Here is a 121896-nt window from a genome sequence, read left to right as displayed (position 1 = left end):
AAAGGACAACCGACAGAATGGGAGAAGATATTTGCAAATGACATATCAGATAAAGGGCTAGTATCCAAAATCTATAAAGAACTTATCAAACTCAACACCCAAAGAACAAATGATCCAATCAAGAAATGGGCAGAAGACATGAACAGACATTTTTCCAAAGAAGACATCCAAATGGCCAACAGACACATGAAAAAATGCTCAACATCGCTCGGCATCAGGGAAATCCAAATCAAAACCTCAATGAAATACCACCTCACACCAGTCAGAATGGCTAAAATTAACAAGTCAGGAAATGACAGATGTTGGCGGGGATGCGGGGAAAGGGGAACCCTCCTACACTGTTGGTGGGAATGCAAGCTGGTAAAGCCACTCTGGAAAACAGTATGGAGGTTCTTCAAAAAGTTTAAAATAGAGCTACCCTATGATCCAGCAATTGCACTACTGGGTATTTACCCCAAAGATACAAATGTAGGGATCCGAAGGGGTATGTGCACCCCGATGTTCATAGCAGCAACGTCCACAATAGCCAAACTGTGGAAAGAGCCAAGATGTCCACTGACAGATGAATGGATAAAGAAGATGTGGTATATATATACAATGGAATATTATGCAGCCATCAAAAAGAATTAAATCTTGCCATTTGCAATGACGTGGATGGAACTGGAGGGTATTATGCTTAGTGAAATAAGTCAATCAGAGAAAGACATGTATCATATGACCTCACTGATCTGAGGAATTCTTAATCTCAGGAAACAAACTGAGGGTTGCTGGAGTGGTGGGGGGGTGGGAGGGTTGGGGTGGCTGGGTGATAGACATTGGGGAGGGTATGTGCTATGGTGAGCGCTGTGAATTGTGCAAGACTGTTGAATCACAGATCTGTACCTCTGAAGCAAATAATACATTATATGTTAAAAAAAAAAGAAGAAGAAAATAGCAGGAGAGGAAGAATGAAGGGGGGGAAATCAGAGGGGGAGACAAACCATGAGAGACTATGGACTCTGAAAAACAAACTGAGGGTTCTAGAGGGGAGGGGTGTGGGAGGATGGGTTAGCCTGGTGATGGGTATTAAAGAGGGCAGGTTCTGCATGGAGCACTGGGTGTTATATGCAAACAATGAATCATGGAACACTACATTAAAAACTAATGATGTACGGTGATTAACATAACATAATTAAAAAAAAAAAAAGGACAGTTAAAAAACTAGGTGTGAGAACCTGATGGCCTCCTTGGTAGCTTACAAAGAAGTCCTTATCTCCTGTAGGGAGAGAGTTGACATTGTTGAGGAGCAAACTCAGAAAGACCATTGAATGCTCAGCCAAGGCAGGTTGTTATTAAGGTCAGGGCCTGAGATGGGAAAACCTGAGACCCCGAGTCATGGATGAAGACATTTGAATGGTAACCTTGAAGATTGTGACTTGTATCTTTTTTTTTAAGATTTTATTTATTAGAGAGAGAGAGTACAAGTGGGAAGGGCGCTAAAGGGGGCAGAGGGAGAGGGAGAAGCAGACTCCACACTGAGCAGGGAGCCCAACACAGGGCTCAATCCTAGGACCCTGAGATCATGACCCAAGCCAAAGGCAGACGCTTAGCCAACTGAGCCACCCAGGTATCTTCTTATTAAGGCCAAGCACTTATCCCACATGGAAGGCACTGCTGAGCCCTCTCCCCAGCAAAGACACAGGTGTTCCCTCAGGAGCTACCCCCTGCCTCCCTACTGGCTCTAAAGCTGATAAGTAGGAATAGTACCAGCATAGCCCAGCTGGGATTGCAGGCCTTTACAAGGGAGGAGATTATACTCGAGGAGCTTCAAGAGTTAGCATTCACCAATAAGTGCCAGGAAGGTACTCAATTGGATTGGATTTCAGGGGCACTTGATCAAGGGGTGGGTCAGCAAGCATGGGTTCATTTACACGGGGGGGTGGCACTCTTTTAGGACAAGTGATTTAACATCCTGCAAGGCCCCTGGAGGATGGTGCAAACTCAATTCTAGAGTAGCTTTGAGAAGCCTGTGGAAGTAATGGTCTATGAAGAGAGAAGTTGAAATGCCTGAGTTGCAATGGCCTAAGGTAGGGGAAGAGGGAAGTGGGCATGCTGAATTGGATATATTATATGAGGCCTGAATACCCACAAAGATTCTGTGGGAGGACCCAGAGGACACTCCACTAGCAAAGGCCATCAGGGTATGTGCTGGTGAGAGGGGTACTCGATTCACTAGAAGTTCAGTAGTTGCTCTCCATGCAGGCTGCTGGGGCCCTGAAGCAAGAGAGATCCTTGGCAGCAATTAACCATCAGAAGCCAAGGGGCCATGGTTACCATAGGTCTGGCCAAGGGGGTGTGGTTGCATTCATTGTAACCATGAATGGACACCTGTCCTCAAAAATGTTTGGCACCAGGACTTAGGGCAGAATTACGTCACAAGTTTTTGGTTCCATTTTTCACCATTAAGATCTAAGAGGTCAGAAATTATCAACTCACAGTACAACTAGGGATGCACAGAGATTCAATTTCTTTATTTGACTTTAAGTGATCTTCTGTTCCACCCAATCCCCTATCCGCTAGTTAGTGGGGAAATACTTAACCAAATGTCAATTCAGTTTAAGTCTGGTATGGTTGTTTGGAACCACGTTTCTAGAGGTGTTCATTCTCTCAAGGTGGCTCACTGTCCTCTGGCTGCTTTCTTTCAAGCTGGTATCCCTGTGTATTGGGGAAAGAGTTTGGCTCATGAATTATGAGCTCCATATTATTATTAACAGCTTCATAGGGTAAAAAAATCCATAAACATAAAGTGCCAGCTAATTATAAGCTCCTGATCCCTCTCAGAGCATGTTTTTTCCCCAAGGACTCTAGTTGGTAAGTTCATTCTGTTTTACTTTCTGTTTTGTTGTTGATTTTCATTTAACATTCTTCTGTATATGTAATAAAAATTTTGTCTTTAATGGCCACATGATTTTCTATTGTAATGGTTGCTTAGGGTCTTTAGAGATCAGCCCCAATGCCAGTTTGAATTTTCCAATTTAAAGAAAGCCTCAAATTTTACCAAACCTAAATTCTGTCTGCCAACTCAGAGTTGGGGAAGTATTTGGACTTAGAATTATTTGGAATTGATGCTTCTTTCCCAAGAAGAGTTAGAGAAACAGCAATGTGGAGGGGTATTTTTTTGTTTAGGAAGTTTCTTTGTGGAGGCCTCACAAGATGGCTTGTCATAGGGTCTCAGCCTGTCCCTTACTTCTCCATCAGCTCCCATAGGTGACCTGAAATAAGTTACAGTCTAAGTCCAGTGGCGTATACAGCAGCTTCAAGCTAGTCTCCAGTCAGTATCTACACCTAAGACCCTCCCGGTTAGACATTCTCAAGCTTTCCTTCACCATAAGGACAGCACGACTTGGCGGGATACCTCCCCAGTTCAGCATTACCAGTGGGCTGGTGAAGTAGCTAGCTATTCCATGTGTGTCCACTCTGCCCTCCTGTCCCTGTGCCTATGAAACTACCCTACCTGCCCCTACTCTGCCTTTTAGACCCTTGTCATCTTTAAATGTTTTCTCAAATCCCACTGGAGTGTTAACTCCTTAAGGCAGCTGTTTTGGAATCTTAGATTGCCTCATGTTTCCCAGGATGCCAAGCAGAGTAGCTTGCACACTGTCATTGCTTAATGAGTTTGAGAGGTGAATAAATAAAATTGAGCTAGTAGTGGGAGCAGTAAAGAGGAATGAGGTGGAATTCTTCAGAATCCATACCTTTTAAGTGAAATCATGTGGGGGATCCATTGTGTCAAAGGTGGTGGTGGGTGGCCAACGCCCTGTACTCAAAGGAAGGAAGGGAGACAAATGTTGGGAGTGGCTCTTGGGAAATCCCTGCATGGCTTAGACACCTGAGGAGGGCTCTTGGCGGGGGTCAGGAAAGGGTTATGGCATTGACAGAACTCTTGGGGCTGGTGGTGCTTTTGAGGAAGAAGTAGAATAGAAGTGGGAGGAGGTGTGTACAGAGAAATTAGGGTATTGGGTAATTTAGGGCTTTGTTATTCCAGCACTTAGAAGCCAGAACTCCATCATTCTTCCATGTATAAAGAGCCCGAGTCTGGAGATGCTGCCGAGAGTGTGGAAGACAAAGTGGAGAACTGATAGGCCTGAGCCTTTTTACTTCAATTATGAGAGATACAATAAGATCATGTGAGTCATTTTTAGATTTGGGTCAAATGTCTCGCATTGGCTGTGTGTCTTTCTGCCCTGAGAGGACAGAAGTTTTTGGTAACTATCCATATGCTCCCAGTGTCTCATAGCTCTGGATTTTCATCAAGGATAGTCACACAGGGGCGCCTGGGTGGCTCAGTTGGTTAAGCGACTGCCTTCGGCTCAGGTCATGATCCTGGGGTCCCGGGATCGAGTCCCACGTCGGGCTCCCTGCTCAGCAGGGAGTCTGCCTCTCTCTCTGACCCTCCCCCCTCTCATGCTCTCTATCTCATTCTCTCTCTCAAATAAATAAATAAAAAATCTTTAAAAAAATAAAAAAAAGGATAGTCACACAGGTTCTCTAACCTCTCCGTCTGTATATCTTGAGATGGATGAATGCTGGAGACAGAAGCATGCAGCCCAGTGTATATCAGATATTAAGATTGAACTGTACTGGAGCACCTGGGTGGCTCAGTCGTTAAGCGTCTGCCTTCGGCTCAGGCCATGATCCCAGGGTCCTGGGATCGAGCCCCGAATCGGTCTCCCCACTCTGCGGGAAGCCTGCTTCTCCTCCCCCTGCTGTGTTCCCTCTCTCGCTGTGTGTGTCTCTCTGTCAAATAAATAAGTAAAATCTTTAAAAAAAGAAAAAAAGATTGAGCTGTACTACTAAGGTACATGGCTTAATTTCTGCTCAACAGAATTGAGGCATTTTGGGGAAAGCTTTGGTGAAGGCTGCAGAACTTCCATTCTGCTCATTCCTTCTCTTAGGTGGGCCCCTCCTCTTCTCCATCTTGCTGAGTACAAACCATATCTCAGGGCTTAGTTCAAACCCTATGCCTTTTATGACACCTTCCTGGAGGCCCAGCCCCCTCTGGGATCTCTCCCTCCTCTGAACTGCAGAGTACTTGTTCATCATACCAAAATGGCTGGTATTTTTTTTTTTTTTTAAAGATTTTATTTATTTATTTGAGACAGAGAGAATGAGAGACAGAGAGCATGAGAGGGAGGAGGGTCAGAGGGAGAAGCAGACTCCCTGCCGAGCAGGGAGCCCAATGCGGGACTCGATCCCGGGACTCCAGGATCATGACCTGAGCCGAAGGCAGTCGCTTAACCAACTGAGCCACCCAGGCGCCCCATGGTTGGTATTTTTTTGTACTAATTAAAGGAAGGTGCCTTCTCAGGGCAGAGGAATTAGAATTTTTTTTTTTTTTTGAGGTTTCTGCAGCGGTTTACCTTTCGTTATTTTTACAACTTTTTCATGAAGGTAATTCACATATTTAAAACATCCTCAAACATTAAAAATGCATTATCACTCTAAATAACTGACATTTTACTAGCAGAATTATGAGCACCTTCATCACTGAAATTCTTCCCTCTTACTTTTTTCTTGAATACCACTGACCAACTAGTGGAAGAACTTCTCTTCTTTGTGAAGCTTATGAGAAGGTGCCTTCTCAGGCAGAGAAATTAGAGAACGTTTCCTCCTGCAAGCAGCATAGCTGCATGGACAATGGGCTTCTCTCCCAGAGGCTCCTTCATGCAAAGAAAATTAAGACTGCAAGTTGCAATCACTGAACCAGGGTGTTGTCTTGGGAGCGGTGTGGGGCCTGCAAATCCAAGCCCCCTCCACTGGCTGACTTTGATCTGAACACACATTGCTTATTTCACCAATCTGCTTCTGTCATCCTCTGGTGGATACTAGTTATAAACAGGATGGCTTCCAAATGTCTGCTTGTTCATCTGCCAACCACGAGTAATGTTGACCTTTGGGAACTTGGTTTCAGTGTCTCAAAGAAAGTTATGGCAATTGTAGCCCCGTGGCAAATAATAAACATCCTTTAATTCATGAAGTATTTATTATCCCTAAATATTACTGATAATAGTAGGGAAGTAGGCATTTTTCAGTTCCAGGATGGGACTCACAAAGCATTGCCCTGCCTTCCAGGAAATTCTTCTAGGAGATATTACTTAATAATAACAATAATAATCATGATAAAAGTAACTGTTTAGTGAGTACTTACACTGTACCATCAACTTTATAAAATAAAACTTGCATGACACACTGGGTTACTCATGGTAAGAAAATAGAAGCTCAGAGAAAGTAAATGATAAAAAACAGGCAGCCAGTCTTTCCCCAGAGGTTGGAAAATGTCTCCCTGAGCAAAGGACTCCTCCCCTCTGCTCCAGGCCATGTTCCGTCTGGAAGTCTGGCAAGATGGGATTGCTTGGAGGTGTTCATTTTCTCTTTCTGAATGCATCAGTCATTTCCCCAGCTAGGCTGTAATTGCTTTGAGAGTAGGGACAGAAACTTCTACTTCTTTGCCTCCCCAAATACCCAGGTCGGTCTCTTAAAAAGAGTCAATACTTACTTAATGGGTGATTGGATTATTGGTTTCTAAGTGGACCATCCTGGGTGTTGGTATGGTTGGGAGGAAGCCAAGGTAAAAGTCTGTCTGTCTAAGTGTCTGAGTATGTTCAGTGCAGTATTTGCTGTTTTCTCTCCACAGCAGCTGTAAACCCATTTCTTGCTGGTGGCTGTGCCTTCTATTTTCAAGCACCTCCAAAGATCCTGCTGGTTGCTGAGGACCACTCTACACTCCTGTGTTAATAGCCCTCAGGCTGACCTGGGCCTGCAGCTGGTACATACATAGTGTTTGTTTTTATTTTTATTCCTTTGTGCTCTTCCGTCCTCCTCCCTCTTCCTTCTCTTTCTTAAAAACATAGCCAAGGAAAAGATGCAGTTAGTAAGGTTTTTGCCAGAGCCTTCTTGGTTTTCATGTGACTTTGAAAATTCTGCTTTTTGAAGGTAGTCATAAAACGTGGGTCCTGAGAATCTTTGGCATTAATCAGGCAGTTTTATATTTGTGACTAAAACTGACAGGAAATCACTGCTTACCTAAATAAAATGAATTCCTCTCAGTTTAGCACCAGAATAAAGTTAAAAAATAACAAAGCAAAAGAAACCGTTCAAACATGAATAATTTAAGTTTAATCCTGAGCTATTTACATTTTTATTTTGCCCCAGTATAGTAGCTAGTAAAGATGGTCATCTTTGATTTCAAAGTAGGTTTCAAGAGTATACACAATTTTCCCAGAGTTTCCTATTTATTCAAGGCCTCATTCTGAACAGAGGACTGTGCTAAACTCTGGTAAAATTTTAATGCAACTTTAAGACTCTGAGTTTGATCTGAGAATCTTTGCTCTAATTTAAGATATTAAATAGAGATATTACAAAACAAAAGGGCTGGAATTGATAAAAATTAATAAGCAACTTTTTTATTACTACTTTTACATTTATTTATTAGTTGATTTTAGACTAACCTTATCAGTAAGTGGAAAAATGCAAGATGTAAAGGTTGACATTCCCCTAAGAAATTTCTGTGTAAATTGTGTGGCCTGATTAAAAATATTACAGGTTGGCACTAAAATTATGGGCTTCTATTTTTACCACCCACAGTGTTTGAGGAAAGTAGTGAGGGATAAAGAGAAGCTATTTAGAATCACAGAGTTGTTTGTACTATCCCGTGGACTTCCTGGAACAGTGGCTCTGTGGAGACATAAAGTCATGGTTTTTGTAGGAGGAAAGAAAATATGATGGAAGCAAGAACAGAATGGTTAACTAGGTGTAGAGTCAAGGATGTGGGTTGTATGAGTGGTTAATTGCTTGTCTCACTTGATTGGGCTTTTGGCAAACTTGAGAAATTCCAAGTTGTTTTTCTAGTCAGTAAGAGCTGACTTACTGTTTGGATCTGGATAAGTCACTGTACATTTTGTAAGGAATATGTGAGAAATGGTTGAGAAAGATTCTTGAAAGCCATTAGCTCCCATATTTCTCTTTGTCTTTTACAATGCCTGGAGCCTTTGACAGTCTCCCAAACACAATCAGAGAACAAAATATCCATGACCTTTATTCTAGAACACTCCAGACGTGGGCCTCAGAATATTATGTATAAAGTGGGTTAGGTAGAATAGTGGATTAAAAGATAGGTGTAACTTTTCTAGGTAGGTGATTTTGCATTAAGATATAGACAGTGTTTATACAATGTTCCCATTGTATTCATTTATTTATTCAACACCATTTATTTAACACCAACTAGATTTTTATTGAGCACTATAGCAGATGGTATAGATGCCCCATCTGCAAGTTCACCTGCAGTCATAGCAGACAGTGCTTATGCACACTGGCAGCCTCTCACCTTAAGGGTCCCTGTCTCTTTGCTTCTCTTCCTGCAACCATTTTGTTCAGCTCACATGCAGTACTGCAGGAAATTAATGCTCCTGGGTCAGCCAATAAAGGATGAGAGTCAGTGAATCTGTACTCTGGCTTTGCTGTCCCTTGGTGGGATAATTCTGAAGGATCCTTCTCAGAGGGTCCTTAGTGGGACTGCGCCCTAGTTGCCGACAGTGACAACCAGCTCACTGATGCACATTCTATTAGCAGTCCTCCCTCCCCTACTTTTCTTTCCCCACTTGTGTTTCTTGGGATCATCTTCCCAATAAACTGCCCAGCTCAAGATTGCCTCAGGGTTTGCTTTCAGAAGAACCCAAAGGCAGATAAGTACATATTGTGACTAAGGCATCATGTTGGACCAGATAAACTCTCAAGGATCTAGTAATGGAGGAAGAGAAAAAACTGAGCAAAAACATATTACCAGCAGAATGTGTCCACCTACTATGAATGGTACAAAAATAATAGCTATGGAGGGATTCAGAGAAAAGAGGATGGCTTCAGTGTGGGATGAACAGAACCATGGAGGGAGCAGGGTAAATTTGGGCTTGAAGAAGGAGTTGGCGTGAGTTATTTCCCTATGGGGTTGAGAAGATGGCATTGAACCTGTGGTCTGACAAATAGATCCTTTGACTGGAGGGGAAAGGAAAAGGAGGGGAAGCAACATTTATGGAGTGTAGATCATGGGTCACAGCCTAAGGGGCATGGTGATTAGGAACACAGATTTTATACACACTGTCACATTCAGTCCCCCAAATAACCATATGAGGAAGGTATCCATCATGGTCAACTCAGGCTCCTATAAAAGACTATTAACCAAGTGGCTTATAAACAACAGAAATCTATTCTTACAGTTCTGGAAGCTGGAAGGCAAGAGATCAGAGTTTTAACATGGTAGGATTCTGGTGAGGTTCTTTTCTGGATTGCAGACGGCTGACTTCTACCTGTATTTTAACATGGTAGAAAGAGAGCTAGCTCTCTGACCTCTTCTTATAAGGGCACTAATCCCATTCATGAGGGACCCACCTTCATGACCTAATTATCTTCCAAAGGTCCCATCTCCAAATACCATCACACAAGGATTAGGGTTTCAACATATTTATTTTGGGGGAACACAAACATTCAGTTCATTGCTGTATCATTATCTATAGTTTATAGATACAGATATTTGAGGTCCAAAGAGTTTAATTGGTTGGTTCAAGGGGACACAGATAGCATTTATGGGATCAAAATCTACATGGGGCCAGTCTTGGAAAGTGGATGCAAACACAGCTGATTGAAAAGTGAAAGATTAAGTGAAAGTATTCCATTGGAATATCGTGCCAAAAATGATGTTCATTATTTACTTCCACCCCCATGTTCTGGCTTATTATTTGTTCAAATCAGACTTGGCAGACAGTTTTAATCATGATTTCTCAACAGATGAAGAGCCTAAGACCTGGGAGGTAAGATTACTGGTTCTAGGACACCAAATTATTTTTTAGATGGAGAGACAGTTAATTCCCATCTCAATAGACACTGCAAAAGGCTTTAGGGCTCTGATTTATATTTAGTTTCAACTAGAATAGATGGCTTGCATCTGGTCAGTTAAAGTAGATGATTAAAAATATTCTTCACTTTGGGGCGCTGGGGGGCTCAGTCACTCAAGCATCCGACTCTTGGTTTCAGCTCAGTTCATGATCTCATAGGTCATGGTCTCATGGGTCATGGGCTCATGGGTCATGAGATCAAGCCCTTCATAGAGCTCTGTGCTTAGCAGGGAGTCTGCTTGAGATTCTCTCCCTCTGTCCCTCCCCCTACTTCCGTGCTCTCTCTTGCTCTTTCTAAAATAAATAAATAAATCTTTAAAAAAAATTCTTCACCTAATATTCTTGTTTATCAGTGGACTTGATTAGGGTTATTTATTTTCCTGAACTTTGCCCCCAGATCTGATCTCAACTTAGTAATAGGAAAGAAGAATGTTACATATTTAGATAGCAATTAGTAGTAATTCTCCTGCTGGGATATAGTTGGCTCTGTTAAAAGTGAGGTAAATTGGGACACCTGGGTGGCTCAGTTGGTTAAGTTCTGCCTTTGGCTCAGGTCATGATCCCAGGGTCCTGGGATCGAGTCCTGCATTGTGCTCCTTGCTCAGTGGGGAGCCCGCTTCTTGTTCTTCTTGTCGCCCCCGCCGCCACTTGTGCACTCTGTCTCTCTCTCTGACAATTAAATAAATAAAATCTTTAAAAGAAAGTGATGAAAATTGTTAAATAGGTATCAAATAGCATAAAAGGCTAAGCTTCTCTTTTTAAATTCAGAAACTGCCTAGGAAAGAAAGATAAAGAGGGAAGGCAACAGGTGTTAGAAAAGATGAGAGCCAGAGACCTTCTCCTACAGCAATTTGAAATTTTGTGCTTTCTTGATGTTTTCAAATTATTTCCATTTGCATTTACACAGGTTTAATCTAGGTAATAATTTGTCTAGAGACATTGCAATTCAAGGGGTTTTACCTAATTACAAATGTAAAAGATGACTTGAAAGAGTGGTGGAGCATCACACTAATACACTTTTCTCCACTCCCCGAAGGCAGAGGGAGGTGAAGGTGAAGAGACAGGTAGAAGACAGAGAGCAGTGAGATGCAAGGTCTGCTTCAGCACCTTGGTGACACTAATGGGAAGTAAAAGCTATCGGTTGACATTTATGACATTCTTATATGGGCTTGCCACTCTTCTAAGCACTTCATCTGTGAGGACACTAAAGAATGAAGCACCTCATTTTGCCTAAAGTCGATCTGGGATGAAAGCCAGACATCGGGTTCAGAGTGTGCACGCTAAGCCTCTGGACTCCCTTGCTTCAATATGAGTAGTAAGTGTAATTAATAACCCTTCTTTATGTGCTCTCTGTGGGAAGGCATTATCTCCATTTTATAGATGAGGACATTGAGTTTTGGAAAAATTAATAATCAATCAACTCAAGATCAGACAATGTAGGTGATGGAGCATGGCTTTTAGCATAAGTCTGTAATTTCAAAATCTGGGTTTGAAGTGTGATGCTCCTTACAGCTCAAGGTCAAAAGATGTTATTACCACATGGGTTTTCAGAAAGAGGTTTAACATTTCTGCCTTAAGAACTAGGCTTAGAGTGCAGTGCCATGGCCAGGAGACTTGGTTAACAGAACACTTGCGGTCCCTGGGGCTGCCTCTGTGTGCTTGTTTAGGTGGGCAGGCCAGTCCAAAGGAGACTTCCATGAGCACAGGCTCCTATGGGGACTGAGGCACCTTGCTACTGTAAGTTCAAATGCTAAATAAACCTCTTGTTAGCTTAGGAATGTTCCCTCATGGGACCCCTGGAACCCATCTCTTTGAAATGTAATCATCAAAGAAGGTAAAACCCTATGTCCTGGTTTCCTGGGACAAGATGGGCCTAATTACAACTGTCCCCTGACTTGAAATGGCAAACCTTACCTTCAGTCATAAAGATATGATAGAATTAGCAATTTTATCTTGAAAACTGATGGAATGGATTGTATCCATTTAGGTATATGAAAGACTTTATTCTGTCTTTGCAACCTCTTTAGTGAATTGCCTGTGATGAGCATCACATTCTGGTTGAATGCTAATTCAATAATGAAATTGTTTTCTTTCTTTTTTCCCTTTGTGGGGAAATTTTCTATGTTGGGAGGAGATTTTGTTTTTAATTATATTTCCTCAACATTACCTGGGTGGCCACTTCTAGGAGACTCTGCAAATCTAAGGCAAAGCTACTTCTGGAAAGGCTGTAAGGCACAGGGGAGGGTGGGTGTGTACCAGACTTGCTAGAAGGGTTCCGGGAATTGAGATGTTTGATTGTTTGAACCATTAATGAATTAATTAATTCAATGTTTATTGAGCACCTACTATGTGCCTGGCTCTGTGCTAGAGTCAGGATGCCAGAGAAATACGGTTCTTCCTGATCACAGCCCAAGGTGGGCATAGGGATCGGGAACATACCCACTCCCTGGATACCTAGGGACAAGAATTAGCTGTAGTATCCCTTCTTGGGACTCTGGGAGCTCTACAAAGAGATAAAGAACTGAAGAACCTAAGATCTCTTAAAGGAAATTTAAGCATGTTTTCTTGGGATTAGACCTTGACGAAGGCCTGAAACTTTTCTTCTAGACTAATGTTCTTATATGGCACAGCTCCTGTGTTAATCATCTTTGTATAGCCAGACTGTATCTGAGTGCCTGGCATGCAGTAGGTAGACTGTAAATGGTTGTTGACTACATGAAAGAAGGAAATTAAACTTTTCCCTCTGGCCAGCAAAGGCTCAGAGACAAATTTCACTATGATCTTTACAGGTGTTTGTTGGGTATGCATATTCACTGTTCCTCTCCTGTGTTTCATAATAATGTCATAATGTCATTGTATTATAGTGCGATCCTTAAGGATTATAGTTTGCATTTTCCTGAATGTCCCCCATTTCTCCCATTTTACTAGCTCTTTGTTGTTTCCGTTCTCTTTTGGATTCTTTTCTCTCGTTTTTCTTTCCCTTCTCCCTCAGCAACTTTTCTTCCTATTGAAGTTGAATAGAACTGAAACTTAACAATTAATTAGCCATTTTAGTGGAACTATTTTTCCGTTGAAACATAATGTTTCTTCATTATGCAAGACATCCTTTACAATGTCTTCTTGTTATTCATGTCTGTCACTTGACAAATTAATAGTACACATATTAGTTTTTAGGGTTGCAGTAACAAAGTACTAAAGACTAGGTGGCTTAACCAACAGAAATTTACTTTCTTATAGTTCTGGAGGCTAGAATCCTGAGGTCAAGGTGTTGGCAGGGTTGGTTTCTTCTGAGGCCTTTTTCCTTGGCTTGTAGATGGCTATCTTCTCTCTGTTTTCACGTGGTCTTCCCTCTGTACCTCTCTGTGTTCTAATTTCTTCTTACAAACACAATGGTCATATTGGATTAAGACCCACCCTAATGACCTTGTTTTAACTTAATTACCTCTTTAAAGACCCCATCTCTAAATACAGTCACATTCTGAGATACTGGGGTTAGGACTTCAACATATGAATTTTGGGAGAACACAGTTCAGCCCATAACCATATGCCTTTAAGTTTGGTGAAGTTTTTTTGTTTTGGTTTTTTAATTACTGGTTTAAAGCAAAGATTGCTAAGGGTGGCTGGTCATGAGAATTACCTGGGGAGGCCTACCTCAAGAAGCAAGAAAAGTCTCAAATACACAATCTAACTTTACATCTAAAGGAGCTAGAGTTAATACCTATTCTTCTCAAACTGTTCCAAAAAGTAGAAATGGGAGGAAAACTTCCAAACTCATTCTATGAGGCCAGCATTACCTTGATTCCAAAACCAGACAAAGACCCCACTAAAAAGGAAGATTACAGGCCAATATCCCTGATGGACATGGCTACAAAAACTCTCAAAAAAATATTAGCAAATTGAATTCAATAGTACATTAAAAGAATTATTCACTGTGATCAAGTGGGATTTATTCCTGGGCTGCAGGGGTGGTTCAGTATTCGCAAATCAATCAGTGTGATACACCATATTTTTAAAAGAAAGGTTAAGAACCATATGATCATGTCAATAGATGCAGAAAAAGCATTTAACAAAATACAGCATCCATTCTTGATAAAACCCCCCCAACAAAGTAGGGATAGATGGAACATACCTCAACATCATAAAGGTCATATATGAAAGACCCACAGCTACTATCATCTTCAATGGGGAAAAACTGAGAGCCTTTCCCCTATGGTCAGGAATAAGACAAGGATATCTTGTCTTACTCTCACCATTACTATTTAATATATTACTGGAAATCTCGGCCTCGGTAATCAGACAACAAAGCGAAATAAAAAGCATCCAAATTGGCAAGGAAGAAGTCAAACTTTCACTATTTGCAGATGACATTATACTCTATGTGGAAAACCCAAGACTCCACTAAATAATTGCTAGAACTAATACATGAATTCAGCAAAGTAGCAGAATATAAAATCAATGTGCAGAAATCTGTTGCATTTCTATACACCAGTAATGAAACAGCAGAAAAAGAAATCAAGGAATCGATCCTATTTGCAATTGCACAAAAACCAGTAAGATACCTAGGAATAAACCTAACTAAAGAGGTAAAAGACCTGTACTCTTAAAGTTATAGACCACTTATGAAAGAAATTGGACAGGGCACAAAGAAATGGAAAAGCATTCTATGCTCATGAATTAGAAGAACAGACATTGTTAAAATGTCTATACTACCCAAAGCAATCTACACACTCAGTGTAATTCCTATCAAAATACCACCAGCATTTTTTACAGAGCTAGAACAAACAATCTTAAATTTGGATGGAACCACAAAAGACCCTGAATAGCCAAAGTGATCCTGAAAAAGAAAAACAAACCTGGAGGCATCACAGTTCCAGACTTCAAGCTCTATTACAAAGCTGTCATCATCAAGACAGTATGGTACTGGCACAAAAGCAGACACATAGATCAGTGGAACAGAACAGAAAACCCAGAAATGGACCCACAACTCCATGGTCAACTAATGTTTGACAGAGCAGGAAAGAATATCCAATGGAAAAAAGACAGTCTTCAACAAATGGTGTTGGGAAAACTGGACAGCAACATGCAGAAGAAACTGGACCACTCTCTTACACCATACACAAAAATAAATTCTAAAACGGATGAAAGACCTATACGTAAGACAGGAAACCATCAAAATACTAGATGAGAACACAGGCAGCAACATCTTTGACCTCAGCTGTAGCAAATTCTTACTAGACATGTTGCCAGAGGCAAGGGAAACAAAAGTAAAAATGAACTATTGGGACCTCATCAACATAAAAAGCTTCTGCACAGCAAAGGAAACAATCAACAAAACTAAAAGGCAGGGCGCCTGGGTGGCTCAGTCGTTAAGTGTCTGCCTTCGGCTCAGGTCATGATCCCAGGGTCCTGGGATTGAGCCTCGCATTGGGCTCCTGCTATGCAGGAAGCCTGCTTCTCCCTCTCCCACTCCCCCTGCTTGTGTTCCCTCTCTGCTGTGTCTCTGTTAAATAAATAAATAAAATCTTTAAAAAAAAACCCCAAAAAACCCCCAAAACAAAAAACAAAACAAAACTAAAAGGCAGCCTGTGGAATGGGAGAAGATATTTGCAAATGACATATCTGATAAAGGGTTAGTATCCACAATCTATAAAGAACTTATTCAAACTCAACACCCAAAAAACAATAATCCAGTTAAGAAATGGGCAGAAGATATGAATAGACACTTTTCCAAAGAAGACATACAGATGGCTAACAGACACATGAAAAGCTGTTCAACATCACTCATCATCAGGGAAATACAAATCAAAACCATGATGAGATACCACTTCACACCTGTCAGGATGGCTAAATTAACAACACAAGAAACAACAGGTTTTGGCAAGGATGCAGAGAAAGGGGAACCTCTTGCACTGTTGGTGGGAATGCAAACTGGTGCAGCCACTCTGGACAACGGTATGGAGGTTCCTCAAAAAGTTAAAAATGGAATTACTCTGTGACCCAGCAATTGCACTACTAGGCATTTACCCAAAGGATACAAAAATACAGATTTGAAGGGGTACATGCACCCAGATGTTTATAGAAGCATCATCAACAGTAGCCAAACTATGGAAAGAGCCCAAATGTCCATCGACTGATGAATGGCTAAAGAAGATATGGTGTGTGTGTGTGTGTATTTATATAATAGTATATATATATATATGTAGAATAGAATATTACTCCACCATCAAAAAGAATGAAATCTTGCCTTTTGCAATGACATGCAGGGAACTTGAATGTATTATGTTAAGTGAAATAAGTCAGAGAAAGACAAATACCATATGATCTCACCCATATGTGGAATTTAAGAAAGAAAACAGATGAACATATGGGATGGGGGTGGGAAGAGAGGGAAGCAAGCCATAAGAGACTCTTAACAATAGAGAATAAACTTAGGTTGATGGAGGGAGGTGGGTGGGGAATGGGCTAGGTGGGTGATGGGTATTAAAGAGGGCACTTGTGATGAGCACTGGTGTTGTATGTAAGTGATGAATCACTGAATTCTGCTCCTGAAACCAATATTGCACTATATGTTAACTAACTAAAATTTGGGTGTTATTTGCAACTGATGAATTATTGAAATCTATATCTGAAACTAATGAAGTACTATATGTTGGCTAATTGAATTTAAATTTAAAAAATTAATTTAAAAAAAGAGAATTACCTGGGGGGATTGAAAAATACAGACTCCTGGGAGATTCCAGATTCTTATTCAGAGAGTCTGAAATGGGAATGGGAATACATATATTTAAAAAACAGTCTAGGTAACTCAGATAATGAGTGAGGCTGGAGAACCATCATTCTAACTAATTCCTGGCATGTTTATTATCATACTAGGAGAGATCAAGTTGAATGAAGAAGAATAATTGCTTAGGAAAATCACAGAAGGATTCTCTTTGGTGAGTAATTCTTTGAAACTTTGCTGTTTCCTTTCATTTTGTTCCACTTTTTTGGGTCTTTTTCATTGTATTTCATTCATGCACGTCCTCAGTAATATAAGATCTTAGGGCACCCAAAAAATTCTGGTCTAAGTTTTATGATTTAATTAGCTGCAATTGTTGGACTTAGGTTCCATACAGTTTCTGACTCATATACTCCTATCTCAGCTATGAGTATTAGTTAGGTATCTAATTTATTCTGTGTGTATCAGTCATGTTTGAGGATGATGTCATAAACAGGGATATAGTAAAATCTGCCTTCTAGAATTTCATGGACTTTCATTGTTAGACTATTAAAGACATTATCTCCTAATGCTACCATATTATTACTTTAAACAAAATTATATCATTGGGGATTTATTACACTTTTGGTTGTTTGACTGGATTCTTTGATTACCCCAGCTCTGGTGGCACACATTCATGGTAAGGCTATGGCTAAACCAGAGTCAGTTACTTAAGTTTTGTGCCTTGCGGCTGCCACTTTAAGAAACTAAACATGATTTCTCCAGCTGCCTTTCATCCAGCAGAGCTGCAGCAACATGGTAGAAGCATGACTTAGCACAACCCTCCCTAGCTATTTTGTACCTGATTAAAACCAACCTCACCAGAATGCTTACTACGTTTCCAGTGCAGTTATGTCCCATTTTTATTGAAGTAAACCCAACAGCTACTGTCAAAATAAGAAATAACATTGCTATGTGGCATATGAAGAGATAATTTAGGCATTTAAACATGAAATATAATCTTTTGGTTAAAAAAATCATGCAAAGTAAATAACAGGGATCTCTCTTCTTTTTTTAAGATTTTATTTATTTGATACAGAGAGAGAGCACAAGCAGGGGGAGCAGAAGGCAAAGGGAGAAGCAGGATCCCCACTGAGCAGGGAGACCGATGTGGGACTTGATCCCAGGACGCTGAGATCATGACCTGAGCCAAAGGCAGCCGCTTAACTGACTGAGCCACCCAGGCGCCCCCTGGGATCTTTCTTCTTATAAAAAGTCATTATCTAGAATCCCTTGAGAGTAACATACAAAAACTGACTACAGAGTTTTAAATTTGCTTCATATTAGAGGAAGAAGAATGAAGGAGGCAGAAACAAAGGGGAATGAGTTCTGTTGTTTTGAATGAGAGTTACAGGTCAACTTGCACTGTGGGCCCCAGAATGTTAGCTCAGGTTCTCTACTGCTCTTTAACTTAGTATTCCTTTTTTCCTTCTTTTGCCCATTTCTGGAATCATTTATCTAACATTTATCAAGTATTTGCATAAAGTTATAGAGATAAGTAAGAAACTGTGTGTTCTCAGGAGGCTCAAAGTCCTAGAAGAGATGGACACATACACCAACAGTACAGTAGGTATGATGGGTGTACAAATGAGCTATATCCAGGTTAATGAAGAGCCTGGAGGATGGATGACCAACCACCTGGCTGGGGTAGAGTGTTGTTTCAGAGGAGGAACCACTGGAATGAGAGAAAAGAGGAAAAAGGCATTTCATTCAGAAAGAATAGCATATGTAAATGAAAACATACTACAAGTATGCTCATAACTTTTCATTTTGAAGATGGGGTAGCTGGGACAGCCCATTCTCTTGGATGTCATTCTTGAGGCTGCAACAGTAAGAACAGTAGGAAACATTCTATACCTCCAGATCTAATGAAACCTGGGCTGGGAGGGGTCAAACATGGGGGAGGAGGCACATACACTATATTCCTGGCAATAATTAGGCATTAAATACATATTTGTTGAATTTGGTTGAGTTGATTGGATAGTTTTTTCACTTATGAAGCTAAGACAGTAGTAAAGAGAACAATACATATCTTATTTGCCATGGGTGAATCTGGTAATCAAATCCGACCTGTAATATTTTTCTTATGGAAGTGTAACTATCATTATACAGGGTTTCTTATAGGGTCAACATTCCATGTCAGTATGTGTTATATCCACAGAACAAAGGGAAATGACAATCCCATTGCAAGCCAAAGAAAAAATATACCGACTCCCCCCAGTCATGTACACTAGAATTTGTACTCAGCAGTGATTCAACTGATTCTCCACCAGGAAGACATCTAATCTATATCACTGTTACTTTCTCCTAGGAGAAAGAAGGACCCATAGCCTTTGCAACTAAGGACATACATCCTTTAAACAAGTGTTTACTGGATGCCTGCTTCATGCTGGGCTAGAGATGCTGCCTGTGATTAGTGTGAACATTAGTTTATAAGGACGGTTACAATATCCCTCCCATGCCCTCATTCACTTCCCCTTGCAGTGTGACTCTGCCACTCCTCCTGGCCATTGGTGGAGTCTGTTTCTCCTCCCCCTTGAATCTGGGCAGGCCTGTGGCTTGCTTGATGGGTAGAGTGCAGGGGATGATGTGCGAAGTTCAACATTCAAGGTAATGCCTCCAGAGGCCCTGTGAGGCGTTTGTGCTCTTACCCTCTAGGAACACTGCTTTCCAACAAAAAAGCTTTGATTAGCTGGTTGGGGACACACACACCACCCCAGCAGACAATACCAAATTTCAGACATGCTACTTCTGCTGTCTTGGGTCACCCAGCCCAGGGGAGCTCTTCGATGGCTGCAGCCGCATGAGACACCAGGCAGACCAGCAGATGAACCTTTTAGCTAACTCTGGGCCCAGTGTAGACCCACAGGGTTGGGGGCAAATAAAATGGTCATTGTTTTAAGACACTGACTTTTGCGATTTGATGCACTAGTGATTTTTCGCTGCAAACCTCAGCGTCTTCTTCTGGCGTCAGGCTAGAGTCTGTGACCTTGCCTCCTCAATGCTTGGCCCCCGCCCAGTGGGGTGAATAGATGGCAGCTGCTCATTTATTCTCTCTCATGGTTATTATTTGCATTGAGCCTGAAAGGAGCTCTGTTCTCCAGGACGGAACTAACTCCAAAGCTCTTCAAGAACAGGAAAAGGAGTCCATCACACACAGCCAAATAGAGCTTGTCCTAAATAGAGGCACACAGACTGACAGTTAAGGGATCTGTGAACTCATTTAGCCTCACTCCCTCATTTTGCATTCACACCAGCAAGATGAAATGACTTGCAGGAGTCCTCACAGCTCATTAGCCCACATAGTCAGGACAAGGACCCTCATCTCCTGACTACTAATCTTAACTGTTTTGAACATTAGTTGAACATACAGATTTGAACTTTTAAACTTGAATGGCTTTTTGAGCAAGGGGAGAGGCTAATCACTTCCAGGTATGATTTTGGAATTACCAGAAAGGCTTTCAAAGACAGAAGTGCCTCTGGAATCCAGGTGCTGGTAACTGGGGAGAAGGTGGGCCTGACTTCAGCTGTCCCCTGACTCCAAATGACAAAGTGTATTTACAATCATAAAGACAAAAAAAACTTAGCAATTTTATCTTGCAAACAGGAATACAATGGGCTATATCTATTTAGGTACATAAAAAGGTAAGATTTTCTTCTTTGAAACCTCTAGCTTATTGCCTGTGATCAGCATCATATTCTTGTTTAATGCTTATTCAATAATTTTTTTCTTTCTCTTCTATCTTTATGGAGAGGTTTTCTAGGTTGGGAGGAGATTTTGTTTTAATTTTATTTCCCTACCAACTTATGATAATAACTAGCTAACCTTCCTTCCTTCCTTCCTTCCTTCCTTCCTTCCTTCCTTCCTTCCTTCCTTCCTTCCTTCCTTTCTTCCTTCCTTCTTTCCTTCCTTTCTTCCTTCCTTTCTTTGTCATTTTTTTGGTTCACCTGGGCTTTGTGTAGCTTACTCATTTTCTTTTTGTTGAAGCGTATCCTTCAGTAAGTTTTATCAATGAAGGTCTCTGGAAAGTTATGTTCTTATCTTTGTATGTGTGAAAATGCTTTCATTTCCTCCAAATTCTTGGAGTATGGTTAAGCTGGATATAGAATTCTAGACTGACAATTATTTTTCTTCATCATTTTTCAGACATTCAGCCATTGTCTCTGGCACACCTGGTTGGTGAAGAAAAGTGTTCTGTCAGTCTTACTGTTGCTTCTTTTCAGGAAACCTATCTTTTCTCTCTTGTAACCCAAGATTTTCTGTTTATTCTTGATGTTCGGCAGTAGATAAGCTTCTATTTTATTTATTTCATTCAGTTTTATGTATTTTCCTCTGACATCCCCTAACTTTCTTCAAATCTGGAAAATTCTTAAAGGTTTCTCTTCCCTAGTCTCTTAACTCTTTCATTCTTTATTTTTTTTATTAGCACATAATGTATTATTTGTTTCAGAGGTAGAAGTCTGTGATTCATCAGTCTTACACAATTCACAGCACTCACCATAGCACATACCCTCCCAGTGTCCATCACCCAGCCACCCCATCCCTCCCATCCACCTCCACTCCAGCAACCCTCAGTTTGTTTCCTGAGATTAAGAGTCTCTTATGGTTTGTGTCCCTCTCTGGTTTCGTCTTGTTTCATTTTTCCCTCCCTTCCCTTATGATGTGGATGGAACTAAAGGGTATTATGCTGAGCGAAATAAGTCAATCAGAGAAAGACAATTATCATATGATCTCACTGATATAAGGAATTTAACTCCTTCATTCTAAAGCATCTATTAAACATATGTTAGAGATTTTCAATCTAGCTGTCATATTCCTAAATTCTTTTTCATATTTTCTACCTCTTTTTCTGTCCATGCTGTGTTCTAGGGGATTTACACAGATCATGTTCCAGTTCATGCATGATTTCTTCACCTGGGTCTAGTCTATTGTTTAGCCTGTTTGTTGAGTCTTTCTATCTCCCCTACTGTACCTTTTGGAAGTTTCTAGTTGGTTCATTTTCAGATCAGCCTATTCTTATTTATTCTGTACCTTTTGAAAGGTTTTATTTACATTTCTGTCTTCCTCTTTGTGCAGTTAAAATATTCACTTGAAAATCTACTTAACAATACTCACTATTAAGCATAAATTCTCCTACTTTGGGGTCTTTGGACTTTCCCTTTTTGCTTTGTATTTCTTCCTGTGTTTTATAAGTTATGTCTACAAGCTCAACTTCAGGAGGAGTTATCTTTATTTATTTACTTATTTTTTGAGAGAAAGAGAGAGAACAAGAGAACGAGCAAGAGTACAGGGAAGGGCAGAGGGAGAGAAAGAATCCTAAGCAGGGCTTCACACCCAGTGCAGAGCCTGACATGGGGCTCGATCTCATGACCCTGAGATCATGACCTGAGCAGAACTCAAGAGTCAGACGCTTAACCAACTGAGCCACCCAGGCGCCCCAGGAGGAGTTATCTTTAGAGGAAGTCCTGTCCATGCCCTGAGTTGCAGCGGTCTCTTGATGACAAGGCTCACCACTTCCCTTGCGCAAGTCCTACTGAGTTCACTACTTCCAAATCACTTTTGACACCAGTTTCTCCCCTCCAGATTCCCATACTGCATGGGTAAGGGAAAGGTGGTTGATTCTGCATTGGTGCATGGTTACAGACCCAAAATTTAAATCTCACAGTGTGGGTGTGGGAGTGGCTGTCAGAATCTTTCTGAGAACCTGAGAAAGTCCACTTTTTCCTGCAACCTTGTTCATGCTGAAGAAGATTTTAGGCAATGTATATAGCTTTTCAGCACATTTTGGACAGTCTGCTGGTAGAATGCCCATTCCTCCTCCTTGATGTATGTGGGGCTTAAGGCTTAAATTCCTGTCTCACAAAGGTATGAACATACCAACCCTTAAGTGGTCCGGTTTCTCCTAAGGACTGCATGGTTTTAAAAACTGCATATCTTCATGGTTATATGTTCCTTCTTCATTTCTGGCATATGAGGATATCTGTTTCTTTTGAGTTCAGCTATGTCTTTAACATGGAACAATATATATGTTTCAGTTTTATTTTGAATAATAGTGGAGATTTCTGCATCTAGTCTACTGCCATCTTGATGAAATGCCATAAGGCTTTTGTTCATATTATTAACTTTCCCTGAAATGTACTTCTTCTCCCTTTCATATACTCACTCTCCATCCCCCAGTTACTTCCTCCTCTCTTGATTTCAGTTCAAATATAACTGATTCCAAGCTCCACAGATCAGGGACATGTCTATTATTGTTCACCATAGTATCCTCCACTCGCACAATGCCTGGCACACAGTAGGTGCTCAATAAGAATTTATTGAATGAATGAATGGACAAATTAATATTTTGCTTTTATAACCAGAAGAAAATGCATATTAGACTGTTGGTGGGAACGCAAACTGATGCAGCCACTCTGGAGGTGGCAGTATGGAGGTTCCTTAAAAAGTTAAAAATAGAACTACCCTACGACCCAGCAATTGCACTACTAGGTATTTATCCAAAGGATACAAAAATACTGATTCGAAGGGGCACATGCACCCCGATGTTTATAGCAGCATTATCAACAATAGCCAAAATATGGAAAGAGCCCAAATGTTCATTGACTGATGAATGGATAAAGAAGAGGTAGTATATATATATATATATACATACTATGGAATTCTACTCAGCCATCAAAAAGAATGAAATCTTGCCATTCGCAACAACATGGATGGAACTAGAGGATATTATGCTAAGCACAATAAGTCAGAGAGAGACATATACCATATGATTTCACTCATGTGGAATTTAAGAAACAAAACATGAACATAGGGGAAGGGAAAGAAAAATAAAATAAGATAAACAGAGAGGGAGGCAAAACCATAAGAGACTCTTAACTATAGAGAACAAATTGAGGGTTGCTGGAGGGGATGGGGTGGGAGGATGGGGTAATTGGGTGATGGGCATTAAGGAGGGCACATGTTGTGATGAGGACTGGGTGTTAGTATGTATATCACTGAATTCTACTCCTGATACCAATACTACACTATATGTTAACTAACTGGAATTTAAATAAAGTCTTAGGGAAAAAAAAAGAAAATGTGTATTAGAAACAAATCAGTTCTAGTTTGTCATAGTTCTACCTGCCCCCACTTATAATTCCTAGGAAAAGAAATATTCCAAATCTCAAGGGCTAAGATAAATGAATAAAATATGTCAGTAAATCCAAGCCCATATTTACAATTTTTGTTTTGAAATCTTTGACAGCTGTCAAAGAACTATACAATGTTTATGACATACTGTTATCAATGTATTTTTATAAGTATGTTTAATTATAGTCCTTAGGAGAATTACATGTGATTCCAACCTAACAGCTTCCGGTTTCCCCAAACCTGAGATTGAGGAGTGGTTAACCTATTCTAGGTTAAAGCCACATGCCCTCTAGGAAATGTAAAGGAGTGCAGGGGGGAAAAGGCATTCATCTAGAGCTGGCTCACAAAATAAAAACATGAACAAGTCTCAGAATATCCTTACGGGACTCCACAAGCCTTTCTAAAAGTAGGCCTAGGTCCCTGGGGGAATTCATGCGTTGCATTTAGACTCAGGGCTGCACAGAAGCAGCTTCCGAGTTAAGGAACATGTTTTAAATTAAGTCATGAAAAGTTATTTAGCTTTGCAGCAAGGAGAGATGTTACAACCGCCTCCTGGGATATACCGAATAGTCTAATTAAGCTAAGTGCAGTGCTCCGATTAAGCAATTATTGCTGAGGTAATCACAAGGGGTGCTCCTCCAAGACTGCTCTTCTCACCTTCTTCACCAAAGCCTCCTCTGACCTTCTCTGACTGCAGTTTCTTTAAGTGTTGATCGAACAGCTATCAGGAGCACAGCATCTACTTAGTGTATGGGAGCGACAGGGAGAACAGAGCCCCCTTCCAGCCCCCAGAGTCGTAAGGGAGTCTGGAGACAAGCCACAGTATTAGGAAAATGGAGAGATACCATATTAGGATGACAAACACAGGGAGACAAAACAAGAGAAGCAGCAAAGGTGCTCATGGCTCAGAACTGAGTGTTTTAGATGGTATGCCCAGGGCGTTTGGGATATTACCTTCTCTGGGAGTCATGAAGTCCTTCCCTCTTGAAATGAGAGACCATTTTCTTTTCCAGGTTGTGTAGTGCTCAGTTTATTGTCCCTTCCAAGCAAAGTATAGTTTTCATTCCTTTGAATTCTCTACTGAGAGATTAAATGAGTTAATGTAGAAAAGTCCATGACCTAATGCTTGGCACATAAGATCCTTAATAAATATTTGTTGACATCTCTCACACCTTCTTTCTCCACATTTTTTCAAAAGTGGTCACTACAACTGGTAGCCCGTAGCAGGGCTTTTCCTCAGGAGGTGAGCTGAATTGGTGCCGAGGGAGACACCTCTCTGAGAGAGTTTGGAAACCCAGAAAGGAGAGGTGGTGGGGTTGAGGGCAAAGTAATAGCTGGGAACCATGTGAGTCTAGCGTGCATATAATTAACTGGTGAACATCAGTAAACTCCTGTCAACTTAAGACCCAGTCACAGAGGCACTGTGGGAAGCAGGCCAGAACGCTTCCAGACTACATACAGGCTTGTGGCTGAGATTTGAGACAATTAAAACAAAACCTAATCTTCAAGCAAGTCTGTTGATTCAGTATGTGAAGTCGGGAGTGGAGGCTTAAATGTAAAGAATTTACTTACTGGTATTTCAAAATCAAGTAAAAAATACTGGGGATGTTGCTCTTCTAATTTTTCCTTTGATGTTGGATCTTACTTGCATTTTAAAACATTTTTAGGGGCGTCTGGGTGGCGCAATCAGTTGAGTGTCCGACTCTTGGTTTCAGCTCAGGTCATGATCTCAGCTTCAGGAGATCCAGGCCCCTATCAGTGAGCTCTGTGCTTAGTGCGCAGGGGGATGTCTGCTTCTCTCCCTCTCCCTCTGCCCCTCCTCCTGCTCATGGGCACATGCGCTCTCTCTCTCTCTCTCTCTCTCAAAAAAAAAAAAAAAATGGGGGAGAGTGGTGTCCAAAGTGGGGTGAGACACTGTCCATGTAACTCTTAATTAACCTGAGGAATCTGGGGTCGTATGAAGGACTCTTCAGTCATTTTGGTCAAGGAAAGGGATTTATACGTTTAGGGAGTTCTTTCTAGCACCAGCAGTTTTCCTTGATTTCTAGAACAACCCTTGCACCTTGTGACTCATACCCAAAGATTTGAATCACTCCAGGTAGGAGTTTGCGCTAGCAGACCTTTGAAGGCTGTGTGACCTCTTCCCTCTAGAGCAGCCCCTGTTTCGGGGCCGTAAGCTCATCTGATTCACCTGCTTAAGGGCTCATCTGGTCTCTTAGTTTTCTTAAACTTGGAAAAATTTTTCGGGTTTTTTTTTTTTCTTCACAAATTAACATGTTTGAAGAGCCCAGACCCTTACCCCCACCCTCACTCCTATCTAGAAACTGACCTAATAATCACGACCAGGTGATTGACAGTCTTTGTCAGTCTTTGTTTAAACACCTTTAGTGACAGGAAACTTAAAATGGCTTGGGAGCCAAGCTGTGAAGTTCTTTTTTTTTTTTTTGAAGATTTTATTTATTTATTTGAGAGAGAGAATGAGAGAGAGAGAGAGAGCACATGAGAGGGGGGAGGGTCAGAGGGAGAAGCAGACTCCCTGCTGAGCAGGGAGCCTGATGTGGGACTCGATCCCGGGACTCCAGGATCATGACCTGAGCTGAAGGCAGTCGCTCAACCAACTGAGCCACCCAGGCGCCCCAAGCTGTGAAGTTCTAATCCTCCCTCGTCTCACGACCTTGGGCAACCAAAATGCTCATTACTAGCATTAGAAAATGTAATGGCGATTCATTTCTGTATCATTAGATATAATGTGGACTGTATTTCTGCACTCAGAATTCTCCAATTTTCCCAACAATGTTCTCTGTAGCTGTTTTTTGTCAAAACAGGATTTGATAAAATATTTTGCCTTGTATTTCCTTTAATGTAGTCTGTAGTTAATCCAGTTGATATTATTTCCTTTGCTCCAGAATAATTTCTCTGCTTATTTTCCTTTTTGTTTTCCTACATTGACATTTTTAAAGAGACCAGACAGGCGGTTTTGCAGAACATCCCTCAATTTGGTTGTGTGTGAACAGGACTATTTAGTTTTTTGACAGTTCTGAATTCTGAGAAGTCCTTCCTATACTGAGCTAATTTTTTTTTATTTTATTATGTTATGTTAATCACCATACATTATATCATTAGTTTTTGATGTAGTGTTCCATGATTCATTGTTTGCGTGTAACACCCAGTGCTCCATTCAGTACGTGCCCTCTTTAATTGTCATTTCTACCCACTGATGCTAGTTTTAAACTCTTCAAAGAAAATAAAAGTAATCTGCATGGTAATTATTTGTTGAAAAACAATGAATGAATGTTCATGAGCTTTCAGTAAAAATATCCAGGTGTTGGGTGATAGACTTTTGATGTCTGGGAACACTGGACATGGTGCCCATCTGAGCCAGAGTACTCTCTGTCTAGGTGTCTGGTCCAGCAAGCCATGCTGTTGGGAGGTAACAGTTGCATTCATAATGGAAGGAAACAAAAAGGAATCTTAAACAGAAAAGGTTGCAACACTTGGCATCTTTCGTAATTTTTTTTTAGTTAAGCACGGTGAGGGGGGGAGGTTTGGTGGGGGGGTGGGGGTAGTGAGGAGCTTTGCTTGGAAGAAGGGGAGAGATGTGTATGCTGCATATGGACAGTTTGTAACTGTAGCAGCTACGAATAGTGCCAGGAAGATTTTTAAAAAAGGTTTCGGCCTTTTTTGTTTGTTTGCTAAAGAGAAAAATCATGCTGCCTATGTTTGACCTTATTGGAATCAAACACTATGCTTTCACATCTACATTTCTAGTGCAACATTATTGGCAAACAAGCAGTTTAGTAATTCATGCTAACAGGAATGTACCTGAAGATCTGAAAGTCTGAATAATTCATTCTTAATAAGCACAGATACTCTGTGAGTTTGGCAGTGTCCCTCAGGAGCTGGGAATGAATCAAGTGAGTGCAGTTAACGCTCTGAGCAAAGCCCTCAGAGGATTTAATCTAAAAGTTGAGAAAAAGGCTTAACCTTAACACAGGATGAGATGAAAGGTGGATGAAAGCAAAAGACCGAAACACCTGCTTAGTGGAAAAGGTGCACAAAGCAGAAAGTGGGTGATTTCCAAGTGAAATGTAAAGACCATGGCTGTCAGAGAGAGGCAGAAAAGGGAGCAGGGATGTGAAAGTCCAGCTCTGCCTTTAACCTTGAGAAAATTCACTGGATCTCTTTCCACATTGATTAAAATAGGAACATTGGAGTCAATGACTTGTAACATTCATTCCCATATTAATGCTCTTTAATTCCGTGACTCTCCAGGAAGGCTCTATGACAGAGGTATTTGTCGTGGATAAGATTTGGTTGGGGTGGGAAGACTTGCGATAGGTGAAAATAATCGACCACCTACTCTTTAAATAAATGACATCAGTGGCATGACCTCCACCATTATCATCACTGATTGGTTGCCTATGAGGTGTCTTGAGGATAAGAAGTATTTTCATTGATATCCTAGGTGGCTACAGGGAAAAGACTGATTTAAATCAATGTTAGGGCTTTCATTCTGTTCCGCCATGGGAAGACATTTCTAGATTCTACTCACCAGCATTTTAATTTGTACAAATCATGTCCTCCTGAATCATAAACTGAATTTCTGGCATGGCCCTCACCCAAATCTCTTTGCCGTCAGTAGTCCTCTCTGGTTTAGCTGAACTCCCATTCCTCTGGTAATTCGATGCTGAGTGACTAGTTAATAAAATTAACCAAATTGGGTGCCTGGGTGGCTAAGTTGGTTAAGTGTCTGACGTTGATCTCAGGTCAGGTCTTGGCCTCAGGGTTGTGAGTTCAAGCCCCGCCTGGCGTGGAGTCTACTTAAGACAAAAACAAAAACATTTAAAATTAACTGGTAGCCACCACCATAGTTTCTCCACATTCACAGGATTACCTCTCTTTGGTTATCTCCACTGCCAAAAACGCCGACCCCCTAATAATATCTTTTGCCCATAGTGGCTCAACAGCTCCTGTCCCACTACCACCCGGGATTGTCACTCATTTTTGGATGAACTCTATTGATAAATTCTGTTGAAAAATATGAAATCTCACTATGCGGGGGGAGGGCTGGGAAGCGCATACATGTGCTTATAATAATTTGTATAAAATTTCAGGGACTTATTATAAACCCTCATTTTAAATTGATCATGAAATTAATTTTTTTTTTTTGTTAAGCCCACATAAAAAAAGAATGAAATTGGCTTATTACATGATTCAATTTGCTAATTTCCTCCACACTTCAGGATGGTATAGTCTCAGGGGTGTGGTTGTGTTACCAGGATTTCTGTCAGGCCGATTTCCAGGTTTTCACTTAAAACGTACACATTAAAATCCTTTTGCAAATCCAGCTGCAGGAATATAAGACCCATTTATCTGAACCAGGCTGTGTCTTCAAGTCTGTGTTGGATAGTCTTTCTGTCATTTGTTTTTCTTTTGTGGCTGTAACATTTGTAATCGCTCCATCATTTGCATAGCTTCATCCGTCAGGTGCGTTTAATCATAGGGTAGGCGCCTGTGATCTTTGCTCCTTCCACGGAGGAGAGGCCACCTCTAGACCTGTCCCTGAGGTGTGGCAAGTCAATGTTACTGCCATGTGGTCAGTCACAAAGGTCATTTTGTTGGTCCATTTCTTTGGGGACAATAGGTAATAAGAACCTCCCATATGAGTTTCAAACCTTTTATACAGTTCTCCAACTACCATGTATAACTTTGCTTTTGCTGATTAAAAAAAATGAGGTTTATTCCTTCATAAATCTCTGTCAAATTTATTTTCCTTGGCTTCTTTCCTACCACCCTTAGTTACCACTTTCTCTCACTTAAATGAATAGCACAGGAATCAGCCCTCTGTGTCTGTCTTCCAGTTTAGCCAGACGTAAAGTCTGGGCTTGGTGCCCCCTCTGCTGTGTCCAGGAGAATCTGTTCTCCTGACAGAGAGATGGGGTGGCCTCTGATCTTGAGAAGCCAAACTGAATCAGCTCAGGAGTTCTGAGTCTTGGGCATCCGAAGCCCGTTTTATTTGAGAGGATGCTTTGGGAAGGGGTTTTCCTCTCTCTTTCCCGTTTTGCCCTAGGCTGTCATCACTTTCTGCCTAGTTAGATTCCCTCAAGCAGTTTGGCATTGTTCAACGCCTTCCTCTTCTTAGGTTCAGCTATCCATTTTTCAGTAGCCTCTAGCCGTTGAAAACGTGGAGCTAATTTCTATGTAGCTTCATCTGAGAATCTGTTCTTATTGGTCAATGACAATTTTAGACTCAGAATCTGGGTGTCTGTTTACATGTGGTATGGACTTGATCCAAAGTTGCAAGCTTGAAGAGTAGGAATGCCAGAATCCCAGAGTCCCAGAAATGGAGGGACCTAAAACAGCACTGGGCCTAAGTGTTTTTTTTGTTTTGTTTTGTTTTAATATGTTACAGATAAATGATTTGGAACCTAGAGTTCTTTTGGGAGGGATGGGGTGGCTGGGTGGATCTAGAGTTCTTAAAATAACATAGCTAAGATTTGAAAATGGAAAGCAGTTTCCAAAAAATGGCATGGTGTTCATTAGCATTTTATTTTTTAGCTGAAAATGAAAACATAATGAGTCTTGCCAAAAAATATCCACATTCAACGGTTATTTTCCAGGAAAGATAAATTTGGGAATTCAAAGGCTTTAAAATGTATTTACTGTGACATCAGGTATCACATGGAAACTCCCAAAGAAGTCACAGAAGTTGCTAAATGATGTGTGATGGTTTACAGCGGGTAACCCCTTGCTTCACCATGCTTGAGTCTAGGAAGGGGCATCAAGGACGGGCTCATAGTCACAAGGTATCAGAAACTCCTTAAGCCCCAACCTACAGGAATCCGAGGGGTCAGGGTCCATCTCCAGTCCTCCCGCAGGTGTCCATGGTGGCCGCACTCTGGGCGGCAGGCTGTTGTTTTACTGCCCCCACATGAACTGTTTAACACTGTCACCCCAGAAGTCTGTTGCTCTTACCTTTGCTTGTGCTGCTGTGTTCAGCATTTCCTTCAAACATGTCAAACTTGACGCTTTTACTTTTTGAACTTGTCAGTTTTTAATGGCTCCATATAAAGATACCTTGATACGTCTTTTAGCTTTCTCTCTCTGCATCTTGACAGTGTCTGAGCATTGTTGAATGGCATTGCTTAGGGTAACTTCAAAATACTGTCAACCCACGAGACAGCTGCAGTGTCCGGGTTCCCCATACCAAGGAATTCTTTCCTGGAGGTCAGTGACTCCCTTCATGGTCTTGCCCCCGATCTGCTTTTTCCATACACCACATCCTGAAAGGGGGCATGCGCAGCAGCTTGGCACACAGGCCCTTGGGAACCTCTTGTTTTGGCTTCTCTGGCCTCATATCCCAAAGCACCTGCCCACACTAACGCCTACCCTTTGCTCCAGCCTGTCAGTCCTCCTTATGAGTATGGATTCCATATTTACAAATTTGCCTACTCTATGAAATATTGGTGACCCAGATCATAGTTGGGGCACTTTGGTGGTTGTCGTGGGCGTGCACAGGTGTGGAGTGGTAAAAGACTTGAGTCGCCCAAGGGCTCATTCCCAGCTGAGGTCAAACAGGGTGATGCTCTGCTTTCTTGTTTCGGCTGTCATTCTGTGAATACGTGTCCTTTTCGTGGTTTATTTGGTGCCATGTTTTCTCTATTTTTGTACTTTTTGTTGGTGATTTCACTGTTTACAATGGCCCCCAAGCATAATGCTCAAGTGCTGCCTCATGTTCCTAAGTGCAAGAAGTTCCTTATGAAGAAAATATGTGTTAGGTAAGCTCTGTCCAGGCATGAGTTATAGTGCTGTTGGCTGTGAGTTCAGTGTTCACGAATCAGCAATATATCTTAAATAACATGTCTTTAAACAGGAACACAGATAAAAGAAAGTTAAGTATTGATCGGTTGATGAATATATTGTGACTGGAGGCTTGTAGGAACCTAACCCTGTGTTTTCCCCTAGGAGCAATGGTTCAGTATTTGCTAAGTCAGTGTTTGCAGGGACTTTATAGAATGGAACCGATGCACATGACCACAGGTGAGGTACAGCAGTCCCCCTCCCCCCCCTCCCCGCCCATTTGCGGTTTTGCTGTCCAAGGATTCGGTTTCCCTCGGTTAACTGTGGTTTGGAAGCAGGTGATTTTCCTGACGTATCTCCAGAAGGTCAACAGTGGTCTAAACCTAGGACACAATGCCAGCATCACTCATCTCACTTCATCTCAGCATGCGGGCATTTTATCATCTCACACCCTCACTAGAAGAAGAAGGATGAGAGGAGTGCAATGACATATTTGAGAGAGAGAGAGAGACTGCATTCACATAACTTCTATCATAGTATGTTGTTATAATTGTTCTACTTTATTATTAGTTGTTAATCCCTTACTGTGCCTAATTTATAAATTGAACTCTATCACAGGTGTGTATGTATAGGAAAAAACAGTATATGCAAGGTTCAGTACTACCTGTGGTTTCAGGTATGCACTGAGGGTGTTGGAACGTATCCCCCATGGATAAGAGGAACTACCGTACTTGCAATTCCTTAACTACTCCAAGCATTTAAATACTCCACCTAGTGTCCGTGCCTGAGGCTCTCCTCTTTCATCTGTGTGTCTGGCAGCTTTCCTCCAGCTCCTCAATCTGCCAGCCCCCTTTCACCCTGCAAGACGTAATTCACTGATTCATTTGTCCCCTTGCTTAGTGTGTGCTTCACCCATGACCCACTGTGTATGTTCACATAAATTATTTGCATCTGAATTTGAAGGATAATTTCAAGGGGAGGCAAAATCTCGGACATGCCGGTGGAGCTGATGTGGAAGGGAGGGGCAAACCTACAGCTTTGTGTTGGCCATGCGGTGGGTCTCATGGGGACGAGAGGGACAGGTTGATAAGGTGAGCTTCTTGTCTTCCTCCCTATTGGATACATTTCCCCACACTCTCAGTTTCTTCTGCCTCTTTGGAGATGGCTCTGATTTGGAGACATGTGAATGACCTATGATGGAAAATACTTGAGGACAAAATATATTACTATAAATATATGTAGAAGTACTTGAATGACTGGCTGGAAGTTTCCGGGGGAGAAAAAGAAATAAGGAAGCCTTGAGAACACAGAAATAAGTGGGTTCATGGAGAGTGGCCCTCTTTCCCACCCTCCTGCCTGAGTCCCAGGAGGCCACACAGCCCCTTCGCTGGAGCTGTAGGATTCAATAATGTGGTTGGGGCAGAACCTTGTTCTCTTACTAGAGCTTGTAGAGGTGGTAGGACTTCAGAGTAGAGATGACCACAGTGATTGTTGAGCCTGAAAGGGCCCTAGCAACCTCACACCTGCACCACACTGTGGAACATAATTGCAGAATGACTTCCTTAGATAGAGAAGCAGAGCAAGGCACCACATCGTCCCTGAAGGGACCACAAGGCTGAGAGTGAGGGATGCATTTTTCACAAGCAGGTGGCTGATGGGATCTAATCTTAACTGTTGCTGATGCGTTCAGATGCCATCATCGGTCAGACTGATCCTTTCCTTCGAAAGGTTTCTCCCCTCTCCCTGGACTTAGGCACAACCCTGGAGAACTACAAATTCATGGATACAGTTTCTGCCACCCCAATAGAATGGAGGATTTACATAGAAAAATAACAAAAGCTCTGGCACCTTTCTTACACATGGAGTCACCGAGATTTGTATCTACTAGGAGGTTTTAAAACAATCAAAATAATCACGCAGCAGAACTGTGTTTGAAGATATGCAGTAAAATGTCATAGTAAGCCAAGTCATTCAGAAAATATTTGCAGGTTAAATATACTGAGATGCTTAAGTGGACATGTAAATCTGTGGCTTATTTGGCACAGATCTTTACATTATTTTACAAAACCTTTCATTCATGCTTTTATACAGACACTCCATACTCAGGGCCAGCATGTCCAGCCCCATCTTCTGCCCCTTTCTGACATCTGGCCCAAAGTCTGGTGTCCCATAGGTAGTCAGTAAATAGTTCTCAAACCAAGGGATGGGTACAAAGAACACACACCTGTTCATGGAATCTTGGAAAGCTATCATGGAGGACACCCTTGGGACCCAAGCCTTCTTATAATTGGGAGCCACTGTTGTTTATACAATATCTATCCCCTCCTCCATGGGGCTGGTGTGCTCATCCTTAGGTGACAACCATTACTTGCTAATCCAATCAGGAAATGCTGTTTTCCTACTTTCTCAGCCTCTCTTAGAGCTCTGGTGGACCTATGACCCCGTGCTGGTTATTCCCAGGGACCAATAAGGTAAGGGTTTACATCCACAGTATCTTCTGGAAGTCCTGCACTTTACCGATAAAAGGGACAGATGTATTGGGTGCAACACCCATTCCCGTTTCTTTCTGACTTAAATGCCTTAGCAGCCTTTTTACAACCAAGAGAGGAAGTTTTTTGTAGAATTGTAGAATATTGGCTCTGATGTTGCTGATTGGCAGAGCCAATGACAGAGCTTGCTGCCTCTAGATTGTTGTGTGAGTAAATAAACCCTGGTTGCTCAGGCCATTGTTAGGTATCCTGTTCCTTGCAGCCAGAATATTCCAACACGATACACTTGTGCTGACTAAAGAAGCTAAGTATAAGACAAAGAAATTCAATCCAGCTTTATGTAGTGGGTTGTGCTTTCCCTGTTTTTTTTCCTCAGGAGAGTTTTTGAGTGATGGTCTTTCATGGGAAGGAGAGGATAGCTGGTGCCGAGGCACAAAGGGAGAGCGTCTCTGTGTGTTAACACTAGGAGGCCAGGGGTCAATGAAATCCTGCCTCCGTTGGGTAAATCTGTCCCACAGCCTGTTTTTGTAGATAACACAACCTCAGCACTGTGGGAAGCCAAGAGTGGACAGATGCCCAGGAGATGATTAATTCCTCAAAGCTCCTGGCCACATGTGCCTCTTTCAGTTTAAATTAATTGAAAATAAAATAAAGTAATTCTGTTCTTCCGTTGCTGTCCAATATGGTAACCACCAGCCACAGTCTTCCAAGTGCTCAGTAGCCAATTGAGGTTAGTGACTAATGTTTTACGCAGCATAGATAATAGAGCATTTTCATCATCATAGAGAGCTTGATTGGACAGCATTGTTTTGTAAGAGGGTGGGCAAACATTTTTCTTGGAGAAGACTAGGTAGTATATATTTTAGGCTTTGCAGACCAAGAAGCCAAATTGAAGATATCCCGTATTTCTGTGGCAGCTACTCAACTACTCAAAAAGCAGCCCCAGACGCTAGGTACACAAATGGGCATGGCTCTGTTCCAATAAAACTATTTGAAAATTAGGCTCTGGACCGATTTGCTGACCCCTGCTTTACATGTTAGCTACTTTGATGTTGGGCTTTCTTTGTGACTTCAGCATTAGCTGTCCTAATTTGATTAATACTCCTATCCCAACTGGGTAGTCAATAGCATGTACCTTTGATATCATTCTAAAAACTTCACACAAAACATTATCAACATATAGCTTAGAATAAACGTAAAGAATTAGAGCTTAATATTTTTTGGGGGGCGTTCAAAATACCCCTGCTTCAGCACAATTTTGTATTTTTACATTTCCAAATTCTTCATCTCTGGTTCTCTCCTCGAGCACTAATATCTTGATGATGAACCGTCTGATGCCCAGCTGAGCATAGTGAGGACTTAAAGCCAGCAAAAGGGATCATAGAAAATTCAATAAGAAGTACAAATACTATCTCGATTTAGGCCAGCCTGATTTCTTGTGTCTGCCGAATCAATCATTTGCAGGGCTGCCAACAGACCTCCTAGGGTGCTGAACTGGAAGGCAGAAGTAGTAAATATTAACTAGCTTTGTGACTTTGGGCAAATAATTCACATGGTCAGGCTTGTGTTTCCCAATTTTACCTTCTAGCACTTAAAGGTTCTGTTAGAGGTCTGTGCCTAATTATCCACCAAGTAATTACCTCCCTGGCATGCTCACTCTTTTTATTTGATTATATCGCCCTCTTGTGGATGTATCCTGTATCTGCACTGTGATTTCTTTCCTCTCGCACAGCCACTTGCTCAGGCCAGGCTCCTCTCTCTGCATTATCATGTCATGAACTGCAGTATTTTGTTCATGAACAATGAGGCCCAAGTGTAGAGGGGAAATTAAAAAGTCCCTTCACTTCTGTTAATTCAATTAAAATAAAAAAGCCAAACTATCCCACTGAATTATAGTTACAAAGGACCTTAGACAGCATGCCCCAGATTTCAAATACCACATGCGGTTTTCAAATATATAGTTACATTGTGAGAATATAAAAACACAGGCAGGAACTACATAAGCCAATTTCAGGATGGAGGTTGCTTCTGCGGAGAGAGGGAGGTAAACTGGGAAGGGGGACTTTGTATCTATAAAGTTTTATCTATTAAAAAGAAGGATCTGAGGACAATATGGTAAAATATTTTTTAACAACTGGACTTGGTGGGGTAGATATCACAACATGATTTTATGTGTTCACACCACTTTTTTTTTTTTTTACATGTGCATCTGGAAATCTCTCTTCCCTACTCCTGGATGGTATTTTGGGCAGATTCCAGAGCTTTTGTGGTCAGTTTTAGGTATTAATTCATAGTCTGTGTTAAAAGTTTTTATTTTATTTATTTATTTGTGTGTGTGTGTGTTAAAAGTTTTTAAAAAGCCCCAGTCTAAACAGAAGCTTTAGTCTCTCATTCAAGCATCCTTCGCTGTGCTTGGTGCCTGGACTTACAGGTTCAACCTCTTCTTTTCCTTACTCTGTGCTATCCCTTGATCACAGGGACAGCAGAGAGCGACACACACACACACACACACACACACAGGAAGCAGTGGCGGGAAGGAGAGGTCAGGGCAGAAGGATCTGACTTGACTGGCTCAGTTTGCAGTTTGGGTTGGTACCCTCTGGTTATGGCAGACGCCCATATGATATGGGGCACATCTGGGGCTATTTGGAGACTTCTCCATGAGAGAACTACCCACCATATCTTTGTCTGGCACCATTATGCTTCTGATGGTGCACCCCATACGGAGCCTTGCTGTTGGGGTCACCTCGCCCAGGCAAGTAGACCTCCTGGATGGGGCTGTGTCCAGATGCCACAAGGTTTGCTGTCTTCCACGAGACCCCTCCTGACTATAGGAGACATATTTCCTTCTTGTCAGCTCCCAATGCTCTCATGGAGGTTTCCTCTCCTCCCTTGGCCAGGGATACCTGATGCCTTTACCAGTCTCTTGCCTTTGCCAGTCTCTATGTCCTCTGGAGTTCAGGAGCTCACGGCAAGCTTTCTGTGGAAGCGGAAACTGCTCACTTTGGAGTGAGCAAGTCGCGCGGGCGGGACTAGCACCCATGGAGGGAGGAGGAAGCTCAGACCTTTGACCACTCTTTCCAAGGGGATCCTCTCTGCCAATCTTAAAGACTCTTTGCCTTCTCTTTTATAGCCTGTCTGCACCCCTGGAAAAACCTAACTCCAAATGGCAGATCTTTGTCTAGAATCTTGTATCTGTAATTGCCAGCCATAGGTATGGGTATCTTTGCTCCTCAGGGCTGGTTTTACCCCTGGGTCTCATTTTTTGTCTGGGTCTTTTTTGATGAACCTCATTCAAAGGTCTATCAATACATTTGTGAAGCTTGGGTTTTTAAGTACATGACAGTTATTATATTACTTTATTTTCACTTATAGAAATATGCCTTAATATAATTTAAACAGTTATTCTAATCTACACATTGTACTCTACAAGTGAGGAGACTAAAATCTAGATAAAGTCATCTGCCCCAAATCACACATCCAGAGTCAGAACCCACAGACCCAGATTCCCAGCCTTTATGACCTTGAAATCTATTATGCCGTTTACCCAAAGCACAGAAAGTGTAGTGCTCAGTGTCTTTGGGATTTATGTGAGTGTGAGATTAAAAATATTCTTAGCTTAGGGACACCTGGCTGGCTCAATCGGATAAGCGGTGGACTCTTGATTTCAGCTGAGGTTAGGATTTCAGGGTCCTGGGATCAAGCCCCACATCGGGCTCCACCCTCAGACTAGAGTCTGCTTCTCTCCCTCTGCCCCTCCCCATGCTCTCTGTCTCTTTCTCTCTCTCAAATAAATAAATAAATCTTAAAAAAATATTCTTAGCTTAGTTAATAACAAGGGGTTTAATTATCAAAGTATTTTTCAGAGGGCATCAAGTTAGAGGTAATATTCTGAAATTTGGGAGTATCTGGGATCTTAATCATGTTGTAAGGAATAACAAATACAAATAGATCCAGGTTTTGAGTCCACACACACAATGACTTGTTGAAACTGAAGACATATTGTTCCAATTAGCTAATGATTTTGGTAATTAACAGTTAAGCCTATTCTCATTTTATAAAAAGTAGACATGTGCAAGTCATGGTCCAATGCCGAGCTCATTAACAACTTTATTATGTCATTGAAAATTTAAACAACCATCTTCTGTCTTCCTGGGATTGTTTTCACAAGTGTCTCCATCCATCTATCCAACAAACATTTATTTAGAGCCTAGAATGTCTATCTCCCTTCTGTCTCCAGCCCTGACAATCTTTTATTTATTTATTTATTTTAGATTTTTTTTTCAATTTATTTATTCATTTAAGACACAGAGATACAGAGAGAGAGAGAGAGAGCATGAGCAGGGGGAGAGGCAGAGGGAGAGGGAGAAGCAGGCTCCCTGCTGAACCAGAAGCCCGATGCGGGGCTTGATCCCAGGACCCTGGGATCATGACCTGAGCCGAAGGCAGATGCTTAACCATCTGAGCCACCCAGGCACCCCTCCCTGACAATCTTTTTTTGTGAAACACATCCCACCCAAGGATCAGCTTGCTTGATCAAACTAACTACCAATGATAAATTTGTCTCTGCTGTTACTCTGCCAGAAGGGGACTTCAAGTTGCTGAGGCTTGTTTTAGGGTCAGTGATGAGGATGGATCTAAATTGTGAGGCTAGTTGAGAACAGTCTTTGGAAATTTAGAGGTGCACCCAAGTGTAATGGAATTTTATTAAGTATTGGGGTGTTCTGGTCATCTTTCACTCCTGCCGCACTTCTGTTGCTCTGTTCTTACTATTTGGTTTCACTGATTTCTTTTTTGATGCACAATTTGTGTCTTCTTGCCTGGCAGTGAAGAGGTGAGTGTGGCAAGCGGGCCGGGGGTTTATGGTGTGTGTGCGAGTATGTATTGCATATGTGGGCAAGATGCCCAGAGTTCCAACTTTTAAGTAAGGTACATAGGGAAAGCTCTTTTTCCTTTAGTGAATCTTTAAAGAGGTAGAAGTTCAGAATGATGCTTCAGAGCACATCCACATTTGCAAACACCATTTTTAGGATTTTAAAGTTAAGAAGGTCGTTGTGTGATTTGAAGTATATTCTGCAATTTAATTATATTTAAGATGAATAATATTCTTGTACTTAGGAGAACAACTGCTTCCTTCAGTTCACTGATGAAGAGAAAATAAATACTTAGAAATTTCCAATCCCTTGTTAAGAGTTTGTCAAAATGTGGAATGTGTGCACATTATAAATGCAGGAGTAGAGGCTATAGAAAGAGGGTGGGTTGGGAGGGAAAGCACAGTTGGCTGCTTAGGGCAGCCCATGCAAACCACTGCTTTGTGGGGAGGTCACCAGGGGACAAGGGCAGGTCCTTAGCTTTGTTCCTCATAAGTGCGGTTCTGTGAGTGTTGAGCACCAAACTGTGTGTGTGTGTGTGTGTGTGTGTGTGTACAATGTTAATTCTAGGAACATCCCATAGAACTAGTTTTCTGTGAAAATCAGTTTGAGAAAATTCTGGGTTAGGTAACTAGTAACAGTTGATCGTAATCAAAGCATTTGCTTTCTGGGATGGTACCAAAAATTCCATGAGTTTTTCAGAATCCCCCTCCTCTGGTCTTTTTCAACATCCTGTTAACATAAATTTAAATGATATAAATAATTGATATTATGCAGCTTACGTTGTGGTTTCCTTGTTGAGATTTTAGAAGATATTCCTTTCCTTACATGAGATGTGGGATGTATCTCATTCTTGATGGTAATAATGGAGGACTCCTGTACACAACTCATCTCATTTTTATATTCACATTTACTGGCTTCCCATTTGGAGGGTATGGTGGGTTAAATCATGTCTTTCAAAAATTCACGTCCACCTGGAACCTCGGGATGAGACCTTATTTGGAAATAGGGTCTTGACAGATGAAATTAGTTAAGGATCTTGAGATGAAATCATCCAGGACTTAATCCACTAAATCCACTTAATCTACTAAATCCAATAATTGGTGTCTTTATAGAAGAAAGAAGAGGGAGATTTAGACAGAGGACAGACACAGAGAAGACCGCCATGTGAAGACAAGGGGAGAGAATGGAGTGATACAGCTATAAGCCAAAGAGCACTGAGGATTGCTGGGGCCCCCAGAAGCTGGAAGAGACAAGGAAGGATCTTCCTTAAAGCCTTGAGAGGGAGGGTGGTCCTGCTGATACTTGGACTTCAGACTTCTAGCCTCTAAAATTGTGAGTAAATTTTACATTTTTGTCATTTAAGCCACCAAGTTTGTTGTAATTTGTTGGAACAGCCCTAGGAAACTAATGGGGAGGATGACAATTCTTGGTATTTCTTCCCAAATTATTCTTTAGTTTGCAATTTACTGGCTACATTCAGTACAGGGGATCTTCTATTGAACAAACTACATTCCCAGCATTGTTTGGCCCATGTTTTCCAACAGATTACTAATGAAATTACAGTGACTATATTCTTAAGATAGTATTTATTCACTTATTTATTCATTTAAAATGCATACACACATATAGTATTCCTGAAGTTTGTGAGTCAAGACATACTTTCATAAGGGCATATTTAACTGACAACATAGCACAACTCACAGTAGGAGCCCAAGTGCTGGATTCAAGTTCTTTGGTGCAGGACAGAGGAAAAGAAAAGAAGATCCTTCTCCTTTTTGAGACACAGAACAAACTAGGCCTAATGATGATGATGATGATTTTTTGAAATAGGTGAAATTTGTTCAACCTCTTCCTCCCTCTTGTCCTCTCCTTAGTCTTCCTGGCACATAGTTTCCTCATTTACCTTAACCCTTTCCCTAACCCTGTCCCACTCCAAAAAGGACCACATGCTCTAAAATTATTACTAGCAACCCTCCCCCCCAGCCCTCCAACAAAATTCACCCCCTGTGCACTCTATGTTTTGTAGGATTTGGTTAATCAGATTACTTTGAATTTATATTAATGGACGAATGCTTGACTTTCTTACAACCCAGGAACATTAGCATTTTAAGAGAACACTTATGTATTTGTTACCCGCCTTCCTTCTAGCCACTGAAAGTTTGGAATCCTTTTTAAAGCTTCATCTTTAAAAACAAAGTAGTTTCATCAGGACCCTGCACGATGCTTGATGTGTATGGGTGGGTCTTTGGGGAGCCAGAGTTGCAATATTCATGGGACTAGAGAAGAGGGCTATCAGTCAGTGGCCTGAGGGCCTCATCTGGGACACCCAAAGTAAAGGGGATTAGGATCTAGTTTAAGTAATTGAGGCAAGTGGAAGAGAGTGGGTACTGGGTCCAACTGAATTTACTATGCATCTCATGGTCAGAGAGTTGATCTGATACTGGGCACTCAGCATGAAGGTATCAAGAGAGAAGTTGAACCAGTCACTCATTGTCAGCTGTATGAGGAGAAGAATAGAAAGGAATGATCTAATATATTTTTCACCTTTTTAAATGCAGACTTAGAGTGTTTTACTTGTTTTTGAGATCTGAAAAATTAGTGCCACCCATATCTATTTTTGAAAAGACTAGATTAATTTTGAATTAATTTCTGAGTAGGAGCTCAGAGGAAGAAAAGACTAATTCTGTTGGTGCTGGGAAATGGGGAAGGTTTTCATAGAGATGCTGAGATTTTAAAAGTTTTTCTTATTTTTAATTTTCCAATCTTTAAATTTAAAAAATTGTGGTAAGACACACATTACTTAAAGTTTACCACTTTAACCATTTTTTAAATGGCACTAAGTTCATTCACATTTGCCTGCTACCATCACTACCATCCATCCACAGAGCTCTTTTCACCTTGCCAAACTGAAACTCTACCATTAAACAATATCTCCCCATTCTCTCCTTCCCCCAGCTCCTGGCTACCACCACTGCACTTTCTGTGTCTATGATACTGATGACTCTAGGTACCTCATGTGAGTGGAATTATATAGTATTTGTCTTTTAGTGACTGGCTCATTTCAGTGCGCATCACGTCCTCAAGGCTTATCCATGTTGTAGCATGTGTCAGAATGTCCTTCCTTCCTAAGGCTGAATGATATTCCATTGTACACACATACCACATTTTCTTCGTGTATTTGTTTGTTGATGGACACTTGGGTTGCCTCTAGCTTTTGTTTTTTCGTGAATAATACCACAATTGACACTGGTGTGCATATGTCTCTTTGAGTCCCTTCTTTCAGTTCTTTTAGTTATATACCTAGAAGTGGAATTGCTAGATCTGATGCTTGTGTTTGAGGGAATAAGAAGTCCCTAAGCAGACCAGTTGGGAAGGGTATGCCAGGCAGAGAGAAGAGTGGTGCCAGGCCTGGGGAAATGAGGGGGTACTAAGCCTGGGGAGCAGCAGACGGTGTGCTGTGGCTGGAAGACTAAGTGGTGAAGAAGGTTTGGAGACAGCTGGGGCCAGAGGGTGGAGAGAGGGCCTTACACGCCCGCTTGGGGTCTTGGCTTTGACTCTACAGCTATTGGGGGATGGTCTTAATGACAGTGTCACCCTGTCAGCTGAACATATGCTCGGGAAGGTCCACAGAGAGCCCTTCCAAAAGAGTTTAAATGATTTTTCCTTAATCAGTCCATTTCAAATAATTTAAAAAGTGTCTCGTATGTTGTTGACACTCAATAAATTCCTTAATAATGGTAATTTTATTAGAAGAAAATAGAGGAGAAAATTCCTATGATCTCCAAACCCCGAGTTTCTTTAATGCGCCACAGACTTCCTGCATCCTTTTCCAATTAAATAAAATGCAATATCAGGCAGCTGTTGTCACAAATGGCCAAATTACTTTTCTTAAGTGGCCACTTTGATACCCTTTTCTGCTGCCAGACAGAACTTTCATAGTGTTAAGTACACTCAAACAGAAGAAGAAAGTAAATACAAATTTCCAATAGCTGTTAACTTCGGACATCTAGCATGTAACAGTCCCATGCCAGGTCTGCCCAGAGGATTTTGGGACTCGTATCAGAGAAAAAGTTACTAAAATCCTTATAAAGGCAAAAATGTGCCATGGAAATCTAAATGTGACGGTACTTTATTAAGAACCAAATAATTGGCTGACCGCCGCCGACTGCTTCGCCGACTGCTTCGCCAGCGACCAGCGCGCATGGCGGATGGCCCTCCTGTTGCAGGTCTTTTCTGATTTGTTAAGAGTATATTTTCTGGGGACGTAGTTACTCTGCTAGCATTTTGTTCTCTCATTAATCTATTCTCCTCTGCACAAAATGACGAGACGGAAAAAATCACCTCAACAAAAAGAACAAGAGGCAGTACCGACTGCCAGGGACCTACTCAATACGGACATTAGTACGATGTCAGATCTAGAGTTCAGAATCATCACTTTAAAGATACTAGCTGGGCTTGAAAAAAATATGGAAGTTATTAGAGAAACTCTTTCTGGAGAAGTAAAAGAGCTAAAATCCAACCAAGTAGAAATCAAAAAGGCTATTAATGAGGTGCAATCAAAAATGGGGGCACTAACTGCTAGAATAAATGAGGCAGAAGAGAGAATCAGTAATATAGAAGATGAAATGCTGGAAAATAAAGAAGCTGAGAAAAAGAGAGATAAACAACTACTGGATCATGAGGGCAGAATTCGAGAGATAAGTGATACCATAAGACGAAACAACATTAGAATAATTGGGATCCCAGAAGAAGAAGAAAGAGAGAGGGGGGCAGAAGGTATAATGGAGCAAATTATAGCAGAGAACTTCCCTAATTTGGGGAAAGAAACAGGCATGAAAATCCAGGAAGCACAGAGAACCCCTCTCAAAATCAATAAAAATAGGTCAACTCCCCGACATCTAATAGTAAAACTTACAAGTCTCACAGACAAAGAGAAAATCCTGAAAGCAGCTCGGGAGAAGAGATATGTAACCTACAATGGTAGAAACATTAGATTGGCAACAGACCTATCCACAGAGACCTGGCAGGCCAGAAAGGACTGGCAGGATATATTCAGAGCACTAAATGAGAAAAATATGCAGCCAAGAATACTCTATCCAGCTAGGCTGTCATTGAAAATTGAAGGAGAGATAAAAAGTTTCCAGGACAAAAAAAAACTAAAGGAATTTGCAAACACAAAACCAGCCCTACAGGAAATCTTGAAAGGGGTCCTCTAAGCAAAGAGAGACCCTAAAAGCAACATAGACCAGAAAGGAACACAGACAATATATGGTAACAGTCACCTTACAGGCAATACAATGGCACTAAATTCCTATCTTTCAATAGTTACCTTGAATGTAAATGGGCTAAATGCCCCAATCAAAAGACACAGGCTAACAGACTGGATTAAAAAACAAGATCCATCGATATGCTGTCTGCAAGAGACTCATTTTAGACCCAAAGACACCCCCAGATTGAAAGTGAGGGGGTGGAAAACCATTTACCATGCTAATGGACACCAAAAGAAAGCTGGGGTGGCAATCCTTATATCAGACAAATTAGATTTTAAACCAAAGACTGTAATAAGAGATGAGGAAGGACACTATATCATACTTAAAGGATCTATCCAACAAGAAGATCTAACAATTGTAAATATCTATGCCCCTAACATGGGAGCAGCCAATTATATAAGGCAATTAATAACAAAAGCAAAGAAACACATCAACAACAATACAATAATAGTGGGGGACTTTAACATCCCCCTCACTGAAATGGACAGATCATCTAAGCAAAAGATCAACAAGGAAATAAAGACTTTAAATGACACACTGGACCAAATGGACTTCACAGACATATTCAGAACATTCCACCCCAAAGCAACGGAATACACATTCTTCTCTACTGCCCATGGAACATTCTCCAGAATCGACCACATCCTAGGTCATAAATCAGGTCTCAACCGGTACCAAAAGATTGGGATCATTCCCTGCCTATTTTCAGACCACAATGCTTTGAAACTAGAACTCAATCCCAAGAGGAAAGTCGGAAAGAACTCAAATACATGGAGGCTAAAGAGCATCCTACTGAAGAATGAATGGGTCAACCAGGAAATTAAAGAAGAATTAAAAAAATACATGGAAACTAATGAAAATGAAAACACAACTGTTCAAAATCTTTGGGATGCAGCAAAGGCAGTCCTAAGAGGAAAGTATATAGCAATACAAGCCTTTCTCAAGAAACAAGAAAGGTCTCAAGTACACAACCTAACCCTACACCTAAAGGAGCTGGAGAAAGAACAGCAAATAAAGCCTAAACCCAGCAGGAGAAGAGAAATCATAAAGATCAGAGCAGAAATCAATGAAATAGAAACTAAAAGAACAGTAGAACAGATCAACGAAACTAGGAGCTGGTTCTTTGAAAGAATTAACAAGATTGATAAACCCCTGGCCAGACTTATCAAAAAGAGAAGAGAAATGACCCAAATCAACAAAATCATGAATGAAAGAGGAGAGATCACAACCAACACCAAAGAAATACAAACAATTATAAGAACATATTATGAGCAACTCTATGCCAGCAAATTAGATAACCTGGAAGAGATGGATGCATTCCTAGAGATGTATCAACTACCAAAACTGAACCAGGATGAAATAGAAAACCTGAACAGACCTATAACCACTAAGGAAATTGAAGCAGTCATCAAAAATCTCCCAAAAAACAAAAGCCCAGGGCCAGATGGCTTCCCAGGGGAATTCTACCAAACATTTCAAGAAGAATTAATACCTATTCTTCTGAAACTGTTCCAAAAAATTGAAACGGAAGGAAAACTTCCAAACTCATTTTATGAGGCCAGCATTACCTTGATCCCCAAACCAGACAAAGACCCCATCAAAAAGGAGAATTACAGACCAATATCCCTGATGAACATGGATGCAAAAATTCTCACCAAAATACTAGCCAATAGGATCCAACAGTACATTAAAAGGATTATTCACCATGACCAAGTGGGATTTATCCCTGGGCTGCAAGGTTGGTTCAACATCCGCAAATCAATCAATGTGATACAGTACATTAACAAAGGAAAGAACAAGAATCATATGATCCTCTCGATAGATGCCGAAAAAGCTTTTGACAAAGTACAGCATCCTTTCTTGATCAAAACTCTTCAGAGTATAGGGATAGAGGGTACATACCTCAATATCATAAAAGCCATCTATGAAAAACCTACAGCAAATATTATTCTCAATGGGGAAAAACTGAGAGCTTTCCCCCTAAGGTCAGGAACGCGGCAGGGATGTCCACTATCACCACTGCTATTCAACATAGTATTGGAAGTCCTAGCCACAGCAATCAGACAACAAAAAGAAATCAAAGGCATCCAAATTGGCAAAGAAGAAGTCAAACTCTCACTCTTTGCAGATGATATGATACTTTATGTGGAAAACCCAAAAGACTCCACCCCAAAACTGCTAGAACTCATACAGGAACTCAGTAAAGTGGCAGGATATAAAATCAATGCACAGAAGTCAGTGGCATTCCTATACACCAACAACAAGACAGAAGAAAGAGAAATTAAGGAGTCGATCCCATTTACAATTGCACCCAAAACCATAAGATACCTAGGAATAAATCTAACCAAAGAGACAAAGGATCTGTACTCAGAAAACTATAAAATACTCATGAAAGAAATTGAGGAAGACACAAAGAAATGGAAAAACGTTCCATGCTCATGGATTGGAAGAACAAATATTGTGAAGATGTCAATGCTACCTAGAGCAATCTACACATTCAATGCAATCCCCATCAAAATACCATCCACTTTTTTCAAAGAAATGGAACAAATAATCCTAAAATTTGTATGGAACCAGAAAAGACCCCGCATAGCCAGAGGAATATTGAAAAAGAAAAGCAAAGCCGGTGGCATCACAATTCCGGACTTCAAGCTCTATTACAAAGCTGTCATCATCAAGACAGCATGGTACTGGCACAAAAACAGACACATCGATCAATGGAACAGAATAGAGAGCCCAGAAATGGACCCTCAACTCTATGGTCAACTAATCTTCGACAAAGCGGGAAAGAATGTCCAATGGAACAAAGACAGTCTCTTCAACAAATGGTGTTGGGAAAATTGGATAGACACATGCAGAAGAATGAAACTGGACCACTTCCTTACACCACACACAAAAATAGACTCCAAATGGTTGAAAGACCTCAATGTGAGACAGGAGTCCATCAAAATCCTAAAGGAGAACACAGGCAACAACCTCTTTGACCTCAGCCGAAGCAACTTCTTCCTAGAAACATCGCCAAAGGCAAGGGAAGCAAGGGCAAAAATGAACTATTGGGACTTCATCAAGATAAGAAGCTTTTGCAAAGCAAAGGAAACAGTTAACAAAACCAAAAGACAACCGACAGAATGGGAGAAGATATTTGCAAATGACATATCAGATAAAGGGCTAGTATCCAAAATCTATAAAGAACTCATCAAACTCAACACCCAAAGAACAAAGAATCCAATTAAGAAATGGGCAGAAGACATGAACAGACATTTTTCCAAAGAAGACATCCAAATGGCCAACAGACACATGAAAAAGTGCTCAATATCGCTCGGCATCAGGGAAATCCAAATCAAAACCTCAATGAGATATCACCTCACACCAGTCAGAATGGCTAAAATGAACAAGTCAGGAAACGACAGATGTTGGCGGGGATGCGGAGAAAGGGGAACCCTCCTACACTGTTGGTGGGAATGCAAGCTGGTGCAGCCACTCTGGAAAACTGTATGGAGGTTCCTCAAAAAGTTGAAAATAGAGCTACCATATGATCCAGCAATTGCACTACTGGGTATTTACCCCAAAGATACAAAAGTAGGGATCCGAAGGGCTACGTGCACCCCGATGTTTATAGCAGCAATGTCCACAATAGCCAAACTGTGGAAAGAGCCAAGATGTCCATCGACAGATGAATGGATAAAGAAGATGTGGTATATATATACAATGGAATATTATGCAGCCATCAAAAGGAATGAGATCTTGCCATTTGCAACGACGTGGATGGAACTGGAGGGTATTATGTTGAGTGAAATAAGTCAAACAGAGAAAGACATGTATCATATGATCTCACTGATATGAGGAATTCTTAATCGCAGGAAACAAACTGAGTGTTGTTGGAGTGGGGGGTGGGGTGGGAGGGATGGGGGGACTGGGTGATAGACACTGGGGAGTGTATGTGCTCTGGTAAGCGCTGTGAATTGTGCAAGACTGTTGAATCTCAGATCTGTACCTCTGAAACAAATAATGCAATATATGTTAAGAAAAAAAAAAAAAAAGAAGAAGAAGAAGAAGGTAGCGGGAGGGGAAGAATGAAGCGGGGGAAATCGGAGGGGTAGACGAACCATGAGAGACGATGGACTCTGAAAAACAAACAGGGTTCTAGAGGGGAGGGGGGTGGGAGGATGGGTTAGCCTGGTGGTGGGTATTTAGGAGGGCACATTCTGCATGGAGCACTGGGTGTAGTGCACAAACAATGAATCATGGAACACTTCATCTAAAACTAATGTTGTAATGTAAAGGGATTAACATAAGAATAAAAAAATTAAAAAAAAAAAAAAAAAAAAAAAAAAAAAAAAAAAGAACCAAATAATTTGTGTTAAATGCATACATTCAAAGTGCTTGTAAAAACCACTTGCTGGAGAGAGAGAGAGATCTGGTGGTAGTCCAGGGACTGTGTTCTTTGAAATGGTACAGCCTTCTCTATTGGCCTTCTCCAAGTCGAGCATTTGCTGGATCCACCAAAGCTGTCCTTTTCAGGGCCTTGCAGTGTTTAAGGACACTGTTTGGATTTTCTTCAAAACAGACCCAGGAAAAAGGCCAGTGGGAAGAACCTGTGTTTCAGATGAAACCACAGAGATGCATTTAGGTGATTTTACCCCAAATTCCTGAGCCAGATGAATGCGCCAGAATCATCTCGGCAGGGGTGGGGTAGGGGTGGGGTGGGCGGGGGTGGGGGGAGTTGGACCTGGGGGAAAAACATACTATTTCTTTTGGAAATTCCTAGCACCTTGGTGGAGGTGAAATGAAATCTAACAAGCAATAAAACAATCTTGATGGAGAAAAAGCACCATGAGCATGACTTGAATTAGAATGTTTTGTTGGTGGTGGCTGGATTTTATGGAATATGTGCTTTTGCTTATGTTTTTGTTTTTATATTTTTCTCTTTAGTGGAAGGAGGAACAGTGTTCTTCTTTCTAAGCTAATATGACATTGGGGAGAAAATTTTGGTCCTTTGATTGGAACACTTGTAGCCTACCTTCATAGGAGTCAGAAAAGCTTGATTTGGGCCTTATACAAAGATTAGGATCATCTTATCTTTAAAGCACAATGTCACCGTTTTTGTCTATTTGATGATGACGGGAGTGAGTAGAGAATGGCGGATATGTGACTCTGACTATCCGTATAGATATATTGGCACTTCAGATCCCTCATCAGAAATCTGTCTTGTGTCATCATAACCCAGCATCTACCAAAGCACATCTGAATGCTGATACATGAGAAATGAAGTCATTGCTTTGTTTTCTGGTTTTTTATTTTTTGTGGGTTTTTTTGCTGTTAATATGTTAAGCATGAAGTTGTCCAGGATTTCTAAGCCCCAGCCCTGCACTGAGTTAGATGTGGTGTGGGAGATCCTGTCTCTAGTCACAATTCCACCTCTGACTTGTGTGGCAGGGATCTGTTTTCACATCTGTATAATGGGAATACTGATGTTTGCTGGCTCAGTTCACAACATATAGTTGTGTGTGTGTCAAATAGGTGTGAAATATGAAGTCCCATGTGAATATAAGGGACTTGTTAGGGAATTAATAACAATGTTATTACTGTATCAAAAGTGACAGCATGGGCTTGGGGGAAATGTGGGTGGAAGGAAGGGAGAGAGCTCAGACAGACTTACTCAGTATCACTAAACAAGCAGCAAGGAAGGCTTTGCAGGATGTCTGTTTCCTAAATTGCTGTGGAACCTCCTTTTTGCCCTTTAAGCCAGGGTGACTTCACTACAGGTATGCCCCAGAACTCTTTGAGGTGACTGCTTAGGCCTCTCTCCACTTGGAGTCAGCTTCTCTTTCTTTGGTCTTCTTCCTGCTGCCAGATTTGAGCTCTTGGCTCCTCACTCCTGCTCTGCTTCTGCCTCTGAACTTGGTGTTTGTGTTTGGTTGCCCTGAGGTTTGACTCTTCACTCTCTCTAGTTGAATTTAGCTTGGCTTATTCCTGGACGTTGCCAGAGCCCTCTTGGCTGACAAGCCATTGCCCCACCGTGAGTGGGAAACTGGGCAGTATGAGTGTCAAATGCTGGAACCAGCCTGCTTGTGGGCTAAGCCACTAAACATAAATTGGTCCTGTAGATCAATGTGACTATAAGCCTGGATTTTTCTGGGAATTTGTCCATTGTACCTATTCCCAATTCCCTTGTGAATCTATTCAACCTCAGCAGAGTTGTGTCCTCATATGGAGAACAGATGCCTGCGGCAGCCATCTGGTCTGAAGGTGTGGCTTGAAATGCTAGACAAAGGCAGGCAGGTTGTCCCTTAGAGACCAACATTTTACAGGTTTACCTGTGAATTTCATCTTAATTATGAGTGTCTGTATAGCTCTTCCCTAGTTCTTGGCTTCTGTTTTGTGGCCACTTGCATTGTTATTCCTTCTTCCTGCCTCTGCATTAAATTCTTTTTCAGATTTTATTTATTTATTGGAGAGAGAATGAGAGAGAGAGAGAGAGAGAGCACTAGAGGGGGGAGGATCAGAGGGAGAAGCAGACTCCCTGCTGAGCTGGGAGCCCAATGTGGGACTCGATCCTGGGACTCCAGGATCATGACCTGAGCCAAAGACAGTTGCTTAACCAACTGAGCCACCCAAGCGCCCTGCTAAATTCCTTTTCATTTCTATCCAATTCACCTGACATTTATTGAGCATGTCCTCTGTGCTAGGCCCTGTACAGAGATGGGTGATTCCTTGTAGTAGCTGGTGGGTGGTTAAGTATGTTCAGTGGGCATTTCCTTCCTTCCTTCTCTAAAATTGGCCCACCATTGTGTGTGAAAGATCTCTACATACAGCTGAGTCAGGATATGATAGGGGGTGGTGTTCACACCTCATTTTGGGAGAATTTGGGAGGGTACACTGCCATTTTGTGTGGTACCCATGGCTGGGTAGGGACACAGAGAAAGAAGAATGAAGATGGCAGTAGGAAGGGAGGGGAAAAGGACAGATGTCTCAGTTATGCAATACCTTACTATGTTTACTGTTTACCAAGTTCTCCCAAATATATTCTGGCACTTTATCAGCTATCCATGAAATGGTATCACTGGTCCCTTTTAACAGAAGAGGAAACTAAGGATTTTAAAGGGCTAAGTGGCTATACAAGGTCTTGTAATTAGATATTTGTTGACCCTTGCTCACTGCGCTCCAGCCACATTGGCCTCCTGGTTGTCCCAAACAAGCCTTGGATGCTCCTGCCTTAGTGCCTTTGTCCTTGCTATTCCTTCTGCCTGCAATGCTTTCCCCCATTTAACTACATGGTCTGCTCCCTTACTGCCTGACCACCTGCTTATAATTGCCATTTCCCCCTGACAGCTCTATCCCCTTTCCCAGCTTTACTTTTTCACAACACTTTTGACTATCTAGCACACCATATATATTTCACTTATTAATTTTGTTTGTCTGTCTCCCTCCACTAGTCTCCCTCTCTTCCTCCATGTAAGTGCCATGAAGGTTGGGATTTTTGTCTATTTTATTCATTGTTGTATCCCTACAGTGCTTATACCTATTCCTGGAATGGAAGAGATCCTCAATAAATAGTTGTTGAATGAATGAATAAAGTTAATGATCCAAGGGCCAAAGCCATTCCAGCTGACTTCAGGTCTTTTCTTCAGTGTGCATTTCACAAGGCAAGGTGGGTGGATTCTGAATTGGTGTTCAGCTTGATGCAGAAATAAGTTGGCATTACTGATGGAGGTAGGAACTTATCATCATGGAACTCCTTCAAAATAGGATGTATTTGGATGTTCATATAACTTGACATTCAGAGCTATAATAACTCATGCAGTGTCTTTCTGCAAAACAAAGGGGTTCAATGTCCTCTTGGTGGATATCGCCTCATATCAGGGCTTATGACATAGTGAGCACCTGTTCTTCCCTCTACATGCCTTCCTTGGGGCAAGGTACAATCTGCATAGCTGTACATGGAAGCCCTACTGTGATTCCAACAGGGAAAACAGCCATGTGCTGATATGGGTCTCAGGGTCTGTGGACTGTTGCATTGGGGGCGGGGGGAAGGAGGTCACCTGTTTCCCTCTTTACAATGTGTTCATTGGTCACCAGAGCTGCCAGGCATGTTTTGTGGGCAAGAAGGAGAGAAAGGAATGTATTATATAGAGAGGGGAAGATGCCAATCAAGTCTCCTGCCTCAGAGGTGCAGGGAGCCAGGCAACTATGAAGCAACATCTGGGAGGATGTGTGTGGTTACCTGAGAGGCTCTCCTGAGCGCCCTACCCCTCATCCCTGCTTTCTGTCCCAAAAGAAGTTAGGGAACCAGATTTATGAGTAAGAGCAGTGGATGCCGGGGGGCAGATGCAGTAATAATCTCATTATTAATCTGGGAAATCAAGGGTAAGTGCATAAAACCACATGCAATATGGTATGTGATTTTGGATCCTTGGCGGGGCACCTGTGAGCTTGGCTGTGCATCCAGGGCTGGGGATGTAGGGAGAATGTTTCCAGGGCCAGGGGTATTTGCTGTGGGGAAATGTGCAACTTCCTGTGTTCTCTGGCCACATCCTTTAATGAATTCTTTCTTCAAATGAAACTGACTGACTGGAAACATTGGGCAGACTATCCACCATGTTATCTTGCCTCCAGAGGATGGGTCTTATCCAGAGTTGCAGATTTAGGAGAAGATCAACCTGAAGCATTTGTCATTCTGGAAAGTTCCATGCTATTTTATCCATCTGGGCATTTGCTTACCAGGCTGGTCTGCCTGGGATGCCTTTTCCAACCTGATCTGTCCCAGTGAATGTATCTCTCACATTTCTTCTTACTTTAGTTATTGCTTTTGGGGAATCATTCTTGAAGCTTCAGTTCAATCTGCCCCTCATTTCTTTGTGTCCCTCACTGAACACAGTATGAGCCTCATAACTGCTCAGCTATAAGACAGGATGGAGCAGCTGGTACTGTCTTCTGAGACCATATACTTAATGGACAGAAATGTTTAAAATAACATGCTCAATTTCATAAATCCCAAATTCTCTTCTGACATTCCTGCCAACTTAGACTGTTCTCCAAATGACTCGAGGGGTAAAAAGAATTTCATGATATCTATAGGCCATGATTGGGAACCATCGTTTGGTATGCAATGGCCTCCTTAGGATTGTCAGCTTAGAGGGATGAACAGGGAATTGATTTCATACAGTCATCCTCCTGGCAACTTTAAGGAGGGATAGTTACCCAGCTGTGGGAATCAGAGTTTGAAAACTACTGGGTCAATACTGTATATGAATACAATGACATTGAAGGGTATGAACAAATCCACCATCAGGCTCCCAAAAAGTTGAGGGAGACTGACTCTGACTTCTTTGCCTTTGGCTAGACATTATGGCTGCATCTTGGTGGTGTTGGTTGGTAGGCAACATGGAATTCTTGAGTAGCAAGTAGGGAAAGCCTCTTTTTTTTTTTTTTTAAGATTTTATTATTTATTTGGCAGGGAGATAGAGAGAGAACACAAGTAGGCAGAGCGTCAGGCAGAGGGAGAGGGAGAAGCAGGCTCCCCGCTGAGCAGGGAGCCTGATGCGGGACTCCATCCCAGGACCCTGGGATCATGACCTGAGTCGAAGGCAGACACTTAATCGACTGAGCCACCCAGGCACCCGGGAAAGCCTCTTAACAATGTTTTATTACACTTGTTTATTTACATGTCCATCTTTTCTTTCCATCCCTTATTAATCTCCAGGTGAGATTTTTACCCTGAATGCCCTAAGGTACCCATTGTATGTGATGAATTAACTTCCTTCCTATGCATCTATGGTACTAGTTATATCTTGTCTTGGGAAAATTGAGAAAATAGCCACTCAGATTGTTTTCTGTAGGGCACCAGCAGGACCCTGGTTATGTAAGATAGGCCATCAACTGCTTGAGGATTATGTCTCCCTCTTTCTTATTACCAGGCACCAAGAACAATGCCTGGCAAGGAGTAAACATTCAATGAGTGTTAATTAAATGAATGAATAAGTGAATGAGTGAACATGAAATATCCACTCTAACTATGCCGATCTGGCTCTTTCCTCCTCTTTGTAAAGAACAATCTCTGCTCATGCCATTCTCATTTGTGGACTGTCCTTCCATTTTCTTTCCAGAGCTCTTGAGAGACTGAAAAATACAATCGCTAGACCATATATAAAAATAGAACTCTGACTCACAATCTGTAGCAGCCAGTCCAGGAAGCTAACCTACGACCCACAACTCAGGCTTGTAAGAGCTCAGACCACTGTCTTCAGCAACCAGTCTAGGAAGCGAAACAGTAATACCTTGTGAAGAGTGGGCCGCAAATCTAGGACTTGATTAATAATTTCCCCAATTTTGCCCCCACTTCCAACTTAGGAACTATTGGAGAAAGTTTTAACCAATCATCCAGGATGTGCCACTTTTAGTTAGCTCACCTACAGCTTCCCCATGCCAACTGCTTCTAGTCAGGGCCCCGAGCCTTCTCTTTTCTTCATTGGATAGCTTTCCCATTCCTCTGCCCACTTCCGAGTCTCTGACAAATGCAAGAGATGGTGGTGGACTCCCTAGCTATAGCAAGCTTGGAATAAAAAGCCTTTGCTTGCTCCCATTTGGATAATCTTCATTTATTTCCATTTTTTCTCAAGTACAAGTTCCTGCATGAAGTTTTCCCAATCCCACAATGATATAGTTACTTCTTTTGATATTGATCTTTCTGGTGTTTGTGGGTCTTATCTGCACAACAAAGCACCGAGCCTTTCAAGGGAAGGTACTGAAATATCTTCTCTAAACTCTTCTCAAAGACCCGCACAGTCCTGTGCACTTAGTTGACACTTACTAATATGTAGTTGATGGATTTATTTTATTTCCATGGAAGCTGATAGTTTCCATGGCAGAATTAAGCTAGATGTTCACCAATTCATTGCCTTTTCCTGAGCATACAAGAAAACTGTATTTCCCAGCCTGTTTGAAGCTAGGTTGGGAACATTGGACTGGGTTCTTGTCAATGAGAACATGAGCAAAGATAGTATGTCACTTCTGATCTGGAGCAGGGAAGAGAGGGTGGGCTTTCTCTATTCTCTCTCTATCCCCTGTGACTAGAAGCAAAGAACTCCAAGATGGTGTAGTTGCAAGATGGAAAGCCCCTGGGCTGCTTGGAGAAAGCCTCACAGGGTTGTTGACTGACCAGCCTCTGACAGTGCAATGAGCAAGAAGTAAACCTTGGGTAAGCCATTGAGATCTAGCCTCCCACCAATCTAAAACTTTGACTAATAATAGAGTTTCTTCCCTTCACAGATCACCATGGTGGTCTGTCACTTGTGCCCTGCACCCTCCACTAAAACTTTCACCAAAGTAAACAATTTAACAATATTTTTACCATTGCAAAATGTGTATTTGGTGTGCTTGCTTCAAATACACGGTATTCCCGGCTGGCTTCATGTGTGTCTGCACAGGGCTCTGTGCTTAGAAGGGCCCCACACTTGGTTTAATGCTCTGATGTTGCTGTCTTAAAATTCGTAATAATTTTTGAACAAAAGATCCAACATTTTCTTTTTTTCCCCATATGCTGTGCCTTTTATTTCCATGACTTATTCATTGCATAACAGAAGCCTGTTATCTCTCGCTCCTCCTTAACCATTTTTCCCCCAAAGCACTCCACATTTTCATTTTGCATTGGGTCTCACAAATTATGTGGCAAGTTCTGACTGGTGACATGAGAATGGGATTAGGAGTGAGTATCGGCTGTGATGAAGGTGGGATAGGTTGCTCTTTCAATAAATAACGAGATGCACCATTTAATCCTAGGGCTTAATGAACTTGAGAATAAAATATCCATGTTAAAACTTTTCCATGCCCTCCATCGCATAAAAGTCATCCTAACCTCAGAAAATCATGACCCAGAAGAAACAAAGGAAATTGTACTGTTTCTTTTTTCTCCTTCAAGGGGCTGGTCCTTATCACCATGGGAGGCATCTCTTCTGGAAGGCCCATGAGCATGGGAAAAACTGACCAACATATTTTCTAAATTTACTTTTCCTGTTAACATTTGCCCATAGTTATCTTAAATCCTTCCTTAAGTGAAGTAAGGTATTAAAACGTGAATATGGTATGCGTTGTAGGTTGAATTGTGACCTCCAACCTCCACAAAAAGGTTATGTTGGAGTCCTAACCCCAAGTACTCCAGAATGTGACCTTATCTGGAGACAGGGTCTTTATAGAGGTAAACAACGTCATTTTAGTGACAACATCATTACAGTGGCTCTTATCCAATGTGACTGATGTCGTTTTAAAAAGGGGAAATTTGGACACAGAGATAGGCATGCATAGAGAGAAGATGACATGAAGAGACATAGAGAGAAGATAGCTATCTACTAGCCAAGGAGAAGGGCCTGGAACAGATCCTTCCCTCATAGTCTAGAAAAGGAACCAACTTTACTGATACCTTGAATTTGGTCTTACAGCCTCATGAACTGCAAGACAATAAATTTCTGTTGTTCAAACCACCTGTCTGTGGCACTTTGTTATACCGGCCCTAGCAAACTAATACAGTATATGTATGTCAAAATAATAACATGCTAATAATTTTATTATTGCATATTTATCCAAGTTATCCAAGATGGGTAATCTAAAGAAATCTAACTAACTCTATAGGGTACAAATGAAAATGAATTTCATTGTTTATAATCAGACTCTATATAAAGAAAGATATTTGGATCAATGCCATGAAACACACTTACCTTCAAATGCCTGAATTATGCCATGAAGCAATGATAGTATTTTTACCTGTATACTTTTGTGAATGCTTTTGGGCATTTATTTCATGACTAAAATTTGTGAGTTGGGCTGTTCCCCCAGAGTCTCGAGATGAATTTGGATGATACATCTTCCTTGAACTCTTCATTTTCTTCTTTCAGTTTGGGTCTGTATTTGCAAAATAATTTTGGCGTTCATCAAATTGGAAAGATTAATTTGGTTTGGTTTCAGTTCAGACTTGATTCTCAAGTCTTGTGAAAGTTGATGCAATAGCTCTGAGACAATTGTTGCTATCTCATCATACCTGGGCACTGCTTCTCACACCTCTTTGGTCAGTTGGTCTGCACACTGACTGAAGACTATTTATGGAGACAGAAGGGAAGGAGGAACTTCAGAAATAGTGGTCATCTTGAAAGAGGAAGAAAATTTCTAGTTATAAAGTTATCCAACAGCTATAGCAAAATCAATCCAAGCAAAACTCTAGTTACTGGCGAAACAAACTTCGTTGGGTTGGGAATGTTTGACTCTGGGGTGGGTGATAAATTCAGAAGCTGAGATTTTGGATGGTGTGCTGTTTAGTTTTGCTTTAAAGACCTAGATGTAGAGCCAGATGAGCAATTCTAGGCACTTAAGAATTTGGAAACCTCATTTTCTACTGGCATCAAATAAGAAGTGAAATCTCAATTGAGATGATGGGGTCCAAACTAAATTCAAATGTGAGAAGTCTATAAATCACAATGCCAAGACTTGGAACACAGGGATGCTGGCCATAGGCTGTGGTTAGAGACTTCAAGCCAATGTCAGGGCTTGGCCACAAGACAGGAGGTAAGATAGGAAACCAAACAGGGGTGCAGGCATTCCTACTGGAGGTGCAGTCGGGTCTGTCAGCCAGGAGTGGGACAGCAAAGAGTGCCAGGCCAGCATGTGGACAGGATTTTGGTCAAGCAGAAACAGAGGTGGAATCAGTGCTTTGGGAAACCAGAAGCGGTTTCTGTTCCAACAATGCACAGGCATGTCCCTCGTCTGTGACACAGCAGTCCAAGGAGATGGTGAGTGGGCAAAGGCAGCTGGAGGAGGCAAGAGTGGGCTGTCCTTGGCCTGGAGGACTGTGAACAAGTAGGAGATCAGGGAACCCCAAAATATTCTTTTCTGAATCATGCCACAGTTAGGGCTTTCTAGGTCACCTGCCATTTAACATGGACCTATATGGATTATGGAACTAATATCATAATTATATACTATAATATATATTTTACATATACAGTATGTAGTAATCCTATGTGGTTTGTTGGAACTAAACCAGATAAAGGCAAAATCTCACTTTGCTATTTTGAAATACTTATTCATTGTGGGAAAGAGAGCCAAGGGGCCTTTCATTCAACAAAAAATTATTAAATGTCTGCTATGAACCCAACACTGTACAAGGCCGAGTGCCTACCACGATGAAAGAGATTCATCCTCTCACTTCAAAGAGCTCACAGACCAGAAAGGCAGATAGAAGACAGTAATCACAGTGCAGCTAGATGTGCAAACTAGAGCTGTGTGCACAGTTGTAGCTCAAGAGTATAAGAGGGGCTGAAGGACAGCAATCTCATTGTGAGGTGGTGTGGCTAAGGGAAGACTTGTCTTGAAGCCTGTGTTTGCATACAAGCATGTTAGATCTTTCTCAGGTTGTACACTGTTTGGGGTGGTAGAAAGATAGGGTTTGGTACCACCAGAGCTGGGCCTACGGTAAGACCTGGGAGGAACTTACCTTGCCTTGACTGCACCAAAAAAAAGTCAGTTATCAAGCTAAATAATATTTTAATGTAATATTTTTTTAAAAGTTTTTATTATTTTTTTATTAACACATAATGTGTTATTTGTTTCAGGGGTACAGATCTGTGATTCATCAGTCTTATACAATTCACAGCACTCACCATAGCACATACCCCCCGCCTTTGTCCATCACCCAGCCACCCCATCCCTCCCACCCCCGTCCAGTCCAGCAACCCTCAGTTTGTTTCCTGAGATTAAGTCTTTTATGGTTTGTCTCCCTCTCTGTTTATATCTTGTTTCATTTTTCCCTCCCTTCCCCTATGATCCTCTGTCTTGTTTCTCAAATTCCTCATATCAGTGAGATCATATGATAATTGTCTTTCTCTGATTGACTTATTTTGCTTAGCATAATACCCTCAAGTTCCATCCATGTCATTGCAAATGGCAAGATACCATTTTTTGATGGCTGCATAATATTCCATTGTGTATATATACACTGCATCTTCTTTGTCCATTCATCTGTCGATGGACTTCTGGGCTCTTTCCATAGTTTTATTGTAGACATTGCTGTTATAAACATTGGGGTGCACATGCTCCTTCGGATCACTACATTTGTATCTTTGGGGTAAATACCCAGTAGTGCAATTGTTGGGTTGTAGGGTAGCTCTATTTTCAACCTTTTGAGGAACTTCCATACTGTCTTCCAGAGTGGCTGCACCAGCTTGCATTCCCACTAACAGTGTAAGAGGGTTCCCCTTTCTCTGCATCCCCGCCAACATCTGTCGTTTCCTGACTTGTTCATTTTAGCTATTCTGACTGGTGTGAGGTGGTATCTCATTGAGATGTTGATTGGATTTCCCTGATGCCGAGTGATGTGGAGCACTTTTTCATGTTTCTGTTGACCATTTGTATGTCTTCTTTGGAGAAATGTCTGTTCATGTCTTCTGCTCATTTCTTGTTTGGATTATTTGTTCTTTGGGTGTTGAGTTTGATGAGTTCTTTACAGATTTTAGATACTAGCCCTTTATCTGATATGTCATTTGCAAATATCTTCTCCCATTCTGTTGGTTGTCTGTTGGTTTTTTTGACAGTTTCCTTTGCTGTGCAAAAGCTTTTTATTTTGATGAAGTCCCAATAGTTCATTTTTGCCCTTGCTTCCCTTGCCTCTGGTGATGATTCTAGGAAGAAGTTGCTGTGGCTGAGGTCGAAGAGGTTTCTGCCTGTGTTCTCCTCAAGGATTTTGATGGATTCCTGTCTCACTTAATGCAATATTTTTGAAAATAAAAATTAATGCCAAAAAAAATCCATGATGATCAGACTGGATCAGTGCTAAGCTGCCTCGGAACCAGAGGCAAAAGGAAAAGTCAGTGATACTGATCCTATCTTTGTCTAAAATTGTGATATTTTGTTCATCATGAATTTTTTGTATGTATTTTGATTATTAAAGACATGGCATTAAAATATTATTTAACTTCATTATGCTAGGTGAAGTAAGCCAGTCACAAAAAGACAAATATTGTATAATTCCATTGGTGGCAGGTATCTAGATGAGGTAAATTCCTAGAGACAGAAAGTAAAATAGTGGTTACCAGGGCTGGAAGGAGGAGAAATGGGGAGTTATTGTTTAGTGAGTACAGAGATTCTGTTTGCGAAGATAAAAAATTCTGGAAATGAATAGAGGTGATGATTGCACAACATTGTGAATGCACTTAATGCCATGGAATTGTACACTTAAAAATGGTCAAAATAGCAAATTTTATGTTATGTACATTTTCCCACAATAAAAGTCTCATTGATCTTGCTTCCTGAAGTTTTGACACCCCCTTACCTTTGCCCCATTCCCACCATCCTAATCCCCACCCTGGCACCAGCGCCTGATGCACGAGGTCTAGAGGCAGCACAAAGAAAAGAAAGATGCTGTGGGGGAGAGAGGAGGACCTGGCAGAGGAGATGTTACCTGAGCTGAAGCTTAAAGGAGGAGGAGGAGATGGGAGGACATTCCCAGTAGGAGGACAAACACACTGGACAGCACAGTAGTGTGATAGATAGAGTGTTGCCCCCCAGGAAGAAAGGCTCATTGCTCTGCCTGAAATGCTCCTCCCTTCCCTTCTGCCCCAATGCTCAGGAACATTCATTTGTCCTCTTGGTCTCAGTTTTAGTGTCACTTACACAGGGAAACTCTCTCTACCCCCCTAGATGATATATGCCCCCATGGTGCTGTGTGCCTTTCCTTCATGTCCTTTGTCACAGTTTGTAATACGTTCATTTTGGGGATTCTTTGTATGTTGCCTATTTTCTTTCCCACACAGCGAGCTCCATGAAGGGCAGATTTTGTTTTTTTGTTTACCATGGTATCTCTGATGCCTACAGCTTTGCCAGGACAATGTAAGTGCTCACTAAATATTTGTTGAGTACAATATTTTTGTTGAATAATGAATGACTGCATTGATACCTTGCTATATCCAGCCATCCAAAAGGGTCTCTTGGTTTTCTAAATCCATAGGGATTCCTTTGGCAGTAAGTGGTTGGGGTGTTTGGGCTTGGAAGCTGCTTTCAGATCAGGATTGATCATCTGCAATGTGTCTGATGATCAGGGCTCTCTTACTGCTGCGGAAGCTCATAGTTGGTCTCCAGAGTAGCAAGCTGAATGGCATGGAACCAGGTTCTGTCATCTTAACTGGGCTGTCCTTGTCCTACTGTCATTCCTGAGGGACCACCTCAAAGATCGCCAGGGGTGCTGGTCAGTTGCCTGGAGTGGGAGTATTACATAGAGTGGGACAGGTTGAACCCCCTCATAGTTTTGTCATACACCATTAGTAATAGGGAACATTGCCACTGAGATGTCATCAGGTCTAATGTGGCTGGCCGTATTAAATGCTAGAAATAATAATGGAAGAAATGTGAACCTGTCTTTGCTGCAGTGTGCGTTGCTGAGGAAATGAAGAACATCGCATTCAAAACCTCATTTCCTCTCTTAACTACAAGGGATTTAGCATCAAAGGACTTCATACCCAGACTTCTACCTTTGTAAAAACTCAGCCTGCAAAGAAAACCAGCAGGAGGCGCTGCTACCCTTTCTAAGAATCCTTTGTCTTGCGCTGTAAGACAGTGACATCTGGATTATGAACCAAAGATGATCAAGTCTGATATTTATGACACTCCAGTTACAAACCTGAAAAAAGAAAGGTTTATGGTGGTGTAATTTATATGCTTTCTTTAAAAGTCACATGAACCGAGTTTGTGTAAGCAATCTGTTTGCCATGTAAAAATATCCTCATTTAGTCTGGCAAAATCACCTTGTGGAAAAAAAGGATGACCCAAGCTTTGGAAACATTGATTTAACGTGATCCAAATTCACAGGTCAGTTTAAGGTCATCTGAGCTATAAGGGGTCGTAGGAACTTGGATGTGATTTCTCAGTGTGGAAACAAGGGAGGTGGAAAGGTGATTTTGATAAATGAAGGCAGGAGGAGCTTTTCATAGTTCTTACACTAAATATCAAAATCTGATTGAGCTTGAGGCCTTCAGAGCGCGTACAACAAGCAGGAAGGTAAAGGGAAGCGAGTGGCCTTGTCTGCAGAGGTGCAGCTGGTGTCTCTAACTCCCTGGGGTATGGCCCTGGTGTGAGGGGCCTGGGTTTCTGAAAATCTGTGCCGCCTGAGAAGAGATTGACCCTGAAAGCCTCTGCATTTCCAGCTGGGTTTTGGGTTTCTCTCAGGGGCATGTCATTGTAGACTGGAATGGATGGTCGCATCAGTAACCCCAGGCCTCCTCTCCTCTCTCGCTGAAATTGAGGCAGATGATCAAACAGGATCAGCCTCTGGCAGTGGGGGGACGGCCCTTCACCCGTCTCCAGGGCGGTCTGTCTGCCGAGGGCTGGCAGGATGTGGCCATGGCCCCATTCTCCTTCCATGATCCTGGCGCTTTCGTGGATGCTGCTGATAACCCCCAGGTGTTTCTCTCAGGCCCAACAGAGGGGTGAACTGAACGCACTGAGCGGGGAAATGGAGGAAAGGCGTTTCAGGAGGCGCTCTGAGGCCAAATGATAGGAGCAGCAAGGAAACCAGACATTCCCCTCAAGCTTGTTGAGTGTTCCTCATTCACGTTTCTGGCCACAGACATTTCCTGGGAAGCATCACTATTAGTACCTATTTTTTTTAGTCCTGGGGCTATTCCTAGCACTTCCAGTTCTTTCATATTAATGAGGAAGAAAAGTTTACTTCCCTGCTGCTTCCAGCCAGCAGAGTGGGAATTCTGGTCGAAGTTGCAGAGCTTGAGGCTTGATTGGGAGTTTGATTTGGGGAAGCTAAATAATTATCAATCCACTGTTGAAAAGGGGGGGAGGGGCGAATATTTCATGTCATATGTCACATGCAGCTTCCCTAATAGAAGATCTATGAATGTTTTTTTCCTCGTGAAGAATAAAACACTCAAAGGCTCTGGAGTGTTTAGGAATTTGCCTCCCCTCACGCTGGCCTCTCAGAAGCTGAGGGCTGCCAGTGGCCATGTGGGGGAGGGTGGGAGGCCCTGGCTGCCTGAGACCCCACCTGTGCCTTAGCCCCCACGGAGATTAGAACAAGACTGCTGGCTCGGGGACCAGAGCTGGGTGACGCGGTGCACATAAGCGCTGGCAGATGTCGGAATGTTTAGAAGCAAGGGGGCTGGGCCTATTTGCTGGGGTGGGATTGATTAATGGAGGTGGGGCCAATGCAAATTCAACAAGCCAAGGAGACTGCTGGCAGGAGAACGGGTGTTTGAACACTTTTTGTAAAGACTTCATGGAGGTCTTTAAAAACAGGGTAAGTCCCCATGTGTCTAGAGGTTTAGTGGGAGGTCTTCCCATAAGCTTGGGTGTGGATTCGATGAACCCTCAAAGTCTTCTTAATGTTCTGATTCTGTGGTCAAGTTTAGACAGACACATGTGGCCACAAAAGAAATAAAGTAGGAATCCAATGGAAAGTTTTATGTTCTGTATCTTTAGTCCCTATTTCCAAACGGAAGCGAATCTATTATATGCTGCAAGACTGATCCTGTCCTGTCTCTCTGTTTCAAAAGCTCAATAGAATTGATTCTATTCATCTTGACCTTAGCATTCTGCTTTAATGTAGAAACATTTATTCCAAATCCTTCTTAAAAAACCCAAAGCAACGGGCCTAAGAAAATGTACTCTCCTAGGATATTACAGATGTACCTATTTGAAGTCATTCATTTAAACCTCTCATTCCCAATTCCATCAACATAATTTGGTTTTTCAGTTAACATTTACAATTTGTCCCAAAAGAAATAACCACCATCCCAAACAAACCAAAACTCCAACAAGTGTCTTACAGACACTGTCTTTTTCTTTGTTGGTGCTTTTTGCTTGAAACAAGAGGATCTTGTGCTGTGATAAAATGTTTGGAATACCTAAGGAGGGCCTCCTTTTGAAGGTTTATGCACCGCAGTCTCTCTCAAGCTTTGAATTTACTCAGAGAAGAAAGGTGAACTGCATTTGTTCCAAGTAAAATATACATCTGTATTATTCACCATTGCACCCCTATTCCATTATAAACAAACACTGACCTTGTTCTTGTGATGTGAAGCCAGAGGGGGTGTGAAATATAGCAAGGAGAACAGTCTGATGCAGAAATATGAACGTTCCAAGCAACAGAAACACAATATTTAAAAGGAGTAGGGAAGGTCCCAAGTTGGTCTTTCTAATTCTTATTCTGCTGCTGACCTTGGGGAAAGTAATGCAATAGTTATCAGTCACTTTGGGAAAATTGCCTGTTATTTCAGATTTCCAGTTGGATTTTCTTTTCCTTAGGATCCATTTCTTGGAAGTCCTTCTCTTTCTTTCTTTTGGCCTTAAGAACTTCTTTTGAGAATTTTTTTTTTGGGTGAACTCTTGACCTGCATTCTAGAAACCAGTTTCCACTTGGATGCCGAGCAAATTCCCTCCTTTCAGTGGGGCTGGGAGCTACTCCCCTATTTGTGATTTTTCTTAGTATGACATCCTAGGAAAGGCTTTTGAAAGGTGGAGGTACTTGGCAAACATTTATATTAGAAAAAAGAAAAGGAATACAGATTGGGAGAAGATGCTCAAGATGTGGGATTTTAATGTCAAATGGAAACCACACTCAGTGTTCGCTGTTTTCTCTTGTAAAGTAGGGATAAGGGGAGGATTAAATGAGATAATATGGTTATTTCGGCTACAGTGTAATATATGTCTTCCTAAAAATCGAGGCATTATAGAATTTCATGCAGTAAAAATGACAGGGCTTATGGGAAAAATAGAATTGGGTAGAACATTCAACACCTGTATAGTCTAGTAAGGAATACCCTTCCAAAAACCCAATAAAAGTTTTAAACATTTTAAATCCCTAATAATTTTTTTTTTTTTTAAACTAGGGTATACAGAGCACTTCCCCTTACAGAAAGCATGAAGTTTGCTTGGTGGCAGCATACCGTGAAGTGTGGGGGTGTCTGAGTTCCGGAGGAAGAGAGGGAAGGAAGGAAACAGGACATGAGGTTGTGACACCAAAGTGCTTTGTCCCATTTTCCTTCTGCATTAACCTAAAACAGAAATCCAGTATTTGTGGTTTTGCCATGTCCTCCTTCCTTTACGCAGCTTCCCATAAGCCTGTTAAGCGGGATGGGAAGCCGTGATGGGTGGCCGCTCTGCCTGACCTTGCCGTCAATCCCGGCAGGTGCCTGTCAGCCCAATTCCAGTGGGCAACAGTTGTGGCGTTTTCAGCTCTGGTGGGCAGCCACCTGACCTCATCGTCAGTTCTGCTCTGGCAGCCCCAGCACCATTCCTGGCAGCCTTCTCAGGCTTGTTCCAGAGACTCCACAGCCCCCACGGTTCCCCCTGCTGAACAGCTTTCTCTGATGTTTGCCGCATCGTCCCTGTGGTGCACAAGGCCCATTTCCTTAGCCTCTTGCTCTTGTGATGTCCCAAGTCCTCTTGTTTCTTTTTATGCTTTATCATTTTAAGCTGTTCCTCAAGATCCAGGGCTTTCCCTTTTCACATGCTACTTGGATTCCTCTACTCAGGATGCTTATTTGTGTTTGGGATGTTGCAGGAAATACTTTTGGCCAGACAACTACATGAATTTGGGAGGAACTATAGACGTTCGTAGGGCAAATCATGTAGGTCAAGTGGGGAAACAGATGAGGGGGCTATGTTTATGGTTCCCCCATGGTCACTGCATGCAACTGTTTGGCGTTTTTGAATTTACTTGGTGTTTCTAGGTGATATCATTAATAGTCATCTTGTGAAAAATTATATAGCTACCACCATTTTGTGTCTTAGGGCCTGTAACCCCTCTTTATCCACCTTGTATGAATCAATACGCACATAGCAAACAAGTGTTGTAGCTGAAAGAGTGTGCATGAAACATGCGTACAGCCATCTCAGACATAGAATATAGTAAGCTCTCAATAGTTGTCGGCTAACGATATGCAAATGGACCTTTTTGACTGGCTAGCTGGCTCAGACACTTCCAGGAGTACGGTTGAGATGTGTGCATGGTGAGATTTTCCATTGCATAATTAGTGAAGACAATTGGACGAACCCCCGTGGAATAAAGTGTGAGGCAGCGCATGCACGCCTTAGCTTTGCCACATCGCGGCAGTATGACGGCCAGAAAAACCTCCTCCACACCTTTGACTCTCTCTCTCCTCTCACATCTGAAAGATGGAGCCATTAAAACCTGCCTTTCCTCTGTACCTGCTGCAGGAATTCCTACCTCTGAATTCTACATGGGAGAGTGAACGAGAAGGCTCTCTGAAAGCGGTGAAGCACTATGGCAATGTGCCGTCTTCATTCAGCCACTGAGCTGAGAGACCACAATGCGGGCTGGTGAAAATTGTTTGCAGGTCTAAAAAGGGCATTTTTCTCCTCACAGGAGCATCCTTTTTTGCTTTCTCATCCCTCCCTCATGGGATAGCTGGCCACAGGCCCTCCATAATTTGATAGATGTTCCAGAAGTTTCTATGGGTATGCCCGTGTTTCCTTTTTGCTTTGCATCAGGCATACCTAGGTTCTTCTTCAAGCCAAATCAGGGTAGGGATAGAGGAACCCTAAAACTGTGCCCCTCATCCCCAAATCTCTTCCCTTGGAGGCTTTGGATAATGCCTGCAATTCTTCCATGAGGTTTGTTTCTTAATTTGGGCAGTGAACAATGAAACAGAGGTGGTGCCAAGGTGGTCATAAAGGGAGTGTAGTGTCTACACTGTTGTCCGGAACACTCACATTTTATACTCACTCGGAGTGAGTATAAAATTCGGCTATCCCAAGGCCATCATGCTGTGAGGAAGCCCAAGCCTCAGAGAGAGGCCATGTGAGGTGCTCTTGTTGACAGTCCCAGCTGAGTTCTGCTAGCGTCAGTGTGAAAGACCTTCCAGATGGTTCCTATCCTCAGTGATTGAGTCATCTTCAGTGTCTGAGTCTTCTCAAGTGAGGCCAAAAGATAAACATCCCTGCTGTGCCCTGTTTGATTTCCTGTCATAAACAAATGGTTGCCTTACCCCCACTGATTTTGGGGTGGTTTGTTACTGAGTAATATTTTTTTTTTTCTTTTAAAGATTTTATTTATTTATTTGAGACAGAGAGAATGAGAGACAGAGAGCATGAGAGGGAGGAGGGTCAGAGGGAGAAGCAGACTCCCTGCCGAGCAGGGAGCCCGATGCGGGACTCGATCCAGGGACTCCAGGATCATGACCTGAGCCGAAGGCAGTCGCTTAACCAACTGAGCCACCCAGGCGCCCTGTTACTGAGTAATATTAACCAAAATTGTAGACAGCCATAAATGTCCACCTCAGTAAAGTTCTGCCCCATCTTCTTTTTTTTTTTAAAGATTTTATTTATTTATTTGAGAGACAGAGAATGAGAGACAGAGAGCATGAGAGGGAGGAGGGTCAGAGGGAGAAGCAGACTCCCCGCCGAGCAGGGAGCCCGATGCGGGACTCGATCCCGGGACTCCAGGATCATGACCTGAGCCGAAGGCAGTCGCTTAACCGACTGAGCCACCCAGGCGCCCCAAGTTCTGCCCCATCTTCTAAGTGTGTTTAGCTCCACAGAACAGACGGATTTAAAGTTGTATATAAATGAAAAGAAATACAGCATCTTTAAAGTTATGAATATAACCTTATATGTAAATAAGAAATGTTAATTGAATCATGTTTTAAAGGACTAGTGCATTTACTCCTAAATATAGGTGCAGGCCCAACTCTGGGTTAGCTATATAAAAATAAGGATTCCAGAGCCCAACCTCAGACCATGCTCGGTCAGCCTCTCCAGGTGTGGGAATCAGCATGTCAATGTTCAGAATCTCTCCAGGCTACTCAGAGGCACAGCCCTGGCTGAGAAACATTGATTTAGACATTCTACATGAGCCATTAATATCAACAAGCAGTTGGTGTCAGGCTGGTAAATTATTGATGAAAATAGAAAATGTGAAAATGTGTGAATCTTAAGGGTTGATTAAAAGTTGAAGTTGGCCTTGTACTCAAGTCTTTCAAAGCATATTTCAGATATGTTAACAAATTGCCAATTCTGCATGGCTAGTTGAGGCAGGAAGGCAAAAGTGTGGCATAATTCCGATATGTTTGTTTTTCCAATGCACTCATTTTTCCTAACGAATTAAATTAGATTGGTATGTGTTGAAGGGTAGTGGACCCGCAATTACCATTATGAGGGAATTAGGAACCCCCAAAAGATTTTGAAAATAGCATGTTTTGAAATTAAATTGACACAAAACGTTAACATACCATTTGGAATCCTTCTGAAGTCCTTTGGCACACCCAAACACACACAGTGTTACTGCTTGGGGTTGCCCTCCAAGATCCCTCATAGCTCCATCTTGAGTGTTTTCTCTCCGTTTGGCAAGTGTTTTCTCTCCATTTCTCTCCAGTCACATGGAGGCCATTCACAAACCACACGTGGTCCTCGTTAGCACTTCATTGCTCTGCATCCCGAAGTCTAATACCTGGGTGATTAATTGGATGCTATCAGCAGTAGACTTACTGAGAAGGCAAGACCACTAAATGAAGGCTGAAAGTGCCATGGCGTCGCATAAAGGCTCTGTTTAGGATACTTGTATTTTATGATGACTAGAGTTGAATGGGTGGATTTTCCCCAGAGTAGTAGGTGCCTGTTTAACGATTCCCTCTGCTTAATGTAATTGGAAAACACCTTCTCCACTTAAAAATTCATATTTTGAGGATCTTTTAGAGCCCATGGCAAAGAAAAGTAGATGTTGACTTTATGTTCTTTGAGTGGTGAACAGGGAGCTGAAAAAAAGTGGTGCAAACTCCCATTTTTGCCAACTTCAATGATTTGACAGTTGGTGTAGTTTATGAAAAATAAGAAGTTTGGGGTCTGGGAAATTCTAAGAACTTTATGGAGAGAGACTGGTATAAAAAGGGAAATTTGATTTTCCAGTTCACGGAGGGCAAAGTGTTTACGCTGCCGTGTTCTGGAGAAGCTTGAGATATGTCTAACAACATTAGTAAGTAGTCGTGGATTACATTTGAGCAGGCGTGTATGATTTAGCAGCCAAACAAAAGGCAGTATCCTTTGGATATATGCAAAACAACAGCAGGCCAGTTTGGGGATGTAGTAAACATAAGCCACCGCACTGGGAAATACATGTGGATACCATCTTAGCTGTGTGTGTGAGGGAAGGTTCTAGATCTTTGAGGGTATATGTGCTATTGGCTCCAGTGGGAGATGAGCTGGGCCTGGGACGGGCCAAAGTCTTGCAGGGTTAGATCTTGAGATGCACCTGCCATGAAAACAAAAGGGGTCTAAATCTTGCATTTCCAATGGGGGCAGTATCAACCTCCAGGGGACAAATATTGGCCTTTGGGGGCAAAATATCATAATATCATGAAATGTTTTTTATTTTTATTTATTTATTTTTTAAGATTTTAATTAATTAATTTATTTTTTGAGAGAGCGAGAGCAAGACAGAGAAAGAGAGGGAGAACGTGAGCCAGGGGAAGGAGCAGAGGGAGAAGCAGATTCCTCGCTGAGGAGGGAGCCCGATGCAGTGCTCAAGCCCGGCACTCCAGGATCATGACCTGGGCTGAAGGCAGACGCTTTACTGACTGAGCCACCCAGGTGCCCTCATAAAATATTTTTTAATATGTGAAGCACAGATATATACACAGTACCCAAACAGATATACAGTGTATCTGTGGCATTAAAATTTTACTGGGGAGGGTAGCTGGCTTTAAAAAGGCTTCTGTGGCGGGGGGTGGGAGTGGTGGGGGTGGTGGGCAATAATGAAAACAGGTTTAGTCTAAATAGAGAGGAAAAGTTACTCCTAACACAAAAGTCCAAACAAGTCAAAGCATTTCCATTGTCTGGAACATTCTTTCCAAGTTCATGTCTGGAAAGGCACAGGCCCATTGGAGGGAACATCATTAGATTCTCGTGAACAGCTCTGCTATTTCTTTCCTAACATCCCCAGAGATGTTACATGTATATTTGCACCAATGTCTTACTTAGAATGGGGCCTTCATTTAGGGCCCTTTCTTAGAAAATGTGTGTACTAGGCCTTTCTATGCTGCTTTTCAAGAGATTGGTGGAAATAATGACAGTGCATCTTAATCTTGGGGTGAATGGGTAACTATAACTCAGAATGATGTCCCCAGGCCTCACTAATTCTAGGGTACTGAGGTCAAGGAACAGCCAAAATATGTGTTTTCTAGTTCCTGCTTATATCTCCTCATACAACTCCTTCCATGAACCCTTCAGTAGGCTCTAGGTGAGTTTCTCTCTATGTTCCTGGGACTCAGGCTCTTCCTACTCCCCCCTGTCCCCCCAAATCTCTATTGGTGTCCACTGCTCACAGGGTAATTAGGGGAGGCACCTTGTCCCTGCTGTGTTGCTGGTTCCATCCACCCCAAAGGGTCACTGGCCTCTCCACTCTTCATTGCAGCCCAGCCCCAGAGTTGTCTTGGAGAAAGGGAGACTGTCCTCCCAGCTGAGGGGTCTGATGGAGCCTCTAGGTTGGTCTGGAACAGATGCTCTATCCTTCCCTCCATGGCCCTTGTCATCTCCATCCCTCTTCTAAATTCTTAACAAGATGATTTTCTTCCCACTGGATCCCTGTGTCCCCGTGTGTCTTAGACTGCTCAGGCTGCTGTAACTCAGTGCCACAGACTGAGTGGCTTATAGACAACAGACATTTATTTCTCACACTTCTGGAGGCTGGAGGTCTGAGCTCAGAGTAGCAGTGTGGTTGATGAGGGCTCTCTTCTCAGTTGCAGACTTCTCACTGTATCTTCACGTGGCAAAAACGGCTAGAGAGCTCTGTGGGGTCTCTGTTCTAGAAGCACTAATTCCATTCATGAGGGCTTCACCCTTGTCACCTAACCAAATATAACCCACCTCCTCACACCATCACATTGGGTTAGGATTCCAACTTGCCAATTTAGGGAGGAGACAAACGTTCAGACCATAGCACCATGTTAATGAGCTCATTCATTAGGCAGTAGGCAAGGGAATACTCCTGGCCTCACATCCAGCCCTCTGTCAGTTTATTCCCAGAATTTTCATGGGTTGCTTTTTACTGGGAAAATGTTGGTAAGCACCCTGGCTTATTTAGAAACTGCAAACACGCAGAAAAAAAGAAATGGGACAATAAATTTCTGGGAACTTTTAGCAGAGCATGAGAGATATTTTTAAAGAGTGGCAGAGCAGAGCCTTGGAGACACCCTGCAGTTGGGGAGGGGCTAGCTAGGGAAATGAGCAGGACCTCACAAGACCAGGAGAACTAACACGGCAGATGGACTGTAGGGCCCACCATGCCTCCTTGAGCACAAGTCTAACCTTCTTTTGTATCATTGGTTTACAGCCCTAAGTCCACTAGAAGGTTTTCTTTGGGGATAAAAACCTTCAATTTCGTAATGAACATAAAAGTACAAGTTGGGTTATTATTACAAAGAATATTATTATCATATTCTTTTTTTTTTTCATGCCTGCTTTGCTGTACTCTATCTCCGTGGAAATATATGCTTATTTAAACATTGGCTTCCTACTTTCTTTAACTGTAAATTAACCTATTTGCCCAGGAGCTAGAGAAAACTGTGATGACCCCAAAGGGATTCAGGAAATAGGTGCTGAAAATAGAATGAATGCAGTTTGCCTATTTCCAAGAATGATATTATGTCTGTGTATTTTTCTATGTATCTCTATCTCTATCCCTCTCTCTATCTCTGAGAATCTCTCTCTCCATCTCTGTGTAATCACACACAGCACAGGCATCCACCAGTCAGAACCGATTCCTCTCTAGGTGCCAGGCATTAACCTTTCATTTGCTAGATTGTAGATGGCTGGGGAAGGAGAGGGGCCCTCAGGTGGTCTAGAAATATCCCAGCCTTTTAACCAGTTGGTACAACCATCTTGATGGATATTTGTTTAATACTTTTTCTTTATTTAGATTTCCCTTTAATTATCTTTTTCTTTAATGAGCTTTCCATTTGTTTATTATGATTTTGTAAGGGCCTAGCAGCAGGAGACGAAAATGATGACAGCGTTTTGTTTCTTTATACTAGACACATGGGCAAATACGAAACTTAGGGAGACCTGGGTTGGTGAATATGGCCAGGGCCAAGGAAACCATTGTAAGCCAAATGGTTTTGCTATTGGAGGTCTCCTGAATTTTGAAAGTTGTTTGCAAGAGTGATTTATTTGCAAAGAGGTACTGCAGGGAAAGGTTTTTTTTGTATCTCTGCTGTTGAAGGCCACCCAGTTCAACAGTGTAAAGGTTCCTCGGATCAAGTATGATTCCAGACTCACTGTTTAGTTATTCAAAGACTCATTGGTCTTCTTAAGAGGGTGAATGGAATTTTAAAAAAAAGAAAACGGGTAAGGCCTTTTTATGCTCCATTTAGTTCAAACAGTCCAAAAGTGCCAAGAAAATGTTCTCAAGTTCATGTCTTACATGGTAGACAGCTTTGAGCTTGCTGGACTGTAGTGTTTATCATTTCCCTGTTTTTATGTTACTGCTCCTAGTACCATCATTTTTCCAGAGTAGTAACATAGAGCTACTTTTCATTTCTAAACTTTAATTAAATCTGAGAGATTGAAAAATGTAATGATACGTCTTTTCTCAAAATTGTACTGCAAGTCTTTTATCTTACAATTGTGGGAGTCATATATAGGTTTATGGTTTGAAGTAGAACAGAAGTATTATTCATGGTTCAATTAAGGTAAGAAACTCTATTCCTTTTCTTACTGAAAGTGCTATAGTATACAGCTGGATCCCACCTGTGAATACTGGGAAGAGCGGTTCTAGTAATAACATTTCCTTTTGCGGGCCACCCACCCCTCTAGCATCAGTTCCAATCCATATTCATTATTTTTTCTCCAAATCATCACTTCTGTCCAAAGTTAGCTTTTCCCGTTTAAATTCACCCTACCGAGTGCCTCATACTTGCAATCCCTTTAGCAAGAAGTTTGAACCATGGCACGTTGTGATTATAGATTATTTGCTCATTAGATTTTGTCCTTAAACGAACCATCCTAGAGCATTTCATTCATTCATTCATTCAACAAATGTTTCTTGAGTGTCTAGTATATGCCCCATATCTCTTATTAGCAAGGGCTGCGTAATTATTGGCTGAATGAATGAAAGAATGAGTTCCAGTAGGTCTACTGGTGCTAATCATCCAGAGATAAACAAAAGAGATGAACTTCTTAACCTTGTGGAGCTTATAATTTAGTGGGGAAAGGAAGTAGATATTAAAAAGTACATATAATTACATATTTATATTTTATATTTTATAATTATATAACTAATCCTTTAGCTATCACTACTATGTAAGCTATTAAGGTAAAGCATATGGTGCTAAGCATATTTAATAGAGGGACCCAACCTAGTCTGGGGGAGAGGACAGGTCTCCCCGAGGAAGTGGCATGTTAAAATGAGAGCTGAAGAATGATAAAATTGCACTGGGGAATGCTTACAGCTCTCCAAATAATACGGCAATTTTGCATCTCTGGAGTCTAGCACCAGTGCCTGTGCCAAGCAGTACTCAATACATGAGCATAAGCAAATCTAAAAAACGAGCATTAAACCTGTCCTATTATGAACCAGTCACTGTGTTGGGGGTGTTAAGGGAGGGGTGGGTGGGCGCCAAGGATGAGGTGTGAGGCAGGGAGGAATTTCCCGCATCATCTTCCCCAACCATCATAGACTCTCTCTTCAGTGCCCTCCCTCACTGTTGCCCCACTTTCTCTCAGCAGAGATCCTTAGCTGCCTCTTTTCAGACAAACTGAGTGCATTGGTATGAGCTTTTTCAGCTTCCTACCTCCACTCTATGAACTTCCTTTCTTTGCACTCTCCCTTCCCAGCCTTATCACCAATCTCAGAGGCATTTCTTCCTCTACCCAAACTGATTTCTCCACCTGTGCTCTTGATCAGATCCTCTTAGATCTCTTTTAGGACTGTGCCCAAATTGTTGAATTCAAAAGAATCTTTGTTATTTTTCATTTTTGTCTGTGTTCTTATTGGAATTTGGTGTCTTTATTCTTGAAGTGTTCTCCAGCTTCAGGATTCTTTTTGTTGTAACATAGCCCCTGGTCTCCCACCAGCTGGTGAATATTCTGCTCTTCTCAGTCTCTTATGTTGGCCCTTCCTCCTCTATTTGCTCCTGATATGGTGGAGGAACACCAGCTTCTATCCTCTGCCTTATTCCCTTTCTCTACACACTCCTTCATAGATCTTATCTACTCCTCTTGTTTAATCTGCCACCTATATGCATATGGTGCCCAAAGCCATAGTTCCAGTCCAGACTTCATTCCCAGTCTCTAAAAACATTTATCTAAGTGCCTTTTGGATGCCCCCACTTGTATTTTGTACAATTGCTTCAGATTCAGTCTGTGCAAAATTGAGCTCATTCTTTTCCCCACAAGCTGACCTATTCTTCCCATTGTAGTTCCCCACTTTGGTAAATAACACTGTTTTACGCCTTGTAATTCCAATAAAAAATTGACCATCATCTTTGACTCTGCCCTTTCCTTTTCCCCCAATTCCTAATCAGTGAACAAGTTGTAAACGAAGTCTCTCCTTTATGTTCCTCCTGTCTCTTCTGCCACTAATTCATTTCAGGCTTTCCTCTTTTTTACCTGGATTATTGCAATAGCCTTCTACCTGGGATGCTTCCCTTCAGTCTCTGAAATCTCCAACCCATCCTCCATGCTGCTGTTGGAATGAGATTTCTAAGATACAAATCTGATCATGTCTCATTCACTTTAAACCCTTCAGTGGTTCTTCATTGCTAAGGGTAAACTCCAAATTCTTTAGGTAGCTTTCAAGGTCTTTCATATCTGGATCTTGTCCCTGTTCTGGTCTTACCTTTTTCTATACCTCACTATATGCTGTAGTTCCTCATACGATTTCATGACTCCATGCTCTGCACTTGTGTTTTACTCTGTTCAGAAAGCTGTTTTCTCCTTTGATTGCCACATAAAGATTTAGGCCCTTCTTAAAATATAATGCAAGGACCAAGTGTTTCTCAAGCATGTCTATATGTGTGTGAGTGATATAATTCACTCGTATACACCCAGCCCACAAACACAATTAATTTAAGAGTGAAGAAAGGAGATGTATATATTATAAGACTTTTGGGGGCTTTTGGTTATGCACATATCATTCTTTTTAAATTATCAGGAATAGCAACACAAAGGTCCTAATATATTGGTTAGGAATTCTTCTTCTACATAGAAGATCCTCAGTAAAACTGATGGTTGACCAACTATCTGACATTAAATGTTGCAGGCCAAAATTTTCCATAGCTCACTGAGTCAAAGGGGGCGGGTTGGGGCAGGACACAAAGCTGTGAAACAAGCCCAGAAAAAGAGTGAAAGAAAAATAGGCTTTGGGTCTATTGTTGGTTTCTTCATTCAGTGTCTTGGGATATTGGTAGAGTCAAGTGACATCTGGCCATCAGGTGGCAAATACCTATGTTGACAGGGTATTGAGCAGAGCTTGGGTCTTCTTGACTATTCCGGTCCTCTTATTTTGGTAAAGTGAACCTATAAGTCAAAGGGCAGGTTTATTATTTTAAAGCCATCTCTTGGCTATCTCTCTATTTCTCTTTGTGAAGATAAAAGAAAAAGGGGCAAAAGAGGGAAAACAGATAAATTTCCAAGTCTGAGGATGCACAGGCTCCTGAGAACAAGTCTGTTAAGTGAATTGTCTACTGAATCCCAGTAAAGCCCCAGAAGTATATTTGGTGCTTCTTTCTAGCTGGCAGAGTAAAAGGCAGTTGGCATTGAGGAGAAAGCCAGCATTTTTAAATAGGATAGAAGGCTTGATTCTTTCTAAATGTGCTGCTGAATTTGCTAATAAAACCACTTATTTACTTTAGCAAACCCATAGGTTTAGCCAGACTTCAGTTTTATAGGTTTAATAGAATGTCAGCATCATTTATTGTAATCCTGCTCTTAAAATTTTTGACTTTAAGAATCTTGAGAAGGAATAAAGTAGGAAATATACTGGACATACAAAAAGTGGAGGCAAAATTTTCCATGGAAATTTTATAAAAAAGAGTAATTTGGAAGAGGATTTCAACTTTGTTTTCAAATTAATTTTAGTCTGAGAGAGTTTCAGGAGTAACACACCTATTTGTTTGGTTCTGTAAAACATTATACTCTAGGCAGGTGGTCAAACTCCCTAATCCTGTCAGGTTTCCTCTCTTGAATAGAGAAAACAAAACAAAACAAAAACCCAGAGGTCTTGGTAGGGCTGCTCTGGAGAACAATTTTGTGACTTTGAAGTGAAGCTCCCACTGATCCTATTAAATCTCTAAGAGAGGAGAATAGCTGCCACCTATTGCTGAGGTTTTAAGTGTTATGAAGTCTTAAATGCCATTTGTTAGAATGACCAGAAAATCTGCTCTCACCCTCAGGGCTCCTTCTAGACCCCACAGTACTTGAATCATTTCTGACAAGGACTTGCATGCTCTGTTGTAGGGGTTTCGTTGAGTTCCTTTGAATCCATCAGATGGAGAATCTTGCACATCTAAGGAATCTTCAGAGTCAGCTCGTCCACCAGGCTTCTCTCTCAGGAACCCACTAACAGGTCCAGAAAAGCCATTTCCTGAACTCAGAGCTAAAACAATCTAGGGTTTCCCGGGATCTTTGTGGCATGACACCAGATTAATTTGATGTTATGGTTTTTAATCTCTCTCAAGCATCCAAGATGGCTCATGTTCAGTTTGAGACCTATATGTTAGCACCTGAAGAGGCCTCCTCACAAGACCTGTGGGCTGGCATGCTGGGTTGTGCCCAACCATCCAGGCCTGGTGACTGCATTTCCCACAGGCTCACTAGACACTGGTGTGCATACCACAAGGCTGATTGGTTTGTTTACTGTGAGAAGTGTCCCTGGTGGAGGCTGGCTACTTGAAAGTTGGCAAGTACTTTTACTCTTGAAGGTTGGTTGGTAGGTACAGAACAAGAGCCATGAGAATCAGAATCATGCAGGATTTTTTTTTTTTTTAAAGCCATGGGGTAACTGCCCCTCAGTGGAGGGTTCCTCTTTAGCCCTCAGACATATTCTTTTTTATAATTCAGTTCTTTCCTTCCTTGACAAGACTGAGTAAATATTGACAAATTCCTACTCTTTAGTTAAAGAGCTTAGTTCACATATGCTTTCTTCAGGTATGTTGAGGCCACTGATAAGATTAAAGATTTTGTTTACATTTCATCAAACTGAATTATTTTTTCCAGCTTCCTGCCTTCTGTTTTTGATGTGGAAACTACAAGCCTTCTGCAGATATCTGATGTCATTTGCCATGTATTGTTTTTAACTAGTTTAACCCTTGAGACTGAGGGGTTCTTAACTCCCTATGTACTAACTATAGCATATGTTTGCAATGTTTAATTAAAGCAAATTACAGTTTTTGTATTGAGAATTTTCAACACAATTGGAAATAATAAGATACTAAAAACACGTTAGAAAGTGTCTGCCTTAGAATAATTACAAAATGACTGACAATTTTTTCATTTGGGAAACTCAGAAGGGATGTTGAAACTTGTTAAAAGATATAATGGAAGAGAGTAACACATTTATAATAGCAAAATAAGCCAACAGAAAGTGCCAAAACATGTAGGAGGAAAACTGTAAAACATCCTGAGAAACACAAAAGTGGATCAAGTGAAAATGCATACCAAGTTCTTGGGTAAAAAGACTCAACATCATAAAGACGTCAGTTCTCTTTAAGTTAACCTATACATGTAATGTAATTCCAATAAAAATATAATATTCTAGAAAGAAGAACAAAGATGCAAGAATATTCAGGAAACCTCTTAAAGAGTAAAGAGAAGAGTGACTTCTATCTATAATATTGAAACATTATAAAGCTTCTGTAATTAAGATAGTGTAGTGTTGGTTCATAGAGAATAGAAGTGTATAAAACAAATTGCAAATGGATATGGAGGCTATTATACAGGCAGCATCAGAGTTCAGTGGGGAAAAGATAGGAATTTATTTTGTTAATTTGAATTGTATAAAGAACTCCCATATAACGTTTCCTAAGATTTCCTAAGATATTTACTTCATTACTTCCATTCTTTCCCTGTCCCCTCTACACACACACACAAATCTGTATATATATAAATATTTGATATACATATATATAAATATTTGATATATATATTTTTGAGAAGAGTTGCACAATCATGTCCCTTTACCTGACAATATTTTAGTTCATATTTCCTAAGAACAGGAATATTCTTGTATGTATCCACAGTACAGTTATCAAAACTGAGGGTTGCTGGAGGGGAGATGGGTGGAGAGATGGGGTAACTGGGTGATGGGAATTAAGGAGGGCGCTTGATGTAATGAGCACTGGGTGTTATGCAACTGATGAATCACTAAACTCTACCTCTGAAACTAATAATATACTATATGTTAATTAATTGAATTTAAATTAAAAAAATCAAATTTAGAAAATTTAATATTGATATAGCACTTTAATATACAATCCAGATTTTAGTTCTGTTAATTATTCCATAACGTCCTCATAGCTATTTTTTTCCCTAGTACAATACGCTAACTAGAATCACATATTGCTTTTAGTTGTCATATCTCTTTAGCTGCCTTTCTTTGTTTTATGCCATTTCTATATTTTGAAGAATATAGGCCAGTACTTTTAGAGAATATTTCTTTTTTTTTTTTTAAGATTTTATTTATTTATTTGACAGAGAGAGACACAGTGAGAGAGGGAACACAAGCAGGGGGAGTGGGAGAGGGAGAAGCAGGCTTCCCACTGAGCAGGGAGTCCGATACAGGGCTCGATCCCAGGACCCTGGGATCATGACCTGAACTGAAGGCAGACGCTTAACGACTGAGCCACCCAGGTGCCCCTAGAGAATATTTCTTAATTTGGGTCTCTGTGATGTTTCCTCTTGATTGGATTCATATGCTTTTTTTTTTAAGTGAGTAGGGATAGGATAATGACATAACCATGTGGAAAAAGATACTATTTAACAGGATAAATTCTAAATGTTTTAGAAATTTATTATAAAAAAATGAAACAATATAATTATCAGATTAAAACATAGATGAGTTTCTTCATGAGAATTATTTCCTATAATTCAAAAATCCATAAGCAGTATGAGTTGATAAATATATAAGAAAAAAATCTCTTTTATGCCCTCCCTCCAAATACTATCCATAAATATAGTAAAATAGCAAGCTGGCAAAATATTTGCAATTTCTCTCACAGATAAAGGATTAATATCTTATTATTTAAAGGGATTCTAAAAATAAAAAGAGCAACAATCCTATAGAAAAATAAATAGGTGAGATTGACAACTCATAGTAAAAGAAATTCAAATAGTTTTTAGAAATGGGAAAAGATACTCTGTCTTGTTTCTAATAAGAGAAATATAAATTAAAACTATACTGAGATACAACTTACCAGCTATCACATTGGCAAAAATTACAAAAGTTTTACATTAAATACTCTCAGTTTGTGGAGAAATAAGTACTCTTGGGCATTACTAGTGGAAATGCAAACTATCAGGATTTTGACCATATCTAGCAAAGTTACATACGCATTTATCCTTTGGCCAAGCAATTCTACTCCTAGGAATGTATCCCAAGGACAAAATCTATCTCCAAAGTTATGCCTCCAAGTTCTGTTCAAGACAGTTTATTAAAGTAGTATTTGCAGTAGCAAAAGGCTGGAAATAGCACATGTGTCCTCAACAGAAGACTGGTTGAATAAATTATGGTACAGTCACCTATGGTACAGCTATAAAAATAAATGAGGAGCACTATGTAACTATAAAAACAAACAGAAATGAGGACGTCTATATACTTTCACGAAGTGATTGCTGGATATATTGTTAATGTATTGTTAAGTGGAAAAAGTAAGGTGGAGAAAAGTGATCAAAGAAAGGGGATATATATATATGTGTGTGTATATATATATATATATATATATATATATACACACACACATATATATGTATTCCCTCTAAAATATCAAATAAAAAATGAAAACATGGCCAACAGGCACATGAAAAGATGCTCAACATCACTAATCATCAGGGAAATGCAAATCAAAACCACAATCATATCACACTTGTCATATTGGCTATTATCAAAGAGACATTTAAAAAAAATAACAACGGGGCGCCTGGGTGGCTCAGTTGGTTAAGCGACTGCCTTCGGCTCAGGTCATGATCCTGGAGTCCCAGGATTGAGTCCCGCATCGGGCTCCCTGCTCGGCAGGGACTCTGCTTCTCCCTCTGACCCTCTCCCCTCTCATGCTCTCTCTCTCTCATTCTCTCTCTCAAATAAATAAATAAAATCTTAAAAAAAAAATAACAACAGTTGGTGAGGATGTGGAGAAAAGGGAAACCTCTTTTGTTGGGAATGAAAACTGGTGCAGCCATTGTGGAAAACAGTATGGAGGATCTTCAGAAAGTTAAAAATAGAATCATATGATCTAGCAGTTCTACTTCTGGGTATTTACCTGAAGTAAAAGAAAATACAAATTTGAAGAGATATATGTACCCCCTATGTTCATTGAAGCATTATTTACAATAGACAAGATATGGAAGCAACCCAAATGTCCATCAATAGATGAATGGATAAAGATGTGGTATATATATAATGGAATATTTCTCAGCCATAGAAAAGAATAAAATATTGCCATTTGCAACAACATGGATGGACCTAGAGTGTATTATGGTAAGTCAAATAAGTCAATCTGAGAAAGAGAAATACCATATACTTTTACTTACATGTAGAATATGAAAACCAAACCAAAACAAAACAAATAAAACAGAAACAGACTCATAGATCCAGGAAACAAACTGTTAGTTACCAAAGGGGAGAATGTTTAGGGGGTGGGCAAAACACGTGAAGGGGATTAAGAAATAAAAACTTCCAGTTATATATAAATCATGGGGATGTAATGTACAGCATAGGAAATATAGTCAATAATATTGTAATAACTTTGTATGGTGACCGATGATAACTAGACTTATCATGGGGATCATTTAGTAATGTATAAAAATATTGAATCACTATGATGTACACCTGAAACTAAGAGGATATTGTATGGATTTATACTTCAATAAAAAGAAAAAGGAAACAAATAAATCCAACTGAGTATCAAGTTGGTGACATATAACCACATAAAGGTCTATTCCAAGAGATTTTAAAACACATCTCTTGTGGCATATTCCCTAACATCAAAAAGCATTCCTTAGAGAATTGTCTGACTTCAGCTTTGCCATACAAAATATATAAGGTGAGCCTGGAAAACCTTATTATAACATAAAATGAAGAATTTGTTAAAGACTGTGGGATCATGACAGAAGAACTCAGGAGCCAACTTGAAGGGATTCTTATTAGTTAAAAATGGGATAGATATCACCTCATGCCTGTTAGAATGGCTAAAATCAAGAAGACAAGAAAGAAGTGTTGGTGGGGATATGGAGAAAAAGGAACTCTTGTGCACTGTGGGTGGGAATGTAGATTGGTGCAGCCACTGTAGAAAACAGTATGGAGTTCCTCAAAAAATTAAAAATAGAAATACCATATGATTCCAGAATTCCACTATTGAATATTTACCCAAAGAAAACAAAACACCAACTTGAAAAGATATACACATCCTTATGTTTACTGCAGCATTGTTTACAATAGCCAAGACATGGAAACAACTTAAGTGCCTATCAATAGATGAATGGATAAAGAGAATGTGGTATATATACACAATGGAATATTACACAGCCATAAAAGGATGAGGTCATGCCATTTGAGACAACATGGATGGACCTAGAGGGTATAATGTGAAGTGAAATAAGCCAGACTGAGAAAGACAAACACCAATTTGATTCCACTTATAAATAGAATCTTAAAAAATGAACAAACAAAAAGCAGAATCAAAACTATAAATACAGAGACCAAACTGATGATTGCCAAAGGGGATGCAGGTAGAAGGTTGGGCAAAATAGGTGACAGGCAGAGGGAGATACAGGCCTCCAGTTATGGAATGAGTAGGTCACTGGAATAAAAAGCAGAGCATAAGGAAAACAGTCAATGATATTGTTATAGCGATGTAATGGGAAAGATGGTAGCTATACTTGTGGTGAAAATAGCATAATGTATAAACTTGTCAAATCACTAAGTTGTACACCTGAAATTAAGGTAAACTGTGTGTCAACTATACTCAAATTTTAAAAAATGGGGACAATTTGAGCATCAGTAAACAATAATCAATAAATCAATAGATTGAAATATACAAAACACTAATTCATGAGTTCATAATGATAGTAAAAGTAAAATCAGAAAAATCCTTTTAAGAATGCTAGCAAATGAACTCAATTTTTTGAAAATTGCTAAAGGGAAAGAATTAACCATCTTACCTTCTTTTCTGTTCAAGGTGTACCTCAGGGTAATCAAATTGTTGATGAAGAAACCATTCTTTTTTTAAAATTTTTTTTAAAGACTTTATTTATTTATTTGACAGAGACACAGCGAGAGAGGGAACACAAGCAGCAGGAGAGGGAGAGGGAGAAGCAGGACTCCTTTGGAGCAGGGAGCCCGATGCGGGGCTCAGTCCCAGGACCCTGGGATCATGACCTGAGCTGAAGGCAGACGCTTAACGACTGAGCCACCCAGGCATCCCCCACTTTTTAAGATTTTATTTGTTTATTTGACAGAGAGACAGTGAGAGAGGGAACACAAGCAGGGGGAGTGGGAGAGGGAGAAGCAGGCTTCCCGCTGAGCAGGGAGCCCGATGTGGGGCTCGATCCCAGGACCCTGGGATCATGACCTGAGCCGAAGGCAGACGCTTAACGATTGAGCCACCCATGTGCCCCAAAACCATTCTCTTTAAAGAAGTATTCAAGCTAAATGAAGAAAGAATAGAATGAGAATCATCTCCCTTTTGTAGCCACTGAAAATAATTCAGTGACCCGCAACATCTGCTAAAACACAAAAGGAGACAGGTATAAAGATGTAATGTGCTTCTTGATGCTGTATTTAACCACTCATGGAGTATTTTTGTCAAAAATTCAAGCCTGAATTTAATCAAGCCTCTAGATCTAATTAGTAGTTTACAGGAAGAAATAGGTGAAGAGGGACATGTTAAATGACACCGTGGGGATACAACTAGTAAAATTCAGAGTGTGAGGAATGATTCAGGGAAAAACAACCCTGCTTTGTTCAATAACAAACTGCAAGAGAGAAAACAAGAGAAAGTACTACAGATTGAGATGCGAGACATACCAGTTGCAATATAAGGTCCTCAATTTGAATGAATAATAAGTTTGATTACTGACTGGATGCTTGATGATATTAAAGAATTATTTCTAAACTTTCATATATGTTAATGGCTGTGTTAAAAAAGAGTCCTTGTATTTTTTTAACATTTTTTAATTTTGTTATGGTAATCACCATACATTACATCATTAGTTTTTGATGTAGTGTTCCATGACTCATTGTTTGCGTATAACACCCAGTGCCCTCTTTAATACCCATCACCAGGCTAACCCATCCCCCCGCCCCCCTCCCCTCTAGAAGAGACTATGGACTCTGAGAAACAAACTGAGGGTTCTAGAGTCCTTGTCTTCTAAAGATGGACCGGAGGGTGCCTGGGTGGCTCAGTCAGTTGAGCATCCGACTCTTGGTTTTGGCTCAGGTCATGATCTCAGGGTCCTGGGATCGAGCCCTGTGTTGGGCTCCATGCTCGGCAGGGAGTCTACCTGAGGATTTTCTCTCTCCCGTCTCTCTCCCCCCGCCCTGTCCCCTGCCCCCGCGTGCATGTGCTCACACTCTCTCTCTCAAATAAATAAATAAATAATCATTTTTTAAAAATTTAAATTCAACTAGCCAACATATAGTTTCAGATGTGGTGTTCAATAACTCATCAGTTGCATTTAACACCCAGTGCTCATCATATCTCATGCCCTCCTTAATGCCCATCACCCAGTTACCCCATCCTCCCACCTACCTCCCCTCCAGCAATCCTCAGTTTGTTTCCTATAGTTGAGAGTCTTTTACGGTTTTTCACCCTCTCTGATGACTTCCCATTCAGTTTTCCTTCCCTTCCCCTATGATCCTCTGTGCTGTTTCTTATATTCCCACATATGAGTGAAACCATATGATAATTATCTTTCTCTGATAAAGATAGTCTGAAATGTTTACAGATGAGATTGTATGATGTCTGGGATTTGCATTAAGGAATCCAGTGTTGGTGGAGTGGAACGAGTGAGTTATTGATGCAGCATGATTGGCCAAAAGTTGATAATTGTTGAGACTAGGTGATAGGCAATAGGTTCATTATGTTAGTCTTCTATTTTAGTATATCTTTGACATTTTCCATTAAAAAAAGAGAATAGGTATGCTTAGAGATAGGACTTTCTCTCGCTCACAGGTATGGTGAAACCATGGAATATACTGGCCCTTTCTTCATTAAATGGGAAGCTTAATGACCATTTTGGAATTTTCAGAATATTGTGATGAAGGCAGGGGTATCCTCGATAAACTGCCATGGGCCTTCCTCGAGGTGTTATGTGCACTTGTTGACTTCTAGCTCAAGTGCATCCCCTCTAGGACACTGAGAGGGGCACTAATGATTTTGGATCAAGGTCAGCTCTTGCAGCTTGCTCCCAGAAGGCTGCAACAGTGGAGTGCTTTGAAGAACTCAGCTGTGCCTTGTCTGTGAACTCAGTGTGAAGCGTATGTAGCTGCCCTACTTCTGTTCCACAAGTATTTCTGACTCCCCTCTGTGTAGTCTGTCAGTGACTGATCCAGTGCTGAATGGGGGTCAGGTGGACCCCTCGCCAGCAGCCATGCTAAGAACTCCATCTTAGTTTGCTGAGTGAGGCTGTCAACTGAAATTGGTTTTTTGAAGGGAAAAGTAGATTTCCCTTACCATTGCCAGAGCCGTCGTTCCCACCAGTGGTATTTTAATTGCATACCAAGTAGCTGTCTGCATATTTTGTTGTCTAACATGTCTAAATTTGTCCATAAATGACTCCAGTGCATTTTCTTTTTTCAGCTATGGAACAGAGTATCTTAAAGGAGGATGTGTCGCACAAATATTTATCAGGGTGAGATCCCTAACTGTCTGGAACTGGTACAATGACTCTAACTTACTCTGACATCAAAATTAAATTTCTTGAAATGGTGAAGTCCTTTCTTTCACACATTTGGAGGCAATATTAAGACTACAAGAGGTATAAATCATTGCTGTGGTACAGTTGAGAAAATTTTTGTCAACTTTAGACTATTTCTGTTTTGACTATATAGTCTAGAAATAAAACTGGGTATGTTGATCTCACCACATTTTATTACCTGTTCCCATGGGTAGCTGAGGGCATATTCCCACAGATGGGGGTTCTCCAAATGTCTCCTTGGCCTGACCTGACTTGAGAAATAAGGCTTAGAGCTATTGGATTATCTCTGGATTGGGAGGCAGCGGGCTAGTACAGAACCAGAATCCAGACCCTTTCCACACTCACCCTGGTTGAATCTGTTGATGTTGGCCTGTGCTTGTCACACATTCAGAGCTTTTTTTTTTTTTTTTAATCCCTAGAAAGTGTGTCCAGAAAGTATCAGTGTGAAATGGAGGACAATGGCTTAGCCCAAGTGTGTGGGTGGTCACTTGTCAAGATCTTGTGTCTTGATTTGGGGTCAGAGCTGAGTCAACTGAAGTGTCTGGAATTTCGCTCTAACCATGTGCTATTTCTGGATTTTCTGTCTTAGATGTGTCATTTCAACTTGGAGAAGGAATAGTAAAAAGAAATCCTCATTTTTTTTTAAACATTGTGCTCTTGTGATGGGGAAACTATATCATCAAAGTGCTTCAATATCTGATTTAAAAATAAAAGCAGAGTTTCATGGCCAAAAATAAAATGATGTAAGCTCAAAACCCCTCATTTAGTTCACAAACACTGTGGAAATTTTAATACTTTCTAGCATTGGGCCAAGGGTGGGGAAACTGAGGAAGACATAGTTTCTTTCTTCAAAGAAGTCTCAGCATAAGTAACCTGAGAGCTATAAACCTGGACCTTTAATGTTCATGGATTTGATATTGGAGATTTTGACTCTTCTCAAGTTATCCTCAAGGCCTAACAGCCTTTAAAATTTTGCAGGACCAGACCATGGTCAGGGGAGGGGCTCACTGAACTGGTGAATGAATCCAGTAGGCTCCTGCATCCCTTCCCTCCCTCCAAAATAGTCCTTTTGGAACTCAATTTTGCTGTTATGTACTCCAGTACCAATTTTATAATGGAGACTATAGGTTTGGTGATATTGAGGTATTTGCTGATATGTGAAGACTTCAGGAATGCTAAGCTGAGGTGGAACAGGCAAGGAGAACCAGCAGAGAGGCGTTGACCCAGATGGGTCAGAGATGGCCCTGTGGAAGATAAAAGGCCCTAGCTGATCCCAAGAGAACTGGTAGGAATCACATAGCTAGGGAAGCACATAGCTGGCAGTCACTGATCATGCAGAGAAGATAGCACATTCAGAGAGCAGGAGGGTGACAGCATGGCATATTTTGGAGGGAAAGTAAACAATTCAGCCATTCAACATTTGACAAATATTTATTTATTGAGCATCTCTTACATACTTAGGTTCTGTTGTAGGGGTTAGGGATACAGTGGTGAACAAGATTGATAAGTTGTTTTTATAGAGCTTGGGGAAGATAGTAATTAAACAGTCAATATATAGGGGTGCCTGGGTGGCTCATTTGGTTAAGTGGCTGCCTTCAGCTCAGGTCATGATCTCAGGGTCCTGGGATTGAGCCCCGAATTGGGCTTCCTGCTCAGTGGGGAGTCTGCTTCTTCCTTTCCCTCTATGCTCTCTCTCTCTCCCCGTCTCTCTCAAATAAATAAATAAAATCTTTAAAAAAAATAAACAGTCAATAAATAAGTTAATTTCAGACAGATACAACTACAAGAGAATGTACCAGAGTGATTAAGAGTCATGCTAATAATTTAGCGTAGTACTTCTCCCAGGGCTTTGCATTAAAAAGGATGACTATTTATTCATAGGATTAAATGTCTAAGTATGATATTTTAGAGGAAGTTTTATGTTAAGGCAGAAGGGTCCTTTTGACTGTCTCTCAAATCACCAAATATGAGGTTGGTCTTGTCCTTGGGAATGAGTGGAGGCATAGGCAGTATCTGATAAGGGAAAAGAAAGGAGACACTAAAGGTGTTAGGGGAAGAAAAAGGAGGGAGAGGGTGGTAGAAAGAATAAGGTGCATGTTGTGGTGTGGATTATGAATAATAATTGTTGGCATTTTTTGAGTGCTTATATTGATCAGGCATGGTGCTAAGTAATTTAGATATATTAACTTACTTTATCTTCGGACACAACCCTTGAAGTAATTACCAGCATCACCCTCATTTTATACATATGGAAACTGAGGCAGAGAGAGGTTTGACAGCTTGTCTGAGGGCTTAACGCCAGAGGTGAGACTCAACGAAGACGTGCTGTCTCCTTAGTCCAAACTCCTCCCCATGAGTTTCACTGCTGCTGCCAATGGCCTGGGACAGCTCAGTGGCTTCCTCATGTTGCATTCATTTACTGTGCACACACGATTGGGAGACTCACCTTTGGAGTTCTGGAGCCAGCTCAGACTTGTGATCTTGCAGAAACAATTTTAGCCTTTCTAGTGTCATAGCTTTGGGCTCACCTCTGTCTTGCCTTCTAGGGATATCACCTGGAGAGACTTTGAGGATCCAAGGAGAAAGGTAAAACCCAATACAGGGTGTTATCAGAATCTCTGTTCTGCTCCTGTGAGGATGCACATGCCCATACCTGGACCACTGGGATGGCCTGTGAAAACCCTGCTACTTTAGTTCATGGAAATGAAGCCTGGAAAGGAAACATGGGAGTTCCGGTAGTGATGTCATGATTCTGAGAATTAGAGGCAAATACCTTCAAGAAAGGTGACTTCACAGCATTCTTGGGTCATTTATTCTTGTGTCTAACCACCCTGTGATCAGCACTTTTTTTTTTTTTTAAAGATTTTATTTAGTTAGTTGACAGAGAGAGACACAGAGAGAGGAAACACAAGTGGGGGAGGGGCAGAGGGAGAAGCAGGCTCCTGCGGAGCAGGGAGCCCGATGCAGGGCTCAATCCCAGGACCCTGCGGTCATGACCTGAGCTGAAGGCAGACGCTTAATGACTGAGCCACTCAGGCGTCCCCCACTTTTTAAGATTTTATTTATTTATTTGATAGAGAGATGATCAGCACATTTCTTTTCCTCTCTTAGTTTAATACTTAACTGTGACTTCATTGCAGATAAAAAATTTCCTGTTCCCATCCTTGATATAGGCTGTCTCCAGAATTTTCAGTTATTTGGGCTGAATAGTCACCTTTTTAACAGAGCTTTGTCCAAACTCTCTTTGGGAATTTTATATTGTTACCTCAAGCCTGAGCAGTGTGTTTTGGGGAGTGTTACATGATGCATATAAATTTTCTTAGATTGTCCTGCTCGATTTGCAAAATACTTTTGGAATTATAATTGGATCATTGTATATTAATTATTGCAAAACTGCTTCTTTGTATGGAATTAACGTTGATTTAGATGATGGTAGACAATGGAAACGATAATAATATTATTGAAATAATGCTACATGAAGGACAGTGCTGGCTTTGTGCAGCAGAAGCCCAAGTCCTGGCTCCACTGCTCAGTGGCTACCCTTGAACCTGTAGCTTCAATATTCCATACCTCAGTTTACTCAGCTGAAAATAAGAAGTTTGGATGAGATGGTTTTTAAGTTCTTTCCAGTTTTCAAAGTCAAGGACTCTAAACTCTTAGAGACAAAAAGTAGGATGGTGGTTCGCCGGGACTAGGAGGAGAGAGAAAAGAGGAGTTGTTAATGGGTATAGAGTTTCACTTTTGCACTATTAGAAAGTGCTAGAGTTGCACAACAGTGTGAATACAGTGAACACTACTGTATTGTAAATTTAAATATTATATAAATACATATATATTTTACCACAATTAAAAGTAAAGGACTCTAGTGGGTTTCTACATTTTGTACTTCAGTAAGAATAAAATTTTTTAAAAATTTAAAAACATGAATACACTAAAATTACAAGTCATATTTATCTTGAGGTCTACTTGAACTCCCAGAACGCATCTGACTAACTCCCTACTTCAGAACACATACTCTCTCTACCTCTGTCTCTCTTTTTCTGGGGGGTCTCTGTAGACTTGTCCCTTTTGAGTGCATTTTAATGATGGGGAAGTTGTCACAGTGTTCCCGAAGTGAAGATTGCTTGGCTGGATTCATTTATCTTTAAGAACTTTTCCTTCATGATGGGCCTGGAGAAATTTAAAATTTATCTCCAACATGGGAAATATTATCCTACAAGAGTCTTCTTCAAAGCTAGTCCTCAAAGCCAGAGAGTTGGCAAAGGCTTACATTTGGTTTTGGAGCAAAGAGAACTGAAGTGATTGCTGCTTCTGTTCACAGTGTGTGCCAGAAGGAGGTCCTCCACCTTGCTTTTTCAACACTTCGTTGGATCCTCTGTGTTGACATGGTAACTTGGAGAGCTGAGCAGCTCTGTGAACATCAGAGCTTCAAAATCTAGTGGGGGCAGGGGGTACTTCGAGGTGGGCTGAATTGAATGCTGTGAGCAGGAACAGATGTCAGCTTCCTTCCCAGCAACCTCCACCCCACCCCTTTCCCTACATGGTCTTCATTTATTTATTTAGTACCAGAAACATTTCTCCATTGTGTATATTGATACAGAATATATTAGTGCTGCTGAAGTTCTAGAAAGTTTTAGAAAGGAAAATGTGAGTATTCTTCTACTGAACATTTAGAAAATCAAGACCACTGCCTGCCAAAAAGAAAAGAAAATAGAGATTGCACAAAGGGACAAATGCCCTCAGCAAAGGTGAACTTCATTGGGCTACTCCTTCTGTTGGGATGTTGTGATTCCTGTCTTATCTCCTGTAGATTATGGAAAGCTGTGAACTAACTTGAGGCACAGATTGACTCTGCATGTTTCCCTTATGGTGAACTCTTGCTTTTGGATCCCTTCGGGGCAGAAGAGAGGCAGTGCTTGGGGGGGCATGTGGCTTTGTGCTGGTGGTGACGGGGGTAGTGGTGGGATAGATTCTCCAGCCGAAACCAATAAAATCTACCTTGGGAGAATTTTTCAAAAGTCAGATGATGATTTGACAGTCCCAAAATGCTCACACAATTCCAACAGCTGTGTAGTCTTAAAAAAAAAAAAAAAAAGAAAGAAAGAAAAACAAGTTTCATGGAAAAAAAAAGACAATGGTACTGAATTCCTCTTCCCACCCCACCCCTATGTCTTCCTCTAAGCCTATGGTCATAAGCACTTCTCAGTGATGTTAATTCATTAATTATTGCAAATACCCCTGTTCACACATCTCTGAACTTGGCCACAACATTTCTTTATTTTTGATAGAATTGTGGTCAGCTTCATCCCCATTGATTTTATCTGGATGGAGAATAGGCTACCTGTTAAGTGCATTCAGGGGCCACTATCAGCCCCTGGAGTTTTCCATTTTGATATGTGGCTAAGAGAACATCCAGGTTCTCTGCTTTACTGGGTCTGGGTTATCTCTTAAGTAAGTACTACTGCACACCTTGCAGTTTGTAGGAGAATGGTGCTGAGTTGCTACCTTAAAAATGTTTTTCCTCTTCTTTTGATGGTTGCAATAAACGGTGTTCTCATTTCTCTGAAACTTGTACATGAATGTTTATAGCAGCATTGTTCATATTACCAAAAGGTAGAAACAGCCCAAGCATCCATCAATAGATAAATGGATAAACAAAATGTAGTACATACATAAAATGGAATATTATTCAGGCATAAAAGAAATGAAGTACTGAGACATGGCACAATTTGGATGAACCTCAAAAAAATTATGCTAAGTGAAAAAAGCCAGACAAAAAAAGACACATATTGTATGATTCTTTTTATATGATAAACCCAAATTAGGCAAATCTATAAAGTCAAAGAGCAGATGAGGGAGGGGAGAATGGTATGGGTATCTTAGGCCCTTGGACTAGGCACAGTTACTATTTAGCTCATCTCCTTATATTCTCCCCCAGAAATAGATACATTCATAGTATATAATTTTCATAGTATATCATTCATAATGCACTTTCTTAGTGGCAAATGTATTCTTTTGAAGAGTCTGTACATCTGTGTTCAGGGCTAGCCCTGATTGTAAGTGAGGAGAACTCTGGAAAATTGGTGGAATCTCTGGAATAGGCAATTTGAGGTGAATAATCTGTTAGCCTTTCAAAGCCTTTTGGGTCAGACTGAAACAAGTGCAGTTCCCTTCCCTCCCCTTCTCTCTCTTTCTTTCTTTCTTTCTTTCTTTCTTTCTTTCTTTCTTTCTTTCTTTCTTTCTTTCTTTCCTTCCTTCTTTCTTTCTTTCTTTTTTTCTTTTTTCTTTCCTTCCTTCCTTCCTTCCTTCCTTCCTTCCTTCCTTCCTTTCTTTCTTTCTTTTTCTTTCTTTCACTGAACATCTCCTTTGTTTCTGTTCTATTTATTCAGTGTCCTTGGCTGGTTTCCTAGGTGAAATGTTTTATTTTTTTAAATTATGTTATGTTAATCAGCATACATTATATCATTAGTTTTTGATGTAGTGTTCCATGATTCATTGTTTGTGGACTAGGTGGAATGTTTTAATAAAGAAAAGAGTTTTCTTCCTACCTAGTCCTCTACTGAAGCCTCAAATTAATGGGAGATGCTAAAGTGAGATATTTGTAAAAGTAGAATGCCCTACATCCCACTGTCACTGGGCAATGGTAATTCATATTCTGGATGAGAGTGCCTCACTAGGAGGAGAACACTACTGGGAGGAGGCTGCAGAGAGGATGGAGAAAATGTGCTCCCCTCTTCCACTTATGGTGTTACAAGGACTTCTGGATAGAATTATATTTCAGTTTGGCGATCTTGTTCTTCTTTCACTATTCTCAGCCACAGGAGACAAGGAGAACAGTTTTTCTCCTAAAACCAAGAAAAACTTAATGTTGAGTAAACTTAATGTTGAATCACCCGGGGGCCAGATTAACCAAGGAAACTCACACTGAGGCACTATGGGGTTCAAGTTCCATATACTGAGGGTGAAAGTCCGTCTTCTTGTTCATAGGGAAAGGACTGTGACAGCTTTTTAAAAGATTTCTGGACTTAATATTGAGACGAGTTAAGTGAAAATTAATTAGAAATACATTGCAGTTTATCCTGAAGCACATAGGTTTTAAAATGATGGAGATTAATTAGCATAAGAGTTTGAGGAATTTCAGCAAGATGCTTTTTGTGTTGCATTTGTAGACACAGAAATTCTTAGATAAGAATTCAGATTATCCAGAAGATTCTGAAACCAGACCAGATTACTCATTGTTTAAAAATACTTATTCTTGCCATTCCAATAGGTGGTTCTTTCATAAGAGTTTCAAAATGAAGCTAAGAGGGGCAGTTCTTAAAAGAATAAGGTTTTCATGTAAGAATATTATTGGTTTTGGACTAAAATATAAAATTAAGGCAACAGAAGATTCATTTGACCTATTCTTGTGTGAGAGTTTCATGTTTCTCCCAACTACATTCTCAGAGTGACAAAAAGGAGTACCCCTAGTCACAACTGATTGGCTCATGTGTGGGCATGTGACTCAACATGGCAAATCAGATTTTATCACCTGGAGAAATACAGAATTGGGGCATGGGGACTATACCCTTCACTCTGAATATCTGAGGAATCCTGTTGAATTGGAGGATGAGGTTGCCATTGATAAGTGGATAATTAAATTGAGAAGCTGGCTTGAGGAAAGAAGATAATTCAATGTATGTACAGAGAGACACAGCATTAAGAGAATATTTGGTCCCAAAGAGAGAGAGAGTAAAGGTGCCTGGTGACTTTCCACTTTCCCTAAGGCCCAGCTCTGGTTCCTCTATTTGGTCTCCTTGAGATTCCTTAGTGTTCTCACAATAAACCTTTTCCATTCATGCTTGCTTGGGCGAGTTTCAATTTCTCACAACCCCCATATGATCCCCAAATAATTCAATCGTCTGCCTGTTCCCCAGAGCCAGCACCTCTAGGGCAAATAGTGGTTTCCTCCATTTTAAAAACTTTTCAGGGATGGGGATTCCAACTGTCATAAAAGCCTATTGCAGTATTTAGAAACCTTTAATTAGAGTCTTTCTTACTCCACAGCAAACTTTTACAGAGATAAGAGCCCTTTTGTTGTTGTTGTTGTTCCTTTTTGTCCAGTGAGGTAGGTTATAGTTTTATTTCTTACTCAAAGTAGACTTCAGATCCTTCATTAGTATTTCCCAAATTTGCTTCATCATAAGAATCACCCAGGAGGCATGGGTTAAAAATTCACATTCCCTGTGTCTTTCTCTGGATCTGATCCAGGAAGTCTGGGGTGGAGCTAGGAATCTGTATTTTTAACAAGCATCCTTAGTGATTCCTATAATCAGGGAAGTTGAGAAACATTGTACTTAAAGAGAGTTAATAAGTTATCCCTTGTGATTTACTGTCTCCAAAAAATTTCCTCACCTCTAATTGCCTCTCCGCCTATGTCTACAAGTTCAAACTCTTCATTCTCTTCAAGGCTCAGAACAGATGCCAATGTCTCCATGATCCCACAACTGGAGGAAATCTCTTCTTTTATTTCAAGTATAGGAAGATAATTCCTGAACAGTGCTTGGTGCAGTACAATCTATCCTTGATCTTATCTGTGGCTCTTACGGAATTTGTTCTACTTTACCACTATGATTTTTCAGCTACTTGTTGAATACCCCATTAGACCCTGTGCCCATTCACTCTGGAATTCTTTGGAGCACCCCACAGAGGGCTCTGTAAAAAGTAGATTCATGGGGTGCTTGGGTAGCTCAGCTGTTAAGTGTCTGACTTTGGCTCAGGTCATGATTTCAGGGTCCTGGGTTTGAGCCCTACTTCAGGCTCCACGCTCAGCAGGGAATCTGCTTCTCCTTCTCCCTCTGCCCTTCCCCTCTGCTTATGCTCTCTCTCCAGTAAATAAATAAATAAAATCTTAAAAAAAAAAATGTAGATTCATGTGGTAGGTGTGTAAGGACTGATGGAAATCCTCTTCCCTGGAAGCCATCCAACAGTAGCTCAGGGTTTACAGTGGAGCCCTTCCCTCCCTGCCCTGCCACCCCATTGGGAACATTTACAGAATTATCTCAGACCAAGTGTAAAGAGGACTTGCTTCTTAACATGTGTCTTCCTAACCTACCCCACTGAGAGAGGCTCAACAGTTTTGAGATCTTTATCAAGAAAAGGTAGAAGAGGGTGAGTGGGTGCAGGAGATGATTTTGGGTAGGATACAGAATTAGTCAAGAGGTAATGGTATCTTTCTCCTCTCTTTGCCTCGCAGAAGAGGGAGCATTTGATTTGTCCCTTTGACTGTCTACAAGATGGGGGGATGGTCAATAGTTAGGAATGAGTAATAGTTTCTTCTCTGAAAGTTACTGTGCCCCTAAACCCCAAACCATCAAAATGTGTGACACTGCTTGTGAGGAAAAAGAGTAGGAAAGAAATGGCAGAAGAGAGAGGGAGTTCTGGGATGAGGTGGAGGGCAGTTCCCATTGTTTGCCTTCCCACTGTTTGACTTGACAAGGAAATCTGGGAGTTCTTTGTGGTCAAATGGAGACCTCAAGTGGAGAATGAGCTTAACTAGGCTTAATTTTAGTAGAAACCTCTAAGAGTGATGTATATTTGGCTTAGGTCCCAAACAGGTATGGATTGGGCCACCCATTTTTGTGGATGATGGTGGGGAATAAAAGGCAGAGCTGCAGAGCCTCAGTAGCCTTCTCACCTGGGGGGCACTATGCAGGGAGAGGTCACTGAGTGCCCTCTGAAGAGCATGTGCACCCCCTTGAGACAGTCAGCATTTGGCTGCCTGCCATGTGAAAGAAGCAGCAAAAAAGAACCAGCAAAAGGGACAGTGGACTTTCTATCTATGATTTTTGGCCCCTGAAGCAAGAGGGTGTCAAACCTCCCCTAGCGCTCACCATGAAAGCTTTTGTAGGGACCGTGTGCTGGAGGGGTGAAAAAGGAGGAAGAAAGGAAGGGAGTGAGAGAGAAGAGTGGGAGACCAGACCACTCCCCACCTCCCCAACCCAAGCAGCTTGAATCAATAGTTCAGCTAGAATTGGAGAGAAAAGAAACTTTATACAGGACCTGAGATGGTTTTAATTGCCAAACATGATGGAAAAAATAATGGAATTGGAACTGAGATTGCGCTAATGGAGGTGGCTACTCAGCAGAAAGGGGATTTTGAAATGGTGAAATTAGTAGCTGTTAATGAGAAAATTTCAGTAATCCAAGCTTCTACTTCTTAGTCTGGTCGATTACATATTCAATGAATAGATTTTCTACTGAATTTCATTCTGTCATTTTTCAAATATGGATCCTAGACCAATGCCTGTGCTTGAATAAGGGTATGACCAGTGCTGTTACAATGGAAAGATTATTGCCAACTCTTGCACAACAATACCGTGTTGCCTTTCTGATAATATTATAAAAATGATATGTAGATACACTGAGCTATCCATTATTATGCAGTTCCTTTCTTTCTTCATTTGGAATTATTCTTTAACTTTTATGTTTGTGTGTGTTTGTTTACCATTTTAGCACGGTATTATCAACATATAGTAAATTATATACATTTAATATGTATAACTTTATGTTTCAACATATGTATACAACAGTGAAACCATCAACACGATCAAGATAATGAATATATGTACTATGCCCCAAAGTTTTCTCGTGTCTTTTTACAACCCTTCCCTCTTGCTGTTCCTTGGAGCTCCCACCTCCCAAGTCTCCAGGCAGCCACAGCTCTGCTCTTTGTCATTTTTATTTTATTTTATTTTTTTTTAAGATTTTATTTATTTATTTGAGAGAGAGAATGAGATAGAGAGCAGGAGAGGGGGGAGGGTCAGAGGGAGAAGCAGACTCCCTGCCAAGCAGGGAGCCTGATGCGGGACTCGATCCCGGGACTCCAGGATCATGACCTGAGCCGAAGGCAGTCGCTTAACCAACTGAGCCACCCAGGCGCCCTGCTCTTTGTCATTTTTAGATTAGTTTGCATTTTAGAGAATTTTTTATAAATGGAATTATGCAATAGGCATTCCTTTTTTTTTTTTTTTGGCTCCTTTCTCTCAGCATAATTATTTTGCAATTAGTCTATGTTGTAGTGTACTAACAGTTCATTCCTTTTTATTCCTGAGCATTTCCTCATAGGGATATACCACAATTTCTTTATCCAAACACTTGGTAATGGCCAGTTGGATTGTTTCCAGTTTGGCTATTGCCAATAAAGTTGCTATAAACATTAATAACTTAGGGATTGGAATGACTAGATCACATGGCAAATATATGTTTAACTTTTTAAGAAATTGCCTAACTGTTTTCCAAAATGGGTACAACATCTTATGTTCCTACTAAGAGCATATGAGAGTTTCATTTCATCCACATACTCACCAACACCTCTTCTGTTCAGTTTTCTTAATTTTATTTTATTTATTTATTTATTTATTTTAAAGATTTTATTTATTTATTTGAGACAGAGAGAATGAGATACAGAGAGCATGAGAGGGAGGAGGGTCAGAGGGAGAAGCAGAGTCCCTGCCGAGCAGGGAGCCCGACGTGGGACTCGATCCCGGGACTCCAGGATCATGACCTGAGCCGAAGGCAGTCGCTCAACCAACTGAGCCACCCAGGCGCCCAGTTTTCTTAATTTTAGATATTCTGTGAGGTGCTTAGTGGCATCGCATTATGGTTTTAATTTGCATTTCCCTAATGACTGATGATAATGATGATTAACATCTTTTCATCTTATTTGCCATCTGTATGTTTTCTTTAGTGAAGTATGTGTTCATATCTTTTGTCCATTTTTTAAAAATTTGGTTATTTCTTTTCTTATTGTGTTCTTTTGAGAGTTCTTTATATATTTTAAACACAAGACGTTTATCAGATATATGATTTACAAATGTCTTTCTCCCAATCTGTGGCTTGTTTTTTACTCTCTTAATATTGTCTTTCAAAGGGCATAAATTTAAAAAATGTTGAAATCTATTTAATTTTGTGTGCTTATTTATTTATTTATTTATTTATCTATCATGCCTTTGATGTTATATCTAAGAAATCTTTGCCTAACTCAATTTTCTATTTGTTGTTAATCCATAAGCATTCCTAAAGAACATCATTTTGGTTTTAGCCAGGTACCTTGAGATCACCAAATTCTATTCCCATTTTTTCATAGTGTTCCTGATTTGTTGCTGAATGTTCCAGGGACATTGTGTTGCTTATCCTGCCAGTCAAGTGGCTGATAAAGCCATTAATGAATGTCAACCATCTCACTCAGTGACATCCTTTAGGTTGTCACTGATGTTGAGTATAACCCAATTTTGGGTTAAGTCCTCTAGCTGATTGTGTATTCACACATTAAAATATGAGCTAGACCATATATTATTCATTGATTCATAAGAATGTCATATTTAGAGAAATCAGATTCTCTGGAACTATTGTTGTTTGTTTGTTTTTTTTCTTTTTTGACATGATCTATCGATTGAAGAAGAAAACTAAATTGACCTGGCATAATTCTCCCTCTGGGCTCTCCAAACATTTTATACACACCTATCTTTAGACTCTCCTACATTAAGCACAAATAATCAGTGACATGAATGAGCACATTTTCAGATATATCGTGGCTAGTAGATATCCTTCCAACCTCTTCTAGATATTAGTCAAGTTGGTGATTTAAATTTTTGGTAGCATTCCTGTCTTTTTTTCTTTAATTGAAGGAAGCACACCACTATTATTTATTTATTTATTTTTTTACTTCCCCACTCTTCAGGGTCCTCTACTGAATTCAGAGCTCTTCTGCCTCTTCTCTTGACTTCTTTTCTTCTCTGAGGTTTGCAGAGAACTCAAATTCAATCATAAGGAATTCACCTCTCCACTAGGTTTTTACTGTTCAGGTTGTCATAAACCTCTTATTTATGGCTCATAATCACTCTTCCTGGGTGTGTTGCTTCTAGCTCCACACATGTCTTAGAACAAAGTATACTCATACTATTTTCAACCACAATTCAGCATGCTTCCATTTGTGTTTCCTGCCTGGCTGTTTTCCATCAGATTTCCAATTCTTATCTCTCCCGTCTTTGACATATTAGCTATGTTGGAGACTCAGTCTTATTGACTTTTGTAGGACAATCAGACTCATGATTCTTCTATGCATCTGTCCACCATCTTGCTACAAAGAGGCTAATTGTCTTGACATGTCAATTTGTCAACATGAAAGTGCATTTTATGTGAGCTCTCTCTGTGGCCCCTTTAGAAAACTTGGAGATTTGAAAGTATCTTTTTGCATTCAGCTTCAATATGATCTTGACTGTTCTGGGACATTCTAAAAATATAACACATAAATGAATAAATGATGAATAAATAAGTAAATAACATCTTCACCCCCAGGGTTTTTAAATGAAATGTCTATCGTTGAGTCATGAATATTCACTGGGCTTATTCAGTGATGAATAAATCTGGTGCTTGACAACTGTCAAGCGGCATGCTTTGGACTCTGTCTTCTTCTCCCTACTTTCCCTAGGTTACTGCTTTACTGTTATAAGAGCTCTGAAGAGAGGATTTTGAATTGATTTGAAGTAACATGTGAAAATGTGGTCATGGGTTCCTTACGGTCTCCAGTGGAAATTTGTCCACATCAGAGAACCTTTGCATGAGGTGGCATGATTGGTTTTATATGTTCTAGGGAGGCCTAGTATTTGACAAGCTGGGAATGTTTTGGATTAAAATGGAAGCAGGTTGGCAGAGTGATGTGGGGAAGCTTGCATAATGTATAATGCCTGTCAGCACCCTGCCCTGATCGAGCCCGTGCTTATGAGTTCCTCAGTTTAATGAGTCCAATATACACCTATGAGTTTTTATAAGCTAACACCAAAGCAAGTTAGAAAGAGTTGAAACACATATGTTTTTTGACCAACTGTGATATTTCCAGGGACTCACCCATGAGACTTTAAAATGCCTATAAAATTTTCTATTGGAAGCAGTTTCTGGCAGCAATAGTGTGCTTAGGGTCTAAATTTACACAGCACTGCAAAGGTGTATCACCTTCATGATCTGAAGATCTGCCTTGTGGTGGTTCCTTCTTCCCCATTCTTCTATAGTCTTGCATTCTTTTTTTTTTTTGGTTAGAAACTAAAACCTTTTGCTTAATCTAATGCCCCTTGATCTATACAGTTATTCAAGTTTAAAAAGTCCTGGAATTACCAAAAGAATTCATGGGTAGTAGAGTTGGGTGCTTGTAATAGAATGATCTGATTCACTGAGGCTTGATAATGAATCCATTTTTGTTTCCTTCCTTATTGATAAAAATCTTATTTGAACATTTTCTGAACCTTAGTAAGTTTAATATAGTAAGCATAAGATATTTTTTTTCTAATGATTGAAAATGTTGTGTCTGAGGTCACATATATGAACATTTACTCTCATTCAAAACAGTTCTTAGCATACAGTAGGTGCTTCGTGAATATTTGCTGAGAAGAAGTGAGTGAATTGCAAAGTACTGCTATTTTAGAAGATGTAAGAGAAGAATTTAAGTCTGCACTGACCCCAGGGCATGCATTGCCTATTTTCCTATAAAAGATTGTCTTCTACTCTTTATTTTATTTTTTCTAAAAGTGGAATGCAGAAAGAATCACTGAGTTAACTGTGTGAAATTTAGATGGGTTCTGATTAACTAACAGATATTTTTCTCCTGGTGTCCTTTGTAGAGAAAATATTCAAAAAGACTGACAGTATTAGTAAAAAACAGGTTTGCTCAGATGTAGCTTAAGACATTGTAAAGCTGTCTTGAGCATTCAAGAATGTAGTGGGCTTTGTGTGTGCCAAAACCCTTTAGCTTATACCATCCCAACTCCAAGATCAGAAAGTTCAACGATCCACAGAGTCAAAAGGAGCACAGCTCAGGCCAAAAAGAGTGACAGGATACACTGTATATATTGTATATTGCCCTCTTTTAAGAGTTGCTTTTTCAAAGAAGACATGAAATGAGAATTCCCTAGCCAGGCTCTCTACTCTCATCATTACAGCATAATTGGCACGATGGTTTCCCTGACATCTGTACCAAAGATGTTGCTGATTGCTGAACGCATGATATTGGCAATAGTTGTCAGCTGTTCTGGGTTAGTGTAGCTGATGTAATCACCAAAGTTTCATTCACAACAAGCGCTCATCTTATATGGCCCCTTAACCACTTGAATATGAATTTGTGCTGTACAGGTCAAAGTTCAAGTATATATGCAGCATGAAGCAGTCCAGAATGTTCTGGTAGGTATTTTATTTGCCAACAATGTTTCTTTCAGTTCTGTCCAATAAAAATAGTTTAAGCGGATGGATGGTGTGGAGAGACAAGGTTCTTATACCTATAGGTCTCTCTGATCTTTCATCTTTCCCCCTGAGATCTCTACTACACTTTTCATCAAAAGCACCAGATACACACTTCTTCAGGATTGATTCTCATGCCTGTTTCACAGCAATTGATGATGTGTGCTTTCCTTGTGTAGCCATGTGGATGGTGTAACTGATCTTCCTTGTTCAGCAGTTAATAAGCACTTTGCTTTGCCTGGCAGGCTCCCACTTCTCTTTTAAGACTTGGCTCAGGCATCCTCTCTGTAAGACTCATTTCTTGACACCCTTCTGCCCCCAACACTTCTGCTTCTGCTCTCATAACATCATGTGTTTATGTCTGTCAAAGCACTCATAGCATTGTATTGAAATTTTGTGGTATATATCTGTCATCCTTTCTAGAGTGTAAGTTTTTCTAGGTCAGTGGCTGCCTGGGATTTCAACTCCAATTTTTCTGATTTCAATCCCCCCACAAACTCTTCACACTTTGTCACACATGGGTTACAAAGTGAAGCTATGGGTGCCTGAACTCCAGAAATTTGTAAGAACAATACATTTAAACATGCATACAGTGTTACATGACTGCACACAATCAAACCCTTCTTTTAAAGAGACAGGCCAGTATCTGAGGACTCTAACAAAGCACATACCAGAGGCCAAATTCATTTAAGAGTTGATTGTTCATTGTCTGAAGTTTCATATCGTGAGCATGATCTATGTGTAGGGGTGGATTGGCTGGAAATGTTTAGGGTCTGTGCTTTACTTCTCTCTGTTTTTTTCATAGTTTTGTAATAAGATGGGAATCTTAAGTGGCCTTACAAGTAGAGAGAATAATGTTTGTTCAGAATAGGTGGTTGTGAACACACATCATGGGTGTGAAAGAGGTGAAGCATCTTTCCTGCATTAACTGTGAGGAGTAGATGCCACTGAGTGGGCTCAGAGTTTTCCCGAAATGCTTAATTTCCCTCTTGAGCAGGAGATAGCAGACAGAGTTATGGAATCCTGATGCTGGAAAGCACTTCAAAGATTCTTTTAATATATTGTGACAGATAGAGTAGATAGTTCTAACTTTCCATATCCACAGTGCTCAATAGTTGGTTAACAAACCAACCGTTAGCTCCTTGCCCAGACAAATGCTTTGCATTAACAAAAGATGGAGATACTTAGAATTGACTTGCTTTGTTAGCCTGATCCATTACATATATCACTTAATATTCCCAAGTGGTGTGTATATGTCTCCAGAGTGAAATTCAAAAAATATTTTACCAGTATATAACTGCACATGTCTTAGTCACATTCTCAGGTGTACAAAAAAAGTAACTGTCTTTAGTTTTCTGTCACTTGAATTTATCTCCATCTCTCCATCTATATCTTTGCAGAAAATGAAATCTTAGAAAATGCCAGGCAAATATAGTCATTTTAGGTTAAAACTCAGTCTATTCAATTTTCCTTCTGCCTCTTTCCCCAGGCCATGCCATCATTTTCCAAGATTCCATGCAGGAACTCTTGGACTCCCAAACTTGTTGGGGTGTTCTATAACTCCACCCATTGTAGCTAAACAGGTGGGGAACATAGGCCCAAGGATTCTAAGAAGTTGTCATCAGAATCTAACTCTTGCTGCCCCTCTAGTTCTTCTCTAGTCTTGTCTGATGGAATCTTTACTGAGTCTGGACTGACAAACTCATAACCAATATTATTTCTGTGTTCATTGTTTTTTTTTTAAAAGATTTTATTTATTTATTGAAAGAGAGAGAGCATGAAAGAGAGCCTGAGAGAGAGTGAGAGCACAAGCAGAGGGGAGGGGTAGAGGGAGAAGCAGACTCACCGCTGAGCAGGGAGCCTGATATGGGACTCGATCCCAGGACCCTGAGATCATGACCTGAGCCAAAGGCAGATGCTTAACCAACTGAGCCACCCAGGCGCCCTGTGCTTATTGTTTAAACCAGAACTCAAGCAATGCAAAAAATTCAGGGTTTTTCAGCTCAAAAGCCTTCCTCACAAAGCCATTGTTTCTTCTAAAGATTCACAATTGTATTTTGAGCCTCAAAAACTGAGTCCGGGCCACTGCATGTTGGGTCCATTGTAGTTGATTTTATTATAAATCTTATGGGTTGCATATATATTATATATGTATAGTATTTCATGGTTGAATATTTTAAAAAACCAACCTGATCAGTAACTTTCTGCATCTTTGCAGTAGCAAGTCAACACCTGAGGGCATGAGGTTGGAGCACCCAGCTGCCTGGACTGGTGGTGGCAGGGACTCTAGGAAATAAGGACATGCAGGATAGAGGCCATGCATTACAAATTCTTCAAATAATTATCCTTCCACATATATGAAACCATGCATTTTTATAAGTCTGATGGGGCATTAAATGTTATGATGTTTCTAATCTCATTATAATGGAAGCTTATTCCTACAGTCTACTGAAGGGGTCAATTTTTTGCCTCTTAAAGTTATTAACCATGATCAATAAACTATGGAAGAGGATAAATTCTTGCTATAAGTTCTTCAGCAGAAATTTATTATTTCAGCAGAAATTATTATTTAAACATAATAATTTTAATTTTACATATTTTTCATGTTGGTTTTTTGAGATAAGAGTGTAGTTTTGGGGGGGTTGGGGTTGGAGTGCTTTATAGCTAGTGGAATTCCAGATTAAAATTGTCAGTAATGTTGTGAATGTTTAGCAGTTGCCCTGGCCCCCGTCTGGCAGACCCCTGGGACCCTGGGGAGAGCAGAGCCTCTGGAACCAGGCTGCCTGATTCCATATCCTGGCTTCTCTCTCTCTCTTTCTCTCTCTTTTTTTTTTTGTAATTTCAAGTTTTTATTTAAATTCCAGTTAGTTAACATACAGTGTAATCGCTTCGAGTGTAGAATTTAGTGATTCATCACTTACATACAATACCCAGTGCTCATCACAAGTACCCCCCTTAATACCCATCACCAATTTAACCCATCCCCCCACCTCCCTTCCAGCAACCCCCAGTTTGTTTTCTATAGTTAAGAGCTGTTTTATGATTTACCTCTCTTTTATTCCCCCTATGTTCATCGGTTTTGTTTCTTAAATTCCACATATGAGTGAAATCATATGGTATTTGTCTTTCTTGGACTGATTTATTTCACTTAGCTTAATACCCTCTAGCTCTGTCCATGTCATTGCAAATGGCAAGATTTCATTCTTTTTGATGGCTGAGTAATATTCCATTATATATATATATACTGGAATATATATATATATATATATACACACACACACACACACACATACATATATATACACACATACACCACATCTTCTTTATCCATTCATCAGTCAGTGGATTTGGGGGCTGTTTCCATAATTCGGTTATTGTTGATAATGCTGCTGCCTTCAAATCTATATTTTTGTATCCTTTGTGTAAATACCTAGTGGGGCAATTGCTGGATCATAGTGTAGTTCTATTTTCAACTTTTTGAGGAACATCCATACTGTTTTCCAGAGTGGCTGCACCAGTTTGCTTTCCCACCAACAGTGTAAGGGCATTCCACATCCTCACCAACACCTGTTGTTTCTTATGTTCTTAATTTTAGCCATTCTGACAGATGTGAAGTGATATCTCATTATAGTTTTGATTTGTGTTTCCCTGATGATGAATGATGTTGAGTATCTTTTCATGTGTCTGTTCCTGACTTTTCTCTTAATGAGCTGCTATAGGACCCCTCTGTGCCTCAACATCTTTATCTGTGAGATAGGAACAATAACTCTACTGCAGAAGGTTGTTGTGGGGATAAAGTGAGTTAATGTATGTAGAGAGTTAGGCCAGGGAGTGAAATCTTAGCCATTAAACCTTGCCTTTTATCCAAATCCAAATGCACATTTTTTCTCCCATTAACATGACATCCAAGGGTCATAATCATTAGATTGACTTCTTTTTTTATTTTTTATTTTATTTATTTGTTTTATTTTTAAAGATTTTATTTATTTGACAGAGAGAGACACAGCGAGTGAGGGAACACAAGCAGGGGGACAGGGAGAGGGAGAAGCAGGATTCCTGCCGAGCAGGGAACCTGATGCAGGGCTCAATCCCGGGACCCTGGGATCAAGACCCAAGCTGAAGGCAGACACTTAACGACTGAGCCACCCAGGCGCCCCTTGACTTCTTTTTTTAAAGATTTATTCATTTGAGAGAGAGAGCAAGTGTGAGTGGGGGGAGGGGCAGAGGGAGAGAGAGAATCTCAAGCAGACTCTGCACCTAGGGCAGAGCTTGACATGGGGCTCGATCTCACGACACTGAGATCATGACCTGAGCCGAAATCAAGAGTCCAACGCTCAACTGACTGACACAGGCTCCCCTAGATTGACTGACTTCTCACAAACAGGGGACAGCCAGGTGAAAGGACTCGTTTCAAACTATTGCTGTCAATGGATGTTGTCATGTTACATCACCGGGCAATTATTGGATATTTACCATGTGTCAAGTGCTATACTGGGGTGGATGGCAGGAACATGAAGTGGCCTTAAACATGGTCTGTCTCCAGGGAATTTAGAAACATGGCAATAAAATGGGCACATAAAAGATAGTTTTCAGAGCAAAATAGTTTATGCCAAGGGTCAGTTGAAACCATAGTTGTATGAGGAGAGTTTAACTTGTGCTGACATGGGCTGGGTGTCCAGGACTTTGTGTGTTGTACTCTACTTCATGCTTCTTGTGTTAGAAAGGTATCTTTCTCCTCCTTAAGGAAGCTTTCCCTGACCCTACTGCAAGTCTCCTCTGGGCACACAGGGCAAAGAATGGAGAGGGCATTCCATGTAGGAGGACCAGCATAAACAAAGCACTGAAAACATTGGAGATCTTACGTGGGTCTGGTTCTGTGAAAATGTAGTGTGGACCATGGGAAGTGATAGGAATGTTGCTGAGGCAGGGCACGTGATGGTAAGCCATCAGAAACTTTTAGGCAAAAGGTTGTTATAATCAGGCATTACATGTTAGGAAATAATCCAATGTCAGTGTGGAGGATGGTGTTCCCAGGGACAGGACTGGAGATAGGGAAACCATTAGGAGGTTATTGTAATAGTCCAGGTGAGGCTTCTTGCTGGCACCTACTAGTTAAGTCATCATAGGCGTAGAGAGGAGGGGATGGATTCATGAGCTGTTTGGGAGGAGAAATCTGCAGAGGTCAGGAGTGATATGAGTGCTTTGGGTTTAGTAGATGATGTCATTACCTGAAATGGGGGACGTAGAGAAGAAGCAGGATCAGACAGATGGGAATCATGAGTGTGAAGAACTTATCAGACATTCAGATAGAGGAGTCTTGTTGAGGTTGGATGTGAGTTAGTTACTGGCATACATGGGTGAACTGGGCCAGGACGTGTGTGGAGTGGGCAGAGTGATAAGCCAGTATAGGGTCTGGGAAACACTCATACTTAAAGGTGGGAGGAGGAAGAAGAGACACAAAGGAGCCTGAGAAAAAACAAAGATGGGGGCAGGGACAGGAGTGTAGGGAGTGGGAAGGAAGTAGGAGGAAACCAGTGCAGATTACCTTTGAAAACTTGGCTTGTAAGGTTTGGAGAGAGAAACAGTAATTAGAAGAGAACAGGCAGAAAATAGGTAAGCAAAGGGAGGTTTGAACAGGGAAGCCAGGAGAATCCTGCTGGGATGGTCCAGGCATGGGGTTGCGACTGCAAGAACCAGAGTGACAACAAAGAATGAGAAGAAAAGGACACCGTGGTTATTAAGAAGGAGGGCTCTTCAAGGCTGGGAGACTGGGCAAACAATGATGCTGTTGTCAAGAAGAAGGTCATCCCTGGTCGGGCTACTTCCTGGGATATGTTCTTCTAGGTTGATCATAGTATGGAAATTATAAATAGAACAGGATGTAATAGTGTTATTATTTAAAATCAGATTCTGTTTGTGGATACTAGCAAAAAGTGTTTCGGTGATGTTTTTCACAGGCACTCACTTCTTATTTAAATGTGTTGAGACTGTGCCTTAAAGTGACAAATGAAGATAATAGCCGTTTGTGTCTCTTGAATGGAGGGCGGGCAGTATAACATACTGTGTAAACTCTCAGACTCCGCAAGTTCCCACTTGTTTAAAGATGGCGGCAGTAGAATCCCTTCTTGAAACTGTTGTTTTGATGACTCAATGAGATCAGTCTACACATAAGCATAGTAGCTGGACATAATAAGCATAGAAGAAAAAATTAGTTGTTATTGTTATTCCTATAGTGGCAGTTACTCTTACATGTGATTTTTAGGCAAATTGCAATTTTTTGAACAGAGTTCCAGTAGTTTGAAATTTATGATAATTATAATTAATAAACTTATATTTGCTTCTGAGCTATTAGCTAGCAAAATAAAATTTACAGAAATTATTACAAGAAAATAAATACCTACTTAAGAAACCTGCTTTTTCACCATTTTAGGAAGGCTCTTCACATACACATGATTGAATTCCATGTAAACTAAAGCTGACAGGCAGATAATTGGGGTATGTTACAAGTTATCCAAATCTTTTAGGAAGGGCAGAATGTCTACTAAATAACATTTAACCCAATGTAGACACAGGAGACGTAGCCTTAAAATTTATTTGTTTATGTAGATTCTATAGCAGGAAAATTGTACTGAATTCAGGAACTATTTCTCTCTGATAGGTCAGAATTACTAAGGGTTTGGTAACTTTTTTTTTTTTTTAATTTTTGGGTGTGTATGATTTTATTGCTGAGACTAGGAAGGGCTTTATTTTATGTTCTTTCTGAAATGTGGCATTCTCTGGGACTGTATTTTACCAATGGGTGGTATTCAATAAATATTACTAGTATTTATGCAGGAATAAAATAACATTTTTGTGATAATTTCAGAAATTGGTTCATCATTGCATGCAGTTGATTGGAACATTTTTTAGTGTTTATTTTAGTCATCTAGTGTCAGGATGGGAAGATATCTCACTTTAATTAATGGTTTGATTTTCTTCTGGAACACGTATTTACAAATTATTTCCCTTTCTTTCCCAAAGAATAGACTAATTCATTATGGATAGGCTTCTTGGAAATGTGATGCTTAGCACCAGGCTGTGGTTATTATATTTATGAACAACATGAGTCAGGTTTCTTCTCATGGAGGATTGAGGTTTCATATCAAGGGGTATTCATTTATAGATCTCATTTCCTCCATAAACTCTGTGAGATATGATATATTTTAAGCTCAATCTAGAAAGACACTAAGATTTGTAACAATCTTAAGTAAAATTGATTCCTTAAAAAGGTTTTCAATTAACTATTGATTTTCCTTTTCACAACTGTGGTTTTGGCTAGTAGAATAAAAAAAAGAGACAAGTTTGGGCTTCCTATGCCAGGATGCCTATCAAAAGTGCATTTGTAAATAAGAGAGGGCCAGACCCTTCATTGTCCAGGGTGAATTTTAGGCTTACTTGAGTTAAATCAGAAGAGAAAATTATCATATAATCTTTTACTTCCATTCTAGGTGAGTGTACTCATGGATCCTGACCAGATCTCCACCCCCCCCACCCCCCATTTTATAGTATCTGTTTCCTGTCTTTGGAGAAAACAGTACCTTTTCAGAAATGAATCTGAAGTGATTCCAGCATGGTCAGTGCAGTCTAATTTAATTGAAATAGAGGTTTAAGTTTGAGGGAAAGGATCTGAACTGGGGAAGAAGATCTCCAAGATTCCAGAGTCCCATCTTACAATGTTTTGGGTCTTTCTTCTTTGAAATCTCTAAAATATCTATTTCAGCAGGTTGTACTGAATAACGTATTCCAATAAGATAGTCTAATTGTTATAGCACTTCACTAAATCCAGTAGTTTACATGTTCTATAACCTTATAGCTAGTGATTAGTGAAATGATACAAACCTCAGTGGTGAAATCAGATGTTTAGGTCTTCCCATTCATTGTTTTAGTTTTTCCATTTAAAAATATGAAAAATATCATACTTACAAAGAGCAAAACAAACAAACAAAACCCCCTTTTTGGAGCCTGATGCTTGATGACCCTTGACAAAAGAAATGAATCCTGCAATAGATCCTCTGATTATAAGTTTAAAGAGCCACTTAGCATAAGTAGTATGCAATTAAAAACACTTAGTAAATCCTTTTTTTCTTAAACATATTCTGATTTCCCAGCTCCTTATTTTTTCACATCTATTTTATCTATCCATTGAGGTTTCAAATTCCCATAAAACCAGATGAAACCTTTTCTTTCCCAAATATAAGTAAGATTTCAAATGCAAATAGAGCGTGGAGGTTGAGTAATTAAAATTCACACTAAGGTATAAATGACTAACACCAGAGTCTTTTCACAAAGCAGGGATCATTTGCTGCTCAAAGGAAGGGCCTGAAATTGGTCTGTACTAGGAGCAGGCATAATGCAAATTGGATGTGTTGTTCACCATTTCTTCTGTTTCCGTGTGACTCTGTTTATGTCCTAAATCAACAGACTGACTCTATATATCACCAATAACACATTCATCACTTCTGCATGTTATCTCTTGGCTTTTGTAAAGTGTATAGAATTGGAATAATTATAACTCAGGCTGTTCATAGATTAAAAACATATGATTTGAAACAAACATACCTTTAAGAAAAGACAACATTTGGAACTTGTTATCTTTGTAAGAATAGTTTTTTTTTTTTTCTTTTTGAAAAGATAATCGTATGGGATTCTAATGCTCTGGCTGACCTAAGAGAGGAGCAGTAAGGGGCTTAATGCTTTTCTTTCCTCACAGTTTTCCTGGCCAGTGCCTGCGATTTGAATGATTGGCAAGCTCTGTAACTGAGTTCTTGGGAAAACAAATGATCTCATAGATGGAGCTGCTCCACGTTAGGAAGTGCAAGAATTATGAAATGCAGTCACAGCAGGGAAAGAAGTTTGTTTGCATTGGGATGGCGACCTTTTGTTTCTAAGGTACCATAGGGTGGATGTGGCTAATAAATGCCTTTACTGTGGTTCTGGGGAGAAATTCTGGTTTTTTTTCCCCACTCTCTTCCCATTTAATTCTTTTTTGTTTTGGGGGGATTTTTTTGATCCAGGTTTTTGGCAGCCCCTCTAAATCATGTGATACGCTTGAGGCTACCAGGTGAGAATACCTTTCGGCTTGGATTTGATTCCAGGAACAGAGCTTCCTGGTTCCTGGCTCTTTTAGAACATTCATCCCTGTAGTCCCCTCAGTGGTTTGTAGTCATTTGTCTGTGTTGAAGTGATGTATATTGTTTCTGCTATTGTTACAGGAATTCAGCAAGAGTTTAACTAGTGTCCTTTTACATCTCATCTATTCAGGAAGCTGTAGCAAGGGGGAGAGGTGGAGACCTTGCCCTGGGGAAGGACTTGTTCTGTGATGGGACTCAGGCCAGGAAGGAGAGGTCTCAATAGTCTCAGTCCCCAGCACATCTGGTCAGCCCAGACACAGTCAGTTCTCTTCTCTACCCAAGTCTGGGTGGCTCCTAGCAACTAGCTTCAGCTTTTATCTTTCTATTGTCTGCTCCTTAATGCTTTCCTGGACCCTTGGGCTCAGAAGATTGTTAACAGAGAAGAATCTTCTCCCTCCATCTTTCTAGTTTTGATCTCTAAGCTGATTCTGATATCCTCCCCCCCTTTTTAAAATAGACTATTTTTTAGAAAAGTTTTGGGTTTACAGCAGAATTGAATAGAAATACAGAAATTTCCTGTATACCCCCCTGCAACCTCCCTCACTATCAATATGTGGCACCACAGTGGTACATTTTTTGCAGCTGAGAACCTACGTCATTATCACCCAGAGTCCATAGTTTACATTAGGGTTCACTCTTAGTGTTGTACATTTTGTGGGTTTGGACAAATGTGTAATGACATATAGCCATCATTATGGTATCATACATGTCAACGTCTAGTGCGTTGGGGTCCCTGGGTAAGGGTCTACGAAATCACCAGGACACAGGGGATGCAGAGCAAAGGCAGCACTTGCAACTGCATACTGCCGTTTATTTCTCACATAGCTATATACTCGCAGTGATCAGATAAACATAACAATGTATACTTAAAGTATCAAGCCAACATCCGTGAAGTGAAATATACACGAAATGCAATAAGAACAAAATACATCCTGTTTATGCTTGCAGAATAAAGAATTCTCTTAGCCATCCTTCCTTTGGAGACAACATGTTCTTTGTCTTTAGAAAGAACACTTCTGATTAGAAAGACACTTTAAGCTAGGCAAGAGCCACTTCCTGCTGATCCAGGCATTTAGGCCTTGCAACATGAGGTAAGGGGAAGAGAACATTTTCTCCTCCTGGCCTAGGCCTGCCTGGCCGACCTTAACCTCAGTGCAGTCCTCAAATGACCCTGGCCTGCAAGGGGTCTACAAGCCTACACCATCTCAATACAGATAGTTTCACTGCCCTAAAAGTCCTCTCTGCTCTGCCTATTCACCCCTCTGTCTGTCCTAACCCTTGGCAACCACTGATCTTTTTACTGTCCTCCATAGTTTTGCCTTTTCCAGAAGGTCATGTATTTATAATCATATAGTATGTAGCCTTTTCAGGTTGTTTTATTCCACTTAGTAATATGCATTTAAGTTTCCACCATGTCTTTTCATGGCTTAATTGCTCAATTAAGATGCTGAATGATATTTCATTGTCTGAATGTACTATAGTTTATTTACCCATTCACCTATTGATGGAAATCTTGGATGCTTCTAAATTTTGGAAATTATGGTAAAGCTGCTATAGATATCCTTGTGTGGCTTTATATGGGAACAAATTTTCATAAAATTTATAAATAAATTTTCATAAGGGCTCCTGGGTGGCTCAGTTGGTTAAGCATCTGCCTTCAGCTCAGGTCATGATCCCAGGGTTCTGGGATCGAGCCCCACATCGGGCTCCCTGCTCAGCGGGGAGTCTGCTTCTCCCTCTCCCTCTGCTGTTCCCCCTGCTTGTGCTCTCTCTCTCTCTCTCATTCTGTCAAATAAATAAATAAATAAAATCTTTAAAAAATAAATTACAAATAAAATAAAATAAGTTTTCATAAATTTTCAACTTCTTTGGGTAAATACGAAGGAGTGTGATTGTTGGATTATATGGGAAGAGTATATTTAGCCAAACTGTCTTCCAAAGTGGCTGTGGCATTTTGCATTCCCACCAGGAATGAATGTGAGCTCTTGTTGCTCCATGTCCTTGCCAGTATTTGCTGTTGTCAGTGTTCTGGATTTTGGCGATTCTAATAGGTAGGTAGAGGTATCTCACTGTTATTTATTTTCTTTTTTTTTAAAGATTTATTTATTTATTTGAGAGAGAGAGAGAGCGCGTGCAAGCTGTGGGGATGGCAGAAGGAGAGGGAGAGAGAGAATCTCAAGCAGACTCCCCACTGAACACGGAGCCCAACACAGGGCTTGATCTCAGGAACCTGAGATCATGACCTGAGTTGAAATCGAGTCAGAGGCTTACTGATTACCAACTGAGCCTCCCAGGCACCCCTCATTGTTGTTTTAATATGCAGTTCTCTAATGACATTTGATGTCAAGAATCTTTTCATATGCTTATTTGCCAACTGTATATCTTCTTTGGCTTGGTTTTTGTTTAGGTCTTTAACCCATTTTAAAAATCAGATTATTCATTTTCTTATTGGTAAGTTTTAAGAATTCTTTGTGTATTTTAGATAGGAGCCCTTTATCATATGGATATGTTTTTTTGCAAACATTTTCTCCTAGTCTGTGGCATGTCTTTTTATTCTCTTGATCATGTCTTTTGCAAAGCAGAAATTTTTAATTTTAATGAAGTCCAGCTTATCAATTTTTTCTTTCATGCCTTTGGTGGTATATCTAAAAAGTCATTACCATACATAGAGTAATCTAGATTTTCTTCTATGTTGTCTTCTAGTTTTATAGTTTTGTGTTACATTTAGGTCTGTGATCTGGTTTGAGTTAATTTTGTGAAAGGTATAGGGTCAGTGTCTAGATTCATTTTTTTGCCTGTGTATGTCCAGTTGTTCCAGCACCTTGTTGAAAAGTCTATCTTTTCTCCATTATATGGCCTTTCTTCCTATGTCAGAGATCAGTTGACTATATGTGGGTCTATTTCTGGGCTCTCTATTCTGATCTACTGATCTATGTGTCTGTTCTTTCACCGATACCAGACTGTCTTGATTATTGTAGCCTTATAGAAAGACTTAAAGTTGGGTAGTGTCAGTTTTCCAACTTTTTTCTTTTCCTTCAATATTGTGTTGGGTGTTCTGGGTCTTTAGCCTCTCCATATAAACTTTACAATCATTTTGATGATATCCAAAAAATAACTTGTTGGGATTTTGACTGGATCTATAGATCAAAGTTAGAAGAACTGACATCATGACAGTACTGATCCTGATTAATTTTTAAGTTCAGATTTGTTCAGTCAGGCACGATCTTACTTATATCAGATGATAACCCCATGAGATGAGCAAACTGCAGAAACCAAGGCTCAGAGAAGCTGGGTAATTAGTTCAAGGTCACCAGGTGGGAAATGATAGAGACAGGATTTGAGTGCAGATCTGCTAGGCCCTTAGTCCTTGTTCTGAGACAGTTTCCAAGGTAGTATCATGTACTGCTTCAGGGAGCAGGCCCTGGTGTCCAGTATAGCAGGATTTAAACCTTGGCTCTGGCACTTGCTGGATGTGTGACCTCTCTTGCTTCAGATTTCTCATCTACAAAATAGAGTGATAATAATACTACCTGCTTCATAGAGTTGTTTGGGGGATTAACGGAATTGGTCATGGGCAGTGATGTGAACAGTGCCTGGAATATAATAAGAGCTTAATGAGTTTTAACCATTGCCAGTATGCCCATTCCCTGTTGGCCATAATGCCCTTTGGAGCCTCGGCCTTAGCATTTGGGCAATTCAGACTAAATATTGTAGAAAGGGCAGTGACCATCTGGCACGTCTAGAAGAATGCCTACATGTTGGTACAAAGAGAGCTTTGAACCTAGTAGAGGTGAGCCCATGTGATAGTGCAATATCTTTTATTCCAAAGTTTGATAAAAGCCTTAAAATGCAGATATGTCCGCAAAAGACAGATCTTGCCTTGAAATTTTTCTAAGGTATAGATGATTGGTATGGCAGATATTTTCCTCAGCACAAAAAGATTGTGTATCAGAACTTGGGATCAGGGGCAGAACAGAAAGAAAAAAGAATGCTAAAACTGGAAACAAGAGACACTAAAGACAATCTTCATTACTAAGTATGTAAAAGAAACATCATTAACAAAACTAAGTCTATTCTAGATCTAGACCAGTGTCTCTTCATCTTTTTTTCATTGCCACACGTTTAAAGAGAAAACGAAATTGAATTTAGATTAATGAATTAATTAAATTAAATTAAAATGGATTTGATTTCTCCCTAATAAGAGAAGTCAAAACCCAAATACTAAGAAATGGTATTTTGTTACAAATATTATCATTATAAATATTATTACACTATTATATATCTAAGATTTTTTTCACAACCTGCTTTCCCACCAAGAACCACTTATTGTCCCCTTGGGGGTGATAAAGCCACTGTTGAAAAGGCATAATCTATACTCTAGTTGCCTCATCTCTCACATGAATTACTGTGAAAGGCTCATAACTGGGCTTGATACCTTTAAAACTTTTAAATTGATCTACAGACCAAAGGATTTTGATGGAAGTTTATTTTTGGTTTGAGACTGGTAGGAGAGGATGAATTTTGGGATTCTCCTTAACATTTCCTTGCTACTTTGTTTTTAGTTGGATCTTATATACAGGCCTGTCACTTTGCTTTGCTCCACATCTCAGTTACTCTCACTTTCTCCAAGATTTCTTTTTAGTGCTTTTCTGTCTATTCAGAAAGCCCTCTGTATCTTTTTAGTCAACACAGATACCTTTCTTCCTCAAACAGCCAGCTCAGGAATCATTTCTTGTGTAACTCACCCTACAGCCACCTTTTATTTTTCAACAGGTCACTTGACCTTAGTCTGTACCACACAGTCCTACCCTTGGCAAGACGTGTGTGTGTGTGTATGCTTGGTTCTTTCTAGTTCACATGGGTGCTTGTTGTTTTACAACTAGACTATAAATTCTTTTTTTTTTTTTTTAAAGATTTTATTTATTTGACAGAGAGAGACACAGCGAGAGAGGGAACACAAGCAGGGGGAGTGGAAGAGGGAGAAGCAGGCTTCCTGTGGAGCAGGGAGCCTGATGCGGGGCTCGATCCCAGGACCCTGGGATCATGACCTGAGCCGAAGGCAGACGCTTAACCATCTGAGCCACCCAGGTGCCCCTAGATTATAAATTCTTTATTGGCAGGGACAGTTCTTTCTCTCTTCTGTGGGAATTCTGAGATCTGTACTGAGTACACAGAAGATGTTCAGGAAATACTTATAGTCTTCAAAACTCTGGTATCTTGAGTAAATCATTCATGTTAGAAATCATCAAGGAAACCTCACCTCCATCTTCTGTTGCCATATGTAAGCTGCCAGTTGTAGCCAGGAGATTGGACTAGCTTAGTATCTCTCAGACTTTGGATTCCATGGACCAGTAGAATCTTAAAAACATATTTTGGGGCATAGAATAGAATTGTTAGCTTTTTTAATTTGCCAATTATGGACAAAATACTAGGAACTATCTCATATAGTTACATTATTTCATAAAAGGACATTTATGCACCAAAAGAATAGAAATGACATAATCTTAAAGTATACAATCCTTTAAAATTAAATAAATTTAACTTTATAAAAAGCTCATTGGATTTTTCTTACTGTTTCTAATTTTTCCACCCATGAGTGAAAACTGGCATACATTAACAAGGTGCACTGATCAGATCCATCCTTCCCTTATTTGGTCCTCTATAATATCTCATTCTTACTTATTATGGAAATGGCCCAGTGGCCCCAAATCATATTAAAAAATCCAATACAGTGGCAAATAAAATCATTTAAAATTTAAGGGTCATTATTCTGATCATTTCCCTATCCATATTATTACATATAGTTGAGAGTCAAGTAGAGAATGTGCTTTAGTGCAAGTATCGAATTGACTTTTGGATCACCTGTGCCACAACTCTATCTATAACCTATTATGGTCTTTTCTTGTTTTATCTAAAGACTTTTGTAAAATGATGACATAATGAATGCAATATTTGTAGCAGTTGACATTTTGTTCAAAAATTTACTTTATGAAAACTGAATATACCTAGTTTCATTCAGAAGATTTAGATAGAAGCAGCTATTTGTCTGTATTTCTGCACCATTATTACTGGGATTCTAGAGCATCAAGTGTCCTGGAGAACATGGAAGCCAAAGGCAGAGCATGCTATAAGCTCTTGCCCAAATGACAGAACATCAGCTCTTTTGTCCTCAAGGAAAGATGAAGCTTATAAAGACCACAGAAATTTCATATATTAATTTTGGTTAGCAAGGCACAGAAAGCAGGAGTTTGAAGTAGTGGTCAGCTTCTGGAGCCAGCCATGGTCTCTGGGATTTCAAATCACACTTGATTTGTGAAATGCATGACACCTCTCATGGACTGCTCCAAGTATGTGTGAAGTTTCCATACTCTCTATGTAAGAAGTTTCAGGGGCAAGATATTTATTTCTCCTCTAGGGGGACTGTGTGTGATCAAGATGTTAGAGATAACATTCTCTTTGTATGAGGCCATTTTAAAGTTCAGTGCAACTTTGTGGGCACCCTTGAAGCTCAGTTCCATGTCCCCCAACTCAGAGGACTTCATGTCCTGAGGAGTTTTATTGGATAAATGAATCTTAACCATCAGCTAACTGGACATCTCAATTAAAGAGAACATTCTGGTTTCTAAATCATACCTCTCAACTTAGATGTTACTTAGGTGTAAAGTATAGAAATGTTTGAGCATTATGGTAGATACCCTTTAAATGAATTCTATAGTTATTACTCCCCTATTTCTGAACATCTTAATATGAACATTTTTATAGCAAAACAGTAAAAGCTTTAGTAGTTTTCTTACTGACCTTCTGCAAGATTTGTCTAATTACGTTTTTTTTTTTTTTTCTGCAAATGAAGAAGACACACTGAATGTTTGATATCTGCTCTGTCTTGCTGCCAAAGTCTTTTATTGAACAGGTAGTATGGCATTGTTTGAGGTCTACAAAATAAGCCAGCATAAGACAGAAAGGTATGGCAGATTGGGATAGACCCACCAAGTGGGTGTGCCCTCATGATACACGTCTAGAGATGTAAGGGAGTAGGTGAGGGGAGGCACTCCATGAATGGCCTGTTGGGAGAGATCATCACTTTTATTCCAGGTTGTGGAAATGGTCACCTGGAATCGGTTAGAGGTCAACTATTGAGAAGCTCCTTCAAGCATTTTACATGTTTTTGAGGAAGATAAAATGGTTGAGGTAGAAATGTGTTCCCGTTCAGAGTCTGTGCTGCCCCTTATTATCTATGATTAACTTCTCTGTGACTTAGTTTTCTCACCTGTAAAAAGGGAGCTAGTGGGAAGTCTTTGCTGTCATTCAGGGCTGACAGAGGCTCTGCTCTCACAGACATGTGATCTTCAACCATGGCTGGTGGGCTGATCCAGTTACCTGGAAGGGCAGGAGCGTGGAAGATCGCCCCAGAGACTGAGATGTGGCTCCTCCCACTTGCAAGCATCCTGCATTGGCTTCATCGTGTCACACGTCCACATGTCACTGCACAGGAGGCTGTGGAATGGGGATTAGTTGTGTGCTCAGGAAGAAGAAGAAGAAGAAAACAACATGGATTTCGGTAGAGTCAGCGTCTAATACCAAATGTATTAGCGCTGAACAGAGTTACTCTGACCTCCCAGCTTAATGTACTCTGTATGCTCAGAAAACATTCCTTTATTTACTTGTTTATTCATGCCATGGGTATTTGTTAAGATCTACTATGTGCCGTTCATCTTGCCCAGTTCTGGTAGCTAAAATGGAGATGGCTTTGATTATTTATTTATTTTGGTAGCAAAGGAGAAAGATTCCAAAATTTCAAAACATATAAGTGTTGTGTTGCATCATAACCTATAATTGAAAGCAGAAGTCATGTGAAACACTCGTTTCTTTTGCATCAGTCTTATACATCTTCCAGATCTCCTGTCTGCGTTGGCCCCGTTCTGACTGAACACATAGTAAGCATTCTTTTTTTTTTTTTTAAGATTTTATTTATTTATTTGACAGAGAGAGACACAGCAAGAGAGGAACACAAGCAGGGGGAGTGAGAGAGGGAGAAGCAGGCTCCCTGTGGAGCAGGGAGCCTGATGTGGGGCTCTATCCCAGGACCCTGGGATCATGATCTGAGCCGAAGGCAGTCGCTTAACTGACTGAGCCACCCAGGTGCCCCATAGTAAGCATTCTATATCTGTTGATTAACAGTGTATTTATTTGATCAAGGAACGAGTGTGCCTGAAACCCGTTAATAAATATGAGTCACAGTTGGTGGGAATGCAAGCTGGTGCAGCCACTCTGGAAAACAGTATGGAGGTTCCTCAAAAAGTTGAAAATAGAGCTACCCTATGATCCAGCAATTGCACTACTGGGTATTTACCCCAAAGATACAAAAGTAGGGATCCGAAAGGTACGTGCACCCTGATGTTTATAGCAGCAATGTCCACAATAGCCAAACTGTGGAAAGAGCCAATATGTCCATTGGCAGATGAATGGATAAAGAAGATGTGGTATATATATATATATATATATATATATATACACATACACACAATGGAATATTATACAGCCATCAAAAGGAATGAGATCTTGCCATTTGCAACGACGTGGATGGAACTGGAGGGTATTATGCTGAGTGAAATAAGTCAAACAGAGAAAGACATGTATCATATGACCTCACTGATATGAGGAATTCTTAATCGCAGGAAACAAACTGAGGGTTGCTGGAGTGGGGGGTGGGGTGGGAGGGATGGGGTGACTGGGTAATAGACACTGGGGAGAGTATGTGCTCTGGTAAGCGCTGTGAATTGTGCAAGACTGTTGAATCTCAGATCTGCACCTCTGAAACAAATAATGCAATATATGTTAAGAAAAAAAAAAAAGAAGAAGAAGGTAGCAGGAGGGGAAGAATGAAGGGGGGGAAATTGGAGGGGTAGACGAACCATGAGAGACGATGGACTCTGAAAAACAAACTGAGGGTTCTAGAGGGGAGGCGGTGGGAGGATGGGTTAACCTGGTAATGGGTATTGAGGAGGGCACGTTCTGCATGGAGCACTGGGTGTTATGCACAAACAATGAATCATGGAACACTACATCTAAAACTAATGATGTAATGTATGGGGATTAACATAACAATAAAAAATTAGAATAAATAAATAAATAAATAAGAGTCACTTTCTCCACTATGTTTCCTGATAGGATTTGAATTCTAAGAGAATATTTTGGTTTTTATTAGGGATTTTGGCTAAATTCATTGACCACTTCATTTAGGACTGTGTAGACAGGACCTTTAGTTCTTGGGGTAATAGATCTTATGGGACCAATTTAGTTTTACTCAGGAAAGCAAATTTCCCTCCTCTGAATGAGATCTGATTTTCATTAGATGTGGTTGCTACAAGATTATTTAGTGAAAGTAATGTCCAGAAGCTTCTGACTCAATTCAAATTTAGCTTGTTCTCATCCACTTGCATCCTTATGGTGCCTGAGTCTGGAAGCAGGCTGGAATTCCATTTGGGAAGCTACCATTAACACAATTTGGTCTGAAAGCTTAGCTCTCTATGGAAGACAAATGAAAGGATGGATGTTTGAGCATGACTTTCTCAAAAGAATAAATTAAGGATTAATACTGCATTCCAACTAGAGTTAGCCAGTAATTATTCTTTGAACCATGCTTTCTCAAATAACATAATCCTTGGGTGAATCACAGAAATAAAAGGAAGGAAGGAGAGAACTAGACCAGCTCAGGGGGGCAAGTTGCACAGGAAAATATGCTGAACCACCTAAAGCATATTTTAATTAGCCACAGTGGAGCAAGCACAAAATTAGCTATGCTTTGGATTCAAGACACCTTGAATCAGCTAGAGGGATTTGGGGGGTTGAATAGCTTTAATTTTGTCCAAAGAAAACCATTATATAACACATCTGTTGGTAGTTAACAGATCTTCAACATGTCTGAAAGACTGAAAATATTGTGTATTTAAGGGATATAACTTTGGATTCTCTGCTTTTTCATGAATTCAGTGGTAGGAAGGAAAACTTACTAGAAATGGGGCTTCCAGAACTTTTAAAACATTCTAAGAAAGAAATTCCATCATCCTTCATAGCACCTGGAGGAGACTCAGCAACCTAAGGATATTTTAAATATCCCCTCAGCCTAGGCACTATGTAAGCAAAAGAGTATGCTTGTAATAACTGCGCAGTCAAAATTGTTGATCTTTGATGGCTTTCAGTTTCATATCATACACTTTCTCTTCTCATTTGGGTAATTACCTCCTTAGCAGATCTTAGAAAACTGGAGCTGGGGAGAAATTTGCGTATGGATTGGAAATGGGAGTACATGGCAACTCAGGATGTCTTCCCTGGAAAGGCTGGTTGTTAGAGCAACGAAGCATCTAGAAGTGGTTTTCATAACTGCTGGGCTGCTGCCTCCAATTACCCTGGAAACCATCTTGGGGTTGCTCATCTCCCCTTTGGGGGTTTTGAACTTTGGAAGGTCCCTGGAATAGATGCAGTGGTTCTCAATGCTGGCTGCATGTTTGAATCTCTTAAAGAGCTTCTAAGAAATAAAGATGCCAAGACTCATTTTCAGATATTTGATTCAATTGATTTGGGTGGGGCCTCCCCATGTGTATTTAAAATCATCCTCAGGTGATTGCTATGTAGTCAGTTTTCACCCGAGGCCACCGAGACAGAACAGCTTTGTATTTACCAAGACCCCAGGGGACAGTCACACACTAGATAAGTTGCTTTCTTCCATAGTCACTTGCAATTTGTCTTTTTCAAATCCCAGCTCAATTTTTCTGCCCTTATCACTGACTCTTCTCTTAGTAGCTGACATTTTTAGACTAAGTGTAGCATTGTTCCATAACATTGGATGTTAACCAGGGATAGTTCCCATTTTTTTCTTTTTATTAATGTATAATATATTATTTGTTTCAGGGGTAACAGGTCTGTGATTCATCAGTCTTACACAATTCACAGCGCTTACCATAGCACATACCCTCCCCAGTGTCCATCACCCAGCCATCCCAACCCTCCCACCCCCTTCCACTCCAGCAACACTCAGTTTGTTTCCTGAGATTAAGAGTCTCTTATAGTTCGTCTTCCTCTCTGGTTAGAGCATATAGAATTCATGGATAGTTCCCATTTTTTCAGTTGAACTACATTGCTTGTAATATGCTATGTCAACTACTGCAATTAGCTAGAGTAAACCACACCAGTGGCTGATTAGGGCCAGGTTAACTTCTCTCTGACGCTTTGAGTTATTTTATGGTTTAGTTGGTTTCCTGCCAGCCAGTGATATGTGAAATAAAATTTGGTGTGTATTATACAGAATGCATAATAGTAAAATCAGACATGAGAAATTCAGTGATTCTACAGTGGAAATATCCAAACCACATCTCTACATAAACCTTTTCCAGTCAACACCCCCATTCTTTTTAGGCTAAACATGCCTGTTTGTATGATGCAGTTTATGTAAACCATATTTTGTGAATGAAGTTGGAATGGGTTCCTATGCAGTGCTAAGTTGGCTCACTGATCTAACTCTGTATATTTACATTAGGTCATAATCTTCATTTATAATTCAATAGTCCCCGTTCCCTATAGACTAAATAATCTTAGTTCCCTATCAGGGAACTTCTTTGCTAGATCTGAAGTTAGGGAAATAGTCTTAGGAAAAGCCAATTCTAAACATCAATAATCAGCAATAAATTGAATAGGTTGGGAGCCTATTATTTGCTTTGCTAAAAAGATTATTATAGGCTTTCTTTGGGGATTCAACTTACTTAGATATTTAAGGTGGGTCACACTTAGAAGAATGTAATAACTTATTGATTCCATTCTATAAGAAGCACCTGTGTGGCATTCCATGAGAAACTTTAATGCAATTGCACATAAAACAACAGAGTTTATAAGGCATTAATCAATTAGTAGGTGAAATGCTTGGCTGGTTTGTATCCTTCTGAAGACAACAGACCTGGGGAAGCAGGCAACAGCAGGAAAAAAACCTAGAGGGAGTGGGGAGTATCAGTAGACTGGGAATGGAGGAAACAACCCAGGGTTGGTTCTACCACTTGCTTCATGTGAGAGATAACCTGACTGAGCGTAGGTATGCCT

At 40.6% G+C, this 121896-nt stretch overlaps 1 long non-coding RNA gene across 1 annotated transcript; it reads left to right on the top strand.

Moving 5' to 3' along the window:
* Positions 1 to 4098: 4098 nt before the first annotated feature.
* Positions 4099 to 62222, top strand: LOC123837909 (uncharacterized). The gene is made up of 5 exons (XR_010413429.1): positions 4099 to 4166; positions 6674 to 6805; positions 16797 to 16858; positions 40088 to 40307; positions 61651 to 62222. It is a non-coding gene; the product is annotated as an uncharacterized LOC123837909 (long non-coding RNA).
* The last annotated feature ends 59674 nt before the right edge of the window (positions 62223 to 121896 follow it).

This window comes from Mirounga angustirostris, unplaced genomic scaffold (assembly GCF_029215605.1).
Source record: "Mirounga angustirostris isolate CCGP_5_RB_7025 unplaced genomic scaffold, mMirAng1.0.hap1 SCAF_8, whole genome shotgun sequence".
Lineage (NCBI taxonomy): Eukaryota > Metazoa > Chordata > Mammalia > Carnivora > Phocidae > Mirounga > Mirounga angustirostris.
This window is presented reverse-complemented; position numbering and strand designations above follow the sequence as displayed.